The following is a 144179-nucleotide window of genomic DNA, read 5'->3' as shown; positions in this document are numbered from 1 at the left end:
TTTCAGGGAATTTGGTTCTTCCTCCCAAAAAACAGAACACATCAACATCTGGGAAATGCAAGCATTGCTACTAACTCTACATTCATTCCACCCTCTTTGCCCTGGCCCTCTGACTGTTGACAGACAGCACGGCAGTCCTCTGGTGTGCGAATAAGTGGGGGGAGGGGACAAAGTCCCATCTCATTTGCAGGTTGGCTGTATTGTTATGGGAATTTCTTGCCTAGTACCACATGACTATTCAGGCAGTGTACATTCCCTCCAAAAAGAATCTCGTGGCAGACTCCCTAAGCAGGTCCCTGACTCAATCCCATGAATGGATGCTTCACAGGGATATGCTCCTGGACATAGTCCACCAATGGGGTATTCCTTAAATAGATTTATGTGCCTCCCCTCTGAACAGACAACTTCCAAAATTTTGTGCCTGAGTCCCAAGTCCTCTGGATAGGAAGGTAGAAGCCCACTCCTCTTCTTGGAAGGGGTTGTTTCTGTATGCAATCCCTCTCCTTCCTCTGATACCAAAGTTCCTGTTCAAGATTTGACAGGACCAACCAAAATTCTTGCTGGTGGCCAAGACAGCACTGGATGTCCTTCAAGGATGCATCTGCAGTCCTAACATATGGGTTGTCCTGCCTCAGGCAGCCCTTCGGTCGGCCGGATTCCAAAGTCTGGGTCCGGCCTCGGCTGATGTCGCACTTCACCCGACGTCATAGCTGCTGTGAATTGGGTATAAAGGCATCAGCCGACGCCACTTTCCTCAGTCTTTCTTGCCGCGCGGTGCCCGAAGCAGAAGCTGTTCGCAAGTGCCGGTCGGTCAGATCCAGAGATTTCTACTACCGAAGACTTCTAAAAAGTTAAGTACCCCGTTGGGGACTCTTTCTTGCCTCAGCCGATGTCAGAAAAAGTAAATAATTGTTTAACTTGTGGGAAACAAATACCTCATAAGGATTTCCACTCTTACTGCCTTCCTTGCTTAGGCCCAGACCACGACGTAGCAGCTTGTCTAGCCTGTGCTTCCTTCAACCGACTAACTCTTAGACGTCGGTCGGAGTTTGCAGAGGAGTTTTTCGGTCCCGCTTTTGCTTACAAAATGCTGTCGGAGACTCCGACTTCACAATTAGCTAAAAAGCGTAAGGAAAAGGACCGACACTCGTAGTCCGCGGTTTCGGCCGAAACCACGGTTAAGCCAACCGCGAGTGTCTCGGTTTCGGCTGAAACAGAGTCCTCTGTTCTTTCTTCGGCTGAAAGCATGCCTCCGATAGCCGAGGCCTCACACAGCATGGCTGAATCTGCTACTGAAATTTCTCCTGCTGTAGGCTGCATATGAGAAAGTTGCAATGGTACCTAAGGAATGTATGGTCTCAACACAAGCACAGTCTAGAAGCCCAGATTCCAATAATACCATGCCTGAAACAAGAATTCCTGTGGTGGGCTCAGGCCTGTCAGTTGAACAGAGGACTGCCTTTCCACAAACCTCACCCAAGCCAGACTATCACCACGGACGCTTCAGACCTAGGCTGGGGGCACACATGGTGGGCAAGTGTATACAAGGCCTATGGACACAAGACCAGCTGAACCTACACATAAATCAAAAAGAGATGCTGGCAGTGAAACAGGCACTGCAGACATTCAGACCTTTTCTCCAACAGGGTCATTTGCTGATAAGGACGGACAACACCACAGTCATGTGGTATATCAACAAACAGGGAGGCACGCACTCATATCCTCTATGCCGGATGGCAATGGACTTGTGAAATGTGGCTCTGAACCTCAACATTCAACTCCAGGCAAAATTTGTGCCAGGAAAAGACAATATACTAGCAGACACCTTAAGCAGAACTACCACGGATGCCCACGAATGGATGCTGCATCCAGACATTTTCAAAACCATTACGAAAAAATGGGGACTACCAGAAATAGACCTGTTCGCATCCCCACACAACCACCAATTGAGGAAATTCTGCACAAGGACATATCACCCACTTGCTTGGAAGGTGGGCTCCCTATCCTTCAGTTGGGAAAACCTGATGGCATATGCATTCCCACCTCTTCCTTTGATGCACAAAGTGCTACTGAAGATCAAAGAAGATCATCCAAGGATCATCCTGATAGCTCCAGACTGGCCGAGGCAGCATTGGTACCCGCTACTGAGGAGCATGGTTCGGACACACGCATGGCCTCTACCTCTAGTTCCTTTACTGCTAACACAGAACAACTACAAGATCCTACATCCAAACTTGAAAACACTACAGCTAGCTGCTTGGAATATTACATAAAGCAAAATAACCCAGATTTATCTCAGAGGGTTAAAGACATAATCCTGAAGGCTCGCAGACCCTCCACAAGGAAGACTTATTCAGCCAAATGGAAAAGATACCTCATTTGGAGTGCAGCAAAAGGAGAAAATGTATCTTTAGCAAACATAGCTAACATCCTGGAATACTTAGCAGAGCTTTTCCACAATGGCCTATCTTACTCCTCCATTAAGATTCATGCATCAGCAATTTCAGCAGAATACAACATGGATCCTCCAGTCTTCTCTCATCCTCTTCTCAGGCAGTTTCTGAGAGGAATTAAAAATGTAAAGCCTCCAAGGAAGCCACCTTTGCCTACATGGGATCTTAACTTTGTGTTGGAAAAGTTAACTCTTTCCCCTTTCGAACCAGCAGCAACAGCAGAATTACAATTCTTATCTTGGAAAACTGCTTTCCTGCTTGCAATCACTTCAGCAAGAAGGGTTTCTGAATTACAGGCATTAATGGCAGTACAGCCCTTCCTTATCTTCCATCAGGATAGAGTGTCCTTGAGAACTAACCCTACTTTTATGCCAAAAGTGGTCTCCAGGGTATCATTGAACCAAGCAATCCATCTACCAACATTCTTCCCCAACCCACAGAACAGGGGGGAAAGACTATTACATACCTTGGATGTACACAGACAATTGCGCTACTATCTGGACAGAACCAAGACCAGCAGAAAAACTGACCAGCTTCTAGTAGCATATGCAACAGGAATGGAAGGAAAAGCAATTTCAAAACAGACAATCTCAAAATGGATAGGAAATTGCATTAGATTTTGTTACTCTTTTCATGGAAAGACAACTCCAGAAAACATCAGACCTCACTCCACAAGAGCTACAGCCACTACCACAGCTTTCCTCAGGAGTGGCTACCAAAGACATTTTAGAAGCTGCTACTTGGAGCTCCGTGCATACATTTGCCAAGTATTATAATCTACCTTTATACTCCAGATCCCGAGCAGGTTTTGCAACTGCTGTTTTGCAAGGGATCTTAGCTACACCATAATCATCTTAGTGCCTCCTCCCCCAGTTTGGCTATGGTATTCTACCCATATGTTAGGACTGCAGATGCATCCTTGAAGGACATAGTACAGTTTTGTACCTACCATAAATGTAGATGTCCGAGAGGTATGCATCTGCAGTCCAGGATTACCCACCCTCCTTCCCCTCTGTGGTACTCCTAGGGTATTTGCCCATCTTGTAGCTAGCTGGGGGAATCTATTATGGTGTATTTGTTTGTATATATGTATATACATGTTTATATTGTTTGCTCTCTACTGTTTGGAATCATTTGCATTTATCCAAATTTAGCCTTCCTAGAGGGCACCTGGCATCTGGGGCAAGAAACACTGAGGAAAGTGGCGTCGGCTGATGCCTTTATACCCAATTCACAGCAGCTATGATGTCTGGTGAAGTGCGACATCAGCCGAGGCAGGACCCAGACTTTGGAATCCGGCCGACCGAAGGGCTGCCTGAGGCAGGACAAACCCATATGTTAGGACTGCAGATGCATACCTCTCGGACATCTACATTTATGGTAGGTACAAAACTGTACTTTCCCCCTCCCAACATTTAGCCAAGGGCCATCACCACAAGTTATCCCGCAGGGTGGACTTGCACAAAAGAAAGAATCCCGGATACATCCATGTGTCAGTGCTGCAGCTGATACTGTGGGTGATAGGATTCTAATCCCCTTCAGACACCTATTTTCAGAGAAAGTGCTCAGGGTTTTTCAGGAGGCCAGAAAACCCAATACCAGAAAAATCTTGTTTCCAAGTAGAAAAAGGTTTTCACTCTGGTGTCTCTCGAAGAACCAAGACCCATTGACAGTGAGAATCCCAGTGGTTCTGTCTTGTGTGACTTGCTGTCTTGCTGGCTTAGTTTATTCTTTTAAGCATGTCAGCTGTTTGTCTGTCTCTGTCTCCCCCTTTAGAGTCAAAATTTGAAGTGAAGCAATCCTTTAAGGGTTTCCTTCACATTAGGCCTCCCAGGCAACCTGTTCCTCCTCCTTGGGACCTTCATTTTCTTCTAGAAAACTTGACCCTGGCCCCCTTTTGAGCCTACATCTTTGGCCTCCCTCAAACATTGCTCATGGGAAACTGTTTTACCACCGGCCTTGACTTCAGCCGGAAGAGTGTCAGCTACAAGCCCCTATGGCGGTGCCCCTTTAATTGGTCTTTCATTCTTTCGTAAGGTCAGGGTATCCTTGAGAACAAATCCTTTTTTATGCCTAAGTGGTTAATGAGTTATCCCTTAAGCAGTTCATTCAGTTACATACCCTTTTCCCCAAAGACCACAGTAAAAAGGTACTACATTCCTTGGATGTACACAGGCAAAACCTGTCAGAAAATCTGATCAGCTATTTGTGAACGTTCATCCTATGGCTCTGGGTTTACCTGTTTCCAAGCAAAATATTTCCTCTTGGATTTCAAAGACTATTTGCCTTTGTTGCACACTCATGGAAAGAGCCTCTCTTCACCCGTGAATGCCCACTGTACCAGGGCTTTGGCTTCCTCTAAGGCATTCTTCAAGGGCTTTGATAGTGGCGCCATCCTGGAAGCAGCCACCTGGTCTTCATACCTTTACCAGACTGGATACCATCTCCAGATCTGGATTTGCCAAAGCCATTTTACATGGGTTCATTGAGAGCTCCTCTGCTCCTCCCTTCCTCCTTGAGCTTTGGCACTCCATCAGGTTGAGTACTGCAGCAAGTGAATAGAAAGACACAGAGTAGTTGTGTAAAATCTTACCATAACCATAGATTTTCTCTTCACTACTGCAGTATTCTGTCCCACCCCCCTGGTCTGTTTTGCTTGGATGTACTGACCTTTTATATCCTTAGTCTGGCATTCTTCCTGGGACATTGAATTCTGGGAATGGTACGCGTGTACATTGCTTTTTTGGCCTATGTCCAAGTGCAGCCTACGTGCGACATCCCACGTACCCTACAGTAGTATAAGACTTTTGTGTACTGGCCAATGTTGGGTCGGCTTCAGGGGGGAAGATCCCCAAGGTTGAGTACTGCAGCAGTGAAGAGAAGGACATCTATAGTTATGGTAAGATTTTAACCAACTCTTCTTTCCACACACAAGGGGCAATTTAGGAAGGTCTCCTTAGAGTCCCATTACGATAGATGTGCTAGACTACCTGTGGCAATGGGATGAGGAGCCCCTTCCCTGCAAGTAACTGTGAAAGGAAGAGCACAAGCTGGGGTACAGTTCACCGTCATGACTCCCTGAATGATGGCCCCTTCATACAACCCTTGCCTCTGTTCCTCTATTGGGTACAGGGGAAACAAATAGGTTTGAATTCTGTTTGAGGAGGCTCGATGCTCTGCATGCACATCAGGGGGAAAAAATTCTCATTTTCTTAAAGTGATAGTTTAAAATTATAATGATTATGTATGCCTTTACCTTTTAACTAGTATGCACATACACGTTTAGACTTGAATGGAGAGAGATGTTGCAGTATACAACTGTTGTAACATTTGATCATTTTTTACATTTATGCTGGTTTTTTTAGATGTATTTTGAGTTAACATTTGAAACAACCTTTGTGTATTGTATACAATGTCTTTCTTTGCTGTTCATTAAAAAATGTATTTATTTATTTAACAGCTGCATCAACTACTACTACAACTGGAACTGCATCTATTCCACCTTGGCAGCAGCAACAAGGAGCCTCTGCAAATTCCTCACCAGCACCACCACCTCAGATGCAAGGAACTCCTTCAATGGTTCCTCCACCACCTGGTGTGCAGCCTCCACTGCCTCCAGGGGCCCCACCACCTCCACCACCACCCCCTGGTTCCACTGGCATGTTGTTTGCCCCTCCACCTCCACCGCCTCCACCCCCCATGGACCCTTCTAACTTTGTTACAATGATGGGGATGGGTGTACCAGCGATGCCACCCTATGGCATGCCTCCTGCACCACCACCACCACCACCACAGAGCTAATCAGCCTGATTTTATTTTTTATTTTTTTTTTACTCTTTACAGTATGTTATTTTTGTTTAACATAAATTGTAGCTGTGTTGCTTTAATGTACGGAATTTCACCATATGGAGCCACAAATGCAAATGACATGTATATGTTCTACATCTTGGGATTTTTTGAATTCTTTGCATTAAGACTGATAAAAATTGAATATATTTTAAAACTGGCTAAATTTATTCTTTATAATTCAACCTGGAATAGCTTGACATTTTAAAATGTTTTGCGTACCTTTTCTGAAGACTGCTCATTAGTGTTAGGGATGTAATGATGTAGAATGTAGTACCTGGTTTAGTCTGAAATCCTTAAGTGGCTCCATATTATATAAATAATATGCTTTTGGAGGCAACAAACAGTGGTGGATTTTAACTGCCATCAATGCACTTGTAACATTGCAAGACATAATGTTTCCCTGAAGTAGGATGTATAGTTTGAGTAATGTTTAGCAGTAGCACTGGCACAGCGTACATCTTCCTGAAAGGAATTACCTTGATGACAAAATAGGCCCAAAATAGTTTCACTGGTTTGTTACAGCAGTGTTAATCTGCTGGTACTGCTATTTGCAAACTGTTGATAGACTTTTCTCATCTTTAGTATCAGATTTGTAAACATTGTAGAATTGTGAAAAAATGTACACAATTTCTTAGTACTTGAGTTTCCAATATTCCTAAACATATAAGAGAGGAAGATGCCATAGTTGCTTTGGATATTTCATTGGTCTGAAAAAGACCTTGTGTGTTACAGTTTGAGTGTTTTAAATTTTTAATGAAAGTAATATGTGCTTTGAAAATTTTTGGATTGTATGGCTATTACATCACCCATTGCAATCCCATTAACTTGGTCTAAACTTTCAGTAAAATTTGCCAGCCAGAATTTTCATGTTGGAAACGGCCAATCCTACGTATCGTCATTGACATATTTTTCTGAAGAGAATAAGCCGAACAGAAGTGGGTGGTGTAGCATTGTCGTCCATACGTGATCTTTGCACTCATTTCTGCTTTACCAGTAAAACTCAAGTAAGAGAAAAGGTGATATTTCATTCTTGCGGTTTCTTCTGCATGTCATTTGAACATTTTAGTGAGTAGTTAAATGTAAGAGTTAAATGTTGCCTCCAGTTTGAAATGAGGTAATTTGACCTTGCTTACTTAAAGTACATCTTTATTTTTATACTGAGCTCAGTGTAGGTGTGTTGATCATAAACGAATGCTAGTTTTCATCCACTTTTAATTTCTAATTTTCTGTATTATAATATAAATTAAAGGGGATGTTTCTCTTACAGTATTTGTAGTTTAATTTGGAGTATGTAGTCAGGATGTTGTATTAGTTTAAAGTGCTTGCAGCAGTGCATATTGGTCCAGTCCTAACAGCTCAGCATCTGAACCACATTGAAACTTTTGCAGCAGCAGTTTGCATAAATTTGTTTGCAATTTTGTTAACATCATTTGTTACAGTTGTATCTGGTTATGTTGTCCTTTTCTTGCCTTCATTCTTTACTGCTTGGGTTTGGAAACAATTATCGGTCCGGACTCTATTTATACAGAAGCTCAAGGACTTCCACTGGCTTGTGGCTGTAGCCCTATCCCATCATGCTTTGGGAAAATTACCCAGGTCTCGTTTGCCGCTAAACAAGATTGGGTGCTTCCATTCAGGCTCTGGCTAAGTGGACACTTTTTTTCTTTTACTAATTGTTAAAACATTATCAAAATTGTCCCTTTTACTGCTGTTTAAGTATTTACAATATTAGTAGTTCTTTGCTAGTTGGAGTGCTCGCTTTGCTATTGGTTGTTTTTTCTTGTTCATAGGTAGGTACTAGGCTTTCGGCCCTAAGGCCCATACAAGCCTAGCCAAAAAATGTACCCTGGCTTTCGCCACCCAAGAAAATTATTTTCCTGTGCCCCTGTCGAGCAGAGCCACAGAACTGATCCCAGGAATTTCCATTTCCCATCCAATCATCAAGATTTTTCTTGAAGAGTGCTAATGAGGAGCTCTGTTTGACATAGGTAGTCTGTTCCAGAGTATGGGAAGTCTCTGGGACAGGAATCTATCCCTCCAGCATGATGTTCATCGTGCATACAGCTGCAGTCATAACTGATGGGTTCTCCTGCCGTCAGGCGGGTCCTCAGTCTGCCGAATTCCAAAGTCTAGGTCCGGTGTCGGTTGTCGTCGCTTCTTCCCTGACATCAGTGCGACAGGGGTATAAAGGAACCAGCTGACGCCATTTTCTTCAGTCTTTCTTGCCGCGCGGTGCCCGAAGCAGAAGCAGTTCGCAAGTGCTGGTCGGCCAGCTCCTGAGATTACGAAAATTTGGAAACCGAAGTCTTCTTGAAAGCTAAGTACCCCGTTGGGGAGACTTTTCTTGCCTCAGACCGATGTCAGACAAAGCTAATAATTGTATTTCTTGTGGGAAGCAAATACCGCATAAGGATTTCCATTCCCTCTGTATACCTTGTTTAGGCCCAGACCACGACGTCTCGGTCTGTCGCTTTTGTGCTACATTCAACAAACGCACCATTAAGCGTCGGGCGGAGTTCGCCCAGCATTATTTTGGGAAAGCATTTAACTATATTATGTCGTCGGATACTCCGACTCCAGTTTTGTCTAAAAAAACGCAAAGATAAGGACCGACACACGAGGTTTGCGGCCTCTACAGACACCACGCCAAAGTCGACTACACGTGCTCCGGTTCTCAGCGAGGCGCCTACGCAGCCCCTGACTACCAACGACACTTCTTTGACGGTGTCTCCTGTGCCCTCGGCCCACACCCCGACTACAGATACCGAAGCCACTCTTGGCGTTGAAACTCAGAATGTGGACAGGTCCACCTCCACTCAAGGTGTCTTCAGACCTTCCTCCTCTTTCTCCATCAAGGCTTTCACCAAGTCTAAAGCAACCATGCACTCTGAGACCAGCTACGCAGGGCCCATCTCCAGGCCCCATGCCTAAGAAACAGATGCTTAAAATGGCTGAGGATTTAATTACTCATATCAGAGGTTCTCAGCCCCCACCAGACAAAAGGCCCAGAGTGGAGGAAGATTCCCCCTTCTCTGATCAGGGCTCCATTATTTCAGAGCACTCTGATGATCAGGAGCATTCTTACTCCCCTTTTGAAGATTCTGATGCGGAGGAGTCCATCCCTTCTGTATCCCCCCCCTGAGGATTACTCATTTGGGGAAACTTTGCATACCTTAAGGGAACACTTCCACTGGGAAGGCTAAGATTATTCAGATTCCAAGAAAAGGCTTAGGGAATTTCTCTTGCTACCTCAGCACAGGCCTCTGGCTGTACCTCCTGTCTTGGACATCCTAGATGATGTTTACTCGGAGGCTGCCTTAACCCGGACTCTCTACCTCCAGCTCCTGTTAAGCCTGACAGGTACTACAGGGTTCCTGACTCGCACCAATTTCTATACAAAATCCATGCTGCTGACCCAGAAACCATCTCACAGGGCCCCAAGGGAGTTAAGGCCTCCATTGCTAAAAATCCATTACCTTCCGAGAGAGATTCCAGATCCTTAGAAAGGTGGGGAAAAAAGGTATATACTTCGGCTACCTTAACCATGAGGGCCTTAAACTGTCAGTTCCATATGCTAAAATACCAACAGTTTTTGTTATCACAATTGAAAAGTAAAATGTCACAACCTGAACAACCAGACTTGAAGGAGTTGCAGGATTTGATGCATAGTGCAGAACAAGTGGTTAAGCATACCTTACAAATGTGGTTTTGATGCTCTTGAGGCCTCATGTAGAGCTGCTGTTACAGGTTCAGTCATACGTAGGCATGCCTGGCTCAAGGAACAAGCCTTGCCTGATCATGTCAAAGCTAAATTACTAGACGCCACTCTTCAAAAGGATGTACTATTTGGTGCTAATGCTGAGGAGGTATTAAGGAAAATGGAGGAAAAGGCTAAATCAATGCAAACTGTGAAAGATTTTCTACAGGTACAACCCCCATGTTTTAGTAGAAATTGGCCTTCCAAAAACTGGTCCTTTCCTGCCACGGACAGACCCCAAAGAGGCAGATACAGGTGCCCGAGGGGCAGAGGACAATCCCAAGGATCGTTTAGAGGCAGACAATGGCAAGCTCCTACACAAAGAGGTGGTGAGGACAACTCGCAATCTTTCAGAAAGCAAATACAATGACTTTCCCCTTTGCATGCCAACCAAGTCTCAAATGGCAGCCCCCTTAGGAGGAAAGCTGGCATTATTTTAAAAAAATTGGCATATTGTCACAAAGGACAAATGGATCCTGGACATTATAAACAGAGGCTACAAATTCCATTTTCACGCCCTTCCAAAAATGAGAGGCATGCCAAACCTGCCACACAATTAAAGGGCAGAGGCACAAAGGCAAATTACAGATCTCATAAACATGAAAGCTATTCGAGGTACCTACGCACGAACAAGGTCAAGGTTTTTATTCCAAGCTATTTCTGGTACCAAGGAAGGGAAAAGATTGGAGACCTATTTTGGACCTATCCATCCTAAACACATTTCTACTCGTACCAAAATTCAAGATGCTCACTCTACAGCAACTTCTTCCCATGCTGGGCAAGGAGTCTTGGCTCGTAACATTGGACCTCAAGGAGGCATACCTGCATGTCCCAATCAGACAAAATTGCAGAAGGTACCTCAGATTTCTTGCGGTTTCAACCCATTATCAATTCTCTGCATTGTCCTTTGGCTTATCTACTGCGCCCAGAGTATTCACGAAATGCCTGGCATCAGTAATTGCCTACTGCAGACTTCAAGGGATACAAATATACCTCTATTTGGACGACTGCCTGATCCAAGCGGACAGCAAGCACATTCTTCTGAAACATCTGGCTTATGTAATAATGTTGTTGAACTCTCTGGGGTACACAGTCAACAAAAATAAATCAAGGCCAATACCCTCTCTGAAGATAATTTTCCTGGGTGCCAATTTGGACACAAACACCCAGATTGCCTACCTCACGCCAGAGAAGCAGGGGCAACTAATTCAATACTTCAGAACACTAGCAAATTGCACCAGGCTGACTGCAAGGAAAATCCTGCAGGCTCTGGGATTCATGGCATCTTGCATCTTACTTAATCCCATGTGCAAAGCTGCATATGAGGAAACTACAATGGTACTTGAAAAACATGGTCTCAACACAGCCACAGTTTGTAAACAATAATACCACTAATTCCATGTCTGCAAAAGGAATTTCTGTGGTGGGCTCAAGCATGTCAAACAAACACAGGTCTTCCATTCAGCAAGCCTCAAGCAAATCAAGTCATCACAACAGACGCCTCGGACTACGCCTGGGGGGCGCACATGACAGATCGGTGCATTCAGGGCAAATGGTCCCAAAAAGAAAAGCACCTTCACATCAATCAAAAGGAAATGCTAGCAGTAATAAATGCTGTTATAGCTTTCAAGGACCTTCTACAACCAGGTCAACTATTGATAAGAACGGACAACACCACAGTTATGTGGTACATAAACAGGGAGGAACACATTCTTACCCCCTATGCAGACTGGCCATGTCACTTTGGAGCATGGCCATGGACTTAGAAATGGAACTACAAGCACAGTACCTGCCAGGCAAGGAAAACACGCTGGCAGACAACCTAAGCAGGAATATGACAGATCCACACGAATGGAAATTGCATCCAAAAGTTTTTACAGAAATAATCCAAGAATGGGGAAGGCCAGACATAGATCTCTTTGCCTCCCACAAAAATCATCAATTGACAAAATTCTGCTCAAGGATTTTCCATCCAAAGGCCTGGAGAGTGGACGCTCTCTCTTTCAGTTGGACATCAATGACAGTTTATGCCTTCCCACCTCTTCCTCTGCTGCCCAAAGTTCTATTGAAAACCAGAGCGGACAGACCAAAGATGATTCTCATTGCTCCGGACTGGCCAAGGTAACACTGATACCCACTCGTGAGGAGCCTGACGCATTCCCCACCATGGTCCCTGCCTCTAATGCCTCTTCTTCTGACTCAGCACAGCTTCAAAACTCTTCACAGCCAGCTAAAAACACTCAATCTAGCAGCATGGAAGATTCCTTAGCATCACAACAGACCCTACTCTCCAAGGAGGTGCAGGATGTCATTTTGGAGGCCAGAAGACCATCAACTAGAAAAGCTTACTCCGCAAAATGGAAACGGTTCTGTGTCTGGAATGAGAAAAAGGGCCAGGATCCTGGAAAACTGAATTTACCTCAAATGCTACAATATTTGGCTGAGCTGCTAAGCAGTGGACTTTCATTCTCCTCCATCAAAATCCATGCCTCGGCCATTTCTGCAGAATACAACACTGATCCACCTTTATTCTCTCACCCTCTCTTAAGACAGTTCCTCAGAGGGGCTAAGAATTTAAGACCTCCAAGGAAACAACCAATACCTGCTTTGGGATCTTAATTTCATTCTGGAAAAACTGACCTTGCCTCCCTTTGAGCCAGCTGCCTCATCAAATTTGCAATATTTGTCCTGGAAAACAACTTTCCTTCTGGCTATCACCTCAGCTCGTAGAGTTTCAGAACTACAGGCTCTCATGGCTGTCCAGCCTTTTATCATCTTCCATCAGGACAGAGTTTCCTTACGAACCAACCCGTCCTTTATGCCTGAAGTGGTATCCAGGGTAGCTATAAATCAGGCCATACATTTACCTACTTTTTATCCTAATCCTCAAAACAAAGGGGAGAGATTACTACATTCCTTGGACATCCACAGACAACTGCGTTATTATTTGGACAGAACAAAGCCAAATCAGAACAGCTCTTTGTGTCCTATGCGGTAGGAGCTCAAGGAAAGCCAATTTCCAAACAATCTCAAAATGGATAGCCCACTGCATATGCTTTTGCTATTCCTTTCATGGCAAAACTGTACCTACAGGCATTAGAACTCATTCCACCAGGGCCACAGCCACCTCTGCAGCCTTCCTCAGAGGTGTTCCTACCAAGGATATTTTGGAAGCAGCCACTTGCAGTTCTGTGCATACCTTCTCCAAGCACTACAACCTACCATTATACTCCAAATCTAGAGCAGGCTTTGCCACTGCAGTCTTGCAGGGCATTTTGGCTCCTCCTAGTTCCACCTAGTGCCTACCACCCCTTTCTTAGCTTTGGGATTCTACCCATCAGTTATGACTGCAGCTGTATGCACGATGAACATAGTACAGTTTTGTACCTACCATAAATGTAGATGTTCGAGTGCTAATACAGCTGCAGTCCAGGTTTCCCTCCCTCCTTCCCCTCTTGGGACAGGCCTATAGGCTAACACATCCTCATACAACCTGATTGGGGTATTCATTTATAATGTATTTGCTTGCAACTACTGTATTTTGATTATATTGCACTGCATTATTACACAAATTTATGTATTGCCTTCCTTCTGGGGGCACCTGACATCTGGGGCAAGAAAAACTGAAGAAAATGGCGTCTGCTGGTTCCTTTATACCCCTGTCGTACTGACGTCGGGGAAGAAGCGACGACAACCGACGCCGGACCTAGACTTTGGAATTCGTCCGACTGAGGACCCGCCTGACGGCAGGAGAACCCATCAGTTATGACTGCAGCTGTATTATCAGTCTAACATCTACATTTATGGTAGGTACAAAACTGTACTTTCTGTTTATTGTGGTGACAAGGTTAAGGTCCTTAGAGCGTGTAGCTCGGAGGGATTGGGATTTCTTTAAGTGGAGCATGTCCAACAGCTGTGGGTTTGACATAGCTTTGTATGTTGGGCAGAGAATCGCCCTGAGTAGGCGATACGTGATGGAGTAAAGCTTTAGTTTTTTGAGAAGGTCTGCATAGGGCATCTGGTTTGAGGCCAGTAATCCTCTTTGTGAGGTATTTCTGTGGTCTTTCCAGTTGTAGATGTCTTGTGAGGTACATACCAAAAGGGGTGTTGTACTCTATAATGGGTCTAATGAGTGATGAGTAGAGGGGAACAATGGCCTCTTTTTTTTCTGGATAAGAATCCTTTTGTGATGAGATGAGCCACGTAGAAGGATTTCCTGACCACTGTGGCGATGTGATTATCAAAGGAGAGACTACTGTCAACCTGTGTCCCAAGGTCTGTTATCACATTTTCGGCATTAAGTAGACTACCAGCTATGTGGTAGTTCATGGGTACAGAATTTTTACCAAAGGGGATAACAGTACACTTTTTGGCATTGAGCTTCAGGCCATGGCTTTGACACCAGGTATCTGTCTCAGTGAGGCCCTTTTGTAGTTTGTCCACATCGTTAGGAGTTTCGATTATGGCTCCTAGTTTGCAGTCATCTGCAAACTTTGTTAGCCAAAGACCTTCTGTGTTGCCCTGCACTTCAGAGAAGTAGATACCAAACAGGGGAGGACCCAGGACTGAACCCTGTGGTACTCCACTTGTCACTGGTCTGATGTTGGATTTGGAATCCGCTACTTTCACAGTGTGGGTTCTGTCAGTGAGCCAGTTGGCAACCCATCTTGTGACATAGGGATTTATACCTAGTTTAGTGAGCTTATCTATAATTCCAAAGTGGGGGATGGTGTCGAAAGCCGTGGCGAGATCTAGATAAGCTGTGTGAACCATTTTACCCTCATCTATGGCTTTGGTGACTGCTTCAAAGAAGTCAATCAGGTTTAGGAGACATGATCTGCCTTTTACAAATCCAAACTGAGTAAGGTCCAGAGTTTGGAGATTACCAAGGTCTTTGAGTTCAACGATGATACGTTCCATGGCCTTGCAGACCAGGCTCGTCGGGTTAATGGGGCGGTAGTTCCCGGGGTCCGTCGTGGCTCCCCCTTTGTGGAGTGGGATAACTGTCGCGGTGCGCCATTCAGTGGGTACAAACCCTGAGGTGAAGCTATGATTGAACATGGTACTTGGGTAGGGTCCCAGTTCATTCTGTAGTTCGTGTAGAACGCAGCCTGGGATATTGTCAGGTCCCATGGATGCTGTGTACTTGGCTTTGGAGAGTGTTTTTTACCTGTGCAGCCATGATTATAGGAATGTTGTATTCTTCCGGTATAGAGATGGGCCCTCTAGGGGGTGAGAGGGGGGTAAAGTTAGCACTGAACCTATCTGCTAGGATGTTGGCAATATCAGTTGGTTCTGTATATTTAGTGCCATTATGCTGTAACTCAGAGCAGATCTGAGTGTTCCCATTTAGATTCTTGACATAGCTATAGAATGCTTTGTGGTTGTCTTTAGAGTCAGTGGCAATTTTGTTTTCGTAACTAGCTTTGGAGGATTTTGAGGGATCTCAGCTTCTTACTGAGGCTGAGCAGGGAGTTCCTCCAGTCATGGGATTTTACTCTTTTTTGCAACAGTTTCTTTCTTCTGTTGTAGAGTTTGTTTATGGCAGAGGACCACCAGATTGGCTTCCTTTTTTTGGAGAATAACATCTTTGTTCTATTAGGGATAGCATGATCCATGCACTCGTGTAAGTGCTTATAAAGTGCATTTGTGTAGGATTCGGCAGTCATACCTCTATTGTCCGTCTGCATGGGTGTCATGAAGTTTGCCACTTCTGTCTTAAGAAATGTGAAGTTGGCTTTTGAGAAGTTTTTTATGATGGTTTCCCTAATTGGGGCTGGGGGTGGGATGTGGATGTCTAGGCTGATTAGCTTGTGGTCAGATCTGACCAACGAGGAGAATTGACCTCTGGTGTGGAACACCGGATGTTCTTCATTCCACATTGCTGCAGTCCTAACTATTGGGTAGTCCGCTGTCCAGTCGGCCCGAATACCAAAGTATATGGCTGACGTCGGTCAGGGCGCATTAGACTGACGTCAGTACGTCAGGGTACTAATGCGCATGACCGACGTCATATCCTCAGTCTTTTTTGCCGCATGGTCCGATGCAGAAGCAGTTTTGCGAGTGCAGGTTGGCGTTCTGAAATTTTCTGAAGTCGGAGTTTCAGACCGAATCAAAGTTGGCTAAGTACCCGTTGGGAACATTTTGGTTTTTCTTGCCTCAGTATTTAACCGGATGTCAGAAAAAGTGAATAACTGTATTTCTTGTGGGAAACAGATACCTCATAGGGATTACCATACCTTGTGTATACCTTGTTTAGGGCCTGAGCACGACGTTGTTGGATGCCGCTCTTGTGCTAGATTTAACAAACGCACTATTAAGAGAAGGTTGGACTGTGCCAGGTTAGTGTTTGGGAAGCGTTGTAATTATAAAATGCCGCCGGATGCTCCCCCGCTTAAAAGCGCAAGGACAAAACGCTAGGGTTGATGAACCGCAGTCCCGGACGCCGGTTCTTTAGAAGGCTCAGTGGAGCCAGAGGTTTTGCCAGGAGTTTCTTTGGAGTCTCAGGCAGAGACTTTACTGTTACAGGATGTGCCTTCTCAGGAGGTAGGCCAGGCTGAGGGGCTTCTCAGGTAACTGTTCTTCCCTCTCTTCCCAAGGTAGTTAGAGCCTCTCCTTCTGTTTCCAAAACTTCTTTGAGAGGTAGGCCAAGTTTAGCTTCAGTGGGGGTTTCTCCTAGCACTTCAGGTTCTGTGCCTAAGAAACATATGCTTAAAATGGCAGAAGATTTGATTACTATGATTAGAGGTTCTATGCCCTCCTGATAAGAGGCCTAGGGTGGAACCTGAGTTTGAGAGTTTTGAACAGTGTTCAGAGGCTTCTGAGTCTTCTGCGGAAGACTTGCAGGAGTTTCCTCCTTATTCTGATTCTGATGTGGATGATTCCACTCCTACAGCTTCTCCTCCTGAGGATTTCTCATTTTCAGAGACTCTGCATTCCATGAGGGAGCACTTTAAATGGGAAGGCCAAGATTACTCTGATTCCAGGAAAAGGCTTAGGGAATTCTTGTTTTTACCCCAGCATAGGCCCTTAGCTATACCTCCTGTGTTGAATGTGGTGGAAGATGTTTTTGCAGAGGCTTCCCTGATTCTTTGCCTCCTGCTCCTGTTAAACCTGATAGGTACTATAGGGTGCCTGAAGCTCATAAGTATCTTTTTAAGAGTCCTAGGGCAGACCCGGAAACTGTTTCTCAGGGACCTAAAGGTGTTAAGGCCTCTGTTGTTAAAAACCCTGTTCCCACTGATAGAGGCAAGGGCTTTGGATAGATGGGGAAAGAAAGTGTATACTTCTTCCACTTTAGCCATGAGGGCATTGAATTGTCAGTTCCACATGCTAAAATATCAAAATTATCTCCTTTCACAATTGAAATCTAAGGTGGATGCTTTGGCGGAAGGTATTGAGTGTAAAGAGTTGCTGGATTTAGTTCATGTGTCTGAACAAGTGGGTAAGCATTCTTTGCAATGTGGTTTTGATGCTGTACGGGCCTCCTCGAGGGTGGCTGCCACTAGTTCTGTTCTTCGCAGGCATGCCTGGTTGAGGGATCAGAATTTAGCTGAGCATGTTAAGACAAGGATTTTGGATGCTCCTTTACAGTCTGATGTGTTGTTTGGTTCGCCTGTGGAAGCAGTTTTAAAGAAAATGGAGGACAAAGCTAAGTCTATGCAAACTGTTAAAGATTTTTGCAGGTGCAGCCCAAGTTTAGTAGAAATTGGCCTACTAAGGGATGGACATATCCTGCTTATGATTCCCAGTCTAGGGGTAGGTCTAGACGTGGTAGGGGCAGAGCTCAAGGTTCTTTTAGGCCTAGAACAGGAGTTCACCTGCTCATACTTCTGGTGCGGGCAGGGGTCAGTCCTTTCGGAAACAGACCCAATGACCTGCCTTTTCAGCTGCCAGTAGATTCTCGTCTGGCAGCTCCTTTGGGAGGAAGACTGTCTCTTTTCAAAGAAAATTGGGATTTAATTACTCAAGACAGATGGGTGTTGGATATCATTCACCACGGTTACAGGTTTTATTTCCATACATTGCCCCTTTCAAAGGCATGCCAGACGTTCCTCCTCCACAAAGGAAAGAGGCTCACAAGCAAATTTCTCTGTTACTCCAAATAGGGGCCATTCAGCCAGTCCCTGTATCAGAAAGGGGCCTAGGATTTTATTCTCGCCTGTTCCTAGTACCAAAGAAGGGGAACACGTGGAGACCAATTTTGGATTTATCTATCCTCAACACTTATCTGGACATTCCCAAGTTCAAGATGTTGACGTTACAACAGCTTTTACCTCTGCTGGGCAAAGATCACTGGATGGTAACTTTAGATCTCAAGGAAGCTTACCTTCATGTGCCTATAAGACTAAGTTGCAGGAAGTATCTGCGTCGAGCTGGAAATTCTCATTATCAGTTCTCTGCATTGCCCTTTGGCTTATCTACTGCCCAGAGTATTCACAAAGGTTCTGGCTCCAGTGATAGCTTACTCCAGGCTAAAAGGAATTCAAATCTATCCTTACTTGGACGACTGCCTGATTCTGGCTCAAGAAAGGAAGACCTTCTACAGCATCTGGAATATGTTATAGCAGTGCTAAGATGCCTAGGGTATTCTGTGAACGAAATAAAGTCCAGTCTAGTACCCTCTCAAGACATGTGCTTTCTGGGTGTGAGACTGAATACAGCAGCCCAGATGGCCTTTTAACCCCGGACAAACAAAAGAGTCTATCCCTTTACTTCCATCAACTATCTCATCAGTCCGTGCTGACTGCAAGGACAGTCCTTCAAGCATTAGGGTTCATGGCATCTTGTATTCTGGTGCTTCCCAATGCCAAACTGCATATGAGGAAGCTGCAATGGTATCTCAAAAATGTATGGACACAGCACTGCCAGGATTTGGACACTGTCATTCAAATAATACCCTGCCTTCAAAAAGAATTGTTGTGGTGGGCTCAGGAATGTCACCTAAACAAGGGACTCTCTGTGACCCGCCAGAGGCGAGTCAGATTTTAACGACAGATGCCTCGGACATTGCTTGGGGAGCTCATCTAAATGGAAAGTGGATACAAGACAAGTGGCCTGCCAGACTACAGCATCTACATATCAACATGAAGGAGATGTTAGCAGTCCAGTTTGCATTAATGGCTTTCAAGGAGTTACTTCTTCCAGGGCAGGTGTTGATTCTAACAGACAACACAACTGTCATGTGGTACATCAACAAACAAGGGGAACACATTCTTATCCTCTATGCAGGCAAGCAATGATTTTATGGGAGACTGCTCAGCTTGCAACTAACTCTTCAGGCAAGGTTTCTGCCGAGCACAGAACTCCTTAGCAGATGTGTTAAGCAGACAAATCATGGATCCCCACAGTGGAAACTGGATCTTCATGTATTTCAGAAATTGACAGTGTCATGGGGAACTCCAGACATAGATCTGTTCGCTTCTCCACTAAACCACCAGCTGCCAAAGTTTTGCACAAAGGGGTTTCATCACACAGCTTGGAAAGTGGATGCTCTTTCTTTCAGTTGGAAAAATCTTCATGTGTATGCCTTTCCACCTCTGCCTCTTCTTCCAAAGGTGCTCTTAAAGGTCAGACAAGACAAGCCAAGGATGATTTTAATAGCTCCAGATTGGCCTCGCAACACTGGTACCCACTACTAAGGAGTCTGGTAAGGAAGCCTCCATGGCCTTTACCTTTGATTCCACATCTGTTATCTCAGAAGGACGGTCATCTGCTCAATGTCAAGCTTCACTCTCTTCATCTGACAGCCTGGCATATTCTGTGTTGAAACACAGCAGGTCTCAACTTCCTCAACAAGTTTTAAATGTGATTATGGAAGCTAGAAGACCTAGTACAAGGAAAGAAAAATGGAAGAGATTTTTATTTTGGAGTACAGCAAAGAATTTGGAGATTTCTGAGCCTAATTTGAGTGTGGCTCTTCAATATCTTACTGAGTTATTGGACAAAGGTTTGTCCTTCTCTTCCATTAAGATTCATGCTGCAGCAATTTCAGCTCACTATGATTGTGACCCACCATTGTTTTCATCCTTTGTTCAAGCAGTTTCTTAGAGGGCAAAGAATATAAGACCCCGAGCACCTACTCCTGCTTGGGATCTCAATTTTGTGTTGGAAAAACTTACTCTACAACCTTTTGAGCCTGCGGCTACTGCTGAATTGAAATACTTGTCATGGAAGACTGCTTTTCTGTTGGCTATTACTTCTGCAAGACGGGTGTCTGAGTTGCAGGCCCTTATGGCAGTAGAGCCCTTTTGATTTTCCATAAGGATAGGGTATCATTACACTAATCCTTCCTTTATGCCTAAGGTGGTTTCTAGTGTGGCTTTAAACCAAACTATTCATTTGCCTACTTTTTATGCAGACCCCAAAATAAAGGGGAAAAGATTTTGCACACTTTAGATGTACACAGGCAATTTATTATTTAAGCAGGACTAAGGATTTTAGGCAGTCTCAGCAGTTGTTTGTTTCTTTTGCTTTGAGTTCAGGGCAAGCCTGTGTCAAAACAAACTATTTCTAGGTGGATTGGGTTTTGCATTGCATTTTGTTATTCCCATCATGGCAAGGAGATTCCAGCTGGGATTAGGCCTCATTCCACTAGGGCTACTGCCACTTCAACAGCATTTCTAAGGGGTGGCAACTAAGGATATTTTGGAGGCAGCTACTTGGAGTTCAGTACATACTTTCTCTAAGCATTATCACCTTCCTCTCTACTCTAAGTCTAGGGCTGGTTTTGCCACAGCTATTTTGCAAGGCATGTTGTCAGCTCCTGCTTCTTTATGATTTGCCAGCCTCCCTTACCTCTGCTTTGGGATTCTACCCAATAGTTAGGACTGCAGCAATGTGGAATGAAGAACATAGTACAGTTTTGTACCTACCATAAATGTAGATGTTCGAGGATCCACATTGCTGCAGTCCAATTTACCCTCCCTCCTTCCCTCTGTGTTTAGGGGTGGTTGTGTAGGTGAGGTTATATGCTGATAATTTTGTATATATTGTACATATTTTTGGTGCAGGTATATTGGGCCTTGTCTTTTAGGGTCTTCTGACATCTGGGGCAAGAAAAGACTGAGGATATGACGTCGGTCATGCATTAGTACCCTGACCGGCGCCATATACTTTGGTATTCGGGCCGACTGGACAGTGGACTACCCAATAGTTAGGACTGCAGCAATGTGGATCCTCGAACATCTACATTTATGGTAGGTACAAAACTGTACTTTTCCCATGTTGGTAATGACCAGGTCTAGGATATTGCTGCCCCTGGTGGTGTGAATAAGTTGATCCAAGGCGTTGGAAATTATGAATTCTAGAAAACGTTGAGCTAAAGTGTTGGTACACGAGTAGTTTTCCCAGTTAATGGTTGGGTAGTCGAAATCGCCATTATTAGGGTGTTGGGTTGTGTACCCTAATGCTTTCCAGTGTATCAAGAAATGAGGAGTGTGAATCCTGGGGCATGGTGGGGGGTCTGTAGCAAGCTACAATTTGGATTGCGGTCTTGCCCAGAGTTATTTGCACTTGGATAATCTCGGATGCATTATGCTGTGCAACTAGCCTGGAGGTGTGGATATCCTTAATGAATATGGACACACCTCCGCCTTTAGTGCTTTTTTCTGGGTTAGGTGGCCGAAAGGTGTGGTATGAATTAAAGCCTGGTAATGCAGGGGTGCTCTCTGGAGCTTTGAACCAGGTCTCTGTCACTGCACAGATGTCAATGTTCTCCATTTTAAGGAGTGCCTCGAGTGAGTGCATTTTGAGGTTTAGACTTCTACCATTGAGTAGCATTACCCTCATATTTTGCTTGCTTGTACCTGTTACAGTGGTGAATTTGTTATTTGAACCTTGCCTAAAAAAGGCACTATAGGGTTGGCAAGAGCCTTAGCCAGTATCTGGAATCCTAAGGGCGACAGGTGCAGGCCATCTCTGGCAAAGCATCATGGTCTGTCGATCATGTCTTCCCAGGCAGACAGATACTGGGTCCCCTTAGAATGACACCAGAAGCTTAGCCAATTGTTGAAGTCAATCATTTTGTCCTTGTACTGTGGTATCATTCTGGGTGATGGCAGGATGCTACTCAGGGTTAGGGTCATACCTGCCTGGGACACAAGATCGGAGAGCTCCTCCATTTCTCTTTTCATGTAGTCCAGGGAGGTGCATCTCAGGTCATTCACACCGACATGGACAATGACAGTGTCATATTTGTACTTATTGTGGAGTGACCTGAGTGCATGCGTTATGTGGCGGATCCTGGCACCTGACAGGCAGCTGACAGTAACTTTCTCCTTGTTTAGTCTAGTGAGTGGAACATCAGTGTGCCTGACTATAGAGTCACCTATGACTAGAGTGTTGGGTACGTTGTTATGCCTTATGGGCTGTGGTTGAGTGGCACACTGAGTTTGTGGGCTGTGTGTCCTTTGGGTTGTGTTGGGGGGTGGAGTTTGCTTGCATTTATGCTTTGGATGTCCCTGATGCTTGGGCAGGTTTTTATTGAGAGCCTCCGTGAATGTAGGTGTGTGTTTTGTGTTTCTATGTGTGTGTTTTGGTGGTGTAGGTTTTGAGGGACTATGTGATGAGTGTGGGGTGGTGCAAGTGTTTACCTTTTCCTCTTGACTGTCTAGTCCAGTCTTGGGTGAAGAGAGCTTTGCTTCCAGTTTGGCTATATAAGTGCATCTCTCTCAGGTTGTAGTGTTGGGTGGTAGGAGGAGAAGGGTTGTCTTTGTACATGAGGCAATTGCTGCATTGCCCCAAGATGCCCAGATTCATAAGGTAGACAGGAGAAATCACTGGGAGCTGACCCTTAGACATGCCTGGATAAGTGCTTATTTATTAAGTACTAAAAACTGCTTTCCACTAGACAAGTGAGGAAAGTTGAGTGCTGTAGTAATTTGCAGCTTATGTAGTGCTTACAATGAATTCTGAACAAGTGCTGAGTTCAAAGAATCAGATTTGAGTGCTGAAACTAGAAAACTGGCTAGTTATAAGAAAAAAAAACTAGGCTAGAAGGCTTCCCTCCAACACAAAAGGGCTTGGGGGCTCAGAAGCCTACAAACAGTCTTATATCACTTAACAGGAAAGGCAGGAAACACGTTTAAATTTTTTTTCTGTTTCCCAGATGCTCTCTTTGTACACAGTAGGAGTGCCTGAAATCAGAATATGATCTTACTGCACTCAGTTGAGTGAACAAATGAGATGGGCCCAGGAGGAGTATCCAAACACAAATTTACAAGAGGGGCGAGCAGTTTCAAGGCCACTAAGATTAACACCAAAACAAAAACAGGGAGGGTGGGTGGGACTAACTGATGAGCAGAGTCAAAACTTCCAGTTCAGTTAATATTCCTGCAACACAGTTAAATCAATTTAAATACTGTATTTGAAAAAAGTGCAGATAAAGGTAGTTAAATTCTCTTATATGTCCAGTTGAATACAGCTAGATCTTAGCTGGCCAAAGCTGAGGTTTTTAAGCAGAAAATATTTCAAACTGTACCACTTAAATAGGCAAGGACAGGAAATCAAAGAATGTGGCTACCCCCACACCTGCAATTACTAACAGATAATAAAATTCAAGCAAGCACTGACTGAAGAGCAGAGTCAAAACTTCCAGTTCAGTTAATATTCCTGCAACACAGTTGAATCAATTTAAATACTGTATTATTTGAAAAAAGTGCAGATAAAGGTACTTAAATTCTCTTATACGTCCAGTTGAATACCGCTAGATCTTAGCCAGCCAAAGCTGAGGTTTTTAAGCAGAAAATATTTCAAACTACCACTTAAATAGGCAAGGACAGGAAATCAAAGAATGTGGCTACCCCCACACCTGCAATTACTAACAAATAATAAAATTCAACCTCAGCTTTGGCCGGCTAAGATCTAGCTGTATTCAACTGGACGTATAAGAGAATTTAAGTACCTTTATCTGCACTTTTTTCAAATAATACACTATTTAAATTGATTTAACTGTGTTGCAGGAATATTAACTGAACTGGAAGTTTTGACTCTGCTCTTCAGTCAGTGGCCATTGTTTCTGCCTCTATTATCCGGGCTATCCAAGCTCGTTTAAGTTAGAGAGCTTGGAGATGAAAATATTTTCTTGTGTTTTTGGTAGCTCATTTAAGTTAGAGGGCTACCGTTGGCCCGTTTAACTTACCAGTTTGGGGCCAATTCGTTTTACTTAGAGAACTGCCCCTCCTTTTCCCGTTGCATAGTAAAAACCTTGTCTACTGTTGTGTGGATGCTCTGTGTTTCACTGTTGCAGTCATTACATTTGGGTAATCTGCTGGCAGGTTGCCCTCAGTCGGCCTGAATAACAAAGTCTTGGGTCCTGCGTCGGTTGCTGTCCCATCTTCCATGACGTCAGGTCGTCAGGGGTATAAAACATGCAGCCAACGCCATTTTCATCACTTTCTTGCCGCAAGGTGCCTGAAACAGAAGTAGTTTGCAAGTGCAGGTCGGCCGACTCCTGAAATTTTTGTTTTCGAGTTTCAGAACCAAAGTCTTCAACCTAAATCTAAGTACCCCGTTGGGGAAACTTTCTTGCTCTTTACCGATGTCAGTAAAAGTTAATAATTGTATTACTTGTGGGAAGCAAATACTTCATAAGGATTGTCATTTGTACTGTATTCCTTGCCTAGGCCCTGACCACAATGTTCCATGCTGTCGGTTTTGTGCTAAATTTAACCTACGCACTATTAAGCGTTGGTATATTTTTGCATCTAAATATTTTGGCTCAAGATTTAACTATCCAGAAATGTCATTGGTTAGTAATCTGACTACCGGAATTAACAAAAAAACGCAAAGACACAGACCGTCTAGGTCCAAAATCGATGATGAAGCTTCTAGGCCAGTCGCTGGTTCGCCGGTACTCAGTGAGGCGCTTCCGCAGCCCCTGATACCTGATACTTTTGATTCACAGGCCTCTACTGTGACCCATTCGGAGTTCGGTATGCAGCGAGACACTTCAAGTATTGAACCCACGGATGTCTCTCCCTTAGATGGGTCCGGAGCCACTGAGCAGGCACTGGCGTCTGGGTGTTTTCAGGCCTAAAGATTTGTATAGTAAGCCAACACAATCATCAAAAACAAGGCGAAGTCCAACTTTGTCTAAAAAACTGACCCATGGGCCACCTGTTCAGGCCCATATGCCTAAAAAAAAAAACAAATGATCAAAATGGCTGAGGATTTAATTACCTTGATTAGGGGTTCCCAACCCCCTCCTGCTAAGAGGCCTAGGCAAGGCACTGATTATGAATCTTCAGATCAGGTTTCCATTTCTTCTGATTCCTCTTCTGATCAGGAATTATCTATTCCACCTTATGAGGACTCAGATGCAGAAGAATCTATCCCTTCTGCTTCTCGAGGATTTTTCTTTTGGAGAAACTTTGTGTACCTTAAGGGAACATTTTCATTGGGAGAGTCAGGATTTTTCAGAATCCAAAAAGGGGCTTTCCTTTTTCCTCAGCATAGGCCTTTGGCTATACCTGCTGTTCTAGGTATTGTTGTTGTTGATGTTTTCTCAGAATCCAGCATGGCTCCTGATTCCCTGCCTCCGGCTCCTAGTAAGCCAGGCAGATATTACATGGTTCGTGACTCCCACAAATTTATTTTTAAAAACCCTACTGCTGACCCTGAAACAATTTCTCAGGGTCCCAAGGGTGTTGAGGCTTCTACTGCTAAAATTCCTACACCTTCTGATAGAGTCTCCAGGGCGCTGGATAGATGGAGTAAGAAGGTTTACACGTCTACAACCCTGGCAATCAGGGCTTTAAACTTTCAATTTCATATGCTTAAATAGCAGCATGTCATGGCCTTACTTAAACAGAAAATTATGTTGATTTCTGACGGTGTGGAATACTGAGTTACAGGATTTATTGCGTTCAGCTGAACAAGTTGGGAAGGATACTTTGCAATGTGGTTTTGATTCCTTGGAGGCCTCTTGCAGGGCCACTGTAACTGGATCTGTGATAAGAAGGCATGCTTGGCTCAAGGAGCAAAATCTGCCTGATCATGTTAAAGCAAAATTGTTGGATGCTCCTTTACAGCAGGACAGTCTATTTGGTAATAAGGCAGAAGAAGTTTTGAAAAAGATGGAAGACAAAGCTAAATATATGCAAACTGTAAAAGATTTCCTACAAGTGCAGCCACCCAGGTTCAGTAGGCACTGGCCTGCTAAGAATTGGTCCTTTCCAGTACCCACCAGAGCTGCTCAGGTCAAACCCAGACACTCCAAAGGCTCCAGGTTTCAGTCACAAGGAACTGACAGAACAAAACAATGGGGTACCTCCACCTCCAAATCTGGAAGTAGCAAGCCCCCCCACGGTAAACAGTCTTAATGACTTTCCTCTGCCATTTCCAAGCACTTATCTTTTAGCAGCCCCTTTGGGGGGAAAATTAGCACTTCATGCACAAAATTGGCATCTAATTACCCAGGGCAAGTGGGTTTTAAATATAGTATCCCAGGGATACAGATTTCATTTCCACACGTTGCCAATTCCAAAAGGATGGCCGGATCTGCCTCCAAATCAGTGGGCAGAGGCCCAGAAGCAAGTTATGTCCCTCATGGATATGGGGGCTATTCAACCAGTACCAGAAAAGGAAAAAGGACAAGGTTTTTATTCGACTTTTCCTGGTACCCAGAAAAGACAAATCATGGCGTCCAATTCTGGACTTATCCATTTTAAATACTTTCCTGGACATTCCAGAATTCAAGATGCCGACTCTGCAACAGTTGCTGCCTATGCTAGGCAAGGATGCCTGGTTGGTAACTCTAGATTTAAGAGGCTTACCTGCATATCCCAATCATGGAGTCTTGCAGAAGATACCTCTGCTTCAAAGCAGGCTATTTGCATTGCCAGTTCTCTGCACTGCCCTTTAGCTTATCTACTGCGCCCAGTGTTTTCACAAAGTGCCTGGCACCAGTAATTGCATTTTGCAGACAAACATTCAGATTTATCCTTATCTGGACAATTGTCTAATTCAGGTAGAAAGTAAAGCCACTCTTCTACAGCATCTGGCATTTGTAAAAAGGCTTCTAACTTGCCTAGGGTACACCATAAACGAAAAGAAATTGCAACTGGTACCCTCTCAAAAAATTACATTCCTGGGTGCAAGCTTGAATACAACTGCCCAGATGGCTTACCTCACGCCAGACAAATCCAATTGATGACTTACTTCAAACAAGTGGCCACAAAAACTCCGTTATCTGCAAGACAAATTATGCAGGCCTTGGTGTTCATGGCTTCCTGCATTCTTCTAATTCTATATGCAAGACTGCATATGAGGAAACGTCAATGGTACCTAAAAAGCTTATGGGGTCAACATTGTCACAGCCTGGAAACAATGATTCCCATCATTCCTTGCCTACAGCAAGAGTTCCTGTGGTGGGCAGAGGCCTGTCATCAAAACAAGGGACTATCGTTCATTCCACTCCCTGGCACCCAAACCCTGACTACAGACGCATCAGACTTTGCTTGGTGGGCGCATCTGGCAGGAAGATGCATCCAGGGCGAATGGAGCCCAAACCAAATGCACCTGCACATCCAGAAAGAAATGTCAGCTGTACAGAATGCTCTGACAGCTTTCAAGGACTTTCTTCATCCAGGACAACTACTGATAGACTGACAACACCACAGTCATGTGGTACATAAGCAGGGGGTACCCATTCCTACCCCCTTTGCAGACTAACTATGGCCTTGTGGAACACCGTCTTGTCTTACCAAATACATCTATAAGCTCATTTCCTGCCAGGAAAACAAAATACTCTGGCAGACGAACTAAGCAGAAATCTTATGGACCCACACGATTGGAAACTGGATCTGCAAATCTTCAGCATGTTGACATGGAAATGGGGGAGCCCAGACATTGATCTTTTTGCCTCATCCCAAAACTATCAGTTGGACAAATTCTGCACAAGAATCAGTCACAAAAAAGGCTTGTAAAGTGGATGCTCTATCCTTAAAGCTGGAAAAACCTATCTGTCTATGCTTTTCCCCCTCTGCCTCTGCTCTCCAAGGTATTACTAAAAGTCAGACGGGAAAAAACAAAAATGATTCTAATTGCCCCAGACTGGCCTCGCCAACACTGGTACCCACTCCTACGCAATATGTCACACTTTCCTCCGTGGTACCTGCCTCAGACACCTTATCTACTGTCTCAGCAGAACTTTCAAATTCTACACACTCCGCTCCAAACTCTGAATCTTGCAGCATGGCTAATCAACTAATTTCACCATTTACATCTCTCAGTAAACCTGTGATGGATGTCATTTTGGAGGCTAGAGGGCCTAGCACTAGAAAGTCTTATGCTGATAAATGTAAAAGATTCTGTGCCTGGAATCAGGCACAAGAAATAAGCACAGAAATGCCCAGTATTCCTCAGATTCTGCAATATTTAACTGAGATGCTTCACAAGGGCCTGTCTTTCCCTTCCATAGAAATCCACGCCTCTGCCATTTCAGCTCATTACAACACAGAGCCTCCCCTCTTTTCTCATCCCCTGCTAAAGCAGTATCTCAGAGGGGCCAAAAATTTAAGACCTCCCAGGAGAGCACCAACTCCTGCATGGGACCTCAATTTTGTGTTGGAAAAACTCACCCTGGCTCCTTTTGAGCTAGCTGCTACTGCGGGCATAACATTTCTCTCTTGGAAGAAGGCTTTTCTTTTAGCAGTCACTTCAACTAGAAGGATCTCAGAACTACAGGCTCTCATGGCAGTGGAGCCTTTTATTATTTTCTACCTGAACATAGCGTTCAGGACCAATCCATCCTTCATGCCTAAAGTGGTATCCAGTGTGGCTGTTAATCAGACCATTCAATTGCCAACTTTTTCCCCAAATCCACAGAACAAGGGGGAGCAGATTCCACATTCATTGGATGTACACAGACAACTAAGATTCTACTTAAACAGGACAAAATCTCTAAAAAAAAATCTGACCAACTACGGGTGGCATTTGCTGCAGGGGCAGTGGGAAAGGCTATCTCAAAGCAGACAATTTCAAAATGGATAAGCCATTGCATTAGTTTCTGCTACATGCATCATGGTAAACCTGTCCCCAAGGGGATCAGATCCCATTCCACCAGGGCTGCATCTACCTCTGCAGCCTTTCTCAGAGGGGTTCCTACCAGAGACATTCTAGAAGCTGCTACCTGGAGCTCAGTTCATACGTTCACCAAGCATTGCCATTTACCTCTCTTCTCTAAATCCAGAGCAGGCTTTGCCACTGCAGTCCTGCAGGGCCTTATAGCTGCTCCTAATGCTGTATAATTCCATTCTCCCAACCATAGCTTTGGGATTCTACCCAAATGTAATGACTGCAATAGTGAAACACGAAGAACATAGTACAGTTGTGTACACTTACCATAAATGTAGATGTTTGAGTGTATTCATTGTTGCAGTCCTGGTTACCCACCCGGCAGTCCCCTATTTTTCTCTCTCTATACCTATTCTTTCTGTTACTATGCTCAAAAGCCTTTTTGTTGTATTTGCTTTTATTTGTAGGTATATTTTTTTCATCTGGGGCAAGAAAAACTGAAGAAAATGGTGTCTGATGCATGTTTTATACCCCTGACATCAAGGAAGAAGGGACAGTAACTGACGCAGGACCCAAAGCTTTGTTATTCAGGCCGACTGAGGGCAGCCTGCCAGCAGATTACCCAAATGTAATGACTGCAACAGTGAATACACTCGAACAGCTACATTTATGGTAAGTGTACACACCTGTACTTTCTGTTGCTTGTTTAAAAAAACAAAAGTTTTTTTTCCCTCAGTATAGTTCATTACTGTTGATTGTGTATGGATACTGTTCAAAAATTTTGAAAGATCCTAAGGAATCTAAACCTTCATGGTTTAAAAATGACAGATGTAGTCAGAAGATGTCATTAATTGATGGGACATTGTTTGTCTAAGTGCAGCTCACCTTCAGGAGTCATGTTTTATGTCATGCTTTCAGCTCCAGGGTGTTGATGGAAAGAAAGAACAAATTAATAGTAAGAAGCCTGTTAGACTCCTTTCACAGAGGCTTTAGAAGAGAGTCAGAGTACCTAAAAAAACACAAATCCTAGGCTTCCAGGTCTGAGTCGTCGAGCAAGAGAGCATCTTCCTCTGTTCCTCCTTCAGAACAGACTAAAAAAAATTGAGAGAGATTCATCCTAAGACCCAAAGGCTTTCGGGCCCGAAAGGTCTTCCTCCTTGGCTCCTATTGTGATTTTGGAGACAACAGCATTTCAGTTTCGGAGCCAGTCCCATGTTTTGGAACCAGTCTCCCCACGTCATAGATATCCATTGCTACAGCCATTGAGATCTCCTACCCTTTCCTCTTGGTCCTCCAGGAGCCTCTCGGACAACAATATGGATCTTGTGGTGAGGAGACATTTACGGACACCAGTGCTGGCCATGATACTGTCTACTCCAACCCAGAGGGATTCAGTGCCAATGAAGACTACCTCCCCTCCGATTCCAACTCGATCTGGGACTTCGGAGCCGTCGTGCCTCGAACCGACTGTAGTGGAACAGTCTGTGCAGAGACCTGCGCCAGGATCTTCGGGCTTGACTTACCACTCCAACTTCCTCAGTTCCATCGGAATTTGAGGGGTCTAGGAACTGATGCTGTCTGGTTGGGTCCAGTAAGGAAAGTCTGGTTGGACAGTTGTCCGATCCGAACTTGCCTGTCCGGGCTTTGGTGCGGGTGAGCTTGGTTCCTACATCAGCCTCTGAGCCCACCGCCTTGGTACTGGGGAGTCCTGGTTCTTTGCTGTCACCACAGAGAGCTCCACTGTCATTTTCAGGTGCTCTTCCCCCTAAAGTGCCAGTGTCTGTCTCAGTACCATCGCATCCACACAAGCGTGTAGATCCAAAGCCTCAGGATGCCCCATTGGGTAAAGCTGTCTTCCAAAACCTCTCCAGATTACCACTCAGAAGTTCTTCGGAAGAGATTATGCAAGAGGAAACATTTACACTCCCCAGAGGAGTCCATCACTTCAGATGCAGACCTCAGTGAGTCAGAAGGTTCCCCATGGTCACCCTCTGAGGATGTCACTTTTGCAGACATCCTTGAAATCCTTAGGTGGCTGGAAGCCATCACCCCCTTCTGAGGATGTCTTTATACCTGGAAGCTTTCAGGTCTCGCCCTTCCACATCTTGGGTGTCTCTGCCTTTCGACCAGCTCATGAATGTTGTCATTCGGAAGGTGTGGGACTCCCCAGACTCTGTTCCTAAGAGTCTAAGTTCATCACGGCACCTTCAGATAAGGCGTTCCTTAGCAAGGGTGTTCCAGTAGATGCTATGGTGGTGGCGGCAACCACCAAGGAGGAGCTTTCAGAAACATCCTCATCTGTCAATCCGCTGAACAAGAAGTCACGCATAATGGACAGATATGGAAAGCGCATGTTTTCTTCAGCTTCTTTTGCTCTCAGGTCGCTGAACTACCTAACCCATTTCACTAGGTTTCAGAGGGATCTCCTGAAGGAGTTAGGAGATATATCCAACAACTTGAATGAAAGCAAAGAAAAAGAATCCACAGCCGGCCACAAGCCAAACACAGGTTTAATGAAAAAGCTTTCGTAACTCTAGTGCCTCGGCTCTTAGCCTTCCAGAGAATTACAAATACACATTTTCCAAACCTTTTTATAACACCATCAGTTAATAAATTAATTATTCAGTTACATAATTGCTTCCAATTGATTTATAAATTGAAACCTACAGGTACCATAGTATTGAATTTTAAAATATAGATTCCTTATAAAGAAGTTCCTCCTTAATATTACATACTTCACCAATTTTCATAAACTTGTTCTAAAACAGAAACGTGTAACAAAGAATAATCACTGTTATGTGCTACTTTAAAATGCATAGCAATGTTCATTTCAATTTTATTCTTCATGTCCCTTATATGTTCCTGTATTCTGACTTTCAATTTTCTCTTTCCCCTATATAAAATAAATTACAGGGACATTTGAGAACATACACTACACCTTCACTATTACAGGAAAAGCTGCCACTAGGTGAAAAGTAGGCACCATTTATTTTCCTAAAACTTTTAACAGTACAGGAACATATGGAATAGTAGCCACAAGGATATATACCCTTCAAACCAGGGGTCACATGTAATGCCTCATCAGGCATAGAAAAATAACTAGAAACCAAAAAGTCCTTTAAACTCTTTCCTTTTTTATAGGAAATAGGACATTGGTATAATTTTCATCTCCACATCCTGAAATAAAAATTTCCAGCAATTGTGCAATATTGTATTAATCCTATTACTTAGACTATTATATACTGAAAATATATCTGATCCTTATGCGGTTCAGTATTAACCGCCATCTTATTCATATCATTACAGCACTGATTCAGTCCCAGTCTATGTGCAACCACTTTCTGTAAAGAATTCTTAACCATATGACAGTTGTACTCCCTATTTATAAACATGTGAAAAGTGTACCTACATTCTCTCATAAAATCTCCCTATTCACTACAACTTCTATGCATTCTAAGAAAATCTCCATAAGTTAGGGACTCCAATAAATGCTGGGGGTGAAAACTAGCCCCATGTAAAAAAAAAAAAAAAAAAAAAAAGGGTGTTGTCCACAAACTTCCTGTGGACAGATGTCCTAATACCCCCGCCATTAATCTCTTTCAACCCTATTTCCACACTGTGCATCAAAACTTAAACCATAAATATTCTGTTCTGTATCCAAATGGAAAGTTCATTACATTGTCTACTGCCCTTGCATATAAAAATTAAATCAATATATCTGTAATAAGCAATAACGCTATTTCTTACAAACTGGTACATATACAGACATTCCAACTCAAAAAGAGCCATAAACAAATTTGCATACATGGGGGCACAAGATGCCCCCATGGGCAGTACCTTGTAACTGATGATAGATGGAACCATCAAAAACAAAATAATTGTTTTAACAAACAAAAGTGTGTAAGTTCTATAATATAACAATTCAGAGGAGACTTTCCTAAAAAATAATTTAAAGCTTTAATACCATCCTGATGTTTAATACTGGTATAAATACTGTTTACGTCCATGACTACATAATACATGTCATTATTCCACATATCTCGTGTTCTATCCAAAAAAATCAAAAGGATCTTGTAGTATAGGACCGTAACTTCATGACATAAGGCTTTAAATATTCATGTATTAAACTTGTGTTAGTTAAAAATATTTATGAGCGCCTACAATGGGGTGACCCAGAGGGCTCTGTGAATTTTTATGTAGATGTTCTTCGTGTTACACCGCTGCAGTCATCACACATGGGTTATCCTGCCGTCAGGCGGTCCTGCAGTCGGCCAGAGTTCCAAAGTCTTGGACCGGCGTCGGTTGCTGTCGCTTCTTCCCTGACAGTGCGCCAGGGGTATACAAGATGCATCAGACACCATTTTCTTCAGTCTTTCTTGCCGTGCGGTGCCCGAAGCAGAAGCAGTTCACAAGTGCCGGTTGGCCGACTCCTGAGATTTTCAAAGTCGATTTTCAGATCCGAAGTCTTCAATAAAGCTAAGTACTTCGTTGGGGAAACCTTTTTCTTGCCTCAGACCGATGTCAGAAAAAATTGTATTTTTTGTGGGAAGCAAATACCTCATAAGGACTTCCACTCTTACTGTATTCCATGCCTAGGCCCTGATCATGACGTCACTAGTCGGTTTTGTGCTAGATTTAACAAACGCACTATAAAAAGACTTTTTGATTTTGCTTTACACTACTTTGGCCGAAGGTTCAATTATACTATGCTATCAGATCAGCCGACGACCTCAATACCGAAAAAACGCAAAGACAAGGATAAAGACAGGCATCCGAGGTCCAAAACTGGCAAAACCTCTTCTAGGCCAGTCGCCGGTTCTCAGTGATGCGCTTTTGCAGCCCCTGACACCCGCTACTTCAGAGCCACAGGCCGCTTCCGACTCCCACGTGGAGACATCTAAGCCCCTGGAAATTCAAGGTATTGGGCCTACGGAAACTAATCCCTCAGATGGGTCCGGAGCCGCTGAGCAGGCATCGGCTTCTGAGGGTGTTTTCAGACTTTCACAACTTACCATTAAAACAACAGCCAAGACAAAGGTATCATTAAAGACAAAGAAACAAGTACAGCATTCTCCTGGACAGTCCTCCATGCCTAAGAAACAGATGCTTAAAATGGCCGAAGACCTCATTACTCTAATCGGGTTCCCATCCCCCTCCTGAAAAAAAGGCCAAGGCAGGATACAGACTATGACTCCTCTGATCAGATTTCCATTTCCTGTGATTCCTCTTCAGACCAGGGATACCCCCCCCCCCCATTGAGGACTCTGATGCTGAAGAATCTATCCCATCAGCCTCTCCTCCTGAGGATTATTCTTTTGGGGAAACTTTACATACCATGAGGGAGCATTTCCATTGGGAAAGTCAGGATTACTCAGAATCCAAGAAAAGGCTCAGGGATTTCCTCTTATTGCCTCAGCACAGGCCCCTGGCTATTCTGCTTGTGCTAGATATTGTGGATTATGTGTTCTCTGAATCCAGCTTATCTCCTGACTCTGCCCCCTGCTCCAGCCAAGCCAGATAGGTATTAAGAGTCCCTGACTCTCAAGTTTCTGTACAAAAACCCTTCTGCTGATCCAGAAACTATTTCCCAGGGTCCAAAAGGGGTTAAGGCTTCCATTGCAAAAAATCCATTACCCTCTGACAGAGATTCCAGAGCTTTTGATAGATGGGGGAAGAAAGTATACACGTCTGCAACTTTAGCAGTAAGAGCTTTAAATTGCCAGTTTCACATGCTTAAGTGCCAACAATATTTAATGGCTCAGTTAAAACAGAAAATGCTTGCAAGCTCAGAAGCTCCTGATTGTAAAGAAATGCAGGATTTATTGCATGCAGTTGAACAGGTGGGAAAACATATTCTGCAATGTGGTTTTGATTCTTTAGAGGCCTCTTGTAGAGCCACAGTTACAGGTTCTGTTATTCGAAGACATGCTTGGTTAAAAGAACAGAGTTTACCTGATCATGTTAAGGCAAAATTATTGGATGCTCCTTTACAGCATGTTACCTTGTTTGGTGTTAATGCAGAAGAGGTGTTAAAGAAAATGGAGGATAAAGCTAAATCTATGCAAACAGTCAAGGATTTCTTACAGGTACAGCCACCTCGGTTTAGCAGAAATTGGCCAACAAAGAATTGGACCTTTCCAGTGTCAGACAGGCCATAGAGAGACAGATACAGACGCCCAAGAGGCAGATCTCAAACCCAAGGCTCAAACAGACGACAGTGGGGCACCTCAACCCCAAAAGGAGGTGAGGACAAGTCTCAATCTTACAGGAAACGGTCACAATGTCTTTTCTCTTCGTACGCCAAGCACGTCCCTTTTGGAAGCCCCCTTAGGGGGAAAACTAGCACTTTTTTCTCAAAACTGGCAAACAATCACCCAAGACAAATGGGTTCTGAATATTGTCTCAAGGTTACAGATTCCACTTTCATACTTTACCAAAGCTAAAAGGCATGCCAGACCTGCCACAAAATCAATGGGCAGAGGCACAAAAACAAATTTCAGTCCTTATGGACATGAGAGCTCTTCAGAAAGTACCAGAACAAGAACAAGGACAAGGATTTTACTCAAGACTCTTCCTGGTCCCCAGAAAGGACAAGGCCTGGAGGCCCATACTAGACCTTTCAATTCTGAATACTTACCTGGATATTCCAAAATTCAAAATGTTGACATTACAGCAGCTTCTACCCATGCTGGGCAAGAAGGCTTGGCTTGTTACTCTGGACCTCAGAGGCATACCTGCATGTCCCTATCAGACAAAATTTCAGAAGATACCTCTGATTCAAAGCTGGTACAATGCACTACCAATTCTCTGCACTGCCCTTTGGCTTATCTACTGCGCCCAGGGTCTTCACAAAGTGCCTGGCACCAAGAATTGCATTTTGCAGACAAAAAGGAATTCAAATATATCCATACCTGGACAACTGCCTCATTCAAGCAGAGACAAAGGACATTCTCCTACAGCATCTGGCGTTTGTAAAAAGGTTGCTAATTTCTCTGGGGTACACAGTAAACTAAAAGAAGTCAAAACTAGTGCCCTCGCAACGGATTATATTCCTGGGTGCCAGCTTAAATACAATGACCCAGATGGCTTGCCTCCCGCCAGACAAACAAGTTCAACTAACTCCATGTTAAGTTGTCAATCTCGCCTTCATTCTTGCTGGATGGGTTCGGAGCCGATCCTCAGCTCCGACTCGGCACTTGCTAAGCTCGAGTCACTTTTACCAGCTCAAGGCAGCCCCATATCCCATGATGCAAGGCGGTAAATACCCAGATCTCGTTTGCCGCTTCGCTGATGAGGTACTCCTTTTACCAGCTCTTGGTAAGTGATTTATTATACACATTTTAGTCACCCCATTCCTAATTTTTCTCTTTCATTAGATTTCTTGTCACTTTTAGATAGTTGTACGGTCTTTAGCTCTAGTTTTACTATTTCCCTAGTTCTTTTATTTAGTCTGGCCTTCAATCCCCTCCCATCCCTTTCTGTCAGGGTGTATGTGTGGGTTTAATTTTTCCCCATTTAAGTTAAATTTTTCTGATTCTGGGACTGTGTGAGTTGTGTGTTTGTGGATAGCACTATGTCCAAAGAACAGAGGGTCTCAGGCTTCAAGAAGTGTGACTCGTGCTGTCAGAAGATGTCTCTGACAGACAGTCACACTTCTTGTATCTACTGCCTGGGACCTCTCCATCTGCAGGACTCCTGTGCTATTTGTCACTCTTTCAGCCAGAGAGTCCTGCAGGAAAGGAGAAATAAATTAATTTTGAGAGGACTTCTTAAACCGGAGGGCTCCCCGGCTAAGTCTACTTCGGGTAAGACCTCCAAGGCCCAGGCTTCTGCTTCTAAGCCTTCGGCCCTGGCTCCGACTCCTTTGGAGTCGAGATCGGCTCCGGCTGGAGCAGATCTTATTTTGACTAAATCTTCGGCACTGATTGCTATCGGTGCCGATACTTTAACTGCCACATTGGTGTCGGCTCCGACCACCATGTGGCTAAGGCTTCGGTATCTGCGCCGGCCGGCTCCGATACCATTATTTCCTTGCCTGTATCGGCTCCGGCCGGAGCCGATACATCTTTGACCAGGCTTGGAGCCGATAAGTTGTCGGCTCCGTCTGGAACCAAGGGTTCTTCGGCTCCGATGGTTCCGTCGAGGAAGCGGTCCAGGTCTCCCTCTTTGGAGCCGATACTGTCGGCTCCAACCTCTCCTCTTCTTTCGGAGCGGAGCCATCGGAGCCGATCATCTAGGTCTTCCAGGCACTCAGACCATGATTTGGAGAGAGTGGTAAGCAGATTGTTAAAATCACAGGCACTAGCCCAAATGCTTCATAGTCCGTCTCAACAGACTACTACTAGTCCACACCCTCTTCAAGTTCCTCCTTTGACTCTCCTCCAGAGCTCGGAGCCGGAGTCTATGGGAATAGTCACTGCTACGGCTGCGGGGCAGATACCACCCCTTTCTGCTCCTTCAGCTTCTACTCATCTCCTCCTCGAGACCTTCCTTGGAGGGATCCGGTGGTCAGGCTTCCCTGGTCTGCTCTGAGGGTGTGAGTGGCATCGGACCCTTGTCCGACCCTGCTCTTCCCCTCGGGGCTTCGGCCTTGGTGAGCTCGTCCCCGACATCTGCCTCGAGTCTTCCCTTTCGGTGGGCCCGGGAGTCCCTGTTTCTTCGGAGCGGGGTCTCTCGGATCTCCCTCGGAGGGGAGCCTTCGTGGTGATGAGGAGTGTGCTGGCCCTTGGGCTCAGTCAGCAGTCTATTCCCTTAGCTCCTCCCTCTACGGTGCCTGTAGATGTCTCTTCCCACTCTCTTGCTCCCGGACCGAGAGATCCACCGCTTCAGGTTTCCCCATTGGGAAGAACCCCCTCTTCTGAGGATTCTCCTGATCCGTCAGGAGATCCTCCGCGTAAGAGGACCTGTAAGAGGAAGCACCTGGACTCCCCTGAGTCTACTACTTCAGATACCGACTTAGATGAGTCGGAGGGGTCCCCAAGATCCCCCTCTGAGGATGTCTCTTTTCAGACATCCTAGAACTCCTAAACCAGAAGGGAAACTGGCTCTCAATTAATCCCTCCGAGGATGAGTCTGTATACCTAGAGGCCTTTGGATCTTGACCCTCCACCTCCTGGGTGTCTCCGCCTTCGACCCCTCATGGAGGTGATAGCTCGGAAGGCGTGGGCATCTCCTGATTCCGTAGAACCAGTTCCCAGGAGGCCTTCTAAATTTATTACAGCCCCTTCCGAGAAACAATTTCTTACAAAAGGTGTCCCTGTTGATGCCATGGTGGTGGCGGCCGCCACCAAGAAGGAACTTGCAGATCCTTCCGTACCAGTCCATCCTCCTAACAAGGATTCTAGGACCATGGACAGGTATGGTAAGTGGATGTTTTCCTTTGCGACCTTTGCCATGCGTTCACTGAATTACTTATGTCACTTCACCAGACTTCAAAGGGACATCCTTAAAGAATTAGGTGAAGTAGTACAGGATCCTACAGCTGCAGGGGCTCAGGACAAAATTGCTTCTCAGCTAGGAATCCTTAACTCCATAACCAACTCCTCCATGCGGCTGATTTCGTATGCAGCAGATGGGAGCGAGTAGAGCTGCAGGGACAGGAGTGGCTCTTAGACGTCAGTCCTGGATGCGGCTCTGTAATTTTGCAGATCCCTTTAAGGCGTCCTTCACAAACTCTCCCTTAGATGGGTCAACATTGTTTGGTCCTCAGGTGAAGGATACGTTGACCAGGTGTGAGCAAGACGGCAAGACTCTTTCTGCCATAGGAGTCCGTTTTTCCACACCTTCTAGGCCTTACCCTAAAGGACAGAAGGGCGGAAAGATGTGGTTCCGTAAATCTCAGGGAGTCACGCCGGACACACATGGTCAGTTTACCCCTAGGGGCAGAGGGGGTAATAACAGACGCCGCCCTAGGGGCAGAGGGGGTCCGCAAAACCAGGGAAGCAGAGAGCCTCTCTCTGACGAGCCCTTCCAGCATCCCTGAGGTGTTGCCCGACTGTCCATCCTTGGAGGCAGTCGGGGGAAGATTATCGCTGTACCCAGAAGCCTGGCTTTCCCTTTCACAAGACAAATGGGTACAGTTGATCATATCCGAGGGTTACAAGATTCCTTTCGAGGAAAGTCCCTTCACTCTCAAAAATTCCCTTCCAGATGTTCCACCCGGTCTAAGTGAAATCGCAAAATTAGAAGTATCAAAGCTTCTACACAAAAGGGCCATTCAGCCAGTTCCAACAGACCATTCAGAGCCCAGAATCTACTCAAGGTTCTTTTTGGTTCCCAAAAAGACGGGAGATTGGAGACCAATATTGGACCTCAGCAGGCTCAACAAGTCTGTGAAAAAGACAAGATTTCGGATGGTCACACTTCAATCGATTTTGCCCTTCCTGGGCAAAGACAACTGGATGTGCTCAATAGACCTTCAGGATGCGTATTATCACACAAAAATCCACAGACGCTGCAGAAGGTTTCTCCGCTTTCAGCTGGGGTCCAGTCATTTTCAATTCAGAGCCCTGCCCTTTGGTCTCATTACAGCCCCCAGAGTGTTCACCAAATGTATGGCAGTGGTCACGGCTCACCTGACACGTCAAGGATTCCAGGTGTTTCCGTATCTCGACGACTGGCTCCTCTCAGCCACCACCAGGCATCAACTTCTCCAAGCCAGGGATTACACCCTAAATCTCTGCACTCAGGAATTTCGATCAACTACGAAAAATCCTCCTTATTGCCCTGCCAGTCTATTACTTTTATAGGCGCAAATTTAGACACTGTTCGGATGTCAGCAAACCTCACAAGCCAGAGAATCCTAGATATCCAAAACCATGTGCGGATCATCCTTGCCAGCAAAAAGGTGCAAGCCAAACTGGTCCTAAAAGCATTGGGCCTCATGGCAGCTGCCATTACTCTTCTTCCTTTGGCCCGCTTTTACATGCGTCTCCTTCAATGGATGTTGTTCACCCAATGGTCCTACCAACAACTTCCCATGCGTCACCAAATTCTGGTGACACAAACTTGCAAAAGCCATCTATCCTGGTGGATTTCTTCTCCCCAGGTTCATCAGGGCAGACTCCCCGTCCCCGGTAGCCACAGTCACTACGGACGCCTCCCTGATCGGGTGGGGGGGGTCATTATCAGGGCAGGATGGTTCATGGGACGTGGCAACCGTTCGAATACCACCTGCACATAAATGTCCTAGAGATGAGAGCAGTGCTTTTAACGTTGCAAGCCCTCAACGACTTTCTTCCCTTGGGAACAATTGCAGTTCACACGGACAACATGTCCGTAGTGTGGTACATCAACAAGCAGGGCGGAACCAAGTCCTACCCCTTGTGTCGAGAGGCTCTCAGACTTTGGCAGTGGGCGATCTCCTCTCATCGGTTTCTGGTAGCAACGCATATCCCTGGGAAAACCAACATTTTAGCGGACAGATTGAGCAGAGCTATACTCATGCCTCATGAGTGGTGTCTCAAACAATCTATAGTGGAGGAGATTTTTCAGAACTGGGGCCGCCCATGTTGCGATTTTTTTGCTACTCCCCAAAACAGCAAATGCCCAGCCTTCTTCTCTCTCTTCCCACTTCCAGGCCACCCCCCCAGAGACGCTCTTACCCAAGATTGGCCCCAGGGACTTCTTTATGCTTTTCCTCCCTTTCCATTGATACCACAGGTACTCCAGAAAGCTACCGTTTTGAGAGCCAAAATGATTCTCATTGCCCCGTATTGGCCTCGACAGATTTGGTTTCCGTTCCTCCATCGTCATCTTTTGGCGCAGCCGTGGCATCTGGACCCAGTGCCAGATCTTCTGATCCACCAATCGGGTCAGCTGCATCGGTCCATTCCTTCTCTCAACCTCACAGCTTGGTTGCTCCACTTCCTTCCTTAGCCAGGCTTCCTATGATCTCTAACCCTGTTAGGGATATCATAGTGGCTTCCCTTAAATCCTCTACTAGAAGGATTTACACTAGCAAGTGGAAACGCTTCTCCCTTTGGGCGAAATCAAGGAACTTAGATCCCTTTACTGCCCCTGTTCATGCAGTTTTGGATTTTCTAGCGGAAATCTTTCACTCGGGTTCTTCATCTTCCACGATCAAAGTTCAGTTGGCTGCGATCTCGAACTTTCATGTCGTGTTTACAGATCACAACATTATGTCCCACAAGCTTTGTAGAGCTTTTCTAAAAGGGGTTTTTCTCCTCAAACCTCCTGTCAGGATTCCACCTCCTCAATGGGACCTAAATCTAGTGCTGACATCCTTAATTCTTCCTCCCTTTGAGCCAGCTGCTTCATGCTCACTAAAGTTTCTTTCATGGAAGAACACTCTTCCTTGTCGCTATTACCTCGGCTAGGAGAGTGTCAGAACTTCATGCCCTCTCTGTTCGTCCCCCTTATTTGGTCTTCCACAAGGACAGAGTATCCTTGAGAACTAATCCGTCCTTTTTGCCCAAGGTTGCTTCAAAAACAAATTTAAACCAATCTATTTTTTCCTAATTACTCCAACAGATCGGGGCAAAAATTACATTATCTTGATGTTCACAGCCAACTCGGATATTATTTGGACAGAACAAAACAATTCAGAAAGTCTGATCAGCTCTTTCTTTCTTATGCTGAAAATAAGAAAGGCCTCCCTGTTTCCAAAGTGACCTTGTCTAGATGACTATCTTCCACCATTTCCGAAATCTATCAACTTAGGGGCAAACAGCTGTCCTCAAAACCAAGGGCACATTCCACTAGAGGCTTAGCCACTTCTACAGCCTTTCAGGCTAGGCTACCCTTAGATACTATTTGTGCAGCAGCCACTTGCGCCACTCCTCATACCTTTGTTTCTCATTACAAATTGGATTTGGCCTCCAGGGATAGAGCCAGTTTTGGTTCCACGGTTCTCAAGAGTCTGTTCCATTGAGCCACCCAGGATAGAGGTGCTAGGGATGCGGTCCCATCCAGCAAGAATGAAGACGAGATTGACAACTTAACATTTAGAAGTTATGTACCTACCATAACGTTCCATGTTAGTTGTCTTCTCTCGCCTTCTTTCTTGCGACCCTCCCTCCTGCCCCCTTGCCTGGACAGACCTTGATCTCCCTTGTCTCTGGAAGATTGCTTCTTTGGGCACCAGTTAGTTCTAGTTTTAGTTATCTGGTTTCCCCTTACAGCCTTTTAGGCTAATTGCTCTTCTTTCCTTAGTGGAAAGTTTTTATGCTAGGTAGATGTTCATCTCACATTGCTGCAGTCCTAACACTTGGGTAGTCCGCTGTCCCAGTCGGCCCGAATACCAAAGTATAAGGCTGACGTCGGTCAAGGCGCATTAGTCTGACGTCAGGACGTCAGGGTACAAATGCGCATGACCGACGTCATATCCTCAGTCTTTTTTGCCGCATGGTCCGATGCAGAAGCAGTATTGCGAGTGCAGGTTGGCGTTCTGAAATTTTCTGAAGTCGGAGTTTCAGACCGAATCAAAGTTGGCTAAGTACCCGTTGGGAATATTTTGGTTTTTCGTGCCTCAGTATTTAACCGGATGTCAGAAAAAGTGAATAACTGTGTTTCTTGTGGGAAACAGATACCTCATAGGGATTACCATACCTTGTGTATACCTTGCTTAGGGCCTGAGCACGGCGTTGTTGGATGTCGCTCTTGTGCTAGATTTAACAAACGCACTATAAAGAGAAGATTAGACTGTGCCAGGTTAGTTTTGGGAAGCGTTGTAATTATAAAATGCCGTCGGATGCTCCGACGCCCGCTTCGTCTAAAAAGCGCAAGGACAAAGCAGCAAAGCCTAGGTTGGAAGAACCGTCTGTCCCGGACGTCGGTTCTTTAGAGGCTCGGTGGAGCCGGAGGTTCTGCCAGAAGTTTCTTTGGAGTCTCAGGGAGAGACTTTACTGTTACAAGATGTGTCCTCTCAGGAGGTAGGCCAGGCTGAAGGGGCTTCTCAGGTAGCTGTTCTCCCCTCCCTTCCTAAGGTGGTTAGGCCCCTCCTTCTGTTTCCAAGGCTTCTTGAGAGGCAGGCCAGGTTTAACTTCAGTGGGTGTCTCTCCTAGTTCTTCAGGGTCTCTGCCTAAGAAACATATGCTTAAAATGGCAGAAGATTTGATTACTATGATTAGAGGTTCTATGCCCCCCCTGATAAGAGGCCTAGGGTGGAACCTGAGCTTGAGAGTTTTGAGCAGTGTTCGAGGCTTCTGAGTCTTGGCTGAAGACTTACAGGAGTATCCTCCTTATTCTGATTCTGATGTAGATGATTCTACTCCGGCTTCTCCTCCTGAGGATTTTTCTTTTTCAGAGACTCTTCATTCCATGAGGGAGCATTTTAAATGGGAAGGTCAAGATTTCTCTGATTCCAGGAAAAGGCTTAGGGAATTTTTGTTTCTACCCCAGCATAGGCCTTTAGCTATACCTCCTGTTCTGGATGTGGTGGAAGATGTTTTTGCAGAGGCTTCCCTGAACCCTGATTCTTTGCCTCCTGCCCCAGTTAAACCGGATAGGTATTATAGGGTGCCTGAAGCTCATAAGTATCTTTTTAAGAGTCCTAGGGCAGACCCAGAAACTGTTTCTCAGGGGCCTAAAGGTGTTAAGGCTTCTGTTGTTAAAAATCCTGTTCCTCCTGATAAAGAGGCAAGGGCTTTGGATAGATGGGGAAAGAAGGTGTATACTTCTTCCACTTTAGCCATGAGGGCTTTGAATTGCCAGTTCCACATGTTAAAATACCAAAATTATCTCCTTTCACAATTGAAGTCTAAGGTGGATGCTCTGGCGGAAGGTATTGAGTGTAAAGAGTTGCAGGATTTAGTTCATGTTTCTGAACAGGTGGGTAAGCATTCTTTGCAATGTGGTTTTGATGCTGTACAGGCCTCTTGAGGGTGGCTGCCACTGGTTCTGTTCTTCAGGCACGCCTGGCTGAGGGATCAGAATTTAGCTGAGCATGTTAAGACAAGGATTTTAGATGCTCCGTTACAATCTGATGTGTTGTTTGGTTCGCCTGTGGAAGCAGTTTTAAAGAAAATGGAGGACAAGGCTAAGTCTATGCAGACTGTTAAAGATTTTTTGCAGGTTCAGCCTCCAGTTTAGTAGAAATTGGCCTACTAAGGGGTGGACATATCCTTCTTATGATTCCCAGTCTAGGGGTAGGTCTAGACGTGGTAGGGGCAGAGCTCAAGGTTCTTTTAGGCCTATAACAGGGAGTTCACCTGCTCAGTCTTCTGGTGAGGGCAGGGGTCAGTCCTTTCGTAAACAGACCCAATGACCTGCCTTTTCAGCTGCCAGAGCCTTCTCGTCTGGCAGCACCTTTGGGAGGAAGGCTGGCACTTTTCAAAGAAAATTTGAGTTTAATTACCCAAGACAGATGGGTATTGGATATCAATCACCACAGTTACAGGTTTTATTTCCATACCTTGCCTCCTTTCAAAGGCATGCCAGACATTCCTCCTCTACAAAGAAGAGGCTCACAAGCAAATTTCTCTGTTACTCCAAATAGGGGCCATTCAGCCGGTTCCTGTGCCAGAAAGGGGCCTAGGATTTTATTCTCGCCTGTTCCTAGTACCAAAAAAGGGGAACACGTGGAGACCAATTTTGGATTTATCTATCCTCAACACTTATCTGGACATTCCCAAGTTCAAAATGTTGACGTTACAACAGCTTTTACCTCTGCTGGGAAAAGATCACTGGATGGTAACTTTAGATCTCAAGGAGGCTTACCTTCATGTGCCTATCAGGCTAAGTTGCAGGAAGTATCTGCGTTTTCGAGCTGGGAATTCCCATTATCAGTTCTCTGCATTGCCCTTTGGCTTATCTACTGCGCCCAGAGTATTCACAAAAGTTCTGGCTCCAGTGATAGCTTACTTCAGGCTAAAAGGAATACAAATCTATCCTTACTTGGACGACTGCCTGATTCTGGCTCAAGAAAAGGAAGACCTTTTCAGCATTTGGAATATGTGATAGCAGTGCTAAGATGCCTGGGGTATTCTGTGAACGAAATAAAGTCCAGTCTAGTACCCTCTCAAGACGTGCTTTCTGGGTGTGAGACTGAATACAGCAACCCAGATGGCCTTTTTAACCCCGGACAAACAAAAGAATCTTTCCCTTTACTTCCGTCAACTATCTCTTCAGTCCGGGCTGACTGCAAGGACAGTCCTTCAAGCCTTAGGGTTCATGGCATCTTGTATTCTGGTGCTTCCCAATGCCAAACTGCATATGAGGAAGCTGCAATGGTATCTCAAAATGTATGGACACAGCACTGCCAGGATTTGGACACTGTCATTCAAATAATACCTTGCATTCAAAAGGAATTTTTGTGGTGGGCTCAGGAATGTCACCTAAACAAGGGACTCTCTGTGACCCGCCAGAGGCGAGTCAGATTCTAACGACAGATGCCTCAGACATAGCTTGGGAGCTCATCTGAATGGAAAGTGGATACAAGACAAGTGGCCTGCCAGACTACAGCATCTACATATCAACATGAAGGAGATGTTAGCAGTCCAGTTTGCATTAATGGCTTTCAAGGAGTTACTTCTTCCAGGGCAGGTGTTGATTCTAACAGACAACACAACTGTCATGTGGTACATCAACAAACAAGGGGGAACACATTCTTATCCTCTATGCAGGCAAGCAATGATTTTGTGGGAGACTGCGCTCAGCTTGCAACTAAATCTTCAGGCAAGGTTTCTGCCGGGAGCACAGAACTCCTTAGAAGATGTGTTAAGCAGGCAAATCATGGATCCCCACGAGTGGAAACTGGATCTTCATGTATTTCGGATATTGACAGTGTCATGGGGAACTCCAGACATAGATCTGTTCGCTTCTCCACTAAACCACCAGCTGCCAAAGTTTTGCACGAAAAGGTTTCATCACACAGCTTGGAAAGTGGATGCTCTTTCTTTCAGTTGGAAAAATCTTCATGTGTATGCCTTTCCACCTTTGCCTCTCCTCCCAAAGGTACTCCTAAAGGTCAGACAAGACAAGCCAAGGATGATTTTAATAGCTCCAGATTGGCCTCGGCAACACTGGTACCCATTACTGAGGAGTCTGGTAAGGAAGCCTCCATGGCCTTTACCTTTGATTCCACACCTATTGTCTCAGAGGGACGGTCATCTACTCAATGTCAAGCTTCACTCTCTTCATCTAACAGCCTCCATATTCTGTTTTGAACCACAGCAGGTCTCAACTTCCTCAACAAGTTTTGAATGTGATTATGGAAGCCAGAAGACCTACTACAAGGAAAGTGTACGCAGAAAAATGGAAGAGATTTTTATTTTGGAGTGCAGCAAAGGGTTTGGAGGTTTCTGAGCCTAATTTGAGTGTGGCTGTTCAATTTCTTACTGAGTTATTGGACAAAGGTTTGTCTTTCTCTTCCATTGAGATTCATGCTGCAGCAATTTCAGCTCACTATGATTGTGACCCACCATTGTTTTCTCATCCTTTGTTCAAGCAATTTCTTAGAGTGGCAAAGAATATAAGACCCCCAAGAGCTCCTACTCCTGCTTGGGACCTCAATTTTGTGTTGGAGAAACTTACTCTACAACCTTTTGAGCCTCTGCTACTGCTGAATTGAAATACTTGTCATGGAAGACTGCTTTTTGTTGGCCATTACTTCTGCAAGAAGGGTTTCTGAATTGCAGGCCCTTATGGCGGTTGAGCCTTTTTTGATTTTCCATAAGGATAGGGTATCATTACGTACTAATCCTTCCTTTATGCCTAAGGTGGTCTCTAGTGTGGCTTTAAACCAAACTATTCATTTGCCTACTTTTTATGCAGATCCCCAAAATAAGGGGAAAGATTTTGCACACTTTAGATGTACACAGGCAGTTGCGTTATTATTTAAGCAGGACTAAGGATTTTAGGCAGTCTCAGCAGTTGTTTGTTTCTTTTGCTTTGAGTTCTCAGGGCAAGCCTGTGTCAAAACAAACTATTTCTAAGTGGATTGGGTTTTGCATTGCATTTTGTTATTCCCATCATGGCAAGGAGATTCCAGCTGGGATTAGGCCTCATTCCACTAGGGCTACTGCCACTTCAACAGCATTTCTAAGGGGGGTGGCAACTAAGGATATTTTGGAGGCAGCTACTTGGAGTTCAGTGCATACTTTCTCTAAGCATTACCACCTTCCTCTCTACTCTACTTCTAGGGCTGGTTTTGCCATGGCTATTTTGCAGGGCATGTTGACAGCTCCTGCTTCTTTATGATTTGCCAGCCTCCCTTACCTCTGCTTTGGGATTCTACCCAAGTGTTAGGACTGCAGCAATGTGAGATGAAGAACATAGTACAGTTTTGTACCTACCATAAATGTAGATGTTCGAAGATCCACATTGCTGCAGTCCAATTTACACTCCCTCCTTCCCCTCTGTGTTTAGGGGTGGTTGTGTGGGTGGGGTTGTACTTTTGTAAATTTGTATATATTGTATATATATATTTGGTACAGGAGTGTTTGCTGTTTTTTGGTTTTGGCCTTATCTTTTTAGGGTCTTCTGACATCTGGGGCAAGAAAAGACTGAGGATATGACGTCGGTCATGCGCATTTGTACCCTGACGTCCTGACGTCAGACTAATGCGCCTTGACCGACGTCAGCCTTATACTTTGGTATTCGGGCCGACTGGGACAGCGGACTACCCAAGTGTTAGGACTGCAGCAATGTGGATCTTCGAACATCTACATTTATGGTAGGTACAAAACTGTACTTTTTCCCTCTAGGTACCAAACGAGATCTGGGTATTTACCGCCGTGCATCATGGGATATGGGGCTGCCTCGAGCTGGTAAAAGTGACTCTCGAGCTTAGCAAGTGCCGAGTCAGAGCTGAGGATTGGCTCCGAACCCATCCAGCAAGAAAGAAGGCGAGAGAAGACAACTAACATGGAACGTTATGGTAGGTACATAACTTCTAATTTTCAGTTACTGGCAAAAAAGTCCCATCTCCCTGCAAGAAAAAATCTGCAGTCCCTGGAATTCATGGCATCCGGCATACTACTACTACCATATGCCAGACTGCATATGAGGAAATTACAATGGTACCTAAAAAGTGTTTGGACTCAACACTCTCTCAGTTTAGAAGCAGTAATACCAATGATTCCCTGCCTACAACAGGAGTTTCGATGGTGGGCACAGGCATGTCACCTAAACAAGGGTCAGCCTTTCACCCAACCCACAGCCAGGCAAACTAACAGATGCTTCGGATTATGCCTAGGGAGCACACATGGCAGGAAAATGCATTTAGGGCAAGTGGACCACAGACCCAGATGCATCTTCACATCAATCAAAAAGAGATGTTGGCTGTTCAAAATGCCCTAACAGTTTTCAAGGACCTTCTGCATCCAGGACAACTATTACTAAAGACAGACAGCACCACAATAATGTGGTACATAAGCAACGGGGGGGCCCTCATTCTTATCCCCTATGCAGGCAAGCCATGACCTTGTGGGAACACAGCTCTAACGTACCAAGTTCACCTGCAAGCACAATTCCTGCCAGGAAAGAAAAATACTCTGGCAGGCGACCTAAGCAGAAATATCATGGACCCTCACGAATGGAAATTGAATTCACAAATCTTCAGCATGGTAACGCAAAAATGGGGATGCCCAGACAGATCTTTTTGCCTCCCCACTAAATTGCCAACTACAAAAATTCTGCACAAGCACTTATCACAAACAAGCATGGAAAGTGGATGCTCTTCTGTTCAGCTGGAAAAACATAAATGTTTATGCCTTCCCACCACTGCCTCTCCTTTCACAGGTACTCCTAAAAGCCAGACAAGAAAAAACACAGATGATCCTGATTGCTCCAGACTGGCCACGCCAGCACTGGTACCCTATCTTAAGGAACTTGGCTCAGGGCCCACCATGGATTTTGCCTCAAATTCCACACCTTCTGACTCAACAAAACAATCGGATCCTGCACAGTCAGCTCAAAACCCTAAACCTGGCTGCATGGCAGATACTTTAGTCAAACAGGCAACACCTCTCTCTAAAGCTGTTGTGGATGCCATTTTGGAGGTCAGGAAGCCTAGCACCAGGAAAGCTTACTCAGAAAAATGGAAGAGATTCTGCGCCTGGAACCAGGCTCAAAGCCTTGACCCTATTGTTCCAAACATTCCTCAGATTTTACAATACGTAACTGAGATGCAGGACAGAGGCCTACCCTTCTCCTCAATTAAGATCCACGCCACTGCCATTTCAGCACATTACAACACGGATCCTCCTTTATTCTCTCATCCCTTGCTAAAGGAGTACCTCAGAGGGGCTAAAAACATAAGACCGCCCCAGAGAGCACCGACTTGGGACCTCAGTTTCATTTTGGAAAAACTGGCCCTACCACCTTTTGAACCAGCGAATACAGCCGATCTAAAATTTTTATCATGGAAAACCGCTCTGCTCCTGGCAGTAACTTCAGCACGAAGAGTGTCAGAGCTACAGGCATTAATGGCAGTGGAACCTTTTATAATTTTTCATCAGGACAGGGTATCTTTAAGGACAAACCCTACCTTTATGCCAAAAGTGGTGTCTAGTGTGGCTCTTAACCAAACCATCCATTTGCCAACCTTTTAGCCAAACCCCCAGAATAAAGGGGAGAAACTTCTGCATTCTTTGGACATACACAGGCAGCTACGCTTCTACTTGGACAAAACAAAAGCTTTCAGGAAAACTGCTGAACTGTTTGTAGCATATGCTGCAGGATCACAGGGCAAGGCTATCTCAAAGCAGACTATATCCAAATGGATAGGACACTGTATTCGGTACTGCTACACACAGCATGGAAAATCGGTCCCAAATAACATTGGGCCACATTCCACCAGGGCAACAGCCACTTTAACAGCCATTCTCAGAGGAGTACCTACCAAGGAAATTTTGGAGGCTGCAACTAGGAGTTCAGTGCACACTTTTACCAAGCATTACCACCTGCCTCTTTACTCTAAATCCAGAGCAGGATTTGCCACTGCAGTTCTGCCGGGCCTCATAGCCAATCCTAACTCTTTATAGACCAGCCACCCAACCTTAGCTTTGGGATTCTACCCAAGTGTGATGACTGCAGCAGTGTGTAACATGATGAACATAGTACAGTTTTGTACCTACTATAAATGTAGATGTTCGAGTGTTCACACTGTTGCAGTCCAGGTTACCCTCCCTCCATCCCCTCTGAACTAGCTGGACTTGTACCTTTCTATCCTATACCACCTTTGGGGTGTATTTGCTGGTAACTTAAGGTATTGTTTTATTTTATATGTATATTTTTGATTAGCAATATGTATTGCCTGCCTACTTTGGGGCACCTGACATCTGGGGCAAGAAAAACTGAAGAAAATGGCGTCGGATACATCTTGTTATACCCCTGGCGCACTGATGTCAGGGAAGAAGCGACAGCAACCGACACCGGACCAAAACTTTGGAACTCTGGCCGACTGCGGGACCGCCTGACGGCAGGATAACCCAAGTGCGATGACTGCAGCAGTGTGAACAGTCGAACATCTACATTTATGGTAGGTACAAAACTGTACTTTTTGGCAAGCAATAAAAGGCAGGTATTTTACACCCCCCATATCAGATTTTCTCTCCATCTCCCCGAGTCAAATAACCTAGTCTAACCCCCTTCTGTAATAACATCTTGTAATGTCATGGTGTTATAATCAACAATGTCACACCTTCCATAAACTTCCTCATTCCTGGAATGCTCAGAACACATTAACATATCGTGTGTAATGTAAAAATAACTATTTTGTTCCCTTTATCTGAGGGCTTAATTACAGTATCTTTTCTTTGGCTCAAACCAACCAAAGACCTCCAGCCAAATTTATTTTAATTATATAAAACATCTTTATATTTGTCAAAACCATCAAACAATTGTATTATTTGATAATTCAACATAGCAGAAAATTGCTTTGTCTCAGTATAAGGGGGAATGCAAGAACTTTTGTTGGAAATGTGTATCCAATAAACAATAAGCATTAACATCTAAATCTGACATACAAGAAATGAGTTGGGAGATTCCCTCCAAAGTTCTGTAGCTACGGGGGTTTCAGATAAGGTTTCCTCCCAGCTCTCCACCTTAAATTCTGTGGTAAACTCGTCCATGAGGCTCATTTCTTATGTAGCTGATGGAGTGTGTAGGGCAGCGGGTATGGGAATTTCCCTAAGGAGACATTCCTGGATGTGACTTCGCAAACCCTTTGTCTTCCTTTAACACCCTTTTTGATGGCTCGTCCTTCGGGCCCAACGTTAGAGATACTAACCAGATGTGAATAGGAAGGAAAGGCTCTCTGCCATTGGGAGTCCATTTCTCCCTACCTACCAGACCTTATCTCAAAGGTCAGAAGGGGGAAAATGTGGTTTTGAAAATCCCAAAGAGATTTCCTGGACACTAGTGGTGATTCTTCCCCCTGGGGAAGAGGGGGAAGTAGCAATGGAAGACTGTGACCACATGGCAGAGGGAGTCTGCAAAACCAGGGCGACAGGGACACCATCCTTGGTAAGCCTTTCCAGCGCTCCTGAGAGAAGGCCCCTCTGTCCACTTCTGGAGACATTTGTGGGTCCCTTATCTTTGTACCCAAGTGCTTGGCTAGAAGTAAAAGACAAATGGGTACAAAAGATCATATCCAGAGGTGGTTGTATTCCCTTTTCCTTTCCCCCCTTAAAAACAAAATCAGTCCCAGATGTTCCACCCAATCAAAGGGATCACCCAATTCTAGAAGTACAAAAGTTGCTAGACATGTCTCATACAGACTGTCCCCACAGACCAAACCAAACTGGATCCGGAACTTACTCAAGGTTCTTTTTGTTTCCAAAAAAGACAAGGGGGCTGGAGGCCCATTTTGGATCTTAGCAGACTAAACAAGTCTGTAACAAAAAAAAAAAAATTCTGGATGTTGACACTGAAGTCCGGTACTCCCCTTTCTGGGAAGAGACAATTGGATATGCTCAATAGATCTCCAGGATGCATATTATCATATCAAAATAGACAAGCGATCCAGGAGACATTTGCACTTTTGGCTGAGAGCCAGTCACTACCAGTTTCGAGCTCTGCCATTTGGTCTCACAGCAGCCCCCAGAGTGTTCAACAAATGCATGGCAGTGGTCACTGCTCACTTGAGGCGTCCAGGATTCCGGGTCTTTCCGTACTTAGTTGACTGGTTTCTGACTGCCACCACCAAGCATCTACTAACAAGAGCGAGAGACCACCATTCATCTTTGCTGTCACCTAGGGATCGCAATAAATTTTAAAAAATCTGCCTTGTTGCCATCACAGCATATCGTGTTTATAGGGGAAGACTTGGATACAAAACAAATGTTGGCCAAGCTACCCCCCGAAAGGATTCAAACCCTACATCAAGTAAAAAAAATCTTCTGACCAAGAAAAAAGTGCAAGCAGAGGTTCTAAAGATTTTGAGTACCATGGCGGCAGGAATAACCTTGATACCATTAGCTCAATCTGCACATGAGAATTCTGTGGTGGCTCCTGTTCCCCGGTCTATATTAAATCGTTGACAGCTTAGGTTGTCGAACGCCTAAACGTCGAGAACTTAAAATCGCGAATGGCAGTTTCCACACAGGGAAACAATGCCATTGGCCAAAGCAAAAAAAAAAAAAATTTTAAACAGAAGTCAAGTGTGGGGCTTCACACCCCCCCCCCCGATGTGGGGGGGCTGTGCCCCCACACACACCCCCTAACTAAATGTACCAACTCAGAGATTGCTATATGTTGTAACCAGGGCAAAATCCACGCAACGGCCAAACGACTTGTTTCCCTGTGTGGAAACGGCTGCGATTTTAAGTTGTCAACATTTAAGTATTTGACAACCTAAGCAGGCAACAATTTAATATAGACCCTCTGTTCCCTCAGTGGTCCATGCAGGAGCTACCCATGTATCACCAAATTATTATTACAGGATCTTGCAAGAAAGACCTTTGTTGGTGGCTTCATTCCACTCAGGTGATCCTAGGCCGACCATTTGTTTTTCCACAACCATTAGCCACAGTGACCACAGACACTTCTCAGATGGGGTAGGGTACATTATTTGGGAAAGACGGTCCAGGGCAATGTGGCAAGATCACAACTCACTTGCATATCAACGTCCTAGAGATGAGAGCGGTGCTTCTAGCTTTGCAAGCATTCCAAGACTCACTCCCGCTAGGAATGATTGCGATACAGACAGCCATGTCAGTTGTGTGGTACATAAATGAGGAGGAACCAGGTATTACTCCCTCTGTCAAGAGGCCTGAAGAGTATGGCAGTGGGCAGTCTCCTCCCAACGTTTTCCGATAGCAACGCACATCCCAGGAAAATCCAACATGATAGCGGACAAAATCAGCAGAGCTGTTCTTATGCCTAGCGAGTGGTCCCTGAAGCCGGAAGTAGTGGAAAAGATCTTCCGAAAGTGGGGCGGCCAGCCTTGCTGTGATCTCTTTGCCATGTCCATGAATGCCAAGTGCAGTAACTATTGTGCCCTGATCTCCCTTCCCCCGGGAGGGAGTCACCAGGGGTACGCACTCGTACATGTTTGACCCCCGGGTCTCCTCTAAGCTTTTCCTTTTCCCTTTATTCCCAAAGTCCTTCAGAAAGCCAGCTCATTGGGAAGAAATTTAATACTTATCGCCCCGTACTGGCCTCATCATATTTGGTTCCCATTTCTTTGGCCCCATCTGCCAGGAGGAGCTTTGGAATCGGGACCCAGTTCCAGACCTCCTGACTCATTCCTCAGGGATGCTCCACCCGTTGGTTCAAGCAGTCAAGTTGACAGCTTGGCTGCTCCAGTTCCACACATAGCCAGGATTCCTGACATTTCCCTTGCTGTGAAACATGTTTTGATTTTGTCTCGTCACATAGCCAGGATTCCTGACATTTCCCTTGCTTTGAAACATGTTTTGATTTCGTCTCGTAATGCTTCAACCAGGAAATTATATTCAGGCAAATGGAAAAGATTTTCCTGTTGGGCTTTCAACAACCACATTGATCCTTTTACTCCCTCTGTAACATCTGTATTGGACTTTCTGGCAAAGCTTTTTAATGAGGGTGCAGCTGCGGCTACTGTTAGTTCAACTAGTGGCCTTATCAAACTACCATATCGGAGAAATGAGACTAAAAATCATGTCCCACAGACTATGCAAAGCCTTCCTGAAGAGTACCTTTCTACTCAGGCCTCCGGTCAAAGAACCCCCAGTGCAATGCGACCTAAACTTTGTTTTATCCAGTCTGATTATTCCCCCCTTTGAACCTGCATCACCCTGTGACCTAAAGTTTTTAACATATAAGACAACCTTTCTGGTAGCTATCACATCTGCTAGATGGGTATAGCTTCAAGCATTGTCTATGCATCCCCCCCCCCTTACATGGTGTTTCATAAGGATAGAGTTTCTCTGCGAACAAACCTTTCCTTCCTACCTAAAGTGTGCTCAGAATCAAATTTGAATCAATCCATTGTCTTGTTTTTTTCCCCAATTATGGCAACAGGGCAGAGTATAAATTACACCAGCTAGATGTACATATAGACCATTACATTTCTGTCTAAATAGAATAAAGGACCTGACCAGTTATTTGCATCATTTTCAGACAGAGAAAGGTGCCCCCATGTCAAAGGTCAGACTTTCAAAATGGCTTGCAGGTTTTGAGATTTGTAAGTGAAAATAATAGAGAACTTCCAGGAAAGGTAAAAGATCACTCTACGAGGGCTATAGCAACCTCAGCTGCCTTTCAGGCGAGGCTACTTATGGAGTCTGTGCAGCAGCAACTTGGGTAAAGCCTCATACCTTTCTCACTCTTTATACAAAGTGGATTTGGCCTCCAGGAACACAGGGCCTTCTTTGGGTCCACTGCTCTGAAGAGTATTTTCCCTTGAGCCACCCAAGAAAGATGGTGCTAAGGACGCTGTCCCAACCAGTAAAGAATGAAGGCGAGATAGGACAACATAACATAGATATGTACTCACTATAACGTTCCATGTTTGTTGGCAGTCTCACCTTCATTCTTACGTCCCAACCACCTTCCTTCAGCCTTTTGCTCCTGGAAGGCCGAGCGGTTCTGATTGGGTTATGTTTTCTGACTTAGTCTGTTTTACACGCGTAAATATATATATATTTTTTTGGACAGTAGGTCTTATATCTGCAAACAAGCTCTGGGTAATCTTCCCAAAGCATGATGGTATAGGGCTACAGCCACGAGCTGGTGGAAGTCTTCGAGCCTTTGTATAGGCCGAGTTGGAACCGATAATCTGTTCTGAACCAAACCAGTAAAGAATGGAATGTTATGGTGAGTACATAACTTGTTTTCTTTGTAGGGAGTGAGACAGTGTACAGTATGATGTCCTTTCATATCCCTATTGCAGTATTCTTTACCTAAGGGATTTCCCACCAAAGATAGCCCAACGTCTGACCAGAGTATCAATGCCGTCAGCTTTTATTGGCGTCTTAGTCCACACATTGCCCCCATGCAAGATGTCTGGCAAAGATGACGTACTGATTGAAACAGTCAGAAATTCTTTGTTGCCAGTCCAACCACCATTATTGTCAGTCAGTTTGAACTCCTTCTGTTGTGCTGGTTATCCTAACATTTTTTTCAGATGTGCCCCACTAAGGTTTCTTCTCTTCCATTTTTATTCTTATTAGGTTGAGTATTGTGTTCATGTCATCCGGAAGGGAAAATGTCAGTGTGGGAGGCAGGTTCCCCATAAATACGGTCATGACCAGTGTCTCTTTTTGTTTTGAGTAACTTCCCACGTTCATATGCAGTGTTCTGTCTGCCAGGCATTTGTGCCTAGGGCCCCACATAGTCACCTCTCCTCTTTGTCCATATTCTTTCATGACCAGCACCTTAAGCTGTTTGCTCAGGGTGCTATGGCAGAATCCTCCCATCCTGTGGGCCAGCCATCTGCCAAGAAGGCAGCCAAAAAAAATTTGGTCTGATCTGGCTATTGCCCAGCCTCTTCCAGATGTATCTCTAGAGGCTAGTGAAAGTCCTAAAGACTGTCTGATGCTTACCTTGGATTCCTCTGCAGTGACCCCCTTTGGAGGCAGGCATGGGTCTGACTTTTTACATGTCCTCAGGGGCTTTTCAAATGTCTGTACTGACCTTGAGGGGGAACCTCGGCTGATATGAGGGGGAACCTCTGCTGATATGAGGGACCATGGGAGAGTCCTCAGATATTGAGGGAGGAAATTCCTACCACCATTATAGAGTCGTGTCAGGGGTCTGAGTAACCCTCCAGGGGTGTTTTTAGTGGCTGTCCCACAAGAAAAAGAAATTAAGATAAAACATATTTCCCATGTTGTAAAGGGTCCATAGCATGAATGGCAGGATCTCATGTCCTTTTCCTTCTTCCTGAACTTATGGGGTTACAGATCTGACCTTGTAACCTTCTTGGCCGCATTCTACAGACTTCAGATCCAACTCTTGAGCTGCTGCCTCTATTCATAATGTCCTAGTCCATCCCAATATCTCAAATCTTGTTTCCCACCATTTTGCATGGACGTGGATCCTCCGAGTGTTAGGTGTTTAGAGTAGACGTAAGTGTATTTTCTTTGAAAATTACCCTTCCTTACATATTTCTCATTTTTCTGTCTCTTAAGTTTCCAGTTTTCTGCCATTGGCCTTATTACTTTCGGAAAGTACATTTTTTGCAAGTACCATTGGTGGTACTCTTTTCTCTCCTGTCTCTTTATATTTTCTTATCTTTATTTAACAGAGTATTCTTTAATATCATTGTTGATGGTTTCTTTTTTTGTAGTTTAAAAAATGGTTTCTTTGCTCCTTTCCTGCTTATTTTTCTCTGTAGATTACAGTTTTTCTATTGTGTGAAAAGCCTATGGGTTTTAAAAAATGCATTTCCTGTGGGCACCAAATCCCAAATGTGGATGCCCACAGGGAGTGTGTTTACTGCTTAGAAGCAGCACACCTGGGCACAAACTACCATTTGTATAGGGTTTAATTCCAGAGCTATAGCTGACACATGAAATAAGCAGATCCTTAAGGGGTTGCTACCATCTTCATCTTCCTCTTCCAGGGCTCAAACCCCCAGCAAATCTTCCAAAACTGCTTTGGAGCACAGAAAGATCCTCACCTAAGCCTCCATAGATGACTTTGCCCTCAGAGTCTCCATAGAAGATTCAGTGATCTTTGGATCCAATGAAGTTGTATCTGAAGAAGAAATCTACAGATCCTAAGGCTTTGGATTTGATGCCGAGAACTCATTCAGCTGAGTTCATCATAGATCCTGTATCTCCTCAGCTCCACTCACCTTTTACACAAACCCAGAGGAAAATAGGCCTCGGTCTACCACCTCATCCATCAGGTCCTCCAGGAATCTCTGAAGCAGAAGTGGATGAGTTGAGATGAGGAAGTTCCTCAGCTCATCCACATGGGGAAATGAGTACCATCTCTGTCTCCCATTGTATCCGTGAACCTTCCATCCACCTCACATACATCTGTTTATCCATCTCTGGTTTGTCCTAAAGTTTGTGTGCCTGTGGATCTTGGTACCTGCATCAAAGCCGAAGAGTATAAATTCAACCCTGATTGTCATCATTTCTGCTTCTGTTCTCTTGGATCTGGATGAATCTCAGAGCTGAAGTGTCATTGTCAGATCCGTGGGGCCAGGATAGACTCAGATGTTGTTGGAGCCTTCCTAATCTCTTGGAGCCTCTGTGTTAGCTTGGGTCTAGCTCCCTCCTTGAGAGAGAGATCCGATCAGAGTCTTGGCTTGCTTGCTTCAGAGGTCTGTGCTGTGATGTGGCCAGCCACAGCTTCCCCAGGTCCATCAGCCTTCGAGGTTGTGAAAATGGTGTTCTCTTATTTAAGAGATACAATCCCTTATGTTTCCTCAGATCCTACACCCTTATCCTTCTTTGGTTCTGAGCTCTGATCCATCAAACCTACTCTATAGGGACAGCCAGTACCAAGTAGCGTCTAGCAGGTCCCTATAGAGGAACTGCCTCTTCTCGTTGGACACCTCTTGGGCATCCTGCTGAGGTTTACCAGAACAGAACATGCATCAGGAGGCACATAGATTCCTCTATGGAAACCCTCACTGAAGATACCAACTTTGAAGGAGAAGAGTCCCCCAGATCACCACCTGATATCTCCTTTGGAGACATTTTGGAAATCCTTAAGCAAAAAGGTGAGTGGTCCTTAAATAATCCATCCCCTGGTGAGTCAGTATTCATGGAAATTTTTGGTCCTGATCCATCTATTTCTTGGGTGACTCCCCCATCTAATGAGCTTATTGATCTAATCTCTCGCCTGGCATGGAAGGAACCTGATTCTTTGCAACTGATACCTCGTTGACCAGACAGGATTTTAGTCCACCAAAAGGTAGATCACATTGGATCTCTGATGTGATGGTTGTGGCAGCCACCAAGGAGGATCTTGCAAAACCGAGCCTCCTCTGTTCACCCCACCCCCCAACAGAGTCCAGGGTGCTGGACAGACTTGGTAAGCGCATGCTTGCATCAGCAACCATTGCCTTGCAAGCCCTGAACTATTTGGTGCACTTCACAAGACTGCAGAGGGATTTGACTAAGGAACACCCAGTCTGAGTTCGTCTCCAGCGCATTCGAAGACATCATCCTCACAGCTGGCCTCTCTTGTCTATATCAAATGCATCCATGAGACTAATTTTGCATGCAGCGGGAAGATACCTCACAGGCTGCCAATTCAGGTATTGCTGTAAGGAGATTGTCTTTCATCAGTGCTGCCTTTAATGGAACTTATTTGGCCCCTCTGTGAAAATCTTTTTCCTGCAGTGAACAGGAAGGAAAGACCCATAAATATTTGCATTTCTACCCCTCAGTGAACTTTCTGAATGAATCAGAGGAGATAAAATGTGGTTCCATAAATCCCAAGCATCTTTCCAGGATCATGTGGAGAGAACTCCCTCAGAGATGGAAGAGGGATTTCAAATGGTAGACACCATCCTCATAGCAGAGGTGACCTGCAAAATCAGGGCTTCCAAGATTCCTTTCCATATAGACCCTTTCACTGCCCCCTAAAGGGCTGCCCAACTGCTCACATGTGGAAGGCAATCTGGGGACATTTGTCCTTGCACCCAGATGCCTGGGCTACTATAGCAAAATATTCTTGGGTGCTAAACATAATATCCAGAGGTTACTTTGTACTATTTTTCTAAACAAACCTTCCAAGAGAAACAAGATTCTCAACATTCCACTCAGTCAGAGAAAAGCTGCAGCTCAAGAAATACGGAAACTGTTTTACAAAAGTCATCCAGGAGGGGTACCACCAGACCAGAGAGTATTCACAACTTACTCAAGGTTCTTTAGTGCCAGAAAAGATAGACAAGGGACCTGAGACCGAATTTGGATCGATGCAATCTGAGCCAGTATGTGAGAGAGTTCTGAATGATCACGGTTCAGTCCATTCTACCTCTTTTGCACAAGGATGATTGGATGTGCTCAGTCAAACTTCAGGATGTGTACTATCACAGCAAAATAGACGATCCAGAAGACACTTGCACTTTTGGCTGGGAGCCAGTCATCAATTCTGAGCCCTGCTCTTTGGACTCATTACAGCTTGCAGAGTTTTTACCAAGTGTGTGGCAGTGGTAGCAGCTCACTTGAGACTGCAAGGATTCCAGGTGTTTCCTTACTTAGACGACTGGCTCCTCACCGCTCCAGCCAAGCATCATCTAGAACAGTCCAGAGACTATTTGCTCTAAATTTACCAATCTCTAGGCATTAGTCAACATGTCCAACTCAAAGCTACTACTGGTTCAGAGCCTGGAGTTTATCTGTGCTTATCTGAACACTACGTCAGATTGCTTACCTACCCCTGCATTGTGTAGCCATAATCAAGTCACAAGTTCAACAAATCCTTTCTCATCCTGCTCCTCCTGGCAGACTGATTCTGCAGTCCTAACCATTGGGTTATCCATGCTGTGGTAGGCCTCAGTTAGTCCGAATACAGAGTCAGGGATTTGTGTATCGGCTGCTCTCGCTTGCTGCGTGACGTCAGGTCATCTGACCTATAAAGGAGAGCAGGCGACACCATTACCTCAATCTTGCCGTGGAGCCCGTAGCAAAGCAATTCGCAACAGTGCCAGTCGGCTGTTTTCAGATTTCGAACTTTAGCTGAAAATGTCTAAAGCCAAGTACCCCATTGGGAAGCCTTCCTTTTGCTTGCACTAACTGATATCTGAAAAAGTCAGTAACTATCTCACCTGTGGAAAGCAAATACCACACCAAGACTTCCATTCATGCGTCACTTGCTTAGGCCCAGATCATGACGAACCCCACTGTCAGTTCTGTTTTTTCTTTAACGCTAGAACTATTTGTCGTAGAGCTCTGTAGCCAGTTATTTTCGTCTTCCGTGTCCGATTACCGATATGGCGTCAGTCAGCAAATGTCAGATCTTCCGAAACAACGTAAAGATAAGTTGTTGGCTTTCTGTTAATCTCCCACAAGAAACCATAGTTCTAGGAGACTTTAATATAGACTAGAAGTCCTGTAGTAATACACACCCCACCACCCATATTAACCTTTATGCCTTCTCACAAACCATTAACTCCCCTACCAGAACCAATAGACCCAACAACAAAGTACCTTGGACTGGATACTTACTAATAGTCCTCATCAAACTTACAAAGTAGGAACCCTCACAGATGACCTAAGTGACCATTCACTAACATATCATCAGACATAAAACCAACCTAACCTTCCCTAACACTTTCAGAACAGTATGCACCAAAAAGCAATTTAATCCAGAACTTTTCCAAACAGAACTCAAACAATGTAATTGGTCACCACTAAAATCTCTGCCACACAATGAGGCAGTAGAGTACTTCAATTCCACATTCTTAGCCATCCTGGACCACCACACCCCAGTGCGCTCTGTCAGAAATCAAGCTAAACCGGCCCCTTGGATCTCTAGTAATACTAGGCAAAAAATCCTTCTCAGAAACAAATCCTGGGCAAAATGGCATACTAATAAGAATCCTACAGATCAACAAACCTTTAGGCAACATAGAAATAATACAAAAAAGCCATCCTGTTAGATAAAATAACTTTTACCTCCAATTACAGCAAACCTATCACAAGGAACCACAAAAGTTCTGGACTAGCATTAACAAACTTCTATACCCAGGTCCATTTATCACTCCCAATGCACTAGGCTCTAACCCTGAGAATCCCACACACATGTGCTGCTAATGCCTTCAATTCTTTCTTCACAGACACCATCCAAACTCTTGCTAGCCATCGATCTCCTGATACCTCAAAACTGCCTACTTCTACTACAAACCCACCCCATCATTTCATTTACAGCCAATGGCTACTTCATTTGCTCCCTTCTCCAAAAATTAAAACCTCAGCTGACCAACTCCCAGCAGAATTCCTGCAAAAAGGAGCTAAAGCCCATTGCCTATCCCATCTCCATTCTCATCAATAGAACCATAAGTGAAGGAACTATCCCATCTATCTGGAAAATTTCTCGTATCCCACTACATAAAGGGGGGAACTCCAATGACTTCTCTAACTTTTGTCCTGTAGCTCTATCTCCTCTAGCAAAAATAATGGAAAAGTGCATCCATAAGCAACTACTGAACCACCTTCTCCATAACAACTTACTTGCCAACTGTCAACATGGATTCAGACCTTTCCACAGTACCACCACTGCCCTGCTATCCTTCACAGACTGTATCAACAAAATTGTAACAAAAATATTCTTTCCTCTGCAGTCTTCCATTTATTTAAAGCTTTTGACATGGTTAATCACCATCTCCTTTTACACATACTGAAATCCCTTTCACTCGATCATCTAGCCATGAATTGATTCAAATCTTACCTAGAAAACCGGCAGCAGGCAGTACTCTGGCAAAATAAACTAATCACCTTCCCATTTCCCTTGGTGTTCCACAGGGCTCCATATTAGGCCCACTTCTATTTTCCATTTATATTAATGACAGTCAAGTCAGCAATTCCACACACTAACTGCATTCAATATGCAGATGACTCTACTATAATCTGTTCAGCCACTTCTCAAACTGAACTTCAGTATCTTAACCAAAAAGCTTTCAATACTGTAGAACAATGGTTCTCAAACCGCTGTCTCCTCCTAAACCCCAAAAAAACGAAACTGTTACTCTTCACACCAACCCGAAAGTCCACCCTATACATTTCATACTTTCACACTCGCATCTAATAATGGTACTCTTATTTTTCCTGACCTAACCACTAAACTCTTAGGAATAACAATAGATGACAACCTCAACTTTGATACGCATATAAACAGCACAATAAAATCAATTAACAAAAAACTGGGATCCCTTTGCAGAATCGAACCCTTTCCTACACCAGTATCTAGGACTGCCATAGCCAGAACCCTCTTAATCTCCACTCTACTCTATGCTTCACGTATAGTACACTAATCTTTCTAAAAACAATCTCAACAAACTGGCAACATCCTATAATAATAATGCTAGATTTGCTACAGGCTCTCCTTTCTGAATCTAAAACAACTTGACAGGCTAGAATTTCTTAACCAGCTTCAATTTCACCAGCTTCCTATAACCCACAAGACCCTGTATCAACCCACCAACACTCAATACCCTGTAGCCTCATTAACACCTTACAATAATCTTAACAACTTACGCTCCTCAAACAAACTGCTGATCAATACTTCCAGATCCAACAACTCAGCAGGTGACTCCCTGTTCTCTAACACTGTTGGAAAACTATGGAATCTACTACCCACTGAACACACAACTCTGACTTCTCTCACTTTTTAAAAAGAATCTAAAACTATTTCTCAGTAGACACTGGCCATGCTCCTGTACTAACCCTGACTAACTTTTTTTTCCTTTACACTAGTCATCACTCTGCATCTCTATAATCTTACCCTTAAAGAATCAATATAACATGGTATTTCAAATAAAAATTGTGTATATATGTATATTGTACCCTCTCTTGTACATTACCCTTTGCTGCCAATTGTGCACGTTATGCTCACTACGAGTATTGTATTTTGTACTTTTTAAAAAACTAATGTTTTATGAAACAGTAGCTGTTTTTGTTTAGTTTGATATGTTTTGACTTTTATACTAATTCTGTATGTTTCTTGGAGCTTTTCTCCCCGGGCCTCTACTAAAAATGGACATGTATTCAGCTAGATTAGCCCGGTCAACAAATGTAAAATAAATAAAATAAGGGTAGAGACAGACCGCATAAGGCCAAGCCTTCCAACGACACCACCGCTAAAAGGGTAGTCAATTCATCAGAATTCAGTGAGGTGCTTTCGCAGCCCATGATGCCCGACTCTGTTACTTTGCAGGCTTCTATTGAGACCCTTTCAGAGTCCTGTATGCCGCAGATGACTGCATTGTCTAATGAGCCTTCGGCTGTCTCTGCCTTGGTTGGGTCCGGAGCCACTACACAGGCACCGGCTTCTGAGGATACCACTCGCACTTCGGAATTCACTTCAAGGCCTTCGCCCTCTCTTCCAACTAACAGACCAACAGCACTGAGGGATACTCTTCAGGCCAGACTTAGAGCTACTACAAAGAAAACCGCAAAAAGTCTCTATTACACTACTCCCCCTCCTCAAACTAGAATGCTTAAAATAAAAAAAACACTGCTATCGCTGCTGAAGCTGCCGATGGAAACAAAACAAGCTAAGAAAAAAAAATTCTGATCTGAAGAAGGGTTATATTAGCCGAAAGCGCTTATCGGAACAGATTTCATTCCTTCATTTTAACAGCTTCATCTATTTTGTTTTTAACAGTTATGCCGTGGTGGTCTGCCGAAGGGTTTTTTTTGTAGCTTGTTTTGTTTCCATCGCCAGTTTCAGTAGTGATAGCAATGTTAGTTTTTTGGGGTTTTTTTCGTAGAATGCAGGGGACCTTCTCCAGACATCTAATCAGATTTAGACTCCGAGGGATCTGACTCTGTTTTTGAAGAGGCAAATCCTCTTACTATCTATGAAGACTCGGATGCAGAAAAATCTATTCTTTCTGCATCACCTCTGGAGGACTTTTCCTTTGGGAAACCCTCACACCCTTAGGGAACACTTCCAATGGGAATCAACTGATTTCCCTCAATCCAAGAAAAGACAGAGTTTCTTGACCTACCCCAGCACAGGCCTCTGGCCATCCCACCCATCTTGGAGGTGGTAGATGTTTACCAAGAATCTAGCCTTACCCCTGACACCCTTCCTGCCCCCAAAAAACCTGACCAGTACTACAGGGTACCTGACTCTCACAAATTCCTCTACAGAAATCCTGTAGAAGATCCAAAGGTGATTACTTGGGGACCTAAGGGAGTTAAGGCTACCTCTGCAAAGACTCCTACTCCCTCAGACAAAGAATTCATGGATCTGGACAGATGGGGTAAAAAAGTATATACCTCTCCAGCTTTAACTATAAGGGCTCTCAACTGTCAGTTCCATATGTTAAAATATCAACAGCACACTTTGGAACTTTTGAAACAGAAATTTTCTGCATTTCCAGATGTTGCCAACAATAAAGAGAGAGCAGAATTACTGCACTCCATCTCAGGTGGCAAAGCATTCCTTGCACTGTGGATTTCATGCCCTATAAGCTTGTAGCAGGGCACCAGAGAACAGGATCTGTTATCAGAAGACATGCATGGGTGAAGGAACAACCTCTCCGTGATCATGTCAAAGCTAAAGTCATGGATGCACCTCTTGACAAAGACTGCTTGTTTGGACAGAAAACTGAAGAGGTACTTAAAAATATGGAAGACAAACCAAAATTGATTCAGACTGTTAGATTTTCTTCAAGTACAACCTTCTAGGTTCAGCAGAAATCTTCCCTCTAAACACCGGTCCTTTCCTGCACCAAACAGGCAGGCACAAGGCAGAACCCATAGGGACAGACCCACCAGAACTCAAGGGCCAGCAAAGAACAAAACAGTGGCCCCCTCAAACACTAGAGCAGGGAGTTCAAAAGCAGCCCTGTATGGAAAAAACTCTCAATGACTACCTTTCCCGTCTCTGCATGCCTCCACCACACCAAAAACTAAGAGGAAGGCTATTTCCATGCAGAGAAAACTGGAACTCTTATGACAAAAGATTAATGGGGTCTTAAAAATCATTGCTCAGGGGTACAAATTCAATTTCCAAGAACTACCACCCCAAGAGGGTACCCAGACCTACCTCAAAACCAGTGGGCAGAAGCACTAAAACAAGTCCAAAACCCATTATCCCTAGGGGCAGTAAAACCTGTACCTCCAGAACAAGTTGCAAAAGGATTCTATTCCAGACTATTCCTTGTTCCCAGGAAAGAGGAGACTTGGCATTTTATCCTGGACCTATCCTTTCTCAATACCTTCCTGGTAATCCCAAAATTCTAAGTGCTTACCTTACATCTTTTACCAATGCTGCCAAACAAAGCTGGGATGGTCACCTTTGACCTAAAGGACAGTAAGGAAATGATGCAGAAAATGCATGCGCTTCAGAGCAGGATCACTACACTTTCAGATGTCCTTCAAGAATGCAACTGCAGTCCTGACATATGGGTTGTCCTGCCTCAGGCAGCCCTTCGGTCGGCCGGATTCCAAAGTCTGGGTCCGGCGTCGGCTGATGCCACCTCTTCCCCGACGTCAGAGCGGCTGGGGTATAAAAGCATCAGCAGACACCATCTTCTTCAGTCTTTCTTGCCGCACGGTGCCCGAAGCAGAAGCAGTTCAAGTGCCGGTCGGCCAGCTCCTGTGTTTTCAGATACCGAAGTCATCAAAAAGCTAAGTACCCCGTTGGGGAACCTTTTCTTGTCTCAGCTGATGTCAGATAAAACTGCAAAAGTTAATAATTGCTTGTCTTGTGGTAAACAAATACCTCATAAGGACTTCCATTCTTATTGCCTTCCCTGCCTCGGCCCAGACCACGACGTCTCGGCCTGTGCTGCCTGTGCTTGCTTCAATAAGCGCACGCTTAGGCGCTGGGCAGAATTTGCTGTAGACTTTTTGGGGAAAACTACTCCTATATCATGCCATCAGAACTACCGACAGCACATATTTCCAAAAAACAGAACGACCGAGACCGACATTCGTGGCCCGCGACTTCCACCGACACCACGCTAAAGCCTACCGCGAGTGCATCGGTCTCTTCGGAGGCGGTAATTCAACCGCTCCAGGCCGACGACACCACTTTACCGCACACTTCAGTCCCTGAGGCTACCCCGGTGCCGGTTGTTGATTTTCCTCCTGAAACCGAAGCCCAAGATTTGCCTGACACCATACCGGTGGACAAAGTTACTCCAGCACATGGGGCAGCTAGGCCTCCTGTGCCTATGTCCATCAAGGCCTACACACGTGCTAAGGCTGCCAGCCAGGCTGAGTCTCACCCTCCTAAATCTTTTTCACAGGTTCCCACTTCGGATAAACAGATCATGACTTTAGCTGCAGATCTAATTTCTTTAATCAGGGGCTCTCAGGCTCATCCAGACAGAGGTTCTCAGCCGCCTTCAGACAAAAGGCCTAGGGTTGAGCAGGCAGATACCCTTTCCTCAGACGAAGCTTCGGATGAGTCAGGCCATTCAGATTCCCAGGAAGAAACCTTCCCGGCCTACAAGGATTCTGATGCTGATGAATCCATTCCCTCTGCCTCTCCTCCTGAGGATATTTCTTTCGGGGAAATTCTCCACTCCATGAGAGAGCATTTTCAGTGGCAGGGCCAGGATTTCTCCGACTCCAGGAAAAGGCTTCGGACTTTCCTTAGGTTACCCCAGCACAGGCCTTTAGCTATACCCCCAGTGTTAGATGTATTGGATGATGTGTACTAGACTCCAGTACTTCTCCTGATTCCCTCCCTCCTGCTCCTGTCAAGCCAGACAGATATTACAGGGTTCCTGAAACTCATAAACATCTCTTTAAGGCCCACTCTGTTGATCTAGAAACTATTTCTCAGGGGCCCAAAGGAGTGGCCACTTCCACGGCCAAAAATCCTTTGCCCGCAGACAGGGAATCTACTAGGTCCCTGGAGAGGTGGTGTAAAAAAGTTTATACCTCAACCACCCTTGCCATGACGACACTTAACTGTCTTTTTCATGTGTTTCAGTATCAGGATTTCTTGATGGATGATTTGCAGAAAAAGTTAGCCTCTCCTGAGCCTTTAGATAGAAAGGCCTTGCAGGATTTGGTTCATAATACTCAGCAGGTTAGCAATCATTTTCTTCAGTGTGGTTATGATGCTTTGGAAGCTTCATGTAGGGCAGCTATGACAGGGGCCATCATACGTAGACATGCTTGGTTGAAAGAACAGGCATTGACAGATCATGTTAAAGTAAAGCTTCTAGATGCGCCTCTGGAAAAACACAAGCTATTTGGTGATAATGCACAGGGTGTGTTGAAATCAATTGAGGAAAAGGCTAAATCAGTACAAACAGTCAAAGATTTCCTCCAGGTTCAGCCACCAAGGTTCAGCAGAAATTGGCACGTTTTTACAAAGGACAAATGGATTTTGGACATAATAGACAAAGGTTACAGGTTCCACTTCCATACCTTACCAACAAGACAAGGCATGCCAAACCTGCCACAAATTCAAAGGGCAGAGGCACTCGTACAAGTTTCAAAGCTGCTACAAATTAAAGCAATAGAAAAGGTTCCTCCTCAGGATCAAGGCCAGGGATTCTACTCAAGACTGTTCCTTGTTCCAAGAAAAGAAAAGCAATGGAGACCTACACTGGACTTGTCCGCTCTAAACACTTTACTCATTGTGCCAAAATTCAAAATGCTGATGTTACAGCAACTTCTTCCCATGCTGGGCAAGGGGTCTTGGCTGGTTACTCTGGACCTCAAGGAGGCATACCTGCATGTCCCAATCAGACACAGCTGCAGAAGATACCTCAGATTTCTTGCAGGGTCAGAGCATTATCAATTCTCAGCATTGTCTTTTGGCTTATCTACTGCGCCCAGAGTATTCACGAAATGCCTGGCATCAGTAATTGCACATTGCAGACTTCAGGGGATACAAATATACTCTTACCTGGACGACTGCCTTATACAAGCGGACAGCAAGCAAGCCCTTGATAAGACACTTGGACTATGTCATTCACTTACTACAGGCTTTGGGATACACAGTCAACATTCAAAAATCAAGACTACTGCCATCCCAACAAATAATTTTTCTAGGAGCCAAACTGGGCACAAACTCACAAATGGCTTTCCTCACAGAAGAAAAACAAGAACAATTACCAGATTACTTCAAAAGCCTAGCAAAGCACACCCAGATGACTGCAAGGAAAATCCTGCAGGCCCTGGGTTTCATGGCATCTTGCGTTCTTCTGATCCCACTGGCAAGACTACACATGAGAAAGCTACAATGGTACCTAAAAAGTTTATGGTCTCAACACAGCCACAACTTAGAAGCAATTATTCCACTCATTCCATGTCTACAAAAGGAATTTTTGTGGTGGGCACAAGCAAGCCAGCTAAACAAAGGCATGTCTTTCAACAAACCTCAAGCAAGCCAAACCATTACAACAGATGCCTCCGATCATGGATGGGGGGCGCACATGGAGGGCAGATGCATTCAAGGTCAATGGACACCCCGGGAATTGCATCTGCACATCAATCAAAAAGATGTTGGCAGTGATTCATGCAATCGAGGCCTTCGGAAAATTTCTTCAGCAAGGTCATCTGCTAATAAAGACAGACAACTCCACTGTTATGTGGTACATAAACAAACAGGGAGGCACCCATTCTTACCCCCTCTGCAGACCAACAATGACTCTTTGGGAAAAGTCCCTGAAACTGAACATACAGTTGCAATCCCAGTTTGTTCCAGGCAAGGACAATGTTCTGGCGGACAGTCTAAGCAGAAACATTATGGACCCGCACGAATGGATGTTGCATCCAGACATTTTTTCACAAATAACTCGTGCATGAGGAAGGCTGGACATAGATCTCTTTGCCTCACACCTCAATCATCATCTGAAGAAATTCTGCTCAAGGACACACCATCCTCAAGCCTGGAGAATGGATGCTCTCTCCTTCAGCTGGAATTCTCTAACAATCTATGCATTCCCACCTCTACCATTAATGACCAAGGTGTTACTGAAGATCAAAGCAGAACAACCGAAAGGCATTTTGATAGCTCCAGACTGGCCAAGACAGCACTGGTATCCATTACTAAGGAGCATAACTCGCACCAAGCCATGGCCCCTGCCTCAATGGCCTCTGCTTATAACTCAGCACAATTACAGGGCTGTTTATCCCAACCTGCAAACATTGCAACTGACAGCTTGGAGGGTTCCATGACTTCTCCCCATATCTTTCTTTCCAAAAAAATTCAAGAGATCTTACTGGAAGCACGCAGACCTTCCACCAGGAAAACTTACTCAGCCAAATGGAAGAGATTCAGCATCTGGAATGCCAACAAGGGTCAGGATGCATCAGTAATGAGCATCCCACAGATACTAGAATACTTGGCAGAAATGCTTCACAATGGCCTTTCATATTCTTCCATAAAAATACACGCTTCAGCAATTTCAGCAAAATACAACTGTGATCCACCTGTGTTTTCACATCCTTTGCTAAGACCGTTTCTAAGAGGGATAAAGAACATCAAACCTCCAAGAAAACCACCAGTGCCTGCATGGGACATCAACTTCGTCTTGGAAAAATTAACTCTTCCTCCTTTTGAGCCAGCAGCATCTTCAGAATTGCAATTTCTCTCCTGGAAAACAGTTTTCCTGTTGGCAATTACTTCAGCAAGAAGAGTCTCGGAGATACAGGCCCTCATGGCAGTACCTCCATTTTTCATTTTCCATCAGGACAGAGTCTCTTTAAGAACCAATCCTTTATTCATGCCAAAAGTGATATCCAGTGTTTCTCTAAATCAAGCAATTCACCTGCCTACTTTCTTTCCCAATCCTCAAAATAAAGGAGAGAAGCTTCTGCACACTTTGGACATACACAGACAATTGCGCTACTACTTGGACAGAACAAAGGCCAACAGAAAGTCTGACCAACTATTTGTGGCTTACGCTGCTGGAGCACAAGGAAAGACAATTTCCAAACCATTTCAAAATGGATTGGAAACTGCATCAGATTCTGCTACTCTTTCCATGGAAAAGGTGTGCCAGCCAATATCAGGCCACACTCCACCAGAGCTACAGCCACCTCCACAGCCTTTCTAAGAGGGGTGGCTACAAAGGACATTCTAGAAGCTGCTACATGGAGCTCCATGCATACATTTTCCAAACAGTACAACCTGCCTTTATATTCCAGATCCCGAGCAGGCTTTGCTTCTGCAGTCCTGCAGGGCATTTTAGCTACACCATCCTTATCTTAGATGTTACCACCCCCAGCTTGGCTATGGTATTCAACCCATATGTCAGGACTGCAGTTGCATTCTTGAAGGACATAGTACAGTTTTGTACCTACCATAAATGTAGATGTCCGATAGATATGCAACTGCAGTCAGGTTTTCCCTCCCTCCTACCCCTCTGTAATTCTCTTTTTTGGGTCCACTCCCCCTTTTTCTAATTAGCTGGGGGTATCTGTTATGGTGTATCTGTTTATTGCTGTTGTGCATGTCTGGATCTTTTATCCATTCTCTAAATTTAGCCTTCCTTGGAGGGCACCAGGCATCTGGGGCAAGAAACACTGAAGAAGATGGCGTCTGCTGATGCTTTTATACCCCAGCCGCTCTGACGTCGGGGAAGAGGCGACATCAGCCAACGCCGGACCCAGACTTTGGAATCCGGCCGACCGAAGGGCTGCCTGAGGCATGACAACCCATATGTCAGGACTGCAGTTGCATATCTATCGGACATCTACATTTATGGTAGGTACAAAACTGTACTTTCTCTGCTTTACCCTTTGGCTTATGTACTGCTCCTAGGGTATTCACCAAATGTTTAGCTCCTGCCATTGCCTTGTGCAGACAAAATGATGTACAGATTTAACCTTACCTGGACGACTGTTTCATCCAGTCAGACTGCAAGGAACTGGTCCTGCAGCACCTCTCATTTGTAAAAACCATACTCACCTCCCTGGGCTTCAGTATCAACGAAAGAAAATCAAAACAGACGCCTACCAGGAAAATCATATTTCTGGAAACCTTACTTGACACAACAGCAAATGGCCTTTCTGTCACCAGAAAAAGTTTCCTACCAAAATACTTCACTACTCTGGCCTCCCAAACCCAACTTTCTGCCAGGCAGATGTTCTTCGTGTTTCACTGTTGCAGTCATCACATTTGGGTTATCTGCCTGCAGGTAGCCCTCAGCCGGCCTGAATACCAGAGTGTTGCATTCCTGCATCGGATGCTGTCTCTTCCATAACATCAGGTCGTCAGGGGTATAAAACAGCCAACGCCATTACATCAGTCTTTCTTGCCACGCAGTGCCCGAAGTAGAAGCAGTTCGCAAGTGCCGGTAGGCCGACTCCTGAAATTTTTGTTTTCGAGTTTCAGAAATGAAGTCTTCAAAAAAACTAAGTACCCCGTTGGGGATCTTTTTTCTTGCTTTTAACCGATGTCAGTAAAAGTTAACAATTGTATTACCTGTGAAAAGCAAATACCTCAAAGATTTTCATTCATACTGCATTCCTTGCTTAGGCCCAGACTACGACTTCCCACACTGTCTGTTTTGTGTCTTATTCAACCCCCGAACTATTTGTTGTCGGGCTATATTTGCAGCAGATTATTTTGGTACTCGATATAACTATCCAGAAATGGCTTCTGTAAGCTATCCAACTACCAATGTTCAGAAAAAACATAAGGATAAAAAGACAAAGACAGACTGCATAGGTCCAAAACTGCAGATGACGCTTCCGTTAAGCTAGTCGCCAGTCCGGTACTCTGATGCGCTTTTGCAGCCCCTGATACCCGCTACTTCAGATTCGCAGGGCTCTACTGAGACCCATTCGGAGTCCAGTATGCCACAAGATGCTTCTTCGGCTATGGAACCTGCGGATATCTCTACCTGCGGATGTCTCTACCTTGGATGAGTCCGGAGCTGCTGTGCACGCACCCGACTTCTGAGAGAATATTCAGGCCTATAGACTTGCATGCTAAACTGACACCATCTTCTTCATCCAGGCCTAAAACTCATAGCATGCCTAGAAAACAGGCGTCCAAACCGCATGGTCAGGCCCATATGCCTAAAAAACAAATTCTTAGACTGGCTGAAGACCTTATTACCTTAATTTAGGGGAAGCCAGCCTTTCCCCCTCTTGAGACCTAGAACTGATTTTCCTTCTGATCAGGAGTCTGATAGTTCTGTTTCTTCTGATTACCATGATTTGCCCTGATCTACCTATGAGGATTCTGATGCAGAGGATTCCATTCCCTCTGCTTCCCCTCCAGGAGATTTTTCTTTTGGTGAAACCTTGCATGCTCTTGGGGAGCATTTCTTCTGGGAAAGCCAGGATTACTCTGACTCCAAAAAGAGGCTTAGGGAATTCCTACTCCTTCCTCAACACAGGCCTTTAGCTTTCCCTCCTGTTATTGTAGATAATGCTCTCCTGGAATCCAGCCTTTCTCCAGACACCTTACCTTCAGCTCGCCATAAATCTGACAAGTATTAGAGTACCTGACTCTCTCAAGTTCCTTTTCAAGAATCCTACTGCGGATCCAGAGACCATTTCACAAGGACCAAAGGGCATTAAGGCTACTGCTGCCAAAAATCCTACCCCTTCTGCTAGAGATTCTAGAGCCTTGGACAGATGGGGTAAGAAGGTATACATGTCTGCTACTTTGGTCATTGCCAGTTTCATGTGTTAAAAGTACCAGCAGCATATTATGGGACTACTTAAACAGAAAATTATGTTGATTCCTGACTATGCTGAACACAAAGAATTACAGGATTTAATGCATTCTGCAGAACAAGTTGGTAAACAAACATTGCATTGTGGTTTTGACTCGCTAGATTCATCTTGCAGGGCTGCTGTCACTGGGTCTGTACTTAGAAGGCATGCTTGGCTTAAGGAGCAAAACTTGCCAGATCATGTTAAAGCTAAATTACTAGATGCTTCCTTAAACCAGGACTGCCTGTTTGGCAACCAAGCAGAAGTCGTCCCCAAAAGATGGAGGAAAAAGCTAAATCTATGCAAACTGCTAAAGAATTCCTGCAAGTACAGCCTCCCAGATTTAGTAGGCATTGACCTTCAAAGAATTGGTCCTTTCCAGTCTCTTCCAGGCCCTCCCAGTCCAAACCCAGGAACAGCAGACCACCTAGGTTACAGCCTCAGGCTACGCACAGGTCTAAGCAGTGGGGAGCTCCCACTTCCAAAGCAGGGAGTAGTAAGGCACCCCCATATGGAAAAATAGCACAATGACTTAACCTTAACTCTTCCAAGCCCTGCTCAACTGCCTGTTCCCTTAGGAGGAAAGCTCGCCCTGCATGCAAAAAAAAAAATGGGAACTCATTACCCAAGACAAATGGGTTTTGAATATAGTTTCCCCAAGGAATACAGATTCTACTTCCACACCCTACCAACCCTAAACGGTTGGCCGGACCTACGCCCATATCAGTGGGCAGAGGCCCAACAGCAGGTTCTCTGTCTTCTAAGTATCAGGGCTATTCAACCTGTCCCAGCAGAAGAAAGGGGACAAGGTTTTTATTCAAGACTTTTCCTGGTATCCAGAAGAGAGCTCCTGGCGTCCTATCCTGGATCTCTCTATTCTAAACACCTTTTTGGTCATTCCAAAATTCAGAATGCTAACACTTCAACAACTGCTTCCTATGCTAGGCAAAGATGCCTGGTTGGCAACCTTAGACTTAAAGGAAGCTTACCTGCACATTCCAATAAGGGAATCTTGCAGAAAATGCCTACACTTCAAGGCAGGCTTCATGCACGATCAGTTCTCTGCACTTCTCTTTGGCTTATCTACTGCACCCAGGGTATTCACAAAGTGTCTAGCTCCAGCCATTGCATTTTGCAGGCCGAGAAATATTCAGGTATACCCATACTTGGACGATTGTCTGATTCAGGCAGAAAGCCAGGATTTGCTTTTAAATGTCTAGCATTCATATAGAATCTTCTAACCTCACTGGGGTACACCATAAACGAAATGAAGTCTCACCTAGTACCTTGCCAACAGATTGTATTCCTGGGAGCAAGCTTGAACAACTCCCCAGATGGCTTTCCTCACGCCAGAGAAAAAGTTTGACAACCTACTTCAAACTACTGGCCGCAAAGACCCAGTTATCTGCAAGGAAAATTCTGTAAGCCCTGGGGTGCATGTCCTCTTGCATTCTACTAATTCCATATGCAAGACTGCATATGAGGAAACTACAGTAGTATCTAAAAAGCCTATGGTGTCAACATTCTCAGGATCTGAAATCAATGATTCTATCATTCCTTGTATCAAGACAGAGTTCCTTTGGTGGGCAGAGGCCTGCTACCACAAGGGGCTCCCTTTCACTCTACCCCCTACCACCCAAACCCTAACAGACGCATCAGACTATGCATGGGGGGGCTCACTTGGCAGGGCAGTGCATTCAGGGCAAATGGAACCAGAGCCAGATACACCCTGCATATCAACCAAAAATAAATGTTAGCTGTACAGAATTCCCCGACAGCCTTCAAAGACCACATTCTTCCAGGACAGTTATTGGTAAAGACAGACAACACAGTTATGTGATGCATAAACAAGCAGGGGGAAACCGACTCCGTACCCTCTCTGCAGACTAGCCATGGCTCTGTGGAACACAGCCTTGAGCTACTAAGTGCACCTACTGGCTCAATTCCTGCCAGGCAAGCTAAATTCCCTGGCAGACGACCTAAGCAGAAATCTCATGGACCCACACGAATGGAAACTGGAACCAAAAATATTCAACCTCTTGAACAAATGGGGGACTCCAGAGATGGACCTTTTTGCCTCCCCTCAGAACTACCAATTGGAAAATACTGCACAAGGATTTCCCACAGTCAAACTTAGAAAGTGGATGGTCCTGTCCTTTACCTGGGATTATGCCTTTCCCCCTCTACCTCTCCTCTCAAAGTTTCTGCTAAAGATCAAACAGGACAAGCCAAGGACAATACTGATTGCACAAGACTGGCCACTCCAACACTGGTGTGTACCCCCTCTTGCACAGTATGACACTGCTGGAACCATGGCACCTGCCTCAGATCCCTTCCCTGCTGTCCCAGCAAGCGGGCCAGATTCTGCACCCTCAGCCCCAAACCCTGAACCTTGCAGCCTGGCTAATTCCTTGAGCTCTCCAATAGCATCCCTCAGTAAGCAGGTGCTAGATGTCATTCTGGAGGCAAGGAGGCCTAGTACTAGAAAATCCTATGCTGAAAAGTGGAAAAAATACGGTTCCTGTAGCCAGACTTGGGATGGGCACAACGGTGCCCCGCTTACCTCATATACTTCAGTACTTAACAGAATTGCTCCACAAGGGCCTACCTTCTCGTCAGAATTAATGCCTCTGCCATTTCAGCACATTATAGTACTGAACCACCCCTCTTCTCTCACCCCCCAGCTAAAGCAATTCCTCAGAGGGGCCAAAAATGTGACCCCCCCAGGAGAGCCCCTACTCCAGCTTGGGACCTTAACTTTGTATTGGAAAAGCTCACTCTCCCTCCTTTTGAGCCAGCTGCAACTGCAGAGTTGAAATTCCTTTCTTGGAAAACAGCCTTCCTTCTAGCCATCACTTCAGCAAGAAGTGTCTGAATTACAGGCGCTCATGGCAGTAGAGCCCTTCATTATCTTCCATGCAGACAGTGTTTCCCTCAGGACCAATCCTTCCTTTTTATGCCCGAGGTGGTGTTTAGTGTGGCCCTTAATCAGTCTATTAATTTGGCTACTTTTTTCCCTGAATCCACAAAACAAAGGAGAACGAATACTGCACTCTTTGGACGTGCACAGGCAACTTAGATTTTATTTGGACAGGACTAAGCCTCTCAGAAAATCTGCACAGCTGCTAGTTGGCTTTACTGCAGGGGCAGAGGGTAAGGCCATTTCAATGCAAACCAAACACATACCTTCACCAAGCATTACCACATGCCTATTTTTTTTCAAAATCCAGAGCTTATTTTGCCACTGCAGTCTTGCAGGGCTTAATAGTTGGCGCTAATGCTCTCTAACTTCCTCCTTCCTTCCATAGCTTTGGGAATCAACCCTAATGTGATGACTGCAACAGTGAAACACGAAGAACATAGTACAATTGTGTACACTTACCATAAATGTAGATGTTGGTGTATTCACTGTTGCAGTCCTGGTTACCCTGCCTCCAGCCCCCTGCCTTGTTTTGGCTCTATCTTTCCTTCTTTGTTGTATTTAAGCTTTCTGGTGTATTTGCTTTTTGATATAGGGGTACCATAACATATAATTGCTTCCCATTTTGGGGGCACCTGACATCTGGGGCAAGAAAAACTGATGTAATGGCATCAGCTGCATGTTTTATACCCCTGATGACCTGACATCATAGAAGAAGAAACAGCATCTGACGCAGGAATCCAAGACTGGTGTTCAGGCCGGCTGAGGGCTACCTGCAGGCAGGTAACACACACGTGATGACTGCAACAATGAATACACTCTAACATCTACATTTATGGTAAGTGTACACAACTGTACTTTCCTACAAGCTGTAGGGTACAAGGCCTCATGCATCCTCCTTAGTACCTCTGGTCAGACTACACATGAGGAAAATTCAGTGGTACCTAAAGAGCATATGGTGTCAACACGCACAACTTCTGGACACCTCCCTGCCTGTGATCCCTTGCACAAGATCCGAGTTCCTCTGGGGGGCCCAGGCCTGTGCTGTGAACAAGGAACTTCCATTCACCTTCCGTCCATCAGACCAGACCATAACTACAGATGCTTTGGACATAGCCTGGGGCGTCCACCTAGAAGCCAGATGTGCCCAAGGTCTCTGGGACGCACATATACCACCCTTGCACATCAACCAAAAGGAAATGGTAGCAGTACAAAACTCTCTCTGGCATCCTTCAAACCCTACCAGGAGTTCTCATAAAAACAGACAACATCACAGTCATTCGGTACATCAACAAACAGGGAGGGACTCTATCTTAACCCCTGTGCAGACTATCCATGAACCTGTGGCTAGCAGCCTCATCCATGGGACTACATCTTATAGCCCAACACCTACCGGGCATCAACACCCTGGCAGACCACCTAAGCAGAAACCTGCTGGACCCACACTAATGGCAAATCCACAGACATTTTTCTGCAAATTACCCATGCATGGGGGACACCTCCCCAGGTGGACCTCTTTGCCTCTCATTTAAATCAAGTACAGAAATTCTGCACCTGGGAGTTCCATCACCTGCCTGGAAGGTCGATGCCCTGACCTCTCTACCTCTTATTCCAAAAGTATTAATCAAGATAAGGGAGGAAAAACCAAGAGCAATACTCATTGCCCCATACTGGCCAAGACAGCATTGGTACCCACTGCTGCACACCCTATCTCACCAGCCCCCCCTGGCAGCTACTTCTGATATCTCACCTGCTGTCCCGGGGGGACAGTGCTGCACCCAGACTTTCAGACTCTCAAGTTGTCAGCATGGCTTATTCTACTAAAACCAGCAAGGAGTCTATGCTAAGCAAGCAAGTCCTTGACATCCTGCCTGAAGGCTAAGAACCAGAAAATCTTACACTGGAAAAATGGAAAAGATTCTGCTCCTGGAGCAAGTTCAAGGGGGCAGACATACATCTGCCCTCCATTCCTCTTATTCTGGATTACCTTGCTGAGCTTAACAAGGATCTGTCCTTTTCCATAAAGATCCATGTTTCTGCCATCTTGATGCACTTTGATACAGAACAGCCATTGTTTTTCCACCCTCTTATCAAACAGTTCCGTAGAGGAACCTCCAATATCAGCCCACCCAGAAGACAGCCCACCCCACCCTGGGTCCTGAACTATGTTTTAGAAAAGCTTACTCTGCCTCCCTTCAAGCCTGCAGCACCCTCAGAACTAAAGTACCGCTCTTGGAAGACTGCCTTTCTCCTGGCTATTGCTTCAGCCAGGAGAGAGTCAGAGCTTCAAGCCTTAATGGCCATTGAGCCATTTATCTTCCATGCATACAGGGTCTCCCTGAGAACCAAACCCTCCTTCATGCCAAAGGTGGTTTCAGATGTTACCCTCGATCAGGCCATCCACCTGCCCACCTTCTTCCCTAACCCTCGGAACAAAGGGGGGAAAGGATACTGCATTCTTTGGATGTGCACAGTCAACTCAGATTTTATCTGGATTGTACAGAGACATTTAGGAAAACTGACCTGCTCTTAGCTGTAAAACAGGGGCACAGGGGAAACCAGTATCCAAACAGACAATTTCCAAATGGATAGCACACTGCATTCAATTTTGCTACTCCTTGCATGGAAAACTGCTCCCTAGGACCATCAGAACCCATTCCACTAGGACACCCTCTACTTCCACAGCATTCCTTAGAGGGGTACCCACCAAGGACGTCCTGAAAGCTACCACATGGACTTCAGTCCACACCTTCACCAAACATTACCATCTGAACCTATTCTCAAAAGCTAGGGCTGGGTTTGCCTCTGCAATTTTGCAGGGCATGCTTACCCACTCAAGTTTCTATTATCCTTCCACCCTTCTCCTCCGCTTTGGGAATCTTCCCAATGGTTAGGACTGCAGCAGTGAAACACACAAATGTAGATGTTAGATGTAGATGTTAGTGTGTTCACTGCTGCAGTCATGCTTTTCCCTCCCACCTTCCCCCTGATATCTGCTTTCCTTAGAGAGAGACACATTTCTGTGGGGGGTCTCTGACTCCAGGACTAATAATTATTAACGTTGGACTTCTTTGGCTGGGTAATGCAAGAAAAACTGACGTAATGGCATTGCCTGCTCTCCTTTATAGCTCGGATGACCTGACGTCACCCAGCAAGTGACAGCAGCTGACGCACAAAATCTTGACTCCGGTATTCGGACCGACTGAGGGCTGCCCACAGCATGAATAAACTCAATGGTTTGGACTGCAGCAGTGAACAAACTCTAACATCTGCATTTATGGTGAGTGTACACAACTGTACTTTTGTCCCCTTAGGACGTTACTATGTGCATTTTGCAGTGGACTTTAGCTGTTAAGTGATCTATTTGTTAACAGCCTTTGTCTTACCCAGTCAAATTAAGTCGAGTATGCAGAAGCCATTTCCAGTTGTGGATCCATTTGGGGCAGTACTCTTAGTTTGCCCTTTTGTTCTGTCTCCCCCAGTGGCCACAGTAACAACGGCCACTTCCCAGCTGGGGTGGGAGGGATTTTTTTATGAAGGGCAGTCCAAAGCATGTGGTCCCCCAGGAGACCAGTTCACCTATCAAGTGTCCTAGAGATGAGAGCATTCCTCCTGGTGCATGCTTTTCAAGATGTTCAACCTCTAGGGACCATTGCTATTCAAACCGACAAACATGCCTGTGGTCTGGTATATCAACATACAAGGCAGAACTCGATCCTACCCCCTCTGTCGAAGATATGAGAGCATGACAATGGGCAGTCTCCTCCAACCACTTTCTAGTGGCAACACATCCCGGAGAAATCCACCATATTTCCAAACAAACTCAGCAGGTCCATTCCTGATGCCTTATGAGTGGTCTTGATCAGTGACAGTTTTTCTGTCATTGAGGTCAGCCATGCTGCAACCTTGCCTCTCCCACAACAAAAAATGGGGAGTAATCAAGAGATATGATGTAGTCCATATTTGACCCTCCGGTCTCCTTTACATTGTCTCCACTGTACCTCTAACTCCAAAACCCTTCCTCATTGCTCCCCTTCTGGCCTCACCAGGTCTGCTTCTCTTTCCTTTGTTCTCATCTTTTTTCTTGGATACTGGACCCTAGTCCAGACCTTCAGTCACTTTCATTGGGGGTAAAACATCCCAGTATTCTAGCCCTCAAACTAACCACATGGTGTCTCCAGTTCCATAGACATCCCAGGCTTTCTTCCCTAGTGTTTGATATGCTTTTGTCCTCACAGAAACACTCCCCTAAGAAAATATGCAAGAGCAAGTGGAAATGATTTTGTTTGGGTCTTGAAAAAATGACATTGACCCTTTTTGCTGCCCTTATTTCTTTTGTATTGGAGTTTAGCCTATTTTTCTAAAGAAGGTGCTAGTTTTTCTATAATAAAAGTACAGTTGTCGACCATATTAGGGTTATACTCAGGAGATGCTACTTCTTGACTGGCTGCTTCCAAATAATGTAAGGCTTTTCTAAAGGGTACCTTCCTGCTCAGACCCCTCTGTGAAGGATCTGTCAACTCCCTGGGACTTGACAGTAGTACTGCAAGGCTTAACGCAAGTGCCCCTTTCAACCTTCAGCTGTAACTAATTTAAAATTCCTGTCTTAGAAAACAACAGCGCAGTAGTTGCTATTACTTATGCTAAAAGGATTTCTGAACTCCAGGCCATTTCATTGAAATAGTCTTATAGCGTGTTATATTATCTTTTTCATAAAGACGGGGTTACTTTACAAACCAATCCTTCCTTTCTACCAAAAGTGGCCATTGATGAAACCATTCATTTGCCAGTCTTAAAATATTCAAACAAGCATGAATGTACGCTATATCTGTTGTATGTATGTATGTAGACAGTTATATTTCTACTTAACACACAACAAAAGAGCTGAAAAACAGACCAGCTGTTTCTCTTTTTCACCCACTCAGCTGGGTTCTTCAGTTTCTAAAGTTACGTTCTGCCAAGTGGATAACTAATTTCATTTCCAGGATTTATTCTCAATGAGGCCTCTTGCCAAAACCACCCAAGGCTCATTCAGCTAGATCCTTGGCCACATCTGCCTTCTGGTCTATAACTTCTGTTGATATTTGTGCAGCAGCCTCCTGGTCTAATGCTCATACCTCTCTTACTCATTACAAATTGGACATAATTTGCAGAAACAGAGCTGCTTTCAGTTCAGCATTTCTCCAGAGTATCCTTCCATGAGGGCCTTCCAAGATTTAAGTAGCTAGGGACTCTGTCCCACACTTTAAGGAAGAATGAAAAGGGCAACATCAGATTAGTCATGTACTCACCATAACTAGGCATCAGTGTTGTCCATTTTCATTCTTCAACCCCCCTGCCTATCTTTTCTGGACTGATCTGATGGACCTTTGGATGTAGTTCCAGGTTTGAGCTGTGCTTTATTTTCTCTCTTCTGTTTTACACTGAAACCTTTATGGCAGCAAGCTCGATCTGAGATTATTGGGGATGGAGTAGGGTATTATGAGTAGAGGGAAGAGCTCGAGAGCTGGGTCCAAAGACTGTAGAATGCTGTCGAGTCTGATCAGAGGCTGGATCCCTAACCCCATAAGTTGAAGAATAGAAATGGACAACACAGATAACTAGTTTTGGTGACTACATACCATTACTATTTCTATCTGGGTGTATTTAATGATTTGATGTGTTAGAAACCACTTTATGGGGTCTCTGTCCCTGCTCCCCCTGGTCTTCCACTCCTGTCAGGAGGCCTAGAGAATTGGATTCTTCAGATTAGGATCTGGACCCTGGGGAAGAATCCTTAGCCTATTCTTCCAAAATCCCTTCTCCTTGGACTTTGGTTCAGAGGAAGAGGATTCCTTAAGTTCAGACTTCACTTTGGAAGAAATCTCCTTTGAGGTTGCCATTGCCCGTGTGATAGACTATTTTAAGGGTGATTGTTTCCAAGTTTCTGCTATCCAAAAAAAAAAAAAGTACTATGAGTTCCTATAGATGGAGTCAACCAACCCACTTGCTGTTCCTCCTGTTTTGCTGCCCTTTTGATTTACTTTTCTGCAGCTTCTGTAAGTCCTCTCAGCCTCCTACACTAAAAAGCCAGATAGGTTCTACAAGGTGCCTGAGGAGTTTAAATTTCTTTATAAATGTCATTCTGACCATTCTGTAGCATCAGTCTCTTTTGACAAGCCATCCAAGTTGTTGCCCTCTGCCAAGCTGCTGTCTTCTGATAGGGATAATACGGCCATGGAAAGGTTGGGCAAGATTTACACTGCTGTTGCTTTGTCCTTTGGGCCATTAACTACCAGACACGTACGATTGTCCTTTAGGACCAGTAACTACCAGACCCGTATGACCAGGTGCGTTTTGGCCCTCCTCTCCAAGGTTTCAAATGTACTTTCTGACTCGAGGGGGAAGGCCTAATTTCTGACCTTTCTGACTAAGCGGAACGCTTCTGCCTTTTTCCTGTTAGGCTGTACTTCACAAGTTACTTGGCATTCTAGTACAATGCAGTTGATACTTCTTCTAGGGCTGCTACCTTTGATTTAGTCATGAGGCATTATTCTTGGCTATGTCTTCAGGCTTTCCCCAGTGACATCAAGGCTAAACTTTTGGATGCTCCTTTGAATAAAAAGATTTTGGGGCTATTGCTGCTGACCTTTTCAAGTCCAGGATAAGGGCAAAGTCTTGCAGGAGCTGAAACATATTTCTGTTTCTCTTATTCCTAAGTTTGAGGATCTGTACTTCCAGTTCTGGCTTTGTTTGCAGGCATTCTCACCTTCCTCCTAAGGGTAAGAACGGTTCTAGGCATGTTCCTCCTACAAAGTCTACTCAGATTCCTTCCCATCAGAAACATTCTTTACAGTGCAAGCCTCAGTGTCCTATTCCTATGTTGCAGTATTCTTAGTGTGGGATTCCCCGCATCAGGTGACCTGAACATCGGTTCCTATACAAAAGCTTAAGCCTGGCTGCTGTAGGTGCGTGGGACGTCACATGTAGGGCCATAAACCAGGGATCTTAAATGTGACTTCTACACGCACAGACCTCAGAACATTTCAGCTGCAAACATCACATCAGTCACTTCACTCCTGTACTTGAAGACTTCTAAAAATCAAGTACCCCATTGGGGAATTTTTTCATCTATTTTGCTTGAGTTTGGTTAACTGTAGTTATCATTAGCCAATGTCAGCTAAGAAGGGAAAATACCACATAAAGATATGCACAGCCATTGCGTCTTTTGTCTAGGGAAGGAACACGACCGTGCAGCTTGTATAAGGACTGTTTGGAGTAAAAGCAGAAGAGGTGCTTAAAGATGGAAGATGAGGGAAAAATAACTATGCAAACAGTAAAAGATTTCTTTCAGGTTCAGCAGGAACTTTTCCTTTAAGCAACAGTCCTTCCCTGCACCTAGCAGACAGGTCCAAGGTAAGCCCCACAGGACCAGACCATCCTGGCCCCTATCCCTTAGCCAGCAGAGAAGCAATCAGTGGACCACTTCTGCCCCAAGGGCAGGGAGTTCTAAGCCACCCTTCTATGGCAAAAACTCCCAATGACTCCCTCCCTCTGCCTTCCATTCACTCACCAAAAGCTAGGAAGAAGACTGTCCCTCTGCAAAGAAAATTGGGTTTCTGTAACAAAGGACCAATGGGTCTTGAAAGATCATTTTTCAGGGATACAAATTCTCTTTCACCGAACTCCCAATTCCAAGAGGGTACCCAGACTTACCTCCAAATCAGTGGGCAGTGGCATTGAAACCGGTCCAAACTCTCATATCCCGGGGGGGGGGCAGTAGAACCTATCCCCTCAGATCAAACTGGCAATGGCAAAGGCTTTTATTCCAGACTATTCCTTGTTCCCAGAAAAGAGGGCATTTGGCGCCCCATCCTGGATCTGTCCATTCTGTGAACACCTCCCTAGTGGTCCACAGATTCAAAATGCTAACTTTGCAGCAGCTGCTGCCTGTGCTGACAAAAAATTCCTGGCTAGTGACTCTAGACTTAAAAGATGACTACCTCCACATCCCCATAAGGGAATACTGCAGGAAATCCCTGCACTTCAGAGCAGGCTCACAACACTTTCAGTTCTCTGTGCTACCCTTTGGCTTATCTACTGCACCCACTGTATTCACCAAATGCTTAGCCCCGGCCATAACATTTTGGAAACTGAGAAATATACAGATTTGCCCTTATCTGGATGACTGCTTCATTCAGGCAGAGTGCAGAGAAGAGCTGCTGCAGGACCTTCTCTTTGCCAAAACCCTCCTAACTTCCCTAGGGTTCATCATCAATGAGAAGAAATCAAAGCCAACACCCTCCAGGAAGATCATTTTCTTGGGAGCACTGCTGGGCACAGCATCCCAAATGGCCTTCCTATCCCCAGAAAAGCAGAGCTTCCTGCTTCTCTACTTTACCCAGCTGGCTTCCAGAAGTCACCTCACTGCTAGGAGATTCCTGCAAGCCCCGGGGTACATGGCATCATGCATCCTAATTCCTCTGGCAAGACTTCATATGAGGAACATTTAGTGGTATCTAAAGAACCTTTAGTGTCAGCACACTCAGCCTTTAGAGGCCTCTCTCCCTCTGATCCTGTGTGTAAGGGCTGAGTTTCTCTGGTGGGCAAGGGCCTTTGCCAAGAACAAGGGATGTTCTTCATGTTTCACTGTTGAAGTCATAACTGTAGGGTGTTCCTGCCGGCAGGCCGCCCGAGGTCGGACAGAATTCCAAAGTCTGGGTCCGGCGTCGGCTGTACCAGCAAGTACCCTGACGTCAGAAAGCAGAGGTATAAAGCCGACAGCATCTTCTCCAGTCTTTCTTGCCGTGCAGTGGAAAGCAGCTCGCAAGTTGTTGGCGGATCTTGACAGCGTGGTTTGCTTGTCGTCGGTCCGAAGACTTTTTTCTTTTCTCAAGCTAAGTACCCCGTTGGGGAAACTTTTTTCTTGTTCCTCCGATGTCAGAAAAAGTTAATAATTGTATATCGTGTGGGAAACAAATGCCTCATAAAGATTTCCACTCCTACTGTCTTCCTTGCTTGGGCACTGACCACGACGTTTCTTGCTGTCGGTTTGTGCTAGGTTTAATTCTCGTACGATTAAACGTAGGTACGATTGGGCCTTGAATTATTTCGGTAGACGATTCAGCTACAGGATGTCGTCGGATACTTTACCGACAACCGGAATTCAAAAGAAACGCAAGGACAAGGATAGGCCTCCGAGGTCCAAACAGGATACTTTGCAGCCGGAGCCAGCTTCGGCTGTCAGTGAGGCGCTTTTGCAGCCCCTGTCGTCAGCCACTTCGGAACCGATGGCCGACACAGACTCCCATGGGGAGCCAACTAGGCCCAGTATTTTATCTGCTGCAGGACCTTCGGACATCGCTCCTTCAGAATGTTCCGGAGCCGCTGTGCAGGTACCGGCTTCTGAAGGGGTCTTCAGGCCTTCTCATATTACTATTTCTTCAAAGACAAAGGCAAAGTCAAAGACTCCTGTTAAACCAAGGGTTCCTTCTCAAGCTTCTTCGGATTCAGCTCCCAAGTCTCAGAAGCAATTATTAAAGATGGCTGAAGATTTGCTTACTATGATTAGGGGTTCTCACCCTCCTGAAAAAAGGCCTTGACAGGATATTCCTTATGATTCCCCTGATCAGGCTTCTGTGTCTTCAGTCTCTTCCTCTGAACAGGATTATTCTTTTCCTCCTTATGAGGATTCTGATGCAGAGGACTCCATTCCCTCTGCTTCTCCCCCTGAAGATTTTTCTTTTGGGGAAACCCTGCATGAGATGAGAGCATTTTCTTTGGGAAGGTCAGGATTATTCCACTTCCAAGAAGAGACTTAGGGAATTTCTCCTTCTCCCTCAACACAGGCCTTTGGCTATTCCTCCTGTTCTTGATATTGTGGATGATGCTTTCTCTGAAGCTACCCTGAATCCTGATTCTTGTCCGCCTGCTCCTTCTAAGCCGGATAGATTTTATAGAGTTCCTGATTCCCATCAAATTTTGTTCAAGAACCCTTCTGCAGACCCTGAAACTATTTCTCAGGGTTCCAAGGCTGCTAAGGCCGCTTCTTCTAAAAATCTTATTCCCTCTGAAAAGGATTCTCGGGCCTTGGACAGATGGGGCAAAAAGGTGTATACTTCAGCTACTCTTTCTATTAGAACTTTAAATTTGCCAGTTTCATATGTTCAAGTATCAGCAATTTCTTTTGTCTGTTTTAAAACAAAAACTTTCTTCCTTTCCTGCATGTGCTGAGGACAAGGAATTACAAGATGTACTGCATGCAACTGAACAAGTTTAGTAAACAGTTTACATTGTGGCTTTGATGCCTTGGATGCTTCTTTGTAGGGCTGCAGCCTCTGGTACTGTTATCAGGAGACATGCTTGGCTCCGAGAGCAAAATTTACCTGAACAAGTTAAGGCTAAATTGTTAGATGCCCCTGTTCAGCATGATGTTTTGTTTGGTTCTAAAGCTGAGGAGGTTATTAAAAAGATGGAGGATAATGTGAAATCTATGCAGACTGTGAAAGATTTCTTACAAGTTCAGCCCCCTAGATTTCCTAGGAATTGGCCCTCCAAAAATTGGTCCTTTCCCACGTCTGACAGGCCTCAAAGGGGAAGATATAGACGCCCCAGAGGTCGAGCTCAGGCACAGGCCTCTTATAGGTCCAGACAATGGACTGCTTCATCACCTAGAAGGGGTGAAGACAGATCTCAATCACAAAGGAAGCAGACCCAATGACTCCCTCTGCTGGGCTACAGGTCCTCTTTGCCTGGTAGCCCCTCTTGGAGGAAAACTTTCTCTTTTCTACCAAAGTTGGACTCAGATTACCCAGGACAAATGGGTTTTAGACGTGATTTTAAGAGGTTACAAATTCCACTTTCATACTCTGCCAAGGTCTATCGGTTGGCCAGATCTGCCAAAACATCAGTGGTCAGAGGCCTTAAATCAAGTGGACGCCTTATTGGCCATGAGAGCCATACAGCCTGTTCCACTTTCAGAGATGGGAAAAGGTTTTTACTCTAGACTATTTCTGGTTCCAAGAAAGCAAAATTCATGGAGACCGATTCTGGACCTTTCGGTATTAAACACCTTCCTGGAAATTCCAAAATTCAAGATGCTTACTTTGCAACAACTTCTTCCAATGCTTTCCCAGGATGCTTGGATGGTGACATTGGACTTAAAAGAAGCCTACCTACATATTCCCATCAGGCAGGAACGCAGAAAGTACCTCAGATTCAAGGCAGGTTCGAGGCACTTTCAATTCTCTGTACTGCCCTTTGGTTTATCTACTGCGCCCAGAGTCTTTACCAAGTGCCTGGCTCCAGTAGTAGCTTATTGCAGACTCCAAGGGATTCAGATTTACCCCTGTCTGGCCGACTGCCTTATTCAGGCGGACAGCAAAGACCTTTTACTTCAGCATCTGCATTTTGTTCAACGTAGTCTTCTGCTGGGATTTTCAGTGAACACAAAAAAGTCACATTTGATCCCCTCTCAGCAAATGATCTTTTTGGGAGCTCTTCTAGACACAAACTTGCAAAGGGCCTTCCTCACTCCAGAAAAACAATTACAGCTGGCCTCAATTTTCAAAACCTTGGCTACTTTAACTCAGCTCACTGCAAGGAAATTCCTGCAGGCATTGGGCTACATGGCTTCTCGCATCCTGTTGATTCCAAATGCAAGGCTTCACATGAGAAAACTTCAGTGGTACCTAAAGAGTGTATGGTCACAGCATTTACCACAGTCTGGACACAATGATTCCACTGATTCCCTGCCTCCAAAAGGAGTTCCTTTGGTGGTCCAGGGCTTGTGCTTTAAACGAAGGGAAGCCCTTCCGTCTGCCTCAACCTTCTCAGACCATAACCACGGACACTTCGGATTATGCTTGGGGAGCTCATTTTCTAAATCTTTGCCAGTAGGGTTCTTGGACAAAGAAGCATCTACCCTGGCACATCAACTTGAAGGAAATGTTGGCAGTTCAAAATGCTCTACTAGCCTTCCAAAAACTTCTAAATCCGGGGCCTCTTCTGATTCGTACAGACAATACCACAGTCATGTGGTACATAAACAAGCAAGGGGGCTCTCACTCTTACCCCCTTTGCAGACTAGCCATGAATTTATGGGACACGGCTCTAAATCTGAATCTGCATCTTCAAGCTCAATTCATTCCAGGAAAACTAAATCTCTTAGCAGACAGTCTAAGCAGAAACCTTTTGGATCCTCACGAATGGATGCAGGACCCAGCTTATTCAGCAAGATTACTGCAGTTTGGAGTTGTCCTCAGATCTGTTTGCATCCCATCTCAATCATCAGCTGCCTCTCTTCTGCACCAGGTCCTTCCACAAAACAGCTTGGAAAGTGGATGCCCTGTCATTCAGCTGGAGGAACCTTTCGGGATATGCCTTCCCTCCTCTTCCTCGAGTATTACTGAAAATAAAATGGGACAAGCCCAAGATAATCATTCTGATAGCTCCAAATTGGCCTCGGCAGTTTTGGTATCCAACTTTAAAACACCTGTTCTTGGAACCTCCTTGGATTCTACCTTTGATCCCTTCTCTTCTGTCCCAGCATCAGGGTCAGATACTACACCCTCAAATCAAGACCCTATGCCTGGCAGCTTGGCTCTTCAAGGGCCTTTGATTCCTTCTGCTCTTCCCAAACAAGTTTTGGATGTTCTTTTAGAAGCTAGACGGCCTAGCACTAGGAAATCTTATGCTTCAAAATGGAAAAGATTTTGCATTTGGATGCAGGACCGAGGTTCTAACCCTATTTTGCCTGACATTTCATCAATTTTACTTTACCTCTCAGACCTTTTGTTTAAAGGCCTCTCTTTTTCATCCATCAAAATTCATGCTTCTGCTATCTCAGCTCATTTCAACACTGATCCTCCCATCTTTTCTCACCAACTGGTGAGACAATTTTTGAGAGGGGCTAAGAATTTAAGACCTCCCAGAACTACTCCTGTTCCTGCTTGGGATCTTAATTATGTCTTGGAGAAACTTACTTTGCCTCCTTTTGAGCCTGCTGTGGCTTCGGATATCAAGTTCTTATCCTGGAAGACAGCTATTTTGTTAGCATTGACTTCTGCCAGAAGGGTTTCAGAGTTGCAAGCTCTCATGGCTGTGGAACCATATATTATCTTCCACCAAGACAGAGTTTCCTTGAGGACCAATCCTACATTTATGCCTAAGGTGATTTCGAAAGTGGCTCTAAATCAGACTATTCACCTTCCTACCTTCTTTCCTAATCCTCAAAATAAAGGGAAAGGATTTTATATTCGTTGGACGTACACAGACAGCTACGATTTTACCTGGACAAAACTAAAGATTTCAGAAAATCTGATCAATTGCTCATCTCTTATGCCTCCAGTTCTCTAGGCAAGGCTATTTCTAAACAAACTATTTCCAAATGGATTGCTCATGGAATAAGGTTTTGTTACTCTCACCATGGGAAACAGATTCCAGGTACTGTTAGAAGTCATTCTACTAGAGCAGCTGCCACTTCAGCAGCTTTTCTCAGAGGAGTTCCTACCAAAGACATTTTGGAAGCTGCCACTTGGAGTTCAGTGCATACTTTTTCCAAGCACTATAATCTCCCTCTGTATTCTAAGTCTAGGGCAGGCTTTGCCTCTGCTGTTTTGCAGGGTCTTCTTGCTGCCCCTTCTTTTGCATAACCTCCTCCCTCTTTCACTGCTTTGGGATTCCACCCTACAGTTATGACTGCAACAGTGAAACACGAAGAACATAGTACAGTTGTGTACACCTACCATAAATGTAGATGTTAGAGTGTCTTCACTGTTGCAGTCGGTGTTTCCCTCCCACCTATCCCCTCTTATTCTTGTTTGTTCCCTCTTCCACTTCTTTTGTGGTGTATTTGTGTTTCCTTTTTGGACACCTTTTGGTTTATTGGGGGCTTCTGACATCTGGGGCAAGAAAGGCTGGAGAAGATGGCGTCGGCTGTCAGCTTTATACCTCTGCGTTCTGACGTCAGGGTACTTGCTGGTACAGCTGACGCCGGACCCAGACTTTGGAATTCTGGCCGACCTTGGGCTGCCTGCCTGCCGGCAGGAACACCCTACAGTTATGACTGCAACAGTGAAGACACTCGAACATCTACATTCATGGTAGGTGTACACAACTGTACTTTTTCCTTCATCCTTCTCCCTACCGGCCAGACCATCATCGCTGCCTCTGACATTGCTTGGGGTGCTCACCTAGCAGACAGGTGCACCCAACGTGTTTGGGATGCCCAGAACCTTTCCTTACACATCAAGTCAGAAATCCCATCTCAGGCCAGGGGTTCTCCTTATCAAAAAAGACAACACAGTAATGTGGTATATCAACAAACAGGAGGTACCCAATTTTACCCTCTGTGCAGGCTAGCCACGAACCTCTGGCTGACCGCTGCCTCCATGGGTCTACACCTAATTGCCCAATATCTACCAGTGGTCAGCAACACCCTGGCAGACCACCTAAGTAGAAACTTACTGGAACTCCACAAATGGCAGCTCCACAGAAAAATCTTTCTGCAAATTACTCGGGAGTGGGGGGACTCGAGGTGGATCTCTTTGCTTTGCACCTCAACCACCAGCTGAAAAAAATTCTGTACCAGGAAATATCACCACCTAGCATGGAAGGTGGATGACTTGACTTTCCCCTGGAACTCCCTATTTGTGTACCCTTTCCCTCCTCTGCCTCTTTTTCCCAAGGTACTGATCAAAATAAGGGAAGAGTTACCAAAGGTCAGCCTTATGGCGACAGCATTGGTACCTCTTACTGCGCACCCTGACTTTACAGTCCCCCCCCCCCCAGGCAGCTTCCACTGATCTCAGATCTCTTGACCCAGGTGGGAGGGGAAATGCTGCACCCAGACTTGCAGACTGTCTTTCTGCATGGCTAATACTTTAAAAACAAACAAGGGGTCCCTGTTAAGCAAACTGGTCATATTCGTGATCACAGAGGCCAGAAAGCCCAGCACCAGAAAATCTTGCGCAGGGAAATGGAAAAGATTCTGCTCCTGGAGCTAGTCCAGAGGGGCCAGTACCTCACATCCTTCCTTTCCTCTTGTCTTGGACTATCTAGCTGAGTTACTCAATAGTGGCCTCTCCTTCCCTTCTATTAAAATCCGTGCCTCTGCCATTTCAGCTCATTTTGACTCAGACCTACCCTTCCACATCCTTTTTTTTAAGCAATTCCTCAGAGGGGCTTCTAATATCAGACCTCCCAGAAGGCCTCCCATGCCAGCTTGGGACCTGAATTTTGTTTTGGAAAAACTAACCTTACCTCCATTCAAGCCTGCTGCTTCAGCAGAATTGAAATACCGCTCCTGGAAGACTGCTTTCCTACTAGCTATCACATCAGCCAGAAGGGTTTCAGAACTTCAGGCACTCATGGCTGTTGAGCCCTTCATCTTTTTCCATGCAGACAGGGTCTCCCTGAGGACTAACCCCTCCATTATACCCAAGGTGGTATCTTTTTTTTTTTAAAACAAGTTTATTGTTTTAACATATAAGAGAAATATCATAACAATTTTGTACAAATAATTAAAAATAGGTATTATTATAATATTCAATAAAACAACTAAAGTATTTACAAAGACATCCACTACAATCAGATCAATTAATTAAACTAAAATACTGTGCTATTGAAATTAGAATTTTTTTAACAAATTTTGTAAATTATCCCATACAATAAAATGTGATGTTTTTCTAGTTCTCATTCTAATTGTGCTTATTTCCATATGACACATTATATTCATAACATTTTTAAATTCATTGAACGAAGGAGGTGTATCTGAAATCCAATTTCTAGTTATTATTTTCCTAGCCACTGCTAGGATAGACCATAACAAGGGAAGCTTAATCTTTTAACACATTGAGGTACAGGTGTGTTGAATAATATAAGAGACTTAGAAATAATGAAATTATCTGTAAAAAGAGCCTGCAAAAATTCATTAATTGACTTCCAGTATTCTTTCAACTTCATACAGTCATAAAACATATGAGCCCAGTCAGCATTAATTTCTACATTACATCTCTTACATAGATTATCTTTATTATTAATTTTATTCATCATCAAAGGTGTATAAAAGATCTATGTAAAAATTTCCATGTATAAAGTCTCCAGACAATGGAAGATGTAGTTCTATAAGCAGATTCCAATATATATTGTTTATCTTGTTGAGTTGGTGGGTCCCCATTAATAGAGGTGAAATAATTCCAGTATGAATCTACATTGTAAAAAGTTTCTTGTCTGATAATTTTATGTATATATGAAAGTTTACCTTTATCAGAAACTTTATGCTGTAAATTTATTATCAAGTAATCAATCAGTTTTGGAATAGATTCTTTAACTGTTATAGACATTAGATCTATTCTATCAATGAGATGTTGTCTAAAGATCTGAACCTCTAACCAGCAAGTTTCTCTTAGATCAAATTCTTGTTTTAAGAAATCTAGATTTTTAACTTTATTATCAGATATCAGCTGATACCAGTACTTTAGATTATTATCTATAGCTAAATGAGCTCCTTCAGAAGTAGATGACATAAGCATACCCCGAGTATAAATTATAGGGAATACAATAAAATTCCATTCCCTATACTTAGGGTGCATGAATATAAAGTTACGATAACTAATAATATTTAATGGGTAACAGACCATATGTTTAGGTGTAATAGGTGAAGTACAAAATTCCTTTAGCAACCACAACATGGAGATGTCCTTCATGGATGCATCTGCAGTCATAACAACTGGGTTGTCCTGTCGTCAGGCAGCCCTTCGGTCGGCCGGATTCCAAAGTCCGGGTCCGGCTTCGGCTGATGTCGCACTTCACCCGACGTCATCTCTGCTGGTCTTCGGGTATAAAGGCATCAGCCGACGCCATTTTCTTCAGTCTTTCTTGCGCGTGGCGCCAAGCAGAAGCTGTTCGCAAGTGCCGGTCGGTCAGATCCAGAGATTACTACTACCGAATACTCCTTCAAAGACTTCTAAAAGCTAAGTACCCCGTTGGGGACTCTTTCTTGCCTCAGCCAATGTCAGAAAAAGTCAATAACTGTTTAACTTGTGGGAAACAAATACCTCATAAAGATTTCCACTCTTACTGTTTGCCTTGTTTAGGCCCAGACCACGACGTAGCAGCCTGTTCGGCCTGTGCTTCTTTCAACCGATGAACGCTTAGACGTCGGTCGGAGTTTGCTGAACAGTTTTTCGGCTCTGAATTTGCGTACATTATGCTGTCGGATCCTCCGACTACCCAAATTATTAAAAAACGCAAAGAAAAAGACCGACACTCGCGGTCCGCGGTTTTGGCCGAAACCATGGTTAAGCAAACCGCGAGTGTCTCGGTTTCGGCCGAAACCGAGAAAACTGATCAGAGTACAGCGAATCAATGACCACTACTGAGGTTCGGTTACCTTACTTGAATCGGCCTCAGAAATTTTACCTACTACAGTGGTTACTAGTGACTTATCAGACACCATCCCTTTGGATGTCTCTACCCCAGCACGTGGTGCTGCTAGGCCTCCTGCAGCCATGTCTATTAAGGCCTTCGCCAGGGCTAAAGCAGCCAAATCTACTAAGTCAGTGCCTGTTAAACGCCCCTCAACCAGGCCCACTTCTAGTTCACAAATGCTTACTCTGGCAGAAGATTTAATATCCTTAATTAGGGATCTCAATCTCACCCAGACAGGGCCTCTCAGCCCCAGAAAGAGACCTAGAACAGAGCCCCTCGAGCCTGTGTCCTCTGATGATTCTGCGGAAGACTCAGATATTACAGACCAGCCAGAGGCTCCTTTCTCCAATTTTGAGGACTCAGATGCTGAAGAATCCATTCCAGCTGCTTCCCACCAGAAGAATTCTCCTTTGGGGAAACCTTACATGCCATGAGAGAACATTTCCAATGGCAGGAACAGGATTTTTCAGACTCCAGAAAAAGACTTAGGACTTTTCTGCACCTACCACAACACAGGCCCTTAGCTATACCTCCTGTCCTCTCTGTTGTGGACGATGCATTTAATGATGTTTGCACTGCACCAGATTCTTTACCTCCAGCACCTGCCAAACCAGATAGATTTTACAGGGTGCCAGACACTCATCATCACCTATACAAGGCCCCTCTTGCAGACCCGAAACTATATCCCAGGGCCCTAAGGCAGTAGCCTCAACCACAGCAAAAACCCTATTCCTTCTGAAAGGGAAGCCAGGTCTTTAGACAGATGGGGCAAAAGGTTTACACCTCTGCTACTCTCTCAGCTAGAGCTTTAAACTGTCAGTTTCACATGATACAATACCAAGAGTTTATGCTTGATCAGTTAACTAAAAGCTATCCTCTGATGACTCTATAGATAAGAAAATCTATTAGAAATGGTAAATAACATACAACAGGTTAGTAACCATTCCTTAAAATGTGGCTATGATGCACTGGAGGCTTCATTTAGATCAGCCATGACTGGCACAGTGATAAGAAGACATGCATGGCTGAAGGAACAAGTTTTACCGGATCATGTTAAAGCTAAGTTATTAGATGCTCCTATGGATAAGACCAGTTTGTTTGGTACACCTGCCCAGCAGGTAATGAAGAAAATGGAAGAAAAGGCAAAATCTGTACAAACGGTTAAAGATTTCTTGCAGCTTCAGCCCCCAAGGTTTAGCAGGAACTGGCCTGCCAAAAAAATGGTCCTTTCCTGACTCCACAAGATCCCAAAGGGGCAGGAATAGACGTTCCAGAGGCAGAAATCAAACCAGAGGGGGTGCCTACAGAGGACGACAGTGGCAAGGTAATAACAGAGCCACAGGCACAGCCACTACCACTACAACAGGGCAATCACAGTGACTTGATTCTAACTCCGCCTACCAGGGAACAAATAGCAGCACCCTTAGGCGGAAAATTAACCTTATTTTCAAAGAACTGGCACTATATCACAAAAGACAAGTGGATTTTGCAAACCATAGGCCAAGGTTACCGGTTCCACTTCCACACTATACCAGTCAAAGAGGAATGCCAAACCTACCTCCAAATCAAAAACAGAAGCTCTACAGCAGATAATGCAATTAACAAAGATGAGAGCTGTGGAAAGAGTACCAATAACAGAACAAGGCAAAGGATTCTACTCCAGACTATTCCTAGTTCCAAGAAAGGAAAAAAGCTGGAGACCTATTCTCGATCTGTCCACCTTAAACACATACATCATTGTCCCAAAATTCAAGATGCTGACCCTACAGCAACTTCTTCCCATGCTGGGCAAGGAGTGTTGGCTGGTAACTCTAGATCTCAAGGAGGCATACCTGCACGTCCCCATTCGACCAATTTGCAGAAGATACCTCAGATTTCTTGCAGGATCAGAGCACTATCAATTCTCAGCATTGCCCTTTGGCTTATCTACTGCGCCCAGAGTATTCACAAAATGCCTGGCATCAGTAATCGCCCACTGCAGACTACAGGAATCCAAATTTATCCATACCTGGACGACTGCCTGCTACAAGGGGACAACAAAAGCAAGCTGACAACAGATTTACAAAGGGTCATTTATTTGCTACAAGCACTGGGATACACAGTCAATTTGCAAAAATCAAGGCTGATTCCATCCCAAACAAGGACATTCTTGGGCGCGGAATTGGACACAGTAAAACAAATGGCATTCCTAACTGCAGAAAAACAAAATGATCTCCCTCTTTACTTCTTGGCACTAACAAACCACAGCAAGCTAACAGCAAGAAAAGTTCTGCAGGCCTTGGGCTTCATGGCATCATGCATAATCTTGGTTCCACATGCCAGACTGCATATGAGAAAACTACAGTGGTACCTAAAGAATTTATGGTCCCAACACAGGCACAGCCTAGAAACAGAAATTCCACTAATTCCATGCCTAAAACAGGAGTTCCTATGGTGGGCTCAAGCATGCCAGTCAAACCCAGGCTTACCCTTTCACAAATATCAAGCAAGCCAAACCATCACAACAGACGCCTCAGACCTAGGATGGGGGGCTCACATGCTGGACAAATGCGTGCAAGGATTGTGGACGCAGGACCAACTTCACCTGCACATCAACCTAAAAGAAATGCTGGCAGTAAAACTGGCAATCCAAAAATTCAGACCATTTCTCAAAGAATACTATTTGATGATAAGGACAGACAACACCACAGTCATGTGGTACATCAACAAACAGGGAGGCACTCATTCATACCCCCTATGCAGAATGACTTTGGACCTTTGGAACCTGGCACTCAGCTACAACATCCAGTTACAGGCAATGTTTGTACCGGGAAAGGAGAACACTCTAGCAGACATGTTAAGCAGAACCACCTCGGATGCTCACGAATGGATGCTACACCCGGACATCTTCAAGACCATCGCAAAGAAATGGGGAATGCCACAGATAGATCTATTCGCTTCCCCTCTCAACCACCAGCTCAAAAAATTCTGCACAAGGACATTCCATCCACTTGCATCAAAAGTGGATTCGCTCTCCTTCAGCTGGAAAGGCCTGACAGCATATGCATTCCCACCTCTTCCCTTGATACACAAGGTATTACTAAAAATCAAGGAGGAACGTCCAAGGATAATCCTGATAGCTCCAAACTGGCCAAGACAACACTGGTACCCATTGCTGAGGAGCATGTCTCGGGACAAAATGTGGTCAATACCCCTGATGCCTTTGATGTTAACTCAGAACAACTACAGCATCATGCATCCAAACCTAAAAACGTTGCAGCTGACTGCATGGCACATCACATAGCAACTATTCCAGATCTCTCCCAAAGGGTTAAAGACATTATCCTTGAAGCCCAGACCTTCAACAAGAAGGAACTATGCAGGGAAATGGAAAAGGTTTGTCATTTGGAGTGCTGAAAGAGGGAAGGATGTGTCGAATATAGATATGGCTAACATTCTGGAGTACTTGGCAGAGCTTCTACATACAGGCCTGTCCTATTCCTCCATCAAGATACATGCATCAGCTATTTCAGCAGAATACAGCTTTGATCCACCTGTCTTCTCACATCCTCTACTCAGGCAGTTCCTCAGAGGGATCAAGAATGTAAAACCTCCTAGGAAACCACCACTGCCAGCTTGGGATTTGAACTTTGTGCTAGAAAAGTTGACACTGCACCTTTTGAACCAGCAGCAACAGCAGACCTACAGCATCTTTCATGGAAAACTGCTTTCCTACTGGCAATAACCTCAGCAAGGAGGGTTTCTGAACTTCAGGCCCTAATGGCAGTACAACCCTTCCTAATCTTCCACCAAGACAGAGTGTCCATGAGGACTAATCCTACATTTATGCCTAAGGTGGTATCCAGAGTGTCCTAAACCAGGCAATCCACCTACCTACCTTCTTCCCCAACCCACAAAACAGAGGGAAAGAATGCTGCATACCTTGGATGTACACAGACAGCTACGCTACTACCTGGACAGATCCAAAAGTAACTGAATATCTGACCAGCTTTTTGTAGCCTATGCAACAGGAAGGGAAGGAAAAGCAATTTCAAACAGACAATCTCAAATGGATAGGAAATTGCATACGATTCTGTTACTCCTTCCATGGAAAACCAATTCCACAGAACATACGACCTCATTCTACAAGAGCAACAGCCACTACCACAGCCTTCTTACGAGGAGTGGCAACCAAGGAGATTATTGAGGCGGCTACTTGGACCTCCGTGCATACATTTGCCAAGCATTATAATTTACCACTGTATTCCAGATCCCGAGCAGGGTTTGCCACTGCTGTACTGCAAGGGATCCTAACCACACCATAATCTATTCTTCCTCCTCCCCTAGTTGGCTATGGTATTCTACCCAGTTGTTATGACTGCAGATGCATCCATGAAGGACATAGTACAGTTTTTTACCTACCATAAATGTAGATGTCCGAACTGGATAGCATCTGCAGTCAGGATTACCTCCCTCCTTCCTCTGTGGTACTCCTAGGGTATTTACCCTCCTAATAGCTAGCTGGTGGGGGGGGGAGTCTCTTATGGTGTATTTGTTTGTATATATATGTACATACATGCTTATTTTTTTTGTGTTCTATCCTTTGGGAAACATTGGCATTTTTACCCAAAATTTAGCCTTCCAAGAGGGCAACTGGCATCTGGGGCAAGAAACACTGAAGAAAATGGCGTCAGCTGATGCCTTTATACCCGAAGACCAGCAGAGATGACGTCGGGTGAAGTGTGAGCGAAGCCGGACCTGGACTTTGGAATCCGGCCGACCGAAGGGCTGCCTGACGACAGGACAACCCAGTTGTTATGACTGCAGATGCTATCCAGTTCGGACATCTACATTTATGGTAGGTACAAAACTGTACTTTATTTATAATCATATTTTTATGTGTTAAGGAGATTTTCATGAAGTGCATACTAATTAGCTCCCAATAATCTTTCCATTTTGCGACATATGACCGATCTATTAATAAAGTAATAACTTTTATAATAGAAGAGATAATATATAAATTAAAGTCTGGAAAAGAAATACCCCCTTGAGACCAGCTATTAGTATGTTTCTTTAATGCAATCCTAGGTCTATTAGGTGCCCATAAGAAATTTAACATTAGTGTATTCAGTTTCTTGATAGTTATTTTTGTAGGTGAAAGTATTATTGATTGTATTAAGTATAAAATCTTGGGGAATATTATCATTTTAATAATTGTAAGTCTCTCCTCCATAGTAAAAACATATTATTCCAGGTATTAAAAAGATTTTGTATATTAAGAAAACAGGTATTATAGTTATTATATATAATAGATTTAATATCTTTAGATAGTATTATACCTAAATAAGTTATCTGACCTGAGTTGGGTACATATTTAGTAAAATCACTAATGAGAGTATTTTTGTGTATATATAGGTAGTATTTTAGTTTTTCTTCATTGAATATTAAACCAGAAATACTTTTAAAATTCATCATTTTATCAAATAAAGACTGCATAGAAGAATTAGATCCTGCTGATGTAATTAGAACATCATCTGCAAAAGTTGAATTTTTGATGTTGTATTTTCTTCTATTTCAAAACCCTCTATGTCAGTACTGTTTCTAATCAAATTAGCCCAAGGCTCCATTACTAAAGTGAATAATAGTGGAGAAAGTGGACATCCTTGCTTTGTACCTTTAAGAATGGGTATTTTTGTGAAACATATGTTCCTACCTTAATATAAGCCAGCGTTCCTTTGTATAAATGCTCAATTAAATTTACAAATGCATCAGAGAAATTTGTGCACTTCAGTAAGGTAAACAGATAGTCCCAACTTACTGAATCAAATGCTGAACCTATATCAAGACTAATAAGTGTTAAATCTTTCTTTTTCCTATTTGCAAAATCAATTAATGTTAAAGTTCTTCTTATATTATCAAAAGTATTTCTATTTACAATGAAGCCCGTCTGATCTATGTCCATAATGCCGGGGATAATTGTCTTCAATCTATCAGCAAAAATACTCATAAACATTTTATAATCAACATTAAGTAATGAGATGGGTCGATATGAAGAACATCTAGTTGGATCTTTATTAGGTTTTAAAATTGGTGAAATAAATGTATATTGCCAAGATGGGGGGGTTATTAACTCAGTTTGGGCCAGAATAAAAACCTTATGTATTAATGAATATGTAGTTTTAGAAATGATTTTATATATCTCTGGTATAATACCATCATTACCCGGTGCTTTGTTTGATTTAAGCTTATTTATTTGTGTAATAACTTCTGTATATGAAATACTCTTGTCCAATAGTTTAATCTGTTGTTTATTAAGCTTTTTATTCATGTTTGTGGTTATAAACTCCTTTATTTTATCTTTAGGTTCCATGTTAATGTTGTTATGGTTAATCTTGTGAAAGTGATTTCTAAATTCATCCAGTATTTCTGGTATACTAGAAACATTCTTCTTTTCCTTAGAGAAAAGATTTCTTTGATATGGTTTTGTTTATTCAATCTTTTGTTTTATTTTTAAGTCTATGTAAGTATTTGGGGCTTATTGAATAAGACAAAACTTGTATTTCTCTAAAGTTATTTTAACTTTGAGTTAAAATTTCTTTGTATTTCTCATTTAGTTTGTTTATTTCTTCAATAACTTTCTTGTCCATAATATTTTCTTTATTATTATGTTTATAAGAGTCTAGTTTACTTTGAATATCTAACAATTCCTTATCCCAAGATTTCCTTTTGTTATTATACCATCTGATACTTTGTCAATATAGATATGATTTTAAGGCATCCCAAACATAGACAATGGAGACTTCAGGAGTATTATTTATGTCTAGAAAATGTTGTACTTCTGAAAGTATATATTCTTTATAGTCTTTTAGCTGAGTTAAGTATGCTGGTATCCTTTTGATCTGAACATTATGAGTATTTTTTATCATGAATTCAAAAACAATTGAGTTATGATCAGATATAGGACATGAAATGATTTTGGAATTAAATCTGTTACCATCTGGTTAGAAATAAAGACCCTATCTATTTTTGAATAAGTTTTGTATCTGTTAGAAAAAAAGGTGTATGGTAATGATTTTGACTCTATCTGATTATTAATAGCATTCAAATGATAAGAATTAGCAAAATCATTTAAATGTTTTGCATTAGATGTAATTCTTCTTTTCTTTATAGTGGTAGTATCACTTTCATGTAGTATACAATTAAAATCACCAGCTAAAATAATATCCCCTATAGAGAATGATATGATCTTATCAATATGATGTTTCACTGTATTAATACCAATTCCAGGTATCCAGTATACATTAATTAAAGTGTAAGTCTTCCCATTAATTTGTATTGTAACCATACAAAACATTCCTTTGTCATCCTGATAAGACTTAATGGTTTTAGGAATGGGCATACTTTTATTCCATAAAATAGCCACTCCTCTTTTTTTCTGAGTGTGCTCTGAACTAACCAATACTGCATACTTATTAGTGGCTAGTTTATCAATATCTTTTTCAAGAGATGGGTTTCTTGCAGGAAGACTAGATTGGCCTTGTGTAGATTAATGTATCTTATTAGGCTTGCCCTTTTACACGGATTATTCAATCCATTAATGTTTAAAGAAATTCCTTTTAAAGATGTCATTTGGCATTTTTAAAACTCAAGAATCTTATGATCGAAATAACAAGATAAATAATGTTACATCTCCTCTTTTAGGTGTACCTTTAAATATAGCTGTATTTATTAAATCTCTTATGGGATTTTGTATAGGATTCAATTTTGTTTGTAGTGACAATGAGTGTACAAAATATATTGTGGATGTCAAAACTCTATACATATAACAATGAACAAGTGAAAATAATGTAAGGATTAAACCTTGCATCCCGCCTGGAGTTGAAAACTCCAACTTAGAGCAGTATTTACTACTCAAGTTAACCCCTACCCTAAGCAGCAGTACCTCAGCTACCACCTTATCAATTTAATACTAGTTATATTTAACTGAGGTTAACAGTTTTCAATTCAATTATCTATCAAGACAAAACTACACATTTGGTAAAACAGCATCATATAAACTAAAATAAACTTTTTTTTTTTTTTTTTAAACTGTTCATACTATTATATAGATCTATGTAATATATAACACTTGAATTCTAATAGCATTCAAATAATCTTAATGTTAGAAATCAAGAGGAGAGAAAATTATGTTCTAACATTCATTTAAATCAAAAACTTTGGCTAATATGATTCAGACATTACATGCATTAAGATGCATCTATTTTCTGTCATGTGAATTCTATCAACAGCTTCCAAAAAAATCTTGAATTGTTTGTATATGAGCATTTACTTAAACTCATTATTGTCAATAGAGTAAAATATTGTATTCATAAAAATTATTATAAATCATATTGCATAGTTATGCAGATTCTCAGAAACACCTGCGTTATTACCTAAAAAAAAAAAAAAAAAAAGCCATCACACACATAAACACAGACACACGCACATACATATACACACACACATATACACATACATATACACACACACATATACACATACATATACACATACACATATATGCATAGATACACACACACACACACACACACACACACATATATATATATATATATATATCTGATCTCACTGAGTTGTGTGTTAGTAGAGCACTATCCTACTTGCTGTCCCTAGAATAAATCTGTCTGCTTTATACAAAATAATACACAGCAAACACATATTAGTAACCAGATTTTACAATCATGCTAACCTACTGCTTTAAAATATATCACATGACATTTCTTCCAGAATAGAGTTATAAGATTATTTATGCTTGCCAATCAGATGAATTAAATGAGTTATAGTAAAGTATATGTTTAGGACACAAGTTTTTAACACAGATTATTATGCTACTGTTAAGATTTTCAAAAACATTTAAATAAATGTTTCATTTTCTATGCCTTCTAAAATAAGATATTTACTTGCTACAAGAAACTACATCATCCAAACTCATCATAACTGACATATTTTATGAATAGAGTATTTTTCCTGAATCTGTGGTGTGTCAGTGTGATAACCTTGTCAATGTTTATACTAACTGCTTTCAGTTTCTCTGTGAAAATTCTGTGAGTGAAGCTTCTGAGGAAACTCATGGACACTATGCATGAGACAGCCCACATCCCAGATTGTCTCCCTTAACATTTTGGCGGGAAACTTATTAAAACTTGTGGCAAACATTCATTTTGTCAATAGAGTAAAATATTGTATTCATAGAAATTATTATAAATCATATTGGATAGTTATGCAGATTCTCAGAAAAAAAAGCCATCACACTCACACACACACACACACACACACACACACACATGCATACACACACACACACACATATATATATATATATATATATATATCTGATCTCACTGAGTTGTGTGTTAGTAGAGCACTATCCTACTTGCTGTCCCTAGAATAAATCTGTCTGCTTTATACAAAATAATGCACAGCAAACACATATTGGTAACCAGATTTTACAATCATGCTAACCTACTGCTTTAAAATATATCACATGACATTTCTTCCAGAATAGAGTTATAAGATTATTTATGTTTGTCAATCAGATTAATTAAATGAGTTATAGTAAAGTATATGTTTGGAACACAAATTTTTAACACAGATTATTATGCTGCTGTTAAGTAGATTTTCAAAAACATTTAAATAAATGTTTCATTTTTTATGCCTTCTAAAATAAGACATTTACTTACTACAAGAAACTACATCATTTAAACTCATTATAACTGACATATTTTATGAACAGAGTATTTTTCCTGAATCTGTGGTGTGTCAGTGTGATAACCTTGTCAATGTTTATACTAACTGCTTTCAGTTTCTCTGTGAGAATTCTGTGATTTGAAGATTCTGAGGTAACTCAAGGACATTGTGCATAAGACAGCCCACATCCCAGATTGTCTCTTAACATTTTGGCGGGAAACTTATTAAAAACTAGTGACAAACATTCATTTAGCAGTGTAAATGCATCTAAACATGACAGAACCTCCACAATGTATTCCACAGATCATCACAGCCTCTATGCAAGTGAAATTAAACTCAAAATTACCAACAAGCAATAAAACTCAGCATTCTTCTCCCAACTCAATTTTCATACAAATCCTATTATTCACTGTGCCCACACAGTCTAAAGCATTTCTATATATTAATAAAGAAAAGAAAGAGAGTAGAAAATAAAAGGGAGTGAGGCAGAAATAAAAAAATGTAAGAGAAAGCTGTAAGAAGTATATACAATGGAATGTTACTTACTGTTTATATTAATAGAGTTAAAAATAAAACATATTATTTACTCTTATTTAGTTCTGATTATTATTAGTTAAAGCATGACAGATTATTTACAAACAAGCATAAGCAGTATAATCAAGAAAGTATAATTAGAAATAGCATTTGAAGAACTTATAAACTTTTACAAGAAATAAATATGTTATTATTCTCTTAATGATATTTTCATTACTGTTCTCTCCCTGCCCTCCCGCACCCTTTACCCACTACATAATCTAAATAGAATGTCATTGCTTAAACAAAGAAAATAAAAGAAGAAGGAAAAAAAAAGGTAAAGATAAAAAAATGTATCAAATTACTAACCTTACTTTTTTCAGAAAGAAAAACAAATCGAGTCACAGCCTGCCATTAAATCCTCAGGCATTTTGACTGGTTATGAAACAAAACATTTCTTTGCACATAGAGAATAACTTTGATTAAATCTTTTCCAAAATATTTGTGGCTTTCTGGAAATGCAGGAACTATATTCAAAAAGATTAATAATGAACTAAAATGATGAGAGAGAAAAAACATATAACAAATCATTTGTTTTTTAGTCTCTTCTTCTTCTCTGAAGTCTTCCAGGAAGCTTCAGTTGCCAATCTCTTTAATGAAGAACTAGCCCATTCCATTTCTTTTATTTTATCCAAAATCCTTTTTCTTTGACAAACAGTAAAGCAGAGTCTAAATCATCGAAGACCTTAGGACCATCAGGAAGGAAGATTTTAAGCTTGGCAGGAAACAGAAGGTATGTTTTAAACTGTGCTTTTTTAAGCTCCCTTATTAGTGGCAGAAAAACTTTTCTTTTAGCAATTACCATGGAAGAATAGTCATTGTCAAAACGCACAGTTGTCTCATTAAACTTAACAGGAGCTTTAGCCCAAGCAGATTTAAGAACCATCTCTTTATCAAAAGATGATAGAAATCTAACTATAACTGATCTAGGATAGTTTTTGTTAGTTAGTATTAGCTATAGATCTATGTGCTCTTTCGATACCAAAAGAGAATGCTTCTGGTAAATCTAAAGTTTTAGGGAGCCATGTTGTTCATAGGTTCATACTAGGCTCTCTGCCCGAGGGCATTTACAAGCCTAGCCCATCGTTTTGTGGCTTACGCCACCCCTTTAGTATGGGGAACTATACCCATTATTTTGCTGTGCCTCTGTCGAGCAGTGACACTGAGGTAATCCCTGGGGTATATCTGCGATCTCCCATCCATTGGTCAAGATTTCTCTTGAACAAGGCCAGCGAGGTGCTCTGCCTCACGTACCGGGATTGTGTTCCACAGCATAGGGAGTCTTTGGGTGATGAATCTATCCCTCCAGCACGTCCTATTAATAGCCGTGTCAAGGTTTAAGTCTCCCGCCCTTGTGGCTCTGATGGATCTAGATTTTTTGAGGTGAAGCATATTCATCAAATCTGGATTTGACATGGCCTTGTATGTTAGGCAAAGGTCACCTCTGAGCAAGCGGTAAGCGACTGAATAGAGCTGGAGTTCTTTCAGTCGGGCAGCATAGGACAGATTTTTGAGACCCTTTATCCTTTTGGTGAGGAACTTTTGTGGCCTCTCCAGCTGCTGCAAGTGTCGGGTCAGATACATTCGAATGGGGCATTGTACTCAATCATTGGTCTGATGAGTGATGAGTAAAGGGAGACTATGACCTCCCTTGATCTAGATGAGAATCCCTTCATGATAAGGTGAGCAATGTAGAAGGTCTTCCTAACTACTTTAGCTACATGGGTGTCGAATGACAGACTACTATCAACCTGGGTCCCCAGGTCCCTGATAACTTCTTCTGTGCTCAGTGGATTGCCACCTATTTGGTAGCTAGGGGTAACCTTGTTTTTCCCGAAGGGTATGACTATGCATTTTTGGCATTTAAGTTTAGGCCATGGCTCTGGCACCAGTTATCCGTTCCTGTGAGACCCTTCTGAAGGATATCTGTGTCAGATGTGTTTTGTACTATGGCCCAGTTTGCAGTCATCTGCAAACTTTGTCAGCCATAACCCTCCTGTGTTTGCTTGTACTTCGGAAAAGTAGATGCCAAACAAGAGTGGGCCCAGGACTGAGCCCTGTGGGACACCACTTGTGACAGGCTTTGAGTCTGACATGGCGCCAGCAACTCTGACCCTGTGGGTTCTGTCACTCAGCCAGTTTGCAACCCATCTTGTGATGTATGGGTTGACATTTAAGCTGATGAGTTTTTCAATGATACCCGAGTGGGGTATTGTATCGAAGGCCTTAGCCAGATCGAGGTAGGCTGTATGGACTGCCTTTCCCTCATCAATGGCTTTGGTGACTGTTTCGAAAAAGTCAACCAAGTTTAAAAGGCATGATCTGCCTTTGACAAAGCCAAACTGGGTTGGATCCAAAGTCTGCAAATTCCCTATGTCTTTATTTATGAGGTCCATTATGATCCTCTCCATGGCTTTGCAGATAAGGCTTGTCAAGCTAATGGGCCGGTAATTTCCAGGGTCGGTGGAGGCACCGCATTTGTGAAGTGGTACCACAGTTGCAGTGCGCCACTCCTTGGGTACGTATCCAGAGGTAAGACTTTGATTAAACAGCTGTCCTAGCTGTGGGTTTAATTCCTCATTGAGTTCATGGAGCACACAGCCGGGGACACCATCAGGTCCCATGGATGCTGTGTTTTTAGCTTTGGAGAGAGCAGTTCTCACTTGGGCGCTGGAGATGTTTGGGGGCTGCAATCGTTTGGTATAGATATCTCTCCTTTTGGGGAGAAGTTTGCACTGAACCTGTCAGCCAGTATGTTGGCAATGTCTGTAGGATCAGTAATCTTCACATCATTTTGAACTAGCTCTGAGCATATCTGGGAGTTTCCTCCCAGGTTTCTAACATAGCTAAAGAAGGCCTTATGATTGTCTTTTGAGTCTTTAGCTATTTTTCTCTCGAAATTTGCTTTGGATGATTTTATGAGAGCTCTTAGTTTTTTACTTATAGTGATCAAGGGTGTCTTACCTTTTAAGGATTTTGCTCTATCTTGTAGTAGCTTCCTCCTTTTGTTGTAGAGTTTGTTTATGGCTGGGGTCAACCAGACTGGACGCTTGCCTTTGGTACAAAGAGTCTTTGTTTTGCTTGGGATTGCCTTATCCATGCAGTCCTGCAGGTGCTGGTAGAAGGCATTTGTAAGTGATTCAGCGGCTTGAGTACTGTTTTCCGCTGGCTCGGGGCCTTAAAGGAGACCACACTAGTCTTTAGAAGTGTGAAGTCGGCTTTTGAGAAGTTCTTTACTGTGGTCTTTTTTATTTCAGGTGGGGTGGGATGAGGACCTCCAGCGAGATTAGTTTGTGGTCTGATCTCACCAGTGAGGGTACACCTCCGGTGTTGAACATTGTGCTCCCATGTTCGTGATGATGAGATCAAGTATGTTATCTCCTCTTGTGGGGATGGTGACTAGTTGTTCCATGGCATTTGAGTTTATGAATTCCAGGAACTTTTGGGTTAGGGTGTTTGGGCTTGAGTAGTGTTCCCAGTCTATATTAGGGTAATTGAAGTCACCTAGTATGATGGTGTTTGGTGATACATTTATCCCTCTAGTGTTTTCAGGAAGGCCATGTGAGGTTCCTGAGTTTGTGAGGGTGGCCTGTAACATGCTACAATTTGCAGAGCAGTCTTGCCTATGGTTAATTGCACCTGGATGGTCTCCGATGCATCGTGCGTTGCCACCAGTCTTGAGGTGTGGGTGTCCTTGATGAATATGGATAAGCCCCTCCTTTCTTGGTATTGTCCGGATTTTGGGGCCAGAACGCATGATATGAGGTAAAACCTGATAGCGCTGGGGTGCTCTCAGGAGCCTTGAACCAGGTTTCTGTCACAGCACAGACATCGATGTTCTCCATACTGAGAAGGGCCTCGAGTGCGTGCATTTTGAGATTTAGACTTCTGGCATTGAGCAGCATTACCCTTAGTTTTTTTCCTTTTTTGTGTTCTAGGGTGGTAGGTTTAGAATTTGAGCCTTGCCTAAAAAGGCACTATGGGGTGGCAAGAGCCTTTGCCAATATCCGGAATCCCAGGGGTGACAGGTGCAAGCCGTCCCTTGCGAAGCAGCGTGGCTTGTCCAGCATGTCATCCCAGGCAGACAGACACTGGATCCCCTTTGAATGACACCAGTGTTTAAGCCAATTGTTAAAGCTGATCATCTTATCTCTGTATTGTGGCATCATTCTTGGTGAAGGTAGGATACTGCTCAAGGTCAGGGACATACCTGCCTGGGCTACATAATCAGAGAGCTCCTCAATGTCTCTTTTAATGTAGTCCAAGGAGGTACGTCTCAGGTCGTTTACACCAACGTGGACAATGACTGAGTCATATTTGTACCTGCTGTTGAGAGACCTGAGTGCTTGCGTTATGTGGCGGATTCTAGCGCCCGACAGGCAGCTTACTGTGACCTTCTCCTTACTCAGTCTGGTGAGCGGGACGTCAGTGTGTCTGACTATGGAGTCACCAATGACTAGTGTGTCTGGCATTGTGTTTGGCCTTAAGGGCTGTGACTGTTTGACACTCTGACTGTGAGGTCTATGTGTTGCAGGTGTTGTGTTCTGAGGTGGTGGTGGTTTGGGTGTCTGCTTTGGTGGCCTCTGCTGTTTTGGTAGATTTTTGATCAGAGCCTCCGAGTATGTCTTTGTGTGTTTATGTGTATGATTTGAGGTTGTAATGGTACTATGTGAGACTGGGTCTATAGTGTGTGTGGTAACCTTCTCCTCCTGACTGGTCTTGCCAGTCCTATGTTGAGAGAGCTCAGCCTCCAGTTTGGCCGTATAGTTGCATCTCTCGCATGTATTTGTGTTTTGTGGGAGGAGGAGAGGGTTGTCTGTGTACATGAGGCAATTGTAACATTGCCTCAATATTCCCAGGTTCACCAGCTGAGCAGGAGAGGACACTAGCAACTGATCCCTCGACATGCTAGAAGGAATAGACAAAAACTTAAAAAGATTCCGGGGCGTGGGTGACCGAGAAATGGGGGGGTTGCCTTTTGGGGTACTATCTATGACAAGAGTGCCGTATCAAGGTAATAAGTACTGTAGGAGCAAGTGCTACGTTTAACAGATAGAGAATAGTCTACTTGGAGTCAAGTAGAGATGATCTTTTTAATTATAGGATACGCTGATTAGATCAGTAGTATAGTTCGAGGAAGGTAGTTTTAAGGGAAAATTTGAAGAGTGGACTTTAGGTAGCCCGAATAGTTTAAACCTGCTTAACCGGCGCTGCCCTAGTGTGCAACGGTAGCAACTCCGCGCTAAATCGCGCTAATGCGCGCTAAAGCGTGCTTTATAGCAGGGGGCTTGGAAAGACAGGAAATGAAACAAAATGGCCAATAAACTACAAGTTACTGCCTTAAACCACTCCTCTGAGGACAAATGAAGGAGTTATGGAAATGACCCCTAGTGGCCAATAAAACTACAGTTTCAAGTCAGTAACCACCTCTACGGGGGGCAGGGAAGCTGCTCAATGTTAGTCACTGCCACTGATGAACACAGAGCCCCTCCTTCAGCCCAAGCAAAAATGGCCTCACAAACTTTCAAACAGTTCAGGAACAGCAAGCCTGTAACTGAACTTTTTTAACTCTCAGAAAAGTGGGAAAAAAGCAAGATTTTTTTTTGTTTTGTTTTTTACAGAGATAGCAGAGGTTCACAAGTAATATCAAGTTATAACAGTGCAGTAAATGACCCCACACAAGAGTGCTAGGTCAAGGACAGAAAATATGCAAGTTTTAAGAAAAAAAGATTTAAAATTAAGTGCAAACAGGAAATTCAGCAAACAGCTTTTGGTTGTGCTCTAAATACAGCTTAAAAAAGAAGTAATATTGTTACCTTCAATATTTTCTGGCAGTCCAAAAATCCTAATGTTATTGTGCCTAGATCTATTTTCCAGGTCATCCAGCTTTGTTTGTAAATGTGTATTTTGTTTCAGCAGAAACTCAATGTTGATTTCCTGTTCTTGTATTTTATTTTCCATGTCATTCACAGCTTCTTCTATGCCTGTCATCTGGATCTTCTTTTGTTGCAGTTCCATATGTAACAAGTCTATTTGTTTTGTAGTTTTTTCTATGAAAGTGTCTATTTTAGTATCCATTTTATCCATCTTAGCAGTAAGTTGCTTGACTATAATTATCAGAGACTGAAGTTCTTTCTTGATGCTGGAGTCTTGAGAATTTGTCTTACTGGAACTCATTTCAGACTGATAAACTGACAGGAAAATTTCCAAAGTAATTTCTGACAGGAATATTAAGATTTCCTTTCTTTTTTAGATATAGTTCAAGAACTATATAAAACAAACATATTTAGAAAGAAAATTACTTCAAGAATTAATTTTTTAAGTAATTAATTCCTGTCAATGTAATGAAATTGGTGGAGCTGAAGAAATCTGCTGCTATCCTGTGTTCATCCTTGGCCACGCCCCCCCCCCAAGGTGGTATCTGATATGACCCTCAACCAGGCCATACATCTACCCACCTTTTTTCCCAGCCCTCAAAACAAGGGGGAAATAATTCTGCACTCACTAGATGTGCACAGACAACTCTGATACTTCCTGGACTACACAAAGCCCTTCAGAAAAACAGACCAACTTCTCATCGGCTTTGCCCCAGGGGCAGAGGAGAAGCCCATTTCCAAGCAAACCTTTTCCAAATGGATATCACACTGTATCCATTTCTGCTACAGACTACATGGGAAATCCCCCAAGTCTATTCGTACCCATTCCACTAGGGCAGCATCCACTTCCACAGCCTTCCTCAGAGGAGTCCCCACCAGGGATATCTTGGAAGCTGCCACCTGGACTTCTGTCCATACCTTTACAAAGCATTACCACCTTCCTCTTTTTTCTAAGTCTGGGGTAGGGTTTACCTCTGCAGTTCTGCAGAGACATGCCTAGGGCTCTAACCAATCATTCCACCCCTCTCCTCAGCTTTGGGAATCCTTCCACAGGTGACTGCAACACTGAAACACGAAGAACATAGTACAGTTATGCGTACTTGCCATAAATGTTTGGTTTCCCTCCCTCCCTCCATCCCCCTTGTATCCTCTTTCGGGACATAAGCTTCCCATGGTGGCTTTTAACCACCAGGACCACTTTACCTTATTTCCTTGTGCTTCTGATGGGTTAGGGCAAGAAAAACTAACACAATGATTTTGGCTGCCTTGCTTTGTAGCACTGACTACCTGATGTCAGACTACAGGCGATGGCAGCCAACTCATAACAACATTGACTCTGGTATTCAGGCCGGTCAAGGGCTACCACAGCAGGGATAACCCACAGCTGATGACTGCGACAGTGAATACACTCAGCATCTACATTTATGGTAAGTGCACACAATTGGACTTTCTGAAGACCCTTCGTAGCCGTCTAACCACCCTTCTCTTACAGAGAACCAAAGACTCAAAACTTGTGCTTAGGATTGATCCTGAATCAGCCCTTCTGACAGCACTGGTACCCACTCCTAAGGAGCCTAACACATACTTCTCCCTGGCCACTACCTCTGATTCCTCTTCTGCTGACTCAGCACAGCTACAAAACTCTTCAGTCAGTTGAAAACACTCAATCTCGCTGCATGGAAAATTGCTTAACACCACAACAGACTCTACTCACCAAAGAGGTGCAGGATGTCATTCTGGAGGCCAGGAGGTCATCTAGTAGGAAGACTTACTCCGCAAAATGGAAACGGTTTTGCTCTTGGAATGAGAAAAAAGGCCAGGACCCTAGAAAACTGAATTTGCCTCGGGTATTACAGTATCTAGCTGAGCTGCTGAACAGTGGACTTTCATTTTCCTCCATAAAAATCCATGCCTCAGCCATTTCTGCAGAATTCAATATGGATCCACCATTATTCTCTCACCCATTTTTAAGACAATTCCTCAGAGGGGCTAAGAATATAAGACCCCCAAGGAAACAACCAGTGCCAGCCTGGGATCTTAATTACATTCTAGAAAAATTAACATTGACTCCCTTTGAGCCAGCAGCCTCAACAGATTTGCAATATTTGTCCTGGAAAACAGCTTTCCTTCTGGCCATTACCTCAGCTCGTAGGGTTTCGGAGCTACAAGCCCTCATGGCTGTACAGCCCTTTCTCATCTTCCATCAGGACAGGGTCTCCCTTCGAACCAACCCGTCATTTATACCTAAAGTGGTATCCAGGGTAGCTTTAAATCAAGCCATACACTTACCTACCTTCTACCCCAACCCTTAAAACAAAGGGGAAAAGCTGCTACATTCCTTAGACATCCATAGACAGCTACGTCATTACTTGGACAGAACAAAGCCTTTCAGGAAATCTGAACAACTTTTTGTGTCCTATGCTGTAGGAGCTCAAGGAAAGCCTGTTACCAAACAGACTATTTCAAAATGGATAGGCCACTGCATACGATTCTGTTACTCCTATCATGGGAAATCTGTCCCTGTAGGCATCAGACCCCACTCCACCAGGGCCACAGCTACCTCTACAGCCTTCCTCAGAGGAGTTCCTACCAAAGATATTTTGGAGGCAGCCACTTGGAGTTCTGTACATACCTTCACAAGACACTACCACCTGCCTTTATATTCCAAAACTAGAGCAGGCTTTGCTACTGCTGTGTTGCAGGGCATTCTGGCTCATCCCAGTTCCACCTAGTGCCTACCACCCTGTGCATAGCTTTGGGATTCTACCCATATGTGATTACTGCAGCTGTATGCACGATGAACATAGTACAGTTTTGTACCTACCATAAATGTAGATGTTTGAGTGCTAATACAGCTGCAGTACAGGTTTCCCTCCCTCCTTCCCCTCTAGATAAAGGATTAGTGGCTAACTCCTCCTCATACATCCTGTCTTGGGTTTTCCTCCTATGGTGTATTTGCTTGCAACTACTCTTTTTTGATGACATTGCATTGCTTGAATATATATATACATATAGCTATATTATTTATGTATTGCCTTCCTTTTGGGGGCACCTGACATCTGGGGCAAGAAAGACTGAAGAATGTGGCGTCGGCTGTGATTTATATACCCCTGTCGCGCTGACGTCAGGGAAGAAGGCGACAACAACCGACGCCGGACCAAGACTTTGGAATTCGGCCGACCGAGGACCCGCCTGACGGCAGAGAACCCACATGTGATTACTGCAGCTGTATTAGCACTCTAACATCTACATTTATGGTAGGTACAAAACTGTACTTTTTCCACCCTCCATCCCTCTTGTCTCTTTCACTCTCTCTTTCATTCTACAAGGAGTTTTGTGTTTACTCTGTACTGGTGGTGTCCTTCCACCAAAACCTAGCTCCCTTTTTGAGGGCTCCTGACATTTGGGGCAAGAAAACTGATGCAATGGTGTCCGCTGCCTGACTTTATACCAATGACAATCTGACGTCAGTCCTGGAGCAACAGCAACCGACATAGAAATACTAAGCCTCTGGTATTGGGGCTGACTGAGGGCTACCCCTGGCAGGATAACCCAAGTGTGATGACTGCAACAGTAAATACACTCTAACATCTACATTTATGGTAAGTGTACACAACTGTACTTTTCTAATTAAATGTCCTGCTGCAGATCCTGCCACTGTTTCAATTTCCACTGATAAGGCTTCAAAACTATTGCTTTCAACCACTCTCCTATCTGCTGACAAAGACCGCAAAACCATGGAACGTCTGGGTAAGAAAATGTATACTTCTGCTACTCTGGCTTTCAGAGCTGCTAATTACCAGACACACATGGCTAAATATGCCTTATCCCTTTTGGAGAGGATCTCAAAGGAATTGTCTGACTCCCCTGATTTTGCTGCCAAAATTTCACTGTCTTCTCTTGTTGCCCTCACCTTTCAGATTACCAGGTACTCTATCAAGTGCAGTTACGATGCTGAAAAAAATACTGGCCCGATTGGCTAAAGCAAAAATCACAACTAGTGAAATGTTAAATAAAAATAAAATGAAACGCACTGAAAATGTCAAAATAAAATGAAACGCACTGAAAATGTCAAAAATGAAATAAAATGGCACAGGCAGTTACGATGCTGCTGAGGCCTCAGCTAGGTCATTAGCATATGCTTTGAGGAGGTATTCCTGCCTGTGCCTGCAACCTCTTCCAAATGACTTGAGCCAAGCTGGTTGATTCTTCTTTGGACAATACAGTCCTCTTTGGGGAAAAAAAAGTGTCTGACTTCGTCATTGCAGCAAAAAAGGAAAGAGATCCAGGATTTAAAACACCTGCTGATTTCCCCAATTCCAAAATTCCAGAGGAATTACCCAGCAAAATGCAATTTATTAGGAAGCACACTCGCCCACCTGCCTCCACACGAGGCCTAGGAAAACCTCCAGGAAGCAACCCATTCCTACCAGGGCCTCACCAGTTATTCGCCAGAGGCCGCCCATTCAAGACAGGGCAGGTAGTGTCTGACTACTTGCCAAGCTTAGAGCCCCCACCTTCCTCCTCTATCCCTCTCTGTGCATGTCTCTCATGATCTCCAAGTCTGGAGACATCACTTCAGGCAAATGGGTCCTTTCCGTAATAGAAAACGGGTACTTTATGACCTGGCTCATGCGTCCAAGAGAAGGGGTATCCCACAGCTACCCCTATTGCCACCAGTGCTAGACAGCCTTATGGCTCAAGGCACCATTCAGATAGTTCCACTGACTGCAAAAGGAAGAGGCTTCTACTCTAGGATTTTCCTGTTACCAAGAAAAGTTGGTCCCTGGACACCAGTCCTGGACCTTTCACTACTCAGCCTCTTTCTTCAGGTACCAACCTTCAAGATGCTGACCTTACCAACTTCTTTCTGCTTCTTCTTCCCCCAAGGGTTCATGGCCACCTTGGATATCAAGGACGCCTACCTTCACATCCCTATAGGGCCCACTTTCTGGAAATACCTGAGGGGTTCTCTGTGAGCTCCTCTCCTTTCAATTCTCTGCCTTGCTGTTTGGGTTTTCCACTGCACAGAGTCTGCACCAAATGTCTGGCTCCAGTTATTGCCTTCTGCAGGACAAAAGGAATGTAGATTTTCCCTTACCTGGACGACCTGCTCATTCAGGCAGACTGCAAACAGGCCCTCCTGTAACACTTACAAGCTGCCGTTCCTCTCCTACAGTCCTTGGGATTTCAGATCAATTTTCCAAATCCCACCTGGAATCTACTCAAGACGTCATCTTGGGGTGCAGGATTTGTACAGACATGAAAGCCTACCTCCCCCCAAAAGGTAGAGCGTTTGACACAACACCTACTTCTGGTCCTCCAGACCACATAATTGACAGCAAGGCAGTACATCAGGCTCATGGGCTACATGGTATTCACTATCCCCATGTTACCACTAGCAAGACTCCATATGAGGAAATTGCAATGGTACCTCAGGTCAGTTTAGACCCAGCACTCCCACCCCCTCTAGTACAAGGTACCCCTCCTTCCATGCCTCAAACAAGAAATTAATTGGTGGTTGAAGCAGGTGAACAGCAACGTAGGTCTTCCCCTACAACCACCTCAATCCAAACAGATCATGTACACAGATGCTTCAGACTTGGGCTGGGGAGCAACTCTGAGGCATCTGGAAGTGCAAGGAGTGTGGCCAAGGTCACACAAGAAAGAGCACATCAATATCCAAGAAATGAAGGCAATATTATTATTACCTCCCCCCAATGATGCAAACCCTGCCAGAACATCTGCTTCTGGTCCTTCAGTCTACAGAATTGACAGCAATGCAGTACCTCAGAGTCCTGGGCTTACATGGCAGCCACTATCCCCATGTTACCATTAGCAAGACTGCATATAAGAAAGTTACAATGGTATCTTCAGTCAGTCTGGACCCAACACTCCCATCCTCTCAAGTACAGGGTTCCCCTTCTCACATGCCTCAGAAAAGAAATCCAGTGGTGGCTGGCACAAGTGACCCACAATCCAGGTCTCCCTCTCCAACCAGCTCTACCCACCCAAGTCGTTCACACAGATGCCTCAGACTTTGGCTGAGGAGCAACTCTAGGCTATTAAAGGGTGGAGGGCCTGTGGCCAAAACCTCACAAACTAGAACACATCAACATTCGAGAGATTAGTTAAATTCTTCTTGCTCTTCGGGCTTTTCCTACCTTACCTCCAGCAAGGTCTATTGAAGATTTTCACAGACAACACCACAGTTCTGTGGTATCTCAATAAACAGGATGGGACCAAGTCATACTTACTTTGCAGACTAGCCCTTCTAGTATGGAAACTACCCACCTCACAGGGAGTGACCCTGCAGGCATTCTACATCCCCTCTCTCCACAACTCACAGGTAGACTATCTGAGCAGAGTCATCACAAACAACCTCAAATGGATGCTTCACAGGGATATCTTCCTGGATCTGGTCCACCAGTGGAGTACATGTCAACTAGACCTGTTTGCCTCCTCCAACTGGCAACTTCCTGGCTTTTGCACCAGGATACCAGAGCCCTGGCAACAGATGCCTTCTCATTCTCCTGGAAGGGGAAATATCTATATGCACCCCCCCCCTTCCCTCTCATTCAGAAGGTCCTGCTGAAAATCCAGCAGGACAGAACAAGAATCTTGTTGGTGACTTCTTACTGGCCAAGACAGCACTGGATGTTTGTGTTTCACTGTTGCAGTCATTACATTTGGTTTATCCTGCTGGCAGGTTGCCCTCAGTCGGCCTGAATTCCAAAGTCTTGGGTCCTGCATCGGTTGCTGTCGCCTCTTCCCTGACGTCAGGTCGTCAGGGGTATAAAAGATGCAGCCGACGCCATTTTACCCAGTCTTTCTTGCCGCGCGGTGCCCGAAGCAGTTCGCAAGTGCCGGTCGGCCGACTCCTGAGATTATCGTGTGTGAGTTTCAGATCCGAAGTCTTCATTAAAAGCTAAGTACCCCGTTGGGGAAACTTTTTTCTTGCTCCAGACCGATGTCAGAAAAAGTTAATAATTGTATTTGTTGTGGGAAGCAAATACCTCATAAGGACTTTCATTCTTACTGTATTCCTTGCCTAGGCCCTGACCACGACGTTGCTAGTTGTCGGTTTTGTGCTAGATTTAACCAACGCACTAAGTGTCGGTATGATTTTGCATTAAGCTATTTTGGGTGAAGATTTAATTATACAATGTCCTTCTCTTCATTGTTGCAGTATTCTTTCCCACCCTCCTGTTAGGTTGCATTCCCCTTTCTGGGTGGCATAGGACTGGAATTGCCCTTCTAGGACTGCCTCTAACTGGGGCTTTTAAATTATGAGGTTTGGTGCATGCAGACGTCACTTTTATGGCCCACGTTCCTTCAACCGTCCTGCACACCTTTTAGGGACTGAAACTTTTGCTTACTGGCTGGACGTACGTGAAGCAAACAAAGTAAACCCATATGTGGAATACTGCAACATGGAAGAGAAGGACATCTATGGTTATGGTAAGATTTTACACAAATTTTCTTTATTCCTTAAAGGGGTCCTCCATCCCAGACCACCTAGGAAACCCTATTCTCTCCATAGGACCAAAATTATGTTTTAGAGAAGCTCACGCTTTCCCCATTTGGACCAGCGGATAAAGCATCCCTAAAACGTTGCACATGGAAGACTGTCCTACTCGTGGCCTTAACATCAACCAGGAGAGTAGTTGCAAGCCATCATGGCTTTTCCACCCTTACTAATATTCCACACTTACTAATATTCCACACAGACAGGGTTACTCTTAGAACTAACCCTGTACTTCATGCCCAAGGTAGTGAATGACCTTTCCCTAAATCAAGCCATCCACCTACCAGTCTTCTTCCTTAACCCACAGGGAGACAGTGAGAGAGTACTTCATTCTCTGGATGGGCACAGACATCTCAGATTTTATTTGCACAAAACCAAGTCCATCAGACAAGCTGATCAGCTGTTTGTTTCCTTCCACCCCAGGGCCCTAGGGAAGTCAGTATCAAACAATTTCCACATGGATTTCCAAAGCCATCACCTTCTGCTACAAATACCTTGGGAAATGCCTGCAAAGCACTGTCAAAGCACACACCACAAGGGCTGTGGCTTCCTCAGGAGCCTTCTTCATAGGTCTGGATACCTCTACCATTCTTGAAGCAGCCACTTGGTCATCAGTACACACCTTCACCAAACACTACATGTTAGACCACATTTCCAAGGCCAGGGCAGGTTTTGCCAGGGCTATCCTTCACGGATTCCTGGAAACTACCTCTAGACCACCACCCCCTTCCTTCACCGTGAGCTTTTGCACTCATGCATATGTTGAATACTGCAACATGGGAATAGAAGGATATAGAAAAGTTATGTAAAATGTTACCATAACCATAGATGTTCTTTTCTTCCATGTTGCAGTATTCCTTCCCCACCTGTTAGGCTGTATTTCCCTTTCTGGGTGGCACAGGACTGGCATTGCCCTTACTAGGACTGGTCCGACTGGGCCTTACAGTTCTAAGGTCTGGTGGGTGCAGCTGTCACTTTTATGGCCCACGCTCTGCTAGCCACGTCAGCTGTTCGACACACCATACAGTAACTGAAATCTTCCATATACAGGCCAGACATTCGGGTAGCAAGAGGAATTAAACCCATTGGTACCGAATACTGCAACATGGAAGAGACATTTATAGTTATGGTAAGATTTTATACAACTTTACTTTCACAAACTCTGCAAAAGTCATCCAAAAGGTTCCAACCGAACAGAGAGGATCCAGAACCTACTCCTGCTTCTTTTTAGTGCCCGAAGAAAACCTGAGACCCTTTCTGGATCTAAGCAGTCTAAACCTCTGTGTAAGAATTCAAAGTTCTGGATAGTTATGGGTTCAGTTCATTCTACCGCTGTTGCGAAACGATGATTGGATGTGCTCTGTGGACTTACAGGACACGTACTACTGCATCAAAATGGGTAGGTGCTCCAAAAGTCATCTGCAATTTAGGCTGTCCTTACCAATTCAGAGCTCTGCCATTTGGACTCACCACAGCCCCTAGGGTTTACCAAATGTATGGCAGTGGTCGTAGCTCAGCTGAGACTGCAGGGATTCCACATGTTTCCGTATCTAAATGACTGGCTCCTAATTGCTTCAATCAGGCATCAACTAATTCAAACCAGGGATCATCTATCTCCAGCTCCCTTGGCATCCTCAGTAAACCTAGTCAAATTGAATCCCTCTAAAGTACAAAGGCTGGAGTTCATTGGTGCTCTCTTGGACACTTCAAATCAAATAGCCTCATTACCCCTCATTAGCATTATGACATTGAGACATCGGGTACAGTCCATTCTAGATACTCCATCGGCAAGATTGATGCTTCAAGGTCTTGGTTCTGTGGTAGCTGCTGTCACACTGGTTCATTAGCAAGATTTTTATGCAAGTTGTCCAACAGACTTTGGCTGTTCAATGGTCTATTCTTTCCATTCCTTATTTGCTTCTGTCACATTAGTATCAGTCTGCACACGTCCTCTTCAATGATGGATTTTGTTGGACGATCTTTACATCGGCAGACCTTTTTCTTCCTTCCCTTTTTACCCACTGTGACCATGGATGCTTCCTAGTTGGTGAGGGGGACATTTCATGGGGGAAGATGGTCCAAGGCACATGGACTCATTTAGAGGCCAGGTCACATATCAATGTTTTGAAGATAACGGTCGTCTTGATGCAAGCCTTTTAGGACGTTCTTCCTTTTGCAACTGTTGCAGTTCACCCAGACATGTCAGTGGTGTGATAAATCAACGAACATGGAGGAACCTGTTCATACCCATTTTGTAGAGAGGCCATGTGGGTCTGGGAATGGGTGATATCTTTAGACCACTTTCTTCTTACAGCACACATATTGGGGAAATGCAGTGTTTCGGAGGACAAATTTGGCAGATCCATTCTGGCTCCTCATGAATGATCCCTCAGTCTGTAGTGAATTTAATTTTCAGCTGTTTGGGCCAACCTTGCTGCAACATCTTTGTTTACCCCCCAGAACAAGTGCAGCAAGTATTTTGCTCTGATCCCCTCTCCTGGGGAGTCACCGAGGGATGCTCTAGTTTACGATTAGTCCTCTTGTCTCCTTTATGCCTATCCTCCTCTCCATTGATCCTAAAATTTCCACAGAAAGCCAGAAGGCTGAAGATTCAGAATTCCCCATTGTCCCATACTGGCCTAGTCAGGTATGGTTCCCCTGTCTTTGGACTTAGCCGAGATATCCTTTTTGGATTCTGGAGCCCACTCAGGACCTCATGTCTTAACTGACAGAGACTCAATAACCCAGTCTACATGAGCTCAAGCTAACTGCTTGTTTTTTCCAGTTCCATTAATTGAACAAAGTTCCAGGCTTTCTTTCCCTGTAAGAGACATTGCGTTAGTTTCCCAATAAGCAGCCACAAAAAAAAAGTATACAGAAGCAAATGGAAAAGGTTTGCTATTTGGGTTTCTAAAGAAAATATTGATCCCTTTTCAGCACCTGTTTCAGCCATCCTTTTTCTTATATCATTCTTCAAGGAAGGGGTTAGTTACTCTACTGTTAAACTTCAACTGGCAGCCATGTCCAGCTTTTATGCTGGAAATGTTCCTGGTTCCCTTTCTGCATCTAGATTATGCAAGGCATTCATGGAAGGGATTTTTCTACTTCAACCTCCAATAAAAGACCCCTCTCCACTGTGAAATCTCACGGTTGTTCAAGGCCTTACTCAAAAGCTTTTTGAACTGGCTAGTGATTGTGACATGAAATTTCTGTCCTGGTAGACTATATTTTTGGTAGCCATTACATCAGTAAAGAGTTTGTGAACTTCAGGCCTCATTATCCAAAACCATCTTACATCATTTTTCATAAAGATAGAATATCCCTCTGTACCAATCCATCCTGTATGCCCAAGGTGGCCACATAGACTAATATTAATCAGTCTGTTCAATTACTGGTATTCTTTCCAAATTTCTGTAACAAGGACGAATGTTTTGTATTTCTCTATCTGTAGACCTCTTCATTTTTACCTTTATATAACAAAATAGTTTAGGAAATCTGAACAGCCATGGCTAAAGGGATATGGATTGTATTTCTGATTTATTCAAAGAATTGTATACAGTTGCCTTGCCCTCCTAAAGCGCACTCTACTAGATCTATGGCCACTTCACCTGCCTTTTTTCTCCAGAGCATCAATTGATTGTGCTGCAGCCACCTGGTCAAAAACTTGTACATTTGTGACTCTTGACAAATTTAAACATAGTCTCCTGAAGCAGAGCTTCTTTCGGTTCAGCAGTGCTCTGGCATATCCTTTTTTGAGGACACCCAAGGGTAATGTAGCTGGGGACGATACCTCTCAATCTCTTAAAGCAAAAAATCTGGAGAAAGTCATAGAAGTGGGGACAAAGGCCTAAAAATAGGGACACTTTAAGTATTGTTCTTACAGAGTGATAGAATAAGATTTTGCATTAGCATGAATTTTCTGAAGGGTATGAAGCTTGAAACTCAAATGCCTGTCATTTTGGACTTCAGTCCTCAATGACTTACCAACAATGTGCCTGAAAACTGAAATTTTATGAGAAACGTTCCAAAAATAGGCAAAAATCTGGACATGCTGTGAAAAATCTGTACAGTTGAGAGGTATGGAGCCTGGGAACTCTGACGCAATAGTGAGGAAGAATGAGAAGGACATCAGATTTAGAAGTTATGTACTTACCATAACTTGGCATCTGTGTTGTCCATTTTCATTCTTCCTCATGTTCCCTCCCAGCCATTCCCCAATTTAATGACACCTAGAGGACTGAGTGAAATTGTAGAATCCTGGTTTGAGCCTCTGGTGGTTCTTTCCATCTTTACAATTTCTTTTTTCTATAAACTCTTAGGCAACAAACTTTGATCTGAGGAAGCTGCAGAGAGGGTTGTGGGTAGAGGGAGAAGCTCAGGATTAGGATCCAAGTGTGTAAAATGTGGCCAAGGTGGATAAAAGACCAGTAGTGAGGAAGAATGAAAATGGACAGCACAGATGCCAAGTTATGGTAAGTACATAACTTCTAATTTAAAGCTCACTTGTCAGCAGTTTCTGCTAGTCTACACTTGAGTTCTCCTGGCCTCTAGGTTTGAGGTAAAGCAATTCCTTAAAGATGTCCCTCATATCAGGCCTCCCAGGAAGCCTCTTTCTCCTACTTGGGACCTCAATTGTTACTTGAAAAATTGACCCATGCTCCTCCTGAACTTGCTTTTCAGCTTCCTTACAACGTTGTGCTTGGAAGACTCTTCTTTTAGCTCTCATTTCATCCAAAAGGGTGTCTGAAATTTAGGCTGTCATGACTATTCCTTCTGTCTTAGATGTTCTTTGTGTTTCACTGTTGCAGTCATTACATTTGGGTAATCTGCTTGCAGGTTGCCCTCAGTTGGCCTGATTAACAAAGTCTTGGGTCCTGCGTCGGTTGCTGTCCCTTTTTCCATGATGTCAGGTCGTCGGGGGTATAAAACATGCAGCCGACATCATTACATCAGTCTTTCTTGCTGTGCCTGAAGCAGAAGCAGTTTGCCAGTGCTGGTCGGCCGACTCCCGAAATTTTCATTTTCGAGTTTCAGAACCAAAGTCTTAAACTAAAAGCCAAGTACCACGTTGGGGAAACTTTTTCTTGCTCCTTACCAATGTCAGTAAAAGTTAATAATTGCATTACTTATGGAAAGCAAATACCTCATAAAGATTTTCATTTGTACTGTATTCCTCGCCTAGGCCCTGACCACGATGTATCTTGCTGTCGGTTTTGTGCTTTATTTAATCAGCGCACTATCCATCGTTGGTACATTTTTCCCTCTAAATATTTTGGTTCTCTGTTTAATTATCCAGAAATGTCGGTTAGCCATCCGACTACCGGAATTACAAAAAATGCAAAGAAAAAGACAGAGACAGGCCGCCAAGGTCCAAAACTGCCGACGACGCTTCTAAGCCAGTCGCAAGTTCGCCGGTACTCAGTGAGGTGCTTTCGCAGCCCCTGATACCCTGCTACTTCTGACTCGCAGGCCTCTACTGAGACCCATTCGCAGTCCGGTATGCCGTGAGGTACTTCAACTATGTAACCCGCGGATGTCTCTACTTTGGATGGGTCCGGAAACGCTGTGCAGGCACCGGCTTCTGATGGTGTATTCAGGCCTACCGACTTGCATATTAAATCAATGCCTCCTTCATTACTACGGCCTAAATCTTGATCCATGTCTAAAAAAAAACAATGCCCAGGCCACATGCTCAGGCACCTCTGCCTAAAAAACAAATGATAAAAATGGCTGAAGATCTAATAACTCTAATCAGGGGTAGCCACCCCCCCCTCTAAAAGGCCTAGGGCTGAGCTTGATTATGATTTTTTTGATCAGGATTCTGGTTATTCTGACTCTTCTGATAACCTGGATTTGTCCTTACCTACTTATGAGGATTCTGATGCAGAGGACTCTATTCCTTCTGCTTCCCCTCCTGAGGATTTTTCTTTTGGGGAAATCTCATATACTCTAAGGGAGCATTTTCACTGGGAAAGCCAGGAATTTTCTGATTCAAAAAAGAGGCTTAGGGATTTCCTTCTCCTACCTCAGCATAGGCCTTTGGCTATTCCTCCTGTACTAGACATTGTTGATGATGCTTTCTCGGAATCCAGTTTGGACCCTGATTCCCTGCCTCCTGCTCCCAGTAAACCTGACAGATACTACAGAGTCCCTGAGTCCCACAAGTTCCTTTTCAAAAATCCAATTGCAGATCCAGAGACAGTTTCACAGGGGCCCAAGGGCATTAAGGCTTCTACTGATAAAAATCCTACCCCTTCCAATGGACTCCAGGGTGCTGGATCGATGGGGTAAAAAGGTTTATATTTCAGCAACCTTGGCAATTAGAGCTTTAAACTGCCATTTTCATATGTTAAAATATCAGCAACATGTTATTGGACTGCTTAAACAGAAAATAATGTTGATTCCTGAATTTGTAGAAAATAGACTTACAAGGCTGAAGAAGTTATTAAAAAGATGGAAGATAAAGCTAAATCTATGCAAACTGTTAATGATTTTTTACAAGTTCAGCCTCCTAGATTTAGTAGGCACTGTCCCTCTAAGTGTTGGTCCTTTCCAGCCCCTTCCAGGTCTTCTCAAGCCAAACACAGACACAGCAAAAAACCCAGGTTTCAGTCCCAGGGGACTCGCAGAACTAAGCAGTGGGGGAGCCTTCACTTCCAAGTCTGGGAATACCAAGACACACCCCATATGATAAACTGTCTCGATGACTTTCTTTTAAAATTTCCAAGCACTTATCTTCTGACTGCCCCTTGGGGGGAAAGACTGCTCTTCATGCAAAGAACTGGGAACTCATTACCCAGGACAAATGGGTTTTGAATATAGTGGCCCAGGGATACAGATTTCACTTCCACACATTGCCAATGCCAAGTGGGTGGCCAGACCTACCCCCAAATCAGTGGGCAGAGGCTCAAAAACAAGTATTTTCTCTCTCAAGCATGGGGGCTATTCAACTGGTACCAGAAGAGGAAACGGGACAAGGTTTCTACTCCAGACTTTTCCTGGTACCCAGAAAAGACAAATAATGGCGTCCAATCCTGGACCTGTCTACTCTAAACACCATTCTGGTGATTCCAAAATTCAAGATGCTGAGTCTTCAACAATTACTTCCTATGCTAGGTAAAGACCCCTGGTTGGCAACTCTAGATTTAAAAGAAGCATGCCTGCATATTCCAATCAGGGAATCTTGCAGAAGATATCTACGCTTCAAAGCAGGATCCATGCACTATCAGTTCTCTGCACTGCCCTTTGGCTTGTCTGTTGCGCCCAGGGTATTCACGAAGTGCTTGGCTCCAGTTATTGCATTTTGCAGGCGAAGAAGTATTCAAATATACCCATACCTGGACAATTGTCTAATTCAGGCAGAAAGCCAGGACATGCTTTTGAATCATCTGGCATTTGTAAAAAGGGTTCTAACTTGTCTGGGGTACACCATAAATGAAAATAAATCACAACTGGTACCCTGTCAACAAAATTACATTCCAGGGGCAAGCTTGACTACAACTTCCCAGATGGCTTACCTCTCGCCAGAAAAGCAAATTCATTTGATAACCTACTTCATACAAGTGGCCACAAAAACCCTGCTATCTGCAAGACAAATGCTGCAAGCCTTGGGGTTCATGGCCGCCTCCATTCTTCTCATTCCATATGCAAGACTGCATATGAGGAAACTACAGTGGCATCTAAAAAGCCTATGGAGTCAACATTCTCACAGCCTAGAAACAATGATTCCTATCATACCTTGCCTACACCTAGAGTTCCTTTGGTGGGCAGAGGCCTGCCACCACAAGGGACTACCTTTCAAACCAACCCCTGCCACCCAAACCCTAACATCAGATGCATCAGACTATGCATGGGGGGCTCACCTGGCAGGGAAGTGCATTCAGGGTAAATGGAACCAAAGTCAAATGCACCTGCATATCAATCAAAAAGAAATGTTAGCTGTACAGAATGCTCTGACAGCCTTCAAGGACTACATTCTTCCAGGACAACTAATGGTAAAGACGGACAACACCACGGTTATGTGGTACATAAACAAGCAGGGGGATGCACATTCTTACCCCCTCCACAGACTAGCCATGGCATTGTGGAACACAGCCTTAAGCTGCCAAGTGCACCTAGACACTCAATTCCTGCCAGGAAAATTAAATACACTAGCAGATGGACTAAGCAGAAACCTCATGGACCCACGAGTGGAAACCTGGAACCAAGGATTTTCAACATGTTGACAAGCGAATGGGGGAGCCCAAATATAGACCTGTTTGCCTCCCCCAGAACTACCAATTGGACAAATTTTGCACAAGGATTCCCCACACACAAGCCTGGAAAGTGGATGCTCTGTCTTTCAGCTGGAAAAAACTATCAGTTTATGCCTCCCCCACGCAGCCTCTGCTCTTCAAAGTACTACTAAAAGTCAAACAGGACAAACCAAGGATGATTTTGATTGCTCCAGACTGGCCATGCCAACACTGGTACCCCCCCCCCCCGTGCAGTGTCACGGTTATCTCCATGGCACCTGCCTCAGACTCCTTTCCTGCTGTCCCAGCAGGAGAACCAGATTCTGCACCCTCAGCTTCCAACACTGAACCTTGCAGCCTGGCTAATTACTTAAACTCTCCCTTACCATCCCTTAGTAAATCTGTGTTGGATGCCATCTTAGAGGCAAGGAGGCCTAGTACTAGAAAATCTTATGCTGAAAAATAGAAAAGATTCTGTGCCTGGAACCAATCTAAAGGAATGAGCACAGCAGCACCCAATTTCTCAGATTTTGCAATACTTAACTGAGATGCTTCACAAGGGGCTGTCTTTCCTGCATTAAAATCCACACCTCAGCCATTTCACTTCATTATAACACAGAACCTCCCCTCTTCTCTCATCCACTGCTCAAGCAGTACCTCAGAGGGGCCAAACATTTGAGACCACCCAGGAGAGCTGCAACCCCAGCCTGGGGCCTTAATTTTGTTTTGGTGAAACTCACTCTACCTCCTTTCGAGCCAGCTGCTACTGCAGACTTAAAATTTCTTTCTTGGAAAACAGCTTTCCTTTTAGCAATCACTTCAGCTAGAAGGGTATCTGAATTACAGGCCCTTATGGCAGTGGAGCCTTTCATCATCTTTCATGCGGACAGGGTGTCACTCAGAACCAATCCATCCCTCATGCCCAAGGTTGTATCCAGTGTGGCTCTTAATCAGTCCATTCATTTGCCAACTTTCTTTCTCAATCCACAGAACAAAGGAGAATGGATTCTGCATTCCTTGGATGTGCACTGACAACTTAGATTCTACTTGGACAGGACTAAACCTCAAAGAAAATCTGAACAACTGCTGGTAGCATTTGCTGCAGGGGCAGAGGGGAAGGCTATTTCAAAACAAACCATTTCTAAATGGATAAGCCATTGCATTCATTTCTGCTATAAGCGCCATGGAAAACCTATTCCCCAGGGGATCAGACCTCACTCCACCAGGGCTGCATCTACTCTACAAACTTTTTCAGAGGCGTTCCTACCAGGGACATCCTAGAAGCTGCTACCTGGAGTTCTGTACATACTTTTGCCAAGCATTATTTACCAATTTTCTTTAAATCCAGAGCTGGCTTTGCCACTGCAGTCTTGCAGGGCCTTATAGCTGGTCCTAATGCTATCTAAACTCCTCCTCCCCAACCATAGCTTTGGGAATCTACCCAAATGTAATGACTGCAACAGTGAAACATGAAGAACATAGTACAGTTGTGTAGACTTACCATAAATGTAGATGTTCGAGTGTATTCACTGTTGCAGTCCTGGTTACCCTCCCTCCATGCCCCCTAACTTCTTTTGGCTATATGTCTACTTTCCTCTACTATGCTTAAAAGACTTTTTGGTGTATTTGCTTTTTTGTTGGAGGTATACCTTTGTGTTTTTATGTTTAATTGCTCCCCATTAGGGGGGCACCTGACATCTGGGGCAAGCAAAACTGATGTAATGGTATCAGCTGCATGTTTTATACCCCTGACGACCTGACATCATAGAAGAAGGGACAGCAACTGATGCAGGACCCAAGACTTTGTTAATCAGGCCAACTGAGGGCAACCTGCAAGCAGATTACCCAAATGTTATGACTGCAACAGTGAATACACGCTAACATTTACATTTATGGTAAGTGTACACAACTGTACTTTTTCCACAGACTGTGTGCATCTTCGTACTAATCCTTTTATGCCTAAAGTGGTCAATGAAATGTCCCTTAGTCTATTCATCTGTACTGTCTGCCAGTGAGAAGGTTCTTCACACCTTGGACTTGCATGGAACATTTTGAAGGGAGGACAGTTCAAGGGTCCCGGTTGTCTGCAGATGTCCACATTCACATCAGTGTTCTGGAGATAAGAGCAGTCCTGCTTGCATTGCAGGCCTTTTGGGGCACCCTTCCTAGAAGCATGATTGTGACAAAGACAGAGCAATATGCCTGGTATCTCAAACAAGGGGGAACATGTTCTTGCCCTCTTTGTCGAGAGGCCATGAGGGATGGGCAGTGGTTGATATTTCTCAGTGGTTTCTGGTAGCAACATATACATCCCTGGGAAATCCATTGTTCTGACTGACAAGCCTATACAGGAGCATTCTTTTGCCTCGTGTGGTTGCAGCTGGGATTTTATGGCATTTGATCACAGCACAGTATTCCCCATTTGCCTCCCCAAAACCAAGTGCAGCAGCTATTACACAGTTCCCATTGTGGGAGTTGCCCAGGGATGATGGGGTGCTTGCTTGGACTCCAGGGCTTCTTTACACTATCCCTCAGTTTACTTGATAGTTTCTTCAGAAGGCAGCCCATTGTAGAGCTATGGTGAGTCTCATAGCCCCTTTTGATCACATCAGGTATGGTTCCCCTTTGGCCTATTCTGAAGTAACTTCTCTGTCCTGGATCCCATTCAGCATGTAATTTCTCATCCTTCCGTCCCTCAAGTTAATGCATAGTTCTTCAGTTTCCTTGATGGCCAGAAATCCCAAGCTTTTGTAGGCTGTTCATTTACTGTCGTAATCTCAAAAGCAATCACTAGGATGGTGTATTCTAGTAAATGGATGAGGTTTATTGTGGGCAGAATCTAGAGGTCTGGATCCTGTCTGTTTCTCTGCAATCTGTTTTGGATTTTATCACCAAGTTATTTCAGCCAAGTTCCAGTTTTTTAACTATTGAAGTACAATTGGCTATTTCTAATTTTTATGTTGGCAAGGAAAATGTACCTCTGGCTTCCCTCAAGATTCCCAAAGCATTCCTCAAGGGTGCCTTTTTGCTATATCTTTCAGTATGGGATCCAGTCCCCTCCCTTTGTCTTGTGTATATTTGCAAATGTCCTTCAAGGATGCATCTGCAGTCATCACATATGGGTTGTCCTGCCTCAGGCAGCCCTTCAGTCGGCCGGATTCCAAAGTCTGGGTCCGGCGTTGGCTGATGTCGCATTTTCCCCGACGTCAGTGCGCCTGGGGTATAAAAGCATCCGCCGACGCCATCTTCACCAGTCTTTCTTGCTGTGTGGTGCCCGAAGCAGTTCGCAAGTGCCGGTCGGCCAGCTCCTGTAATTCAGCTACCGAAGACTTCAAAAAGCTAAGTACCCCGTTGGGGACTCTTTCTTGCCTCAGCCGATGTCAGATAAAGTTAATAATTGTTTGACTTGTGGGAAACAAATACCTCATAAGGATTTCCACTCTTATTGCCTCCCCTGCCTAGGCCCAGACCACGACGTCTCGGCCTGTTCAGCCTGTGCTTCCTTCAACCGACGCACTCTTAGACGTCGGGCAGAGTTTGCAGAGGAATTTTTGGGGGCTAGTTTTTCGTATAAGATGCCGTCAGACACTCCGACTTATCATTTAGTTAAGAAACGGAAGGACAAGGACCGACACACGTGGACCGCGGTTTCGGCTGAAACCTCGGCCAGGCCTACCGCGAGTGTCTCTGTTTCGGCTGAAACAGAGTCCTTGGTACTTCCAATTATCGAAACCGCTCAACCGACTACCTCGGTCTCGGAGGCCCCGGCCAAGTCAGTTATTGAGTTGCCAACAGAAACTGGTGTCCTGGAACCTTCCGACACCATTCCTTTAGACAAATCTACACCAGCACGTGGTGCAGCCAGGCCTGCTGCATCCATGTCGATTAAGGCATTCTCCAGGGCTAAAGCTGCTAAACTTTCAAAAGCTTTGCCTCCCAAGGTTATCCCTCAGGGACCCTCTACTGGTTCACGGCTTCTAAGCTTAGCAGAGGATTTTATCTCCTTAATTAGGGGCTCTCAATCTCATCCGGACAGGGGCTCTCAATCTCATCCGGACAGGGGCTCTCAACCTCCTCCAGACAAAAGGCCCAGGGTTGAGACCTCTGATCCCCACTCCTCAGATGAGGCCTCTGATGGCTCTACTCTCTCGGATCACCAGGAGGAGGCTCATTCGGCCTACGAGGATTCTGATGCAGAGGAATCTATTCCCTCGGCCTCCCCTTCTGATGAGTTTTCCTTTGGGGAGACACTACACACCATGAGAGAGCATTTCCAATGGCAGGGCCAGGAATTCTCTGATTCCAGGAAAAGATTAAGGACCTTTTTGCCTCAGCATAGGCCATTAGCTATTCCTCCTGTTTTGAATGTCATTCATGGTGTACTCTGACTCTAGCACAACCCCTGATTCTCTTCCTCCGGCTCCTGCCAAACCCGATAGGTACTACAGGGTCCCAGACTTGCATCTTTACCTTTACAAGGCCCACTCTGCAGATCCAGAAACTATTTCCCAGGGCCCTAAAGGGGTTGCAGCTGCCACGGCTAAAAATCCTCTCCCCTCTGAAAGGGAGTCCAGAGCTTTAGAGAGATGGGGCAAAAAAGTGTATACTTCTGCTACCCTTTCTATGAGGGCATTAAATTGTCAATTTCATATGATACAGTACCAAGAGTATTTGTTAGATGAATTGCATAAAAAGCTGTCTTCACCTGATCCCCTAGACCGCAAGTCACTTCAGGATCTGGTACATAACTCTCAACAGGTTAGCAACCATTTCTTGCAATGTGGTTATGATGCATTGGAAGCTTCATGTAGGTCATCTATGACTGGCGCAGTCATACGTAGGCATGCTTGGCTGAAGGAACAATCTCTGCCAGACCATGTTAAAGCAAAGCTGCTGGATGCTCCACTGGAAAAGCAAAAGTTATTTGGCTCCACGGCTCAGGAGGTCCTAAAGAAATTTGAAGAAAAAACAAAATCAGTACAAACAGTCAAAGATTTTCTTCAAGTACAACCACCAAGATTCAGCAGGAATTGGCCTTCCAAGATTTGGTCCTTTCCAGACACAGAGAGGTTTCAGAGAGGCAAGTACAGGCGTGCCAGAGGTAGAAGGCAAGCTAGAGGCTCCTACAGAGGACGTCAATGGCAGCCTCCCAACCAGAGAGGTAATGCAGGACCTTCAACTGCTGCACAAGGACAGGCTCAATGACTTTACTTTGACACCGCCAACCAGGGCTCAATTGGAAGCACCTTTGGGCAGAAAGCTTTCTTTATTTTCAGAAAATTGGCACAGTATTACAAGGGACAAATGGACACTACAAATAATAGACAAAGGATACAGGTTTCATTTCCACACATTACCAAAAAGAAAGGGCATGCCAGACCTGCCACCGAATTAAAGGGCAGAGGCGTTGAAACAAATTTCCAGCTTAATGCAAATGAAAGCTATAGAAAAAGTTCCTCTCTCAGAACAAGGCCAAGGATTTTATTCCAGACTATTCCTTGTTCCAAGAAAAGAAAAACAATGGAGGCCTATTCTCGACTTGTCCGCACTGAACACTTCTCATTGTACCAAAGTTCAAAATGCTGAATCTACAGCAGCTCCTTCCCATGCTGGGCAAGGGGTCTTGGCTGGTAACTCTAGACCTCAAGGAGGCATACCTGCATGTCCCTATCAGACAAAGTTGCAGAAGACACCTCAGATTTCTTGCAGGTTCAGTGCATTATCAATTCTCAGCATTGCCCTTTGGCTTATCTACTGCGCCCAGAGTATTTACGAAATGCCTGGCATCAGTAATTGCACACTGCAGACTTCAGGGGATGCAAATGTACCCATATCTGGACGACTGCCTTATACAAACGGACAGCCAACACACTTTGGTAAAACACTTGAATTATGCCATTCACCTACTTCAGGCCTTGGGATATACAGTCAACTTTCACAAGTCAAGACTTGATGTTCTTCGTTCCACATTGCTGCAGTCCTTACTATTGGGTAGTCCGCTGTCCAGTCGGCCCGAATACCAGAGTATAAGGCTGACGTCGGTCAGGGCGCATTAGACTGACGTCACGCATGACCGACGTCATATCCTCAGTCTTTTTTGCCGCATGGTCCGATGCAGAAGCAGTTTTGCGAGTGCAGGTTGGCTTTCTGAAATATTTCCGAAGCCGGAGTTTCAGACCGAATCAGAGTTGGCTAAGTACCCGTTGGAACATTTTGTTTTTCTTGCCTCAGTATTTAACGGATGTCAGAAAAAGTGAATAACTGTATTTCTTGTGGGAAACAGATACCTCATAGGGATTACCATACCTTGTGTATACCTTGTTTAGGGCCTGAGCACGGCGTTGTTGGATGCCTCTTGTGCTAGGTTTAACAAGCACTATTAAGAGAGTTAGACTGTGCCAGGTTAGTGTTTGGGAAGCGTTGCAATTATAAAATGCCGCCGGATGCTCTCATCCAAGAAGCGCAAGGACAAAACAGCGAAGCCTAGGGTTGATGAACCGCAGTCCCGGACGTCGGTTCTCTAGAAGGCTCAGTGGAGCCAGAGGTTTTGCCAGGAGTTTCTTTGGAGTCTCAGGCAGAGACTTTACTATTACAGGATGTGCCTTCTCAGGAGGTAGGCCAGGCTGAGGGGCTTCTCAGGTAACTGTTCTTCCCTCTCTTCCCAAGGTAGTTAGAGCCTCTCCTTCTGTTGCCAAAACTTCTTTGAGAGGTAGGCCAAGTTCAGCTTCAGTGGGGCTTCTCCTAGCATTTCAGGTTCTGTGCCTAAGAAACATATGCTTAAAATGGCAGAAGATTTGATTACTATGATTAGAGGTTCTATGCCCTCCTGATAAGAGGCCTAGGGTGGAACCGAGTTTGATAGTTTTGAACAGTGTTCAGAGGCTTCTGAGTCTTCTGCGGAAGATTTGCAGGAGTATCCTCCTTATTCTGATTCTGATGTGGATGATTCCACTCCTACAGCTTCTCCTCCTGAGGATTTCTCATTTTCAGAGACTCTGCATTCCATGAGGGAGCACTTTAAATGGGAAGGCCAGGATTACTCTGATTCAGGAAAAGGCTTAGGGAATTCTTGTTTTTGCCCCAGCATAGGCCCTTAGCTATACCTCCTGTGTTAAATGTGGTGGAAGATGTTTTTGCAGAGGCTTCCCTGAACCCTGATTCTTTGCCTCCTGCTCCTGTTAAACCTGATAGGTACTATAGGGTGCCTGAAGCTCATAAGTATCTTTTTAAGAGTCCTAGGGCAGACCCGGAAACTGTTTCTCAGGGACCTAAAGGTGTTAAGGCCTCTGTGGTTAAAAACCCTGTTCCCACTGATAGAGGCAAGGGCTTTGGATAGATGGGGAAAGAAAGTGTATACTTCTTCCACTTTAGCCATGAGGGCGTTGAATTGTCAGTTTCACATGCTTAAATATCAAAATTATCTCCTTTCACATCTGAAATCTAAGGTGGATGCTTTGGCGGAAGGTATTGAGTGTAAAGAGTTGCTGGATTTAGTTCATGTGTCTGAACAAGTGGGTAAGCATTCCTTGCAATGTGGTTTTGATGCTGTACAGGCCTCCTCGAGGGTGGCTGCCACTAGTTCTGTTCTTCGCAGGCATGCCTGGTTGAGGGATCAGAATTTAGCTGAGCATGTTAAGACAAGGATTTTGGATGCTCCTTTACAGTCGGATGTGTTGTTTGGTTCGCCTGTGGAAGCAGTTTTAAAGAAAATGGAGGACAAAGCTAAGTCTATGCAAACTGTTAAAGATTTTTTGCAGGTGCAGCCACCGAAGTTTAGTAGAAATTGGCCTACTAAGGGATGGACGTATCCTGCTTATGATTCCCAGTCTAGGGGTAGGTCTAGACGTGGTAGGGGCAGAGCTCAAGGTTCTTTTAGGCCTAGAACAGGGAGTTCACCTGCTCAGACTTCTGGTGAGGGCAGGGGTCAGTCCTTTCAGTAACAGACCCAGTGACCTGCCTTTTCAGCTGCCAGTAGATTCTCGTCTGGCAGCTCCTTTGGGAGGAAGACTGTCTCTTTTCAAGGAAAATTTGGATTTAATTACTCAAGACAGATGGGTGTTGGATATCATTCACCACGGTTACAGGTTTTATTTCCATACATTGCCTCCTTTCAAAGGCATGCCAGACGTTCCTCCTCCACAAAGGAAAGAGGCTCACAAGCAAATTTCTCAGTTACTCCAAATAGGGGCCATTCAGCCAGTCCCTGTATCAGAAAGGGGCCTAGGATTTTATTCTCGCCTGTTCCTAGTACCAAAGAAGGGGAACACGTGGAGACCAATTTTGGATTTATCTATCCTCAACACTTATCTGGACATTCCCAAGTTCAAGATGTTGACGTTACAACAGCTTTTACCTCTGCTGGGCAAAGATCACTGGATGGTAACTTTAGATCTGAAGGAAGCTTACCTTCATGTGCCTATAAGACTAAGTTGCAGGAAGTATCTGCGTTTTCGAGCTGGAAATTCTCATTATCAGTTCTCTGCATTGCCCTTTGGCTTATCTACTGCCCAGAGTATTCACAAAGGTTCTGGCTCCAGTGATAGCTTACTTCAGGCTAAAAGGAATTCAAATCTATCCTTACTTGGACGACTGCCTGATTCTGGCTCAAGAAAAGGAAGACCTTCTACAGCATCTGGAATATGTTATAGCAGTGCTAAGATGCCTAAAAGTCCAGTCTAGTACCCTCTCAAGACATGTGCTTTCTGGGTGTGAGACTGAATACAGCAGCCCAGATGGCCTTTTAACCCCGGACAAACAAAAGAGTCTATCACTTTACTTCCATCAACTATCTCATCAGTCCGTGCTGACTGCAAGGACAGTCCTTCAAGCATTAGGGTTCATAACTGCATATGAGGAAGCTACAATGGTATCTCAAAATGTATGGACACAGCACTGCCAGGATTTGGACACTGTCATTCAAATAATACCTTGCCTTCAAAAAGAATTTTTGTGGTGGGCTCAGGAATGTCACCTAAACAATCAGATTTTAACAACAGATCATCTGAATGGAAAGTGGATACAAGACAAGTGGCCTGCCAGACTACAGCATCTACATATCAACATGAAGGAGATGTTAGCAGTCCAGTTTGCATTAATGGCTTTCAAGGAGTTACTTCTTCCAGGGCAGGTGTTGATTCTAACAGACAACACAACTGTCATGTGGTACATCAACAAACATTCTTATCCTCTATGCAGGCAAGCAATGATTTTATGGGAGACTGCAACTAACTCTTCAGGCAAGGTTTCTGCCAGCACAGAACTCCTTAGCAGATGTGTTAAGCAGACAAATCATGGATCAACTGGATCTTCATGTATTTCAGAAATTGACAGTGTCATGGGGAACTCCAGACATAGATCTGTTCCACTAAACCACCAGCTGCCTAAGTTTTGCACAAAGGGTTTCATCGTGGATGCTCTGTCTTTCAGTTGGAAAAACCTTCATGTGTATGCCTTTCCACCTCTGCCTCTTCTTCCAAAGGTGCTATTAAAAGTCAGACAAGACAAGCCAAGGATGATTTTGATAGCTCCAGATTCAACACTGGTACCCACTACTAAGGAGTCTGGTAAGGAAGCCTCCATGGCCTTTACCTTTGATTCCTCATCTGTTATCTCAGAAGGACGGTCATCTGCTCAATGTCAAGCTTCACTCTCTTCATCTAACAGCCTGGCATATTCTGTGTTGAAACACAGCAGGTCTCAACTTCCTCAACAAGTTTTAAATGTGATTATGGAAGCTAGAAGACCTAGTACAAGGAAAGTGTACGCAGAAAAATGGAAGAGATTTTTATTTTGGAGTACAGCAAAGAATTTGGAGATTTCTGAGCCTAATTTGAGTGTGGCTCTTCAATATCTTACTGAGTTATTGGACAAAGGTTTGTCTTTCTCTTCCATTAAGATTCATGCTGCAGCAATTTCAGCTCACTATGATTGTGACCCACCATTGTTTTCGCATCCTTTGTTCAAGCAGTTTCTTAGAGGGGCAAAGAATATAAGACCCCCACGTGAGCTCCTACTCCTGCTTGGGATCTCAATTTTGTGTTGGAAAAACTTACTCTGCTACTGCTGAATTGAAATACTTGTCATGGAAGACTGCTTTTCTGTTGGCTATTACTTCTGCAAGAAGGGTGTCTGAGTTGCAGGCCCTTATGGCAGTAGAGCCCTTTTGATTTTCCATAAGGATAGGGTATCATTACGTACTAATCCTTCCTTTATGCCTAAGGTGGTTTCTAGTGTGGCTTTAAACCAAACTATTCATTTGCCTACTTTTTATGCAGACCCCCAAAATAAAGGGGAAAAGATTTTGCACACTTTAGATGTACACAGGCAATTGCGTTATTATTTAAGCAGGACTAAGGATTTTAGGCAGTCTCAGCAGTTGTTTGTTTCTTTTGCTTTGAGTTAGGGCAAGCCTGTGTCAAAACAAACTATTTCTAGGTGGATTGGGTTTTGCATTGCATTTTGTTATTCCCATCATGGCAAGGAGATTCCAGCTGGGATTAGGCCTCATTCCACTAGGGCTACTGCCACTTTAACAGCATTTCTAAGGGGTGGGCACTAAGGATATTTTGGAAGCAGCTACTTGGAGTTCAGTGCATACTTTCTCTAAGCATTATCACCTTCCTATCTACTCTAAGTCTAGGGCTGGTTTTGCCACAGCTGTTTTGCAAGGCATGTTGTCAGCTCCTACTTCTTTATGATTTGCCAGCCTCCTTACCTCTGCTTTGGGATTCTACCCAATAGTAAGGACTGCAGCAATGTGGAACGAAGAACATAGTACAGTTTTGTACCTACCATAAATGTAGATGTTCGAGGATCCACATTGCTGCAGTCCAATTTTACCTCCCTCCTTCCCTCTGTGTTTAGGGGTGGTTGTGTAGGTGAGGTTATATGCTGATATTTTGTATATATCTTTTGTATGTATTGTACATATGTTTGGTGCAGGTATTTTGGGCCTTGTCTTTTTAGAGTCTTCTGACATCTGGGGCAAGAAAAGACTGAGGATATGACGTCGGTCATGCGCATAGTACCTGACGCACTGACGGTCAGTCTAATGCGCCTGACGACGGCGCCAGCCTTATCTGGTGGTATTCGGGGACTGGACAGCGGACTACCCAATAGTAAGGACTGCAGCAATGTGGATCCTCGAACATCTACATTTATGGTAGGTACAAAACTGTACTTTCCATCCCAAAGAATAACCTTTCTGGATGCAGATCTAGATACAACCACCCAAATGGCCTTCCTCACAGAAGAAAAACAGTCAACTACCAGATTACTTCAAAAATCTGACAAAACAAACCCAGCTGACTGCAAGGAAAATCCTGCAAGCCCTGGGTTACATGGCTTCTTGCATACTTCTGATTCCATAAGCAAGACTACATATGAGGAAACTACAATGGTACCTAAGGAGTTTATGGACTCAGCACAGTCACAGCCTGGAAACTCTGATACCACTCATTCCATGCCTTCAAAAGGAATTCCTGTGGTGGGCTCAAGCAAGCCATTCAAAGAGGGGTCTGCCTTTCAGCAAACCAATAGCCAGCCAAACCATTACAACAGACGCTTCAGACCACGGATGGGGAGCGCACATGGAGGGAAGATGCATTCAAGGTCTATGGTCACAAAGAGCTACGCATGCACATAAACCAAAAGGAAATGCTGGCAGTGATACATGCAGTCAAAGCCTTCAAACCCTTTCTGCATCATGGCCATCTGTTAATAAGGACAGACAACACCACGGTTATGTGGTACATAAACAAGCAAGGAGGCACCCATTCCTATCCTCTTTGCAGGCTGGCAATGAATCTATGGGAACTTTCTTTGAAACTCAATATACAGCTACAATCCCAGTTTGTGCCAGGGAAAGACAATATACTGGCGGACAGCTTAAGCAGAAATATCATGGATGCACACGAATGGATGCTGCACCCAGACATCTTTCTACAGATAACACAATCATGGGGGAGACCGGACTTGGATCTTTTTGCTTCCCCCCACAATCAACTGAAGAAATTCTGCTCAAGGACATACCACCCACCAGCATGGAAAGTGGACGCCCTCTCTTTCATCTGGAGAACTCTAACAGTGTATGCATTTCCACCTCTCCCATTAATGACCAAGGTTTTGCTGAAGATCAGGACAGAGCAGCCAAAGGTGATTCTGATAGCTCTGGACTGGCCAAGACAGCACTGGTACCCACTATTAAGGAGCATGTCACGTACGAAACCATGGCCTCTTCCTCTATGGCCACTTCTACTGACAGCACAATTACAAAGCTCTGCATCCCAACCTGAAAACTTTGCAACTAACAGCCTGGAAAATACCTTGACTCCTCTTCAGGACAAGCTATCCCAGAGAGTGAAAGATGATATTATGGAAGCTCGCCGGCCTTCCACAAGAGAGGCATATTCAGCAAAATGGAAAAGATTTCACATTTGGAACACCACAAAGGGCCTAGATGCGATAGTGATGAGCATGGCACATATCCTGGAATACTTGGCAGAAATGTTCCACAATGGTCTGTCTTACTCTTCCATTAAGATTCATGCTTCAGCAATTTCAGCAGAGTACAATACTGATCCGCCTGTCTTGTCTCATTCTCTCCTAAGACAGTTTCTAAGAGGAATCAGAAACATCAATCCTCCAAGGAAAACCACCTCTACCTACTTGGAACCTTAACTTCGTGTTGGAAAAACTAACGGTCTCCCTTTGAACCAGCAGCATCTGCAGAACTGCAGTTCATGTCTTGGAAGACTGCTTTCCTTCTGGCCATAACCTCAGCAAGAAGAGTATCTGAGTTACAGGCTCTTATGGCAGTACAGCCTTTTCTTATTTTTCATCAGGACAGAGTTTCACTAAGAACCAATCCTACATTTATGCCAAAGGTGGTCTCCAGGGTTTCATTAAATCAAGCTATTCATTTACCTACCTTCTTTCCAAATCCACAAAACAAAGGGGAGAAACTTCTGCACACTCTGGACATAAACAGACAGCTGTGCTACTACTTGGACAGAACTAAAGGTTACAGAAAAACTGACCAGCTGTTGGTAGCATATGCTGCTGGTACACAAGGAAAAGCAATTTCCAAATAGGCAATTTCAAAATGGATAGGGAATTGCATTCGTTTTTGTTACTCCTTTCATGGAAAAACTGTGCCAGCTAGCATTAGACCTCATTCCACGAGAGCCACAGCCACCTCCACAGCCTTCTTAAGAGGGGTGGCTACCAAGGACATTTTAGAAGCTGCTACATGGAGCTCCGTGCATACATTTGCCAAGCATTACAATTTACCTTTATATTCCAGAGCAGGCTTTGCTACAGCAGTCCTACAGGGCATTTTAGCTACACCATCCTTTACATAGTTCCTCCACCCCCAGATTGGCTATGGTATTCTACCCATATGTGATGACTGCAGATGCATCCTTGAAGGACATAGTACAGTTTTGTACCTACCATAAATGTAGATGTCCGATAGGTATGCATCTGCAGTCAGGTTTACCCTCCCTCCTTCCCCTCTGTGGTATTACTTGGGTGCTACCCCTCTAATAGCTAGCTGGGGGGTCTATTATGGTGCATTTGTTTTTTATATTATTGTGCATGTTTGGATTTTTAAATGCATCTCTCCAAATTTAGCCTTCCTTAGAGGGCACCTGGCATCTGGGGCAAGAAAAACTGAGGAAGATGGCGTCGGCGGATGCTTTTATACCCCAGGTGCTCTGACGTCAGGGAAAATGTGACATCAGCCAATGCCAGACCCAGACTTTGGAATCTGGCCGACCGAAGGGCTGCCTGAGGCAGGACATCCCATATGTGATGACTGCAGATGCATACCTATCAGACATCTACATTTATGGTAGGTACAAAACTGTACTTTTCTCCATTTAAAACCAGTTATTTCTGCCTTGAAGCTGTTACTTTGGAAAACTTTGTTTTTGGTAGCAATTACTTCTCATGGAGGGATTTGGAGTTGCAGGCTGTGTGGGTTCTTCACCTCCTTACTTGGTATTTCTTAGACAGGATTTTTCTTTGTATGAACCCTTTTCTACCCAAGGTAGCTTCTGAGAATAACAGTTTTGGTCATCTTTCTGTCTTCTTTCCCAATTCCTCTAATAAAGGCAAATACCATTGGATGTACATAGACATTTAAGATGCTGTTTAAACCATACTAAAGCTTTTAGAAAATCCAGTCATGTATTTGTCTCCTTTTCAAAATCTAGGCTGGGCCCACATTTGTCTTAAGCGACTTTAGCCAAGTGGCTTTTGGATTGTATTTTGTTTATATAGCCTTTGCAAGACAAGACCCTTCCACATAAGCTCGAGTCATTCGACAAGAGCCATGGCTACTTCCACAGTTTTCTTTTTTAGGGTATCAGTGGAAGAAGTTTATGCAGCTGGTATTTGGTTGGGTCACCACACTTGTGTCGTATTACAAGCTGGATAGCCAGTCTAGGGCCAGAGCTTCCTTTGGCTTCACTATATTGTGAAATATCCTTCCTCCTGAGGAATTTTGTGTGGATGGGGACCCTGTCCCACAGTTTGAAGCCAGTCAGAGCAGACATCAGATACAAAAGATGTATACTCACCGTAACAATAGATCCATGTTGTCTGTCTCAGTCTGGTAACCATCCTGCCCTTGCCTTTTTGTTGACATGTCAAGTCTTAATTCCTGAGATGACTGGACATTGGATGTAGTTTGTTCCTTATTTCTGGAGTCCTGAGACCTTCTCTGTTTTAAGAATCTTATCTTTAGTGTATATTTCTAGAATTATATGTTTGTTGGAAAAGTTTCCTGGGGCAAACTCAATCTGAGGTTTAGTGAGGAGTGAGAGGTTTATGGGTAATGGAGGTGCAGCCAAGTGGGCTAAAGGCTTTGAAATTAAACATAGTTGGATCCAAAGTCCCACAAGTTGAACCAAATGAAGGCAGACAGCACAGATCTATCCTTATGGTGAGTACACAACTTTTGTTCATTTGCTAATCTGAGCAGCTCTGTTTTTTTCATCTGAGGACTTGGGGTTTGGCTGATGTCCTTCAAGAATGCAACTGCAGTCATAACATACGGGTTGTCCTGCCTCAGGCAGCCCTCGGTCGGCCGGATTCCAAAGTCTGGGTCCGACGTCGGCTGATGTTGCATTTCTCTCCGACGTCAGAGTGGCTGGAGTACATAAGCATCAGCCGACGCCATTTTCTTCAGTCTTTCTTGCCGCGTGGTGCCCGAAGCAGAAGCGGTTCGCAAGTGCCGGTCGGTCAGCTCCTGTATTCTTCGATTCCGAAGTCATCAAAAAAGCTAAGTCCCCCGTTGGGGACCTTTTCTTGCCTCAGCCGATGTCAGAAATTACTGAAAAAGTTAACAATTGTCTTTCTTGTGGTAAACAAATACCTCATAAGGATTTCCACTGTCTTCCTTGCCTTGGCCCAGACCACGACGTCTCGGCCTGTGTAGCCTGTGCTTGCTTCAACAAGCGCACTCTCAGGTGCCGGGCGGAGTTCACTGAAGTTTTTTCGGCGAAAAATTTGCTTATACAATGCCGTCGGAACTACCGACATCGCAAACTCCCAAGAAACGAAAAGACCGGGACAGACATCCTCGGCCCGTGTCTACTACCGATTCCACACCAAAACCTACCGCGAGTGCTCTGGTTCCCCCTGAGACGGTTTTTCCACCGCTCCGAACCGAAGACACCGCATTACAGACAACTCTGACTCCGGATATAATTCCGACGCCAGTTATTGATTTTCCACCGGATACTGAAACCGAGGAAATGCCCGAGACCATTGCTGTAGATAAGGTCACTCCTGCACGTGGAGCTGCCAGGCCTCCTATGGCCATGTCTATTAAGGCCTACACTAGGGCTAAGGCAGCCAGCAAGACCAAGCATCTTGCTGCTAAAGCCTTACCTCAGCCTACTCCAGAGACACAAATTATGACTATGGCTGCTGACTTAATTTCTATGATTAGAGGTTCACAGGCCCATCCTGAGAGAGGATCCCAGCCTCCTTCTGGTAAAAGGCCCCGGGTTGAACCCTCTGACCCTATTCCTTCAGATGAAGATTCTGAGGACTCTGTCCACTCTGATGGCCAGGAAGAGCTCTTCCAGACCTATGAGGACTCGGATGCAGAGGATTCCATCCCCTCGGCCTTCCCTCCTGAGGATATTTCTTTTGGGGAAGTTCTGCATACCATGAGGGAACATTTCAAGTGGCAAGGCCAGGAATATTCTGATTCCAGAAAGTGCCTTTGCACTTTCCTCAAAAAGCCCCAGCACAGGCCCTTCCTCCTGTGCTTGATGTCTTGGATGATTTATATTCTGATTCTAGTGTTACTCCTGATTCTCTTCCTCCTGCTCCAGCTAAGCCAGACAGGTATTATAGGGTCCCAGAAACACATTCCCATTTATTCAGGGCCCACACTGCTGATTTGGAAACTATTTCTCAGGGGCCTAAAGGTGTTTCAGCTACCACCTCTAAAAATCCTTTGCCCTCCAACAGGGAAGCTAGGTCATTAGAGAGATGGGGTAAAAAGGTTTACACCTCCACTACTTTATCTATGAGAGCTTTGAATTGCCTTTTTCATATGTTACAATATCAGGATTTCCTGTTAGAAGATTTACAGAAAACATTGGCCTCTCCTGATCCTTTAGACAGGAAGTCTTTGCAGGAAGCTGTACATAACTCTCAGCAAGTTAGCAATCACTTCCTGCAGTGTGGATATGATGCACTGGAAGCTTCATGTAGGGCAGCTATGACAGGGGCAGTCATTCGTAGACATGCATGGTTAAAAGATCAACCTCTACCAGATCATGTAAAGGCAAAACTTCTGGATGCACCTTTGGAAAAGAACAAGCTTTTTGGTGCTAATGCTAAGGATGTGTTAAAGTCCATCGAGGAAAAAGCAAAATGAGTTCAGACGGTGAAGGATTTCCTCCAGGTTCACCCCCCCCAGATTCAGTAGGAATTGGCCTTCAAAAAACTGGTCCTTTCCTAACCCTGAAAAATTTCAAAGGGGTAAAAACAGACGTGGCCGAGGAAGAGGACAATACAGAGGTCCTTACAGGGGACGACAATGGCAGCCAGCAAACCAAAGAAGTGACACAGGGGTTTCACCTGCCCCACAGTCTCAATGACTTTCCTCTACTTCCGTCTACCAGGGAACAAATAGAAGCTCCCTTGGGCGGGAAATTATCTCTGTTTGCAGACAATTGGCACAGACTGACAAAGGACAAATGGATTTTGGACATTATAGACCGAGGTTACAGGTTCCATTTTCATACCTTACCAAGAAAACAAGGCATGCCAAACCTACCACAAAACCAGAGGGCAGAGGCTATCAAGCAAATTTCTCTGCTGACTCGGATAAAAGCAATAGAAAGAGTTCCACAACAAGAACAAGGCCAGGGGTTTTACTCAAGACTGTTCCTTGTTCCAAGAAAAGATTCTCAATGGAGACCAATACTGGATTTGTCCGCATTAAACACCTTTCTCATAGTACCAAAGTTCAAAATGCTGACTCTACAGCAACTCCTTCCCATGCTGGGCAAGGGGTCTTGGCTGATTACTCTGGACCTCAAGGAGGCATACCTGCATGTCCCGATCAGACACAGCTGCAGAAGATACCTCAGATTTCTTGCAGGGCCAGAGCATTATCAATTCTCAGCATTGCCATTTGGCTTATCTACTGCACCCAGAGTATTCACAAAATGCCTGGCTTCAGTAATTGCTCATTGCAGGCTCCAGGGGATCCAAATTTACCCGTACCTGGATGACTGCCTCATACAAGCGGACGACAAATTGATGTTGACAAAAAACTTGGACTATGTCATTCGATTGCTTCAAGCTCTGGGATACACAGTCAACTTCCAAAAGTCAAGACTTCAGCCATCCCAGCAAATAATCTTCTTAGGAGCCAAATTAGACACAGCCTCTCAAATGGCTTACCTAACAGAAGACAAGCAAGAGAAGTTAACTCATTATTTCAAAGATTTGGCAAAACTTACCCAGATGACTGCAAGGAGATTCCTACAGGCTCTGGGTTACATGGCATCCTGCATTCTCCTGGTTCCATTAGCAAGACTACACATGAGAAAGCTTCAATGGTACCTAAAAAGCCTATGGTCTCAGCACAGCAACAACTTAGAGACAACCATACCGCTCATTCCATGCCTACAAAAGGAATTCCTATGGTGGGCCTCAGTAAGTCAGGCAAACACAGGTATGTCATTCAAAAAACCACGGATAACACAGACCATGACCACAGACGCCTCAGACCTTGGATGGGGGGCGCACATGGAAGGCAGGTGTATACAAGGACAATGGTCTCCAAAGGAAACACATCTGCATATAAACCAAAAGGAAATGCTGGCAGTAATGCATGCCATCGAGGCCTTTCAACACCAACTTCAGCAAGGCCATTTACTAATACGGACGGACAACACCACTGTGATGTGGTATATAAACAAGCAAGGGGGCACCCATTCTTACCCCCTTTGCAGACTGACAATGCATCTTTGGGAAAAATCACTGAGCCTAAACATCCAGTTACAATCCCAGTTTGTTCCAGGCAAAGAGAATGTGCTGGCGGGCTGCCTAAGCAGGAATTTCACAGATCCACACGAGTGGAGCTTACATCCGAAGATCTTCACACAGCTCACTTCGACATGGGGCAGGCCAGAAGTAGACCTATTTGCCTCTCACCTCAACCATCATCTACAAAAATTCTGCTCAAGGACATACCATCCACAAGCTTGGAAAATAGATGCTCTCTCATTCAACTGGAACTTCCTAAAAATCTATGCTTTCCCACCTCTGCCACTGATGACCTCAGTATTACTAAAGATCAAAGCAGAGAGACCCAAGGGGATCCTAATAGCTCCGGACTGGCCAAGACAACACTGGTATCCACTACTACGGAGCATATGTCACACCAAGAAGTGGGCCCTTTGCCAATGGCCTCTACTTTTGACTCAACACAACTTCAAAACAGTGCATCCAAACCTTCAGACACTGCAGCTAACAGCCTGGGAGATCCCATGAATAACCTCAACCTATCTCTCTCCAAGGAAGTTCAGCGGATACTAACAGAGGCTCGAAGACCATCCACCAGAAAGGTTTACTTAGCAAAATGGAAGAGATTCAGCTTTTGGAATACCAGCAAGGGGCATGATGCATCATTATTTA

At 44.2% G+C, this 144179-nt stretch overlaps 1 protein-coding gene across 2 annotated transcripts in view; it reads left to right on the top strand.

Annotated features, from left to right (window-relative positions):
- The window catches only part of SF1 (splicing factor 1), a 1552458-nt gene extending 1544892 nt beyond the window's left edge, over positions 1 to 7566 (top strand). For both annotated transcript variants that reach the window (XM_044075820.1, XM_044075819.1), the window contains exon 13: positions 5914 to 7566. In XM_044075820.1, coding sequence (XP_043931755.1) covers positions 5914 to 6254 — 341 coding nt within the window. In that variant the 3' untranslated portion in view covers positions 6255 to 7566. The remainder of the gene's footprint in view (positions 1 to 5913) is intronic.
- Positions 7567 to 144179: the final 136613 nt, after the last annotated feature.

The sequence above is a fragment of the Protopterus annectens genome, chromosome 6.part1 (genome assembly GCF_019279795.1).
Source record: "Protopterus annectens isolate FY-2018-M chromosome 6.part1, PAN1.0, whole genome shotgun sequence".
Taxonomy (NCBI): Eukaryota; Metazoa; Chordata; order Ceratodontiformes; family Protopteridae; genus Protopterus; species Protopterus annectens.
The sequence above is the reverse complement of the archived record's forward strand: the minus strand, read 5'-3'. Positions and strand labels throughout refer to the sequence as shown.